Genomic DNA, 144,179 nt, shown 5'->3' with positions numbered 1-144,179 from the left:
ATCATGAACCCCACTTGGTCCAGGTCAGTGTGGAACTCCTCTGGCTGGACGCTCTAATACAACTGGCATTGTCTGAAAAATGCAGGGCAACTGAGGGACCTGGGACTGCCTCACCCTCATCCCCAGGTCATTCCTCATGGGCCATAGGGACAGCGCCATCCCCCTCCATCAGCCCAGGTCCCCCCCCCCAATTCCTCCTTAGATTCTGGCTCTGATGTGGCTATGTCACAATCATTATTATTTTCAGTGAGCCTTTAAAAGCCAATGACCTCCATTTTCCCAATCTTTTTGACAACATTGACTAAAGAGCCTCTTTTTAATCATTAAAATATTTTCCTCCTCAAGTCTCAAAAATTGTTTTCAGATCTGTGGAGGCTTGCCTTTTGACATTAACATGTTATTTCTTTTTGGGAGCTCCCCACCAGCTGCCAATGTATTCCCATTTCCTCAAACCAAGCCAAGAAGCCTACTTAGTTAATTTGCTGACCAAACATGTCAATTTTTTCCCAAAGTGCTTTTTCACTTACTCTTCTTATTCGAATATTCCTCTATCATCTTCATTCTTTCTTTCCTTTCAAGCTCCCAATTTTAATCAGGCTTACATTCTCAAACTGCTAAACGCCCTGACAATAAATATTTTTACCTTGCTTACTTAGCCTTTTACAAGACTTTTTTCACATTTCATTTAGTTTGCATATCAAAACAGAAGCATTGACAGCTTTACCCCCTCTACGTGTGTGTGTGTGTGTGTGTGTGTGTGTGTGTGTGTGTGTGTGTGTGTGTGTGTGTGTGTGTAGGAACCAAAACAAAATAAGGTTTCGGACACTTCTTAGCAGAAAGGCAAAATCAAGACTTACCAAAGAATCTCTTCTGCACTGTGGATGGATGGAGTTCCCTATCAGGCAATGATCTTCATTTTTAAGCATTGCTGAGGCAATGCCTCCAGCTGAAGGCAAAGAAACCATCAAAAAAAGGTTCCAGGGGTGCACTAAGACAATTCTTTACCCTTGCCTGTAAATCATTTCTCCAAAGCTAAAGTCATCCTGGCTGGCTATTCACCAAATTGAAGGCCAAATATGGCTTTTTAGGCTTGTGCCTCAGCAGGCATATTTTTCCAACGACAGAGACCGAGACAGGAAGATCATTTAATTATAATTTATTCAGAATATTCTGATAAAAAGGATTTCTTTCATTCAAAGAGGGAACCCCGAGTCTCATCTAACATTCCCTTTTATAGTTAAGATATCAAACAACATGCAAGAGAAAAGGTGATTGGACAGTAACTTCCTCTTTGCACAGGAAATCAGTTACATGTAGTCAAACATGTTACATATTTGCATCCCATAATTCCACACATATTCATTAAAATGCAGTCTGAAGACAGAAGGGGCATAAATTTTAAGATGTTAATTAAGGGAAAAAAGGTTGTTTGGAGTTCACGAAGGTACAGACTAGGTGCCAATTACCGCTAATAAGCTTTCTCTTATCAAGATATGTTCTTCATACATTCCCTCCTATAACTTATCTTTTCAGTTTAGAAATGTAGAAGGAATCAATCAACCAATCAATCCATACAGCAGTAGAATAAAAAGTTTTTCTATTTTCCAGTCTGTAATAGTTTGATAAACCATTATCACCATTTTAAAAGGCAGAAAAATAAATCAAATTAAAATACAAAATGACTATGCTAGTTAACAAGTATAACTCTCAGAGAGGGTTCGCAACTTGGGTGTCACCCTGGACTCACAGCTGGCTCTAGAAGACCATTTGACGGCTGTGGCCAGGGGAGCTTTTTATCAGGTTCGCCTGATCTACCAGTTGCATCCCTTTCTGAACCGGGACTCCTTGCGCACGGTCACTCACTCCCTCATCACCTCCCGTCTGGACTACTGTAACGCTCTCTACATGGGGCTCCCCTTGAAGAGCACCCGGAGGCTCCAACTGGTCCAGAATGCAGCCACGCAGGTGATTATGGGAATGACTCGATGCTCCCATGTAACACAGCTCCTGCACGAGCTGCACTGGCTCCCGGTGGTCTTCCGGGTGTGATTCAAGGTGTTGGTCGCCACCTTTAAAGTGCTCCATGGCTTAGGACCCGGGTACTTACGAGACTGCCTTCTGCCACCGATAGCCTCCCATCGACCAGTACGCTCCCACAGAGAGAGACTCCTCAGGGTGCCATTGGTCAAACAATGTCGATTGGCGAACCCCAGGGGGAGAGCCTTCTCTGTGGGGGCACCTGCCCTCTGGAATGAGCTGCCTCCTGGGATTCATAGGATTCCCGACCTTCGCCCCTTTCGCCGCGCCCTCAAAATGCTATTGTTTCACCAAACAGGGCTGGCCTAATACTATTTTAATCGGTTGTCTTTATTTTAGCTTTTTCGGCCAAATTATTTAATATTTTTAATTCGTCTTTTAACTTTTATATTGTTGTGGGTTTTATCTCTGGCTGTACACCGCCCTGAGTCCTCCGGGAATAGGGCGGTATAAAACTTTAATAAAATCAATCAATAAATAACAATATAACAAAGTCCATGTCTTGTGGCCCTCAATACTAATGTAGATTTTTTTAAAAAAATTCTAGTTGAAAGCTGAAGATTATCTAAATATGCATACAGTCCTTGGGAAACTTAATCTTAGTTTGAAATTATTGGTTATTTTCTTTCAAATTTTGTACATAATACATGAAATAGAACGTATTATTCCTATTTTTCAGGAAAATATTCCTTACATCAACCAGTGCTTGATCAAGAACATGTCATCCTTGTAAGAGTTATTCAGCTGGACCAAAAGTGTTCTTAGAACTGAAGAAATCAGCAACTCTTTATCCTCATTCAGATAATAAATGATTTCATCTGGCAGAATAGTTTGCATGAATAGCCTGCAGACAGAATTCAGAATTCAATTTATTACAGTAGATTAAAATAGATGAGAAGCCTATACCATTTCCAACAGTAAATATGGTGGACGGTATACGTTGACAAGATTTGTGTCAGGCCTTGGTTTGCTATTGTATCTAGAATTATAATCAACAAAGAAAATGCCTTAGATGCCCACGTATGCCAGAGGTGGCATGCAGTGTCCTCTCTGATGGCACGTGAGCCGTCGCCTCAGTTTGGCTCTACTGTGCATGTGCATGCGCCTCCCACCAACCAGCTGGTCTTTGGGTCTCTGCCCCTCATGTATGGGGAGGTGGGGCGTGTGCAGGAGAGCATATGCATGCATGGGGGCAGGGCGCATGCAGGGTGGCCAAGTGGACATGCCTGGGGGTGGAGGGGGGGCAGCAGGGCATGTGCTCATGTGTGGGGGGTGGGACGCATGTATGGGGCCTGCAGACGCATTGCATTTTGGGGATTCTGGTTCACGCTTTGGGTACTCGGTCCGGAAAAGGTTAGCCATCACTGCCTTAGTCCAACATGTAAACTTTTTCATGTTAAAGTTAATATTTGGGACTGCTTTGGGAACTATACTACATTAAGAAAGTTTAGAAAGTTCTGTGACCAACTCTGAAAATAAGTTTAGTCTGAGAATGTGGTGGGTGATAATTGTCAGGTGACTATTACAAATAGTCCTATCAAACTATGGATACCAAGCTGAAAATCCATGCAAAGTGGGTTTGATATCAGTGATGTTGAAAAGTTGATCTGAAAGCTTTAGATGAGGGGGGTCAAACTTGTGGCCCATGGGCCAGATGCATCATGCACTGGCCACAAACACATCTGATTTAGCAAAGGGGGGGAAAGTCACAATATGTCACGTTATGATGCCGTGATGATTCGAGTTTGACACTCCTGCTTTAGATGAAGCTTTATCATTTGGTTGCATGTGGCAGCTTGTTGACCATACTGTGTTAGTTAAAGGAAGGGCAATGACATCTAATGTTATGGATATATGCAGACTGCAGAGCAAAGAGTTGGCACAGAACAAGTTGGCAGTATAACCATAGTCCTCCCCCTCCAATGTTTAAAAGCAGCCTATTACATTGACAAACTGCTGAGAAAATTGGCAACTGGAGGACCAATGTACCTTGAAGAAGAAAATAGTATAGGTTGGCTAATCTGGCATCCTAGGCCTGAGAGTATAATAAGCTAATTAGTGGTTTTGTTTACTCTGATTTATAACAGCTGATATCATGCCTATAAAATAGCTGATTTCATTTAATTGGAATGTGCTTTCTTCAAGTAGCTTCTATAATTCTTTTCCCTGAATACTTTTCAGATTTTAATGAGGCTTTACCTAGAAGCTTTTTGGTAAAGTTTTTCTTGAACTGTACATGTAAAGATCAGTCCTGCAAAGAAGGATACAATAAAATTATAATAGTTTAAAATTATATTTATTATGAGAATTACTTTTATATATATACAAGTGGTCCTTGACTTACAAGATTCATTTAGTGATCAATCAAATTTACAACAGCAGTAAAAAATTCACTTAACAACTGTCTCACTTAACAACAGAAACTTTGTTGTTTCAGTTGTTGTAAGTCGAGGACTACCTGTATAGGTAAACATTGACCCACTGGGTTCACATTTCAGAGATATTTTCTTACCTAAATAGAGAGACAAAATGACCACAGGCAAAATAATAGTGAAAGCAACTTCAGAGTACCTGCCAATTGCCTCATTTACTTTCCCTGTGAGAAGCTGACCGAGACTGTTGGAAATATTAATCATGTTACCACAACTGACCATGGCAGCAGTGAAGTAGCCATAACTTTACAAAATTTCAATCTCATGGATCCCAGATTTTGGATCTTTTCATGAATTCATCCATCTGAGATACCTTGGTTCAAAAATGCTTGTCCTATTATGCACTGTTTCACCCAACTGAAGATTACAAATAGAAAAGGAGAGAGATTTAGTACTCTTTGTGTGTTTGTATATGTGTGTGTTAAGGAATTGTGTGGCAGCTGTCCAGATGAAATCGGAGGCACTAACAAACTTCTATCAGGAACAGAGGAATATCATGAGGTAAATTAAACAGTATACAGAATACACAGAGGAAAAGATTGGGAAACACACACACACCCTTATTCTTATGGAAACCAATCATAACATAGATTATTTAATGCATGAATCAGCACTCTCTAACTAATCAACTACAACTGTGTGTTCTGGCCTATTGTACACTTTACTGCTCCAGCTAAATTCAATATCCTAACATGTACATTGTACACACACACACACACAGGCACACACACACATTTATAGATTAACAGAACAAGAAGACGAACTTTGTCTAAAGGCAGACTGAACCTCCTGATTGAACCTCCATTTTATAGGTATAAAAAATATTTAAGACCTTGATTACATCCAACAATCTCTGTTCTTTGTTTTGAGGGAAATAAATAACCAGTCCTTTTTGTTATTTGAAAAGCAGAGTATAATACTTCGTGGGTTCAGACCATCTGTGGCTATATCAATCTTGGCATACATTTTTTTTAATAGATGTACATTGCAACCTAGTCTCATCATTTAGAAGGTAAAATACAGGGCACAAAGTATTCACACTTACAGATTGCTCAGTGCTGGGCCCATCTTTACTTTTCACACTTGAGTTGAACGCTTGGTTGTGATGACAGGACCTGCATAGGAGTAGAACATTCCACCCAAACAAAAGAGATCTAAGTGCAGGTTGTGGCTAGTCACAAGAAATAAACTGAGAACTAAAAAAATTAAGGCCAAAGTAGTGTGATAATTGTCTTACTGTCCCAACACTGTTCTGACAAGCAGAGAGTTTAAGAAAGTGCTACATCTTATTAAACTTACTGTCAAGGTCAGTGAGCCGAGTTTATTGTATTGGTTAAAGTCAGGACTAGAAACCAGAAGTTTATGAATTCTAATCCTTCTGTAGACATAAAAGCTGGCTGGTGACTTTGGACCATTCAATTTCTTTCCCCCCAAGCCACCTCACATTATGGAGGGGGCAGGGGAGGGGGAAGAACTAGGTATAAAATTGTACTTGATCTACATTTTGATGGTTTTTGAAGAAAATAAGTGTTCCATTTTAAAGATCCAAAGCAGTCGAGTATCGGGTAATAAAGGGAGTCCTTGAGCCTTGCACTCAACAGCTGCCTGAAAATAGGTAAGTACCGCTTTAAATAAAAATCCCTAGAATTGAGGGGAGTGAAAGAGTGTGGGCATGTGTGCATGCGTGGGGCTTCACCCTTAATAACAGCTGGATCCCACCTCTCTGGTTGACCTCTAGCTGCATCCCTACCTGTTACTAGTACCTCTGAGCCATGACCAACAGGACAGGGAAAGCAGTGAGGGGTCGCCAGACATGGGACCTTCTGTTTAAAGGAAAAAAATCAAGTGGGATGCAACTGCAGGTATGAGGGGGAAGGGAAAACCCTGTGTAAATTAGAAAAGCAAAGCCTCAAACTTTAGGGAACTTTAGGAAATTTGAAGGAGAGCCAGTACTTGTCTGCTGGGGGCAGCAAGTTCTCCTGGGTTGTTCTTTTTTCTTCAATCCAAAAACCATTGGCTTGGGTTCCTTTTGAGGGGCGTGCACATACTTTGTAAGGGAATCAGAGTCTCCCCCAGACTTTTTTTGTCTGCAAACTGATTAGCTTGGTGATCCGGCTAAGCCAAAGTGTACCCCATATCAGAGAGGGAACATGGGAAGCTGTAGCTTGAGGGTCTTGATAGGAACCACCCTTGGAGATTTGCTTGAGGCTTGGAATGAACAGCAGATGCCAATTCTAGCCGGGATGAAAAAGAAGAGAGCAAAAAACATATGTAGGCTTTGCTGAGAGATGACACAGGGAAACAAATGTGGCCAGAAGACGGTACTTTTGACTTTCAAACCTTAAAAGCACTTAGGTCTAAAATCAAACCCAGCCAAATACCCTTCTGGTACTGCTGGACTGAATTGTCCCAATCTAAAGATCTGACAGGAAGAAAGGAGCCAGCCACAACAGAGAATCCATCTTCTCTAGAAAACAAATACAAGGCAAAAATCATGGTTCCTATATTGAGCAAACCAGTCCCAGGAAGAACAAGAGGTCAGCTGGAATATGCTCTAACACACACGTCATTCTCAGCATCTGACCTAACTTTTTTTTTTTTTTGGCTTTAATTTATATGCCGCCCTTCTCCGTAGACTCACAATGCTTACAATGCATTAAGCAATAGCCTTCATACTTTTGTATATTTATACAAAGTCATCTTATTGCCCCCACAATCTGGGTCCTCATTTCCAATTTGGAAAAGGGACACTCTAATCTTTAGGTCTGACCCCCAAACGGTAATCCGGATGTTAAAGTCAATAGTGGATAGCCATAATCCATCTTGGAAAGATATGACCCAGCTATTACATGTCTTTTTAACCAAAGACAAACTGCTAAAATTATTTGAAAAAACAGATGAGATAGCTAGATGGCCAGTTATACCCATGCCAGGACAAAGAGCTCCTGCATGAGTTGCCTGACCACTAGACAGCACTTTGGTCCTGCACACTGACCAGTAACATATTATTCAGTAACATTAGATCCAGTAGCTCAATAAGCAGTTCCCTGCTTAAGAGCCATAGCAGCCACCGTGGAAATTGTGAAAAGATCTAAGGATTTAGTCCTAGGACATCCATTACTTTTGAAAGTCCCCCATGAGGTTTTCACAATCCTTTTAAAATCCCATACCCAAGCCTTCACTCAGCCACATCTGGGTCAATATGAGGCTGATTTATTCACATCAGATCATATCACATTTGAAAGATGCACTACCTTAAATCCAGCCACACTACTTCCTACAGAACAGACTGAAGAGAGTCTTCATGACTGCCTTCACAACGCCGAACTACCCCGACCCAATTTGACAGACGCCCCACTGAAAAAACCCGGACATAGAACTTTTTACTGATGGTGCCTCTTACATGCATGAAGGCAAGAGAGTTGCAGGAGCTGCAGGAGTCTCCCTCCATGAGATCGTCTGGGCATCCCCCCTCCCACCCTCGCATAGTGCTCAAGTGGCAGAGCTCATAACTTTAACGAAAGCCTATGAAGCCGCGAGGAACCGGTCTACTAATTTCTTTACTGATTCCAGATATGCTTTTGGGGTTTGCCATGCAACAGGAGCTTTGTGGAAACAGAGGGTTTTTTTTAACATTAGCTGGACACCAAATTGCACACACAAAACTAGTAGCTCAGTTATTAGAAGCCATTCAACTACCAAAAGCCTTGGCAGTCATCCACTGTAGAGCCTATCAAAAGGATGACTTCACAGTAACCAAGGAAAACTGGTATGCAGATTCAACAGCCAAATGGATAGCCTCTGCCTCACAACCTCATGGCACTAGCATTAATAGTCAACCCTGTAGTACCTTACAAAGAATTTTTGGACAATGGAGAGGCCAAACAATGGGAAAATAAGTTAGGGGCAGTCTTTAAGGAAGGATTTTGGAGGGTCTCAGATAGCAGATCCATAGGCCCACACTGCCTCCTTAGATTAATTTGCCAGAGGTTACACACTAAAAGTCACTGTGGGACCCAAGACATGGCAGATGCTACGAGGGAGGGTATAGTATGCACCAGGAGCCGATTGCGAGGCAACAAGGATGGCAAGCACCTGTAAAACCTGCCAGGCAAATAACACCACCTCAAGAAAATCCATCCATCAAGGGGGAAGACCCTGGGCACAAAGGCCCTTTTAAAAAGTACAAATGTATTACATTCAGCTACCAAGGGCAAATGGATATCAATATGTTCTTGTATGGAGGGACCAATTAACTTACCGGATGGAGGCCTTCCCATGCCACCATGCAACAGCCCTTTTTTTTTTTTTTTTTTAATTTGATTTATATGCCGCCCTTCTCCGAAGACTCAGGGCGGCTTACAATGTGCTCAGCAATAGCCTTCATCCTTTTGTATATTTATACAAAGTCAGCTTATTGCCCCAACAAACTGGGTCCTCATTTCACCTACCTTAGAAAGGATGGAAGGCTGAGTCAACCTTGAGCCTTGGCGAGATTCGAACCCTGCAGTAATTGCAGGCAGCTGGTCTTAAGCAGCTTAATAACAGGGTGCCTTAAACCCTAGTACTACCAAAGCCCTTGAAACGTCCAGACACCTCCTTAAAGATATTGTGTCCAGATTTGGGGTGCCGAGTGTTCTGGACATGGATAGGGGCAAACGTTTCATAGCTCAAGTCCCACCCACATATTTCAAGCCCTTGGCATCACTCAGAACCTCCATGTGCCATAGTCACCAACTTTTTCTGGGGTGACAGAAAGAGCGAACAAAGAGGTGCAGATCATACTGGGCAAATTCTGCCAAGAGATACATCTCTCGTGGCTATAGAGGCTACCAATTGTGCTCTTTTACATTAGAACTAGACCCCGATGAGATATAGGAATCTCCCTTTTTGAAATCCTCTTTGGAATTCTCCCTGACACAGTACAAGGCCTAGACCCACAATACCTCAGTTTAGATAGGGGAAATATAGTTCTCTCTTCTTATCTTACTGCCCTACACAAAAGACTACAGATCCTGTGGAAGCAGAGTGCCCTGACACAGACACTGCCCCTGGAGGAGGCTCTGCATCCCTTTGAACCAAGAGATTGGTTGTGGATCAAATTCTGCACCAGAACCTCACTGCTGCAGCCTCGGGTGGAAAGGACCCTATCAAGACAGCTATCAAGGTTGCAGAAAGAGACTCCTGGATCCACTAGACACGAAACGCGAAACCTGCTGTGTTGGATCACTGCCCATCTCCAACTCTACCTCCACAAGTGCCACCAGTGATCCTGAGAAGGAACCCTGAAACTGAACAGTGTATCCTAGAAACTTTAATATTCCACAAGATGGGGAGGGAGAAAATGATTGGGATTTTGTAAAACTAGTTTTATCTTTATGTTTGCAACTTGTGTAACACCTTTTCTAGAATCCAGCCTTTTTCCAGACAAAAGGAATATTTGGGAGTACTTAGCTACTAAAGTTCTCAGACTTTTGCCTAGCTGAAGGAAAATCTGTAACAGATATCCTCACAACATGTTTAATGGGAGTAGCTTCAACACCACAAGCTATCTTCAATCACACTAAACTCAAAGATTTTCAATTGGCAAATTCATACTCTAGTATATTCAATTGGGGACCCCCCTCTGACATGAAAGACCACACCATGTACACACTCCAAGTTACTGCAACCACTGATGCAGCCTTATGTTTTAATCTCAGTGGGTTCTCCTTCCCAAAAGTCTAGGAATGCATCAATCTAAGCCACATAGACTTTACATGCAACAACACAGAAAACATTCCCTTACAGCTACATAAAGCTCCCTCGAGGTTGGTTTATACTCTGTGGATTAAGGGTTTACTCCTACCTCCAGCTAATTCCACAGCAGGATCTTGTACCTTAGGCCGATTAGCCATATTGATGCCATCATTACAGAGATGACACAGGAGAGCTTTTCACACCTTGGCCTCAGACTGTGACTCCAAAGTCTCTCTACTGACAAAAGCTGAGTATCACTGAGTAAAACTGAGTATCACATTAGCAGTGTCACTAATGGGAGTGCCAGGGCTTGCAACACGAAACTCTAGAAACCTGAATAACCTGGCATATACCCTAGCAAAAAGTTTGAATTTGACCTCCCATGCCCTAGATGCCCTGAACAAAGAATTGAGGCAAGTGGCCCTGGAGAACAGGACAGCCATAGATTACCTCTTATTAAGACACAACAGTGGCTGTGAAGAATTCGAGGGGATGTGTTACCTTGACTTGCAAAAAAACTCAGGGATCATAGAAAAAGACTGTTGCAATGTTTTCAGGATCAGACTCAATAAATCATTTAAGAATTAATAGTTCAAATATATCTCTCTTTATTTACACAAGGCATTCTATATTCACTGAATATTCACAGATAGAAGCAAAGAATGAGTGCGTGCAGCTCCTTATATATACAATGGGTGGAGCTAGATATGGGAGTGGTGAAGTATGAATACATTAAGAAGTGAAGAATAAATTAACCCCTGATATCCCGTTCATATACTATTTACATATTGGAGAATAAGGCATTTACTTGTGACAAATCCCCCTCTAAATGCCGATTCGATATGCTACACCAATTACATTCAGATTCAGAACAATACAAAACATATAACTTAGAAGTCAGGTATTTATGTTGCTTAGATGGCAAAGGTTTTGTTAATATGTCAGCTAATTGTTCTGATGTCTCACAATGCACCGCTTTAATAAATCCATCCTGAGATAACTGTCTCACATGTTTAAATTTTATATCTATATGTCTGGACCTTTGTCCAATGGCGTCAGATCTAGATATTTCGATAGCCGCTTTATTATCCTCATGCATGATAAAAGGCAAGGCAGGTTTTTTCCAAATGTCAGAAATTAAGTCATTAAACCATACAAGGTTATTTGCTGCTTTAGATAGACAGACATATTCTGCTTCTGTTGTTGAAGTGGCCACTAAATCTTGTTTGCCAGTGTACCAGTAAACTGGACAACCGTTAAGGAGGAATATATAACCAGATGTACTTTTTCTGCATGAAGTGTCTCCAGCCCAATCTGCATCTGCGTAACATGTGAGGTTTGGCTCCTTGACATTATTAGGCTCTAATATCAAACAAAAATCTAAGGTATTCTTTAAATATCTTAATATCCTTTTGACAGCTTCCCAATGGTACATTGTTGGTTTGCTGACATGTCTGGACAATAAATTGAGGGGTAAAGCGATATCAGGTCTGGTCCAATTGGAAATGTAAAGAAGGGAGCCTATGATTGATCTATAGAATGTGTTATCTTTGAACTCAGGGGATGACTCATCTGCATTCCTTAGAAAGTCAGTCTGCATAGGAGTGTCACAGGGTTTGGCATCGCTTAGATTACATTTGTTTAAGAGCTCTATGATCTTATCTCTCTGAGAAAGCTTGAATCCCCTTCTAGTTTTACTAATTTGAACACCAAGATACTTATTTACTTTGCCTAAAGATTTCAGTGAAAAATGTTCATTTAGCTTTGTTACAAATGTTTCTCTTCTTTCTTTATGTTTACCTATGTACAAAATGTCATCCACATAGATCAATACAAATTCTATGTAATCATCACCCTTTTTAACAAAGAAACAGTTATCAGCAGTAGTAGCACTGAAATCCATAGTTTTAAGTACTTTTACTAAACAATCATACCATCGTTTACCAGATTGTTTTAACCCGTATAAACTTTTGTTTAATAACCAAGTCTCATTCTTGTTTGTGTATTGACTGTGAGGTGCTCTTACATATATTTCCTTATCTAATTTTGCGTGTAAATACGCAGTCTGTATGTCATATTGGAATACATCGAGATTGAGTGCTGATGCTACAACTAGAGCTGTTTTGACACTCTCAGTTCTTACTGTGGGGGAGTATGTGTCAGTATAATCCTCGGGATATTTCTGTGCATAACCTTGTGCAACTAATCTAGCCTTGTATAGAGTATTGCCTCCCTCTAAATTTTTAATTTTATATATCCACCTAGTGCCAATAATAGTTTTGTCCTTTGGTGCAATTGCAGGTGTAAATACATCTAATCCTTGTAAACTTTCCATCTCTTTTGTCATTGCTAATTCCCATTTTTCTTTTTCTTTAGGAGGAAGTTTTAACACTTCCTCATATGTATTAGGTGTCGTTGATTCTCCGTTCATATGCATTATATAATCCTTGTACTTATTTGGGATTTGATTTCTGGTGTTTCTAATTGTTTTTTCAGGTTTACTATTATTATCATGCAAATATCTTGCTTCCTTTTTTGTTAATGTATCTGTCTTTATTTTGTGTTGACTGTTTGTCCATGTTTTGGTTTTGTTTCTATGTTTGTTGTCATTTTGCTTTTCTATAGTTCTTTTTTCTTGGGGCTTTGTATCTGTGTTGTTGCTTGGGAATATTTCATTAAGATGTATTTTAGACCAGTTGGCCTGTTCATGGAACACAGCTGTTCTGGAAACTATAAATTTGTTATTGTTGCAATATTTTTAGGATCAGACTCAATAATAATAGTAAGAGTTAAAGGATTAAATATACTTCCTTTTATTTACAATAGGCATTCTATATTCACTGAATATTCACAGATAGAAGCGAGGAAAAGGGTGAGGGTGGCTCCTTATATATACAGTGGGTGGAGCTATATGAGGGAGTGGTGAAATATGAATACATTAAGAATAGAAGGATAAGTTAACCCCTGATATCCCATTCATATACTATTTACACATTATAGAATAAGGCATTTACATCTGACAAATCCCCCTCTAAATGCCGATTCGTTATGCAACACCAATTACATTCAGATTCAGGACAATACAAGACATACAATTTAGAAGTTAAATATTTGTGCTGTTTAGAAGGTAAAGGCTTTGTCAATATGTCAGCTAATTGTTCTGAAGTATCACAATGCACTGCTTTAATAAATCCATCCTGAGATAATTGTCTCACATGTTTAAATTTTATATCTATATGCCTGGACCTTTGTCCAATGGCGTCGGATCTAGATATTTCAATGGCTGCTTTATTGTCTTCATGCATAACAAAAGGCAAAGCAGGTTTTTTCCAAACATCTGAAATTAAATCATTAAACCATACAAGGTTATTTGCAGCTTTGGATAAACAAACATATTCCGCTTCTGTCGTTGAAGTGGCTACTAATTCTTGTTTACCAGTATACCAGTAAACTGGACAGTTATTCAAGAAAAAAATATAACCAGATGTACTTTTTCTGCATGATGTGTCGCCAGCCCAGTCCGCATCTGCGTAACATGCAAGCTTTGGTTCTTTATTATCACTAGGTTCTAATACTAAGCAAAAATCTAGTGTACATTTCAGATATCTTAAGATCCTTTTAACAGCTTCCCAGTGATACATTGTTGGTTTGCTGACATGTCTGGATAATAAATTGAGTGGTAAGGCGATATCTGGTCTAGTCCAATTAGATATATAAAGAAGTGAACCTATGATTGATCTATAAAATGTGTTATCTTTGAATTCAGGAGAAGATTCATCAGTATTTCTAAGAAAATCAGTTTGCATAGGAGTATCACAAGGTTTGGCATTGTTTAAATTGCATTTATTTAAAAGTTCTATAATCTTATCTCTCTGAGTAAGTTTGAATCCCTTTCTAGTCTTATTAATTTGGACACCAAGATATTTGTTCACTTTACCTAGAGATTTCAACGAGAAATGTTCATTTAACTTATTTACAAAAGTTTCTCTTCTCTCTTTGTGTTTTCCTATATACAAAATGTCATCTACATAAATCAACACAAATTCAGTGTAATCATCACCCTTTTTGACAAAGAAACAGTTATCAGCAGTGGTAGCATTGAAATCCATGGTCTTACGTACTTTTACTAAACAATCATACCATCTTTTACCTGATTGTTTTAATCCGTATAAACTTTTGTTTAACAGCCAAATTTCATTTTTGTTGGTGTACTGACTGTGAGGTGCTCTTACATATATTTCCTTATCTAGTTTCGCGTGTAGATACGCAGTCTGTATGTCATATTGAAATACATCAAGGTTGAGTGCTGATGCTACCACTAGAGCTGTTTTGACACTCTCAGTTCTTACTGTGGGGGAATACGTTTCAGTATAGTCCTCCGGATATTTCTGTGCATAACCTTGTGCAACTAATCTAGCTTTGTATAGAGTATTGCCTCCTTCTAAGTTCTTAATTTTATATATCCACCTGGTACCAATAATTGTTTTATCTTTAGGTGCAATTGCAGGCGTAAATACATTTAATCCTTGTAAACTTTCCATCTCTTTCTTCATAGCAAGTTCCCATTTTTCTTTTTCTTCATGAGGAAGTTTTAACACTTCCTCATATGTATTAGGTGTTATCGGTTCACCATCCATATGCATTATGTAATCTCTGTATTATTTGGTGTTTGATTTCTGTTGTTCCTAATGGCTCTCTCAGGTTTGCTATTGTTATCATGCAAATATCTTGCTTCCTTTTTTGTTAGTGTGTCTGTCTTTATTTTGTGTTGGCTATTTGTCCAAGTTTTGGTTTTGCTTTTATATTTGTTGATATTTTGTTTTTCTATGGTCCCTTCCTCATGAGATTTTGTATCTTTGCATTTATTTGGAAATATTTCATTAAGATGTAATTTAGACCAGTTGGCCTGTTCATGGAACACAGCTGTTCTGGAAACTATAAATTTGTTATTATTATCAATGAATCTGTACCCTTTGGTGCCAGTTTCATATCCCATAAATCTGAGTCTTCTGGATACGTTTTCTCCCTTCCTTCTCAACTGTTTAGGTATGTGTACGTCTGCAGTGACTCCAAATATGTGCATGTGTGCTAATTTTGGTTTCCTATTATACATTACTTCATATGGTGTCTTATTTACAATACTGGACCAGGTTCTATTTTGTGTGTAATTTGAATAATGTAAGGCTTCTGACCAAAATTGTTTGCTTAAGCCAGCATCCTCCAATGTGCACCTAATCATGGTTTGTAAAGTGGAATTTTTCCTCTCTGCAATCCCGTTCTGGAACGCAGAAAATGGGCTGGACGTGTAATGTAGCATTCCTCTATCCTTTAACCATTGGGAGAATTCTTTGGACATGAATTCACATCCCCTATCTGTCATAATTTGTTTTATTCTGATATTGTGTTGTGTTTCTATGCGTTTGTAAAATTCCTTAAATTTTTGAAAGGTTTCATCTTTGTGTTTTAATGTGTAAACAAACCCATAGCGGCTATAATCGTCTACTATTGTCAGGAAGTAACGTTTTCTATAAGTGATTGATGGAGTTAATGGGCCAACTAGGTCCATGTGTACTAAGTCAAAAATTTTGTTAGTTGTTCTAGTAGATTTTCTTGGCCTGGGACTAGTTTTTAGTTTTGTAGATTTACATACTGAGCATTCCAAATAATTTTCACAATTTTTTATTTTGACACCTTCTGCGTGTTCAATCATTTTTTGCACTACAGGAAAACTGGCATGTCCTAACTTCCTATGTAAGATGTGAGCACACTCATCATGAATTGGCTTACCTATTTTTGGTTTTTTTTCTTTGTGTGCATCTGCATGATCATGAGATATTTTACATTCATCATTGTCACTGTTGCTAATATTTTCATCATCTGCTTCAATACAATCTTCTATATTTGAATCAATGTTATGCAACCATTCTTCCTTTGTTATCAGATAAGGTAGGCCTCCTTTAATCATCACAGTGCCTACATTTATTTTATTCTTCTCTAAAGTCGCTTTTCCCTTTGAGAAAACTATATTAATGTCAGAGTCTCTACTTAGTTTTATGGCACTTAGTATGTTATGAGGTATTTCAGGTATTAATAATACCCCCTCTATTTTTCCTAGACCAGGCAAGGTTACGTTCCCTCTGCCTAATACTTGAACCTTTTCTTGGTTAGCTACGTTTATTACAAATTTATCTTCTGTAAATGAAGACAATATATTTTTGTTATTAGTGGTGTGATTAGTTGCTCCAGAATCAATAAGCCAATTGTTGTTCTCATTTTGTTGTAATTTAGCGTTGTCTTGTTTATTTAGTCCATTCAGTGAACCAGATTTTCTATCCTTTGAATTTTCTCTGCCCCCTCTATTTTCTCTGTAATTTGGTGGGCTTCTATATCTATGTTTATCTATGGAAGACTGTCTATAATTGTATTTGTTCCTATATTCTGACCTATGTCTTTCCTTTGAAATTTTGGGACAATCTCTTCTATTGTGTTCCCTGGATCCACAATTGTGACATTTAAGTGTTTCATTATATTTGTCTTGGAAAGCTACTTTCCTAAAAGGTTTGTGCTCTGTGTGATTGCTAGTACGATTTTTTCTTGAATTGTCTTCTGCTATCAATTTGTTGGATAGACTTTCTATGGATAAATATCCTAGATTGATGGTGTCTAAATGTGACATAAAACTATCCCATGATGAATCAAGTGAATTGATAATAACACTTTTCATTGTTTGGTCTGAAATCACCTCCCCCCTCAAATGCAGTTCAGCTCTTATTTTGTTTAAAGATATCAAATGCTCACTTATAGAAACCCCTGGTTTCACCCTAGATGAAAAGAAATCCTTAGACATTCTTGTGGTGGTGGCTACACTGTCGCTGTGAAATAAATTAAACATGCATTGAATAATTTCTGAAACAGTTAGGTTCGGTTTGATGCTATGATACATTGCAGGAGACACACTAGATATTATTAAGAAAAATGCCCTATGGTGTAAACAATCTATTTTTAAAGTCCAAGGTCTTTTTGGGGGACTAGTGATAAAAAATAGTAAATTTTCTTTCATAAATATAACCTGGAGCTGTTGATACCATTCTTGCAAATTAATGCCATCAACCCTTAGTTTTGGGAAGTCGCTGGGTAAGTTTCCCACATTATTTTGTCCATTACTTACAACCTGAGGTAGTCCGTGATCTCGCAAGTGTAGAAAATTACAAAACGGCATGGGGATGCTCGCAACGAGTCTGCGCGGTTCTCTCGCCAGTTCATGTCTTCCTGGACCGTCTGCATAGTTTCGCGCATGCGTGTTGTTCATTTCTTCTTCGGCGTCGTCGTGGAAGGTTCTCTCCATTGCGGCTCGTCCGCTCCGCTCCTCTTCAGACGAGTCGGTCTCTGGTTCGGCCTTGGGAGTTCTGACGACGGCGGCTGTTCTTCTTTTTCTTTTGGGGGCGTTGGCATTTGCTTCAGTCTGTGGTGTAGGACGGAATCGACAAGGCTCTCTGGGCTCGGGCGTCGTCGCTCTCGAAGTCAGGATGGAAGCGGGCAGGTCTTGAGGTGTCGGCTTGCTCGCTCGCTTCTTCGGTGGCTCTTTGGTAATTTTTAGTTTTGGCCCAAATGCAGCAAAAAGCGTTTTCATTGCTGACTTTACTTGGGATCTTGTTGGGTCATCTTCACTTTCTGTTTCTGACTCTTCCGATGAGTTTGAATCCTCTTTTTCATTTTCGTTGTCTGATAACGTTTTTCGCGCCAGAAATTTTGAACTGAGCATTTTGATTGGCTCTGCTTCGCTCATCTCGGAGGTCTGTTGAAACCAAGATGGCTGCCATTCAAAATTTCACGCCGGAGCACATTTTTTCTTCTTCGTAATGACTTTCTCTGCAGTCGTATTACTCACTATTTTTGTGTCTTTAGATTTCTCATTAGTGATGTTTTTCTCTCTCGCTGCTCCGCTGTTCTTTAGCATTTCTTGGAGGTTCGCGATGAGGCTTTCATCATTCTTCTGGCTTTTTAATAGTTTTAATATTTCTGACCTGAGTTCGTTATTCTCTATTTCGATTTCTTCCTGGTCATCATTTTCATCTCTTATTTCTTCGTCTTCAGTGATGTATTCTTCGGATTCTCTCGAAATTGCGTTTGTGGATTCGTTGATTATTTCTTGTTCTGTTTCTATTTCTTTGCTGTAGGCCCTGGTGTTGGGCCTATCTTTCTTAGACATTTTTAAGTTTTTTATTGAGTCAATTAACCATCCTCTGCTACCAGTTTGTTGCAATATTTTTAGGATCAGACTCAATAATAATAGTAAGAGTTAAAGGATTAAATATACTTCCTTTTATTTACAATAGGCATTCTATATTCACTGAATATTCACAGATAGAAGCGAGGAAAGGGGTGAGGGTGGCTCCTTATATATACAGTGGGTGGAGCTATATGAGGGAGTGGTGAAATATGAATACATTAAGAATAGAAGGATAAGTTAACCCCTGATATCCCATTCATATACTATTTACACATTATAGAATAAGGCATTTACATCTGACAGTTATTATTATCAATGAATCTGTATCCTTTTGTACCCGTCTCATATCCCATAAATCTAAGTCTTCTAGACACATTTTCTCCTTTTCTTCTTAATTGTTTAGGTATGTGTACGTCTGCAGTGACTCCAAATATGTGCATGTGTGCTAATTTTGGTTTCCTATTATACATCACTTCATATGGTGTCTTATTTACAATGCTGGACCAAGTTCTATTTTGTGTGTAATTGGAATATTGTAGGGCTTCTGACCAGAATTGTTTGCTTAAGCCAGCATCTTCCAATGTGCATCTAATCATGGTTTGTAATGTTGAGTTCTTTCTCTCTACAATTCCGTTTTGGAATGCAGAAAATGGGCTAGATGTGTAATGTAACATTCCTTTGTCCTTCAGCCATTGGGAGAATTCCTTAGACATGAATTCACATCCCCTATCTGTCATGATTTGTTTTATTTTGATATTGTGTTGAGTTTCTACGCGTTTGTAAAATTCTTTAAATTTCTGAAAAGTTTCATCTTTATGTTTTAATGTGTAAACAAATCCATAACGACTATAATCGTCCACAATGGTTAAGAAGTAACGTTTTTTATAAGTGATTGATGGAGTTAGTGGACCAACCAGGTCCATGTGTACTAAATCAAAAATTTTGTTGGTTGACCTTGTTGATTTTCTAGGCCTGGGACTAGTTTTGAGTTTTGTAGACTTACATACTGAGCATTCCAAATAGTTTTCACAATTTTTTATTTTAACACCTTCTGCGTGTTCAGTCATTTTTTGTACTACAGGAAAACTGGCATGTCCTAACTTCCTATGTAAAATATGAGCACACTCATCATGAATTGGCTTACCTATTTTTGGTTTTTTCTCATTATGTGCATCCTTGTGATTATGAGTTACTTTACATTCATCATTGTCACTGTTACTAATGTTTCCATTATCTAGTTCAATACAATCTTCCATATTTGAATCAATGTTGTGTAACCATTTCTCCTTTGTTATTAAATAAGGTAGGCCTCCTTTAATCATTACTGTACCTATATCTATTTTATTTTTCTCCAAAGTCGCTTTTCCTTTTGAAAACACAATATTAATATCAGAATCTCTGCTTAGTTTTATGGCACTTAGTATGTTATGAGGTATTTCAAGTATTAGTAATACCCCCTCTATTTTTCCTAGGCCAGGTAAGGTTACATTTCCTCTACCTATTACTTGGACCTTTTCTTGGTTAGCTACCTTTATTACAAATTTATCTTCTACAAATGAAGATAATATACTTTTATTATTAGTGGTATGATTAGTTGCTCCAGAATCAATAAGCCAATTATTGTTCTCAGTTTGCTGTATGTTAGTGTTGTCTTGTTTGTTTAGTCCATTCAGTGAACCAGATTTTCTATCCTTTGAATTATCTCTGCCCCCTCTATGCTCTTTATAATTTGGTGGGCTTCTATATCTATGTCTATCAATGGAAGATTGTCTATAGTTGTATTTATTTCTGTGTTCTGACCTATGTCTTTCTTTTGGAATTTTGGGGCAATCTCTCCTATTGTGTTCCTTGGATCCACAGTTGTGGCATTTAAATGTTTCATGATATCTTTCTTGAAAAGCTACCTTTCTATATGGTTTGTGTTCTATGTGGTTGTTAGAGCGGCTCCTCCTTGAATTGTCTTCAGCTATTAACTTATTGGATAGACTTTCTATGGATAAGTATCCTAGATTGATTGTGTCTAAATGTGACATATAATTATCCCATGATGGGTCAAGTGAGTTGATGATAACGCTTTTCATCGTTTGGTCTGAAATCACCTCCCCCCTTAAATGCAGTTCAGCTCTAATTTTGTTTAAAGATATTAAATGTTCACTTATGGAAACCCCTGGTTTTATCCTAGAAGAAAAGAAATCTTTAGACATTCTTGTGGTAGTAGCTACACTATCACTGTGAAATAAATTGAACATGCATTGAATAATTTCTGAGACAGTCAGATTTTGCTTAATGCTGTGATACATTGCAGGAGATACACTAGAAATTAATAAGAAAAATGCTCTATGGTGTAAGCAGTCTAACTTTAGAGTCCAAGGTCTTTTGGGGGGATTAGTGATAAAAAACAGTAAGTTTTCTTTCATAAAGGCAACCTGGAGCTGCTGATACCATTCTTGTAAATTAATGCCATCTATTCTCAGCTTTGGGAAGTCACTGGGCAAGTTTCCGACATTATTGGGTCCATTACTTACAACCGGGGGTAGTCCGTGGTCTCGTAAATGCTGGAAATTACAAAACGGCGTGGGGATGCTCGCAACGAGTCTGCACGATCCTTTCAGCAACTCATGTCTTCCTGGACCGTCTGCGTAGTCCTGCGCATGCGCGTTGCTCATTTCATTCCTGGAGTCGTCGTGAGAGGTTCTCGTTGTGGCTCGCTCGCTCTGCTCCTCCTCAGATGAATCGGTCTCTGGCTCGATCTTGGGAGTCCTGACGATGGCGGTTGTTCTTTTTCTTCTCTTGAGAGCGTTGGTGCTTGCATCGATCTGCGGTGTGGGGCGGTATCTGCAGGGCTCTCTGGGTTCAGGCGTCAGTGCTCTCGTCGTCAGGATGGGAGCGGGTAGATTTTGAGGCGTTGGTTTGCTCGCTTGCTTTCTAGTTGATTTTTTGGTAATCTTTAGTTTCGGTCCAAATGCAGCAAAAAGCGTTTTCATTGCTGACTTTATTTGTGTGTCTGTTGGATCACCTTCACTTTCCGATTCTGATCCTTCTGAGGTGTTTAGCTTTTCTTTTTCATTTTCGTTATCTAGTAATGTCTTTCGCGCCAGAAATTTTGAATCAAGTTTTCTGATTGGCTCTGCTTCGCTCACCCTGGGGTTCTGTTGAAACCAAGATGGCTGCCATTCGAAATTTTGCGTGGGATCACCGTTTTTCTTCTTCACAGCGTTTTTCTCTGTAATCGTATCACTCACTATTTTTGAATCTTTTGGCTTTTCAGTAGCGATGTGCTTCTCTTTCGCTGCTCCGCTGTTTTTCAGCATATCTTGGAGGTTCGTGATGAGGCTTTCATCGTTCTTCTGGCTTTTTAACAGTTTTAATATCTCTGACCTGAGTTCGTTGTTTTCTATTTTGTTTTCCTCTCGGTCATCATTTTCATTTATTATTTCTTCGTCTTCAGTGGTGTATTCTTCAGATTCTCTCGAAATCGCATTTGTGGACTCATCGATTATTTCTTGATCCGTTTCCATTTCTTTGCTGTATGCCCTGGTGTTGGGCCTATCTCTCTTAGACATATTTAAGTTTTTATTGAGTCAATTCAACCATCCTCTGCTACCAGCTTGTTGCAATGTTTTCAGGATCAGACTCAATAAATCATTTAAGAATTAATAGTTCAAATATATCTCTCTTTATTTACACAAGGCATTCTATATTCACTGAATATTCACAGATAGAAGCAAAGAATGAGTGCGTGCAGCTCCTTATATATACAATGGGTGGAGCTAGATATGGGAGTGGTGAAGTATGAATACATTAAGAAGTGAAGAATAAATTAACCCCTGATATCCCGTTCATATACTATTTACATATTGGAGAATAAGGCATTTACTTGTGACAAGACATTAAACGCCTCAAAGAGCTAGCACAAAACATTGGCCAATCCTCCCTAGATCTGTCCTGGCTCTTTTCCTGGCTACTGGACTTACATTGGCTGAAAGTCCTCATTATAAGCATAGTCATGATCACAGTCCTTGGACTTCTCCTGTGCGGTCTCTGTTACTCTATTCCCCCATGTCTCACTAGGACTTAAAAACCCACTACCTCAAAACAAATCACAAGTGGAAAACAATTGGCTCTGATGATGGTTCAAATTGACCATGAATACCAAATATATTCTGATATGACACTAGATTGTGCTGGAGGTGAAATAATTAATACCAATTATTTGCCCCAGCCCAAAATGAAGGATTGTAGTATGTTTTTAGGAAAATATAACCAAAAAATTGACAAAATCAGAACAGTGAAGGAAGTAAAACAAGATCCCTTTAAACCTTAAGAACCAAACAACAGTTTTCATTTAAAGAGACAAAGTCATAATCGGACCAGACATGTTACCAAAAGATGTTACACTTAATCACAAAAGGAAACATAATACAAAATTAAGAATAACAAAATAGACAGAAAGCCTCAGAAAACTGCCAGAAGTGGTCATTAGAAATGACAAAAGCGTAGATTCCAGACAATACAAAAAACAAACATTTACTCACAATTACCCACACAAACTTCCCTTCCTCTTTTTGACAAGATTAACCCCAGGACAAGAAGAACCCAGGAGACCAAGCAAGATTAGGCCAAAAAAGACAGGAAAACCAAAATCAGAGCAATCACCGTAAATAAAGAAACTTTTATAATCCTTAGTCTACACAAAAGCTTCTGAGGAATAAAATGTATAAAATGAGAATCAGTACCTCTACAATTTGTCTGCAAACCCAGGGACGCTTGAGCTGTGTCTCCACCTTTCTTGCCTTCCTGAATTAAAGATCCCTGCTTTCAGGCAGTTCACTTCAGACAGTTCATTATGCACTTTCAGGCATAATTCTTCAAACATCGGTGACAACTCCCAGCCAGGAAACGAAACAAGGAATTCCTTCCAACAAAAGTATAGTATTTTCTTCTACCAAATATTTTTGCCCACACCAGAAACAGATGCTGTGAACACAATATTTTCTTATATATGCAGTAATGTGGTCTATTTTATTGTTATTAGTCTTTAAAATATTAAATGAAGATAACTCTCACATACAAATCTTCTAAGTAATTAAAGAAATAATGAGCCATGCTGATAAGTGAATTTCTTTAAGCTTTAATCTATTTCTAATTTAAAGTAGGAAAATATATAATTATAGATTTACTTTAATGCCCTCTTGGCAGTTTTTTTCCTTGATAGTCTATGTGGCTTATTCAATCTTTATGATTCCTCCACTAGACAAATTAACTTATCTAGACAGAACTATAATTGGATCTTTGAATGTCAGGAAAACTTTTAGCATGTAAATATAGGCAACCACCTTTTCTCTGCTATGTGCAGGAATCTGCCCAGAGTTGCTACCGTGTTTCTTCAAAAATAAGACAGGGTCTTATTTTCTTTTGACCCCCCTCCCAAAAATAAGGGTTTGGCCTTATTATCAGGGGTCTTATTATTTGGGGAGTGCAGAAGGCGGCTAGCATGGGACTGGATGTCCTATCACTGCTGTCACCTCCCCTCCCTGTTCTTTGCACCGGCCGAGTGGCCCAACATGTCTCCTCAGATGGTGAGGAAAGGAACAGGTGCTTCCCTTCCTCACCATCTCTTCATCAAGAGGGGTGGCAGGTGGGGCAAGGGACAAGCAAGATGTGTGGAGCAAGACGTGGCTCCCCTTGCCGTCTCTTCTCCCCCCCTGCCCACCAGGCATGGCAGGGCTCCTGCCCCTCTGCTTGGCCACCTGCCTCCTTTAGGGATGCAATTTGGGGGTGGCAGGTGGGGGAGGGGAGAAGCGAGATGCAGATCTTACCTTTCAAGCTCTATCGCTTTCCTCACCATTGTGTCCAGGGAAACATGCTGTAAAAGAAAACTTCGCAAGAGGGCATGTCCCCCCCCACTTCCGACCTTGCCTCCTCACCTCATTTTGTTTGCACAGCAAGCAACCAGAGAAAATGGCAGGACCGGCTGCACATGCATGTAAGTAGTTGGGGGGGGCTTATTTTGCAGGAGTGTTTATATTATCGCATGCACTGAAAAGCCTGATTGGTCTTATTATCTGGACATGTCTTATTTTCGGGGAAACACCATAAAAGAAAATAAAGATTAGTGGTCCTAGGGCTGGCTGTCTTTTTACTAATATTAATAGCACAGCAGATTTTCCATCTAAGCAGAATGAACCATATCATCCCTCTTTATAAGAATACAAGGAAGACATAACTGTGACAACTATAGACCAATTAGCTTGCCTAATACCAATTAGCAGCAAACTGCATGCAAAAGTAACTTTATTTAAAATTGTTGGATTGGATCCAAAGTGAAACTATTCCTGTTGAGGAATAGGCAGGATTTAGAGGGGACTGTTCCCTTTTAGATCACTGTCTTGTCTTGCATCATTTAGCTTAAAAATACATTTCACTGCCAAAAGACACTCCTTTTGTAGCTTCTGTGGGTTTCAAATCAGTTTTTGATATGATTCAAAGGAAGAGATGATGGCAACAACTTTTGGAATCCTCAGTGAATCATAAAATCAGGGAATCATAGGGTTAGAAGAAACCTTGGAGTAGGAAGCAGGCAGGAGTCCCTGTACCATTCCGGACAAATGGTGTTCAATCTTTTGTTGAAAACCTCCAGCAATGGAGCACTGAATACTCAGGGAGGCAAGTTATAGTAACAGTAACAGAGTTGGAAGGGACCTTGGAGATCATCTAGTAGTCCAACCCTCTGCTCATGCAGGAGACCTGTACTAGGGATTCAAACTGCAGAACTGCCGACCTTTCTGATCGACAAGTTCTGTGTCTTAGCCACTGAGCCACCTAGTCAGGCTCAGTGTTCAAGTTGTTCCATTAAATAATTGTTTTTACTGTCAGGAATATCTTCCTTATTTACAGGTTGGATCTCCCTCCGATAAGCTTCTACCGATTGCTTCTTATCCTACTCTAAGGTGCTTTGGACAATAAATCAACCCATTCTTCCCTTTAGATATTGGGAGACTATCATGTCACCCCAAGCCTTCTCTTTGTTAGGCTAAACATCCTAGTTGTTCATTGTACAATTTAGCCTCCAGACTCTTGATCATCTTCGTTGCTCTTCTCTGCATTCTTTATAGGTCCTCAGCATCTTTTTTGTATCGTGGTGACCAGAATTGGACACAGTATTCCAAGTATGGTCTCACTGATGCAGTATAGAAGGTACTATCACTTCTATCACTATTGCTATCTAACACTATTACTATGAGAAAGATTGCTCCTTCTTGTTCTAACATCTCATTGAGAGTCAGATGTTTCCCTTGGGGACACCTTTCTGGAACTGTTTCCACCAAAAGAAGGGTAAGACTAGGGCAAATTCTACCCCCCCCCCAATTTTAATTTGTCCATCTGTTCAATAATTCAGTCTCTCTCATCTTCTAATTATCACTCTGTGATGTTAGCAGACTGTTTGCTGAAGTAGTAATTTTGTCTGTCACCCAGGTGGGAATGAGAAGTTCATTGAGGGTACTGACTGCCTTTTGCCTTAAAAAACAGCTTATAGTAAAGTATTAAAAGTATTAAAAAATGAAAGTGCTACTGTTTTGTACAACAACAGCAGATTATGTAAATGGCAAATTAATGGAACCCTAATAAAACAGATATTTATATCCTGAAATGCAGTTTTAAGGCTCCTTATCTTGGGGCACACATTTCTCTTATCAGACAAGTATGGCCCAATGCAGTTCCACAGCTGTTTTAAGATTATTTTATTCAAAAGAAGCACATTTTATTTCTGCTTCTTGCACGGATTTTTCTTGCTAAGGTCATCTCTCAGCTTCTTTATGGTGTTCCAATTTGCAATTTTATAAAGTTTAATAACTTGGAAACTGTCCAGTCCAAATTTATATGAGCAATACTCACAGTTACAAGATGCATCAAGAATAGTGTTTTACAGTTAGAGACAGGTTGGTTTCTGTGAGTGCCAGAGACTGATTCTATCTCCTTAATTTCTGGTTAAAATTGATTTTTTTCCCTCCTGTCTGACTTCACTGCTTCTCAGAGACCATTTTAAATCATCCTGGCTAACAAAAGCTAATAGCAAATTCCAATTCTTATAACTTTCTTTGGAAAGTATCTATCCATTTGGATTTGGAAATTCCAGGAGTCATCTTAAACAATATATCTGGGATATTGATTTTCAAATCAGTTTAAGCTTAGTGTCCAGCCTTACAGTTTATGAATTTTTCTCATGTGGCTCTGTGGATTTTTCTCACATCATCTTATTTCTCTTAATTCTAATACTGAAATTTTATCAGGATTTCACCTTGCCAGGTTGAATGCTCTACTTCTGCAGTTTTGTGGAAGTAATATAAAATCAACCCTTTTCAGCAATACTTATGTCTATGTGAAGATAGCTCTGTGGAATCCCTAATTCCTTTGTTGCTCTCCCTATAAAGAATCAAAGAATATATATATTTATCTAAGTGAAGAAAGCACAATGTTTATTTGTCACTTTTTCTGTCTGACCAGGACTCTGATATATCAATTTTTCCAGTTTTTGCTATCATTGGCTATATCTAGGATGAAATTTAGCACAACTGTTGGTGATTGCCATTGCTATTTGTACTAAAGTTACTATGATAATGCAGTTTTTTATTTTAAAAGTGTAGTGGCTAAAAATCAGGAAACATCACTTCTAGTCCCGCCTTGGTCACAAAGAAAGCTGCATAACTTGAGCCATTACTTTCTCTCAGCCTTAAAAAGAATGCTATGGCAAACCATTCTGAAGGAAAGAAAACTGCAAGGATTTGTCCAGAAAGTCTCTGCGAAGTAGACATGATTGAATGAAATAAAAAAATAGCTTTAAAAATTGTAAATATAAGCATTAAATTACAAGAAGACTCTATCATCCTCAATAGTCATATAACATCTGAAGGAATTAATTTAATAGTTCTCCGCTAACAATCTGAACGTAAATTGTTACCCTGGGTAGTACATGGTAGTTTGTTTAAGCCAAAAATCTTCACAACTATCAGATGTAGCTAGGGATATAAATATTACAGGATATCACCACTAATACTAATAATAATAATAATAATAATAAATTTATTTACGGTCACAGACCAAAATGCAAGCATAGCTACAGAAAAACATAGGGAAAAGAACATCACGAACAGCCGGCCACCGGAAGCCCCGGCTGAGAGGGACCACAGCGCTCTCCTCTAATGGTTATGGCTCTTAGAAAAAATTTTGAGACCTGAGAGGTAGTGTATGAGGAGCCATCCCCTAGACAATACAAGGCCAAATCACTATCATTGGGCCCACAGAAATCTGTCTCTAAGAGAGACATCAAATTAGTCCTGGCTACGTTGTACATGGGGCAGTGTAAAAGGACATGCTCCACAGTCTCAACCTCCGCTCTACCACAGGGACATAGCCGCTCGCCCCTCGGAAGCCTCTTGAATCGACCGTCCAGCAATGCTGAAGGCAAGACGTTAAAACGAGCAAGGGAGAAGACTCTTCTATACTTAGGGATGGTTAGAGTATAGAAATATGAGGCCATCCTCAGTCCAAAATTATTAAGTTGGCTGAAGACCAGAGGGGAGCAGGTTTTATTGGCTCTAGCTCTCAGATATTGTAAGTCTATGTCCACAAGCCGTTGGACTACCCTACATTGGGCATCTTTAAGGCCATAGTCTCCCATGGCATCCCCCGAAAAACCTAACAGGTGGAGTTTCTTCGTCAGATCCCTCTCCCACCGAGACGTATAGGGGTCAGCTAACACCAGGGAGAGGTAGCTGCCAGGGGCTGCCAAAAAGAGTGCCCGAAACCACCATTTAAAGGTGTTGATCCACGCCATGCATTCGACTGATCGAATGCCCAGTTCCAGATACATCGGAGCAAAGCCAACACAGGGAGGGAGACCCAAAAGTTTCCTTAAAAAAGCAGCCTGCATTCTTTCAATACACTCCTTGAAGCCCTGTATCCATATCGGAATTCCATAAAGAGTTTGGGCCAAGGTTTTGGCTTTGTAAATACGCAGAGCAGAAGGAATAAATTGGCCACCTTGGGTATAGAAAAATCTTAAAATCTGCTGATGGCTACAAAAAGCTGAATTCAGCACCTGGGTTCGGTGTCTAGTCCAAGCACCAGTGTTCTGAAAATGTATACCTAAATACTTAAAATGGGAAACCTGCTTAACAGCATTACCCTTAATAGCCCAGTTGTGTAACTTCCGGGCACTAGAGAACACCAAGACTTTTGATTTGTCGTAGTTAATGGACAAGTGATTCTCAGCACAGTAGGACCCAAATGCAGAGAGAAGCCTTTTCAGGCCAAGCCTCGTCAGTGATAGGAGGACCGCGTCATCAGCATAAAGGAGAAGCGGGATCTTCGTTGTTGACAGCTTTGGGGCGTGAGACTCAATACATCCAATATAAGAGGCCAAATCAGATAAAAATAGGTTAAACAAAAGAGGAGCCAGGAGACAGCCCTGCCTTACTCCACTCTTTATCGGGATAGGGTTAGAGAGTTCTCCCTGCAAACTACACCTGACCTGACTAGAAGTCTGATTGTATAGGGATCTAATTAGGAACAACAGACGTCTGTCGATGGAGCTTTTGAACAATTTTGTCCACAACAATTCCCTTGGGATTGAATCAAATGCTGCCTTTAGATCGATAAAAGCAGTAAAAAGTTTACCACCTGGTATGGTGGCATATTTGTCAACCAGGTGCGCTAGGACAAAGCAGTGGTCCAATGTGGCACAGCCTGCTTTAAACCCAATCTGTTCAGCACCAATAATGTTGGACTCCTCGACCCAGGTGAGGAGTCTGCGTTGGAGATATTTAGCGTACAATTTCCCAATGATGGAGAGCAGACTTATAGGACGATAATCGGCTGGGTTGTTCCTATTTCCTCGTTTAAAAATAGGGACAATAATTGCTTGGTTCCAGGAGGTAGGAATCCTGCCAGAGGTATTGATATGGGTAAAGAGTGTTGCTAAAAGAGGAGACCACCACTTGGGATTAGATTTTAACAGATCAGGGGGTATAGCATCAGGGCCAGGAGCTTTGCCTGACTTAAGTTCAGAGATAAGCTCGTTGATCTCAGCATGAGTCACGGGGTGCCAGTCCGGAATTGCAGGGGGCAGTTGTTGTCCGAGTCCGGTCGTGACTATTGAAGCCTGGAAGATTGATCCAAAATGACTTTCCCAATCTCTGTTGGAAATACAACAGAGAGGGAGTTCTTGATGACCAGGCAGCGAACAGGCGACCATTTGCCAAAATAGTCGGGTGTTCTTCTGCTGAATAGAGAGGAGAAGTAGGTCCCACTTCTCTTTTTCTTTAGCCCTCTTTTTCTTAACAATTAGTCCTTTATACTCCCGCTTCAGGTGGTAATAGTCCTCAGGTAGGCGTTTATCCCCTCGATTACGATAGAGCAGGTAAACCTGTCTGATCTTGTTCCTGAGCAGCACACATTCTTCATCGAACCAGGGATTGCTTCTTGGACGATATGGGCCACTTGGCCTACGATCAGCTCCTAGTTCCCTTTGAATACTGTTAATTAATGATTCGAAGGTCGAGATTGCCGCTGAGTCACTGCATGTTAAGGCCTGATTGTATAGGCTAAGACACTCCGGCGATGATAAAAGAGAGTGGAACTTTCTTTCAGTCTTGGGAGACCATTTGATCCTCCTTGCATAAGAGGTCACATAAGGATCCAGTATTTGGGGGCCCTTAGGCAGATGTATATTTGTAAAGAGCCCAATGATTGTGACCAGGGGGTAGTGGTCGCTCTCTGTGAGGCAGTCCACAAAAAAAACATGGACTGCCTGTCTTAGTGGCTGGGAAACCATCACAAAATCAATAACAGTACTCCCCCGTGAAGAGCTAAAAGTAAATTCACCCGCTAGATCGCCTGGGGTACTCCCGTTAAGGATTGTCATATTGTGTTGGGATGCTAAGAGGGCTAATTGAACGCCGGCAAAATTTGTTAGCTCATCCTTAGAATGCCTGGCTGAGAACTGGTGTCCTATGGCCTGGCAGATTTCTTGGGAGTAGAGTGCCTCAATTGGTGGGGGAATTTGGCCTCCCAATCGGGCATTAAAGTCACCCCCTATAAAGATGTACGGCGCTGGAAATTTAGTTTCTGTATGGGTAATATAGCTCTCCAGTTCGCCCCATTGAGCCTTAGTGTCGGCTTGCCTCACCGTCGGGGGAAGGTAAACGTTGAACACTAGCATTTTACTGTGTCCTCTCTTAATTAGGAGCGCCATGGCTAAGGACCCACTGGGGGGGAGCTCCACTGTCTCCACTTTCAGGGAGGTAGAGACCAAACAAGCTAAACCACCCTTAGGTCTTCCCGACTTGAATTGTTTGGTAGCAGCCAAAGAAATGGCTGTAAACCCTGTAAGGGATATCTTATCGCATGCCCAGGTCTCCTGAAGCAGGACCACATCAAATGACTGAATATAGTTAATAAAATCGGTGGTGCCGCACCTTCTCCCCCAACCTGCTATATTCCATGAAAGGCATCTAAGTGTGCAAGGGGGGGATGCCGGGTTTGCTAGTCATTCTGTATAATTAATTTTTTCCAGAGAGCCCTTCAAATCCGAAAAAATACAGCCGTTATTCGATGGAAGTGTCACCCTTTTGGGAGATAAAGGCAAAGAAAAGTGGAAGGGAGGCGAGCCTTGTTCATGAGGCTGTAGGGCTCTACATGCAGTCCAGTTTATGCTTCTATCGTTCATTGGTTGCTTACCTGGCAAGCATTCGGTGACATCAACAGATGGGGTTTGGAGTAGCCCTGGATCTTCAAGTTTACAAGTTGGACATTCTGGAGGGAGGGCCGAGGGAACTGCCTCTGATAAATTGATGTGGACTCCCTGGGGTCCAGGGGGATCCTTATCAGGTAGTGAAAGACTCCAGAGCTTGGATTTAACTGCAGACAGGCGCGTTATAATTTGGGCCCTTTCTGGTTGTGGAAGTGCGCGAAAGGAGTCGAAAAGCTGTATCTCCTCCAGATTCCAAAAATTGTCTTGAGATGGAATGGTTTCATAGATGGGTGGAATCCCAGAGGCACTAGCCTGAGGCTTATTCACTAAGGAACTTTGGAGGCCCTGGGCTGGTGTCGCTTCCTTTGGGGCCATTTCTTCCCAGCTGATCAGATCGTGACAAACTTCCTGATGAGATGGGCCTCGCTGAGGGGAGAAGATTTGACCAGCTGTAGGAGGAACAGACAAGGTACCATCTGAGAAGATGCCATCGGGAAGTCTTGCAGGAATGGATCTGTGTTTGATAAATGGTCTAGTATTAGGGATGGCATTCAAAATTGGCACATTAGTATGTGCTGCTAAGGGTCTTTTTGGGGCTGTAAGTCTCCTGCTGGTCACAGATTGTCGGTTTCTTAAGAGTGGCTTAATCGATATATCTTTGAAGACTCTGCTTGGCATGATGCCGAAAGATCTTAGCAGAGAACTTCTCCTGAAGAATAATTTCGGGGTGCTGGAGTTATCAAAATTAAGTAACACTCTGGAGCAGTATGCAGGGGAGGGTAAAAGTTCAATCTTCTTCAGATCATCAGCAGTCAACCCCAGTAGCTGTAGTATATGACCCCTTGCCAGCTGAATTGAGCCCCAGTAAGGCAAATTGCCGTTAATGGGATTAATATTAAGGGCCACCTGTCTTGGCTGTAAAACCAGGTGGCTTCTCGCACCCGGAGGTGTAGAGTTCAACCCACTGGCAGAGCCACCCCAACCGGTACTTTTGCTGGGGCCCGACAGGGAGGGCCCTGTCACTGAACCAGGCTGCCGAGCAGTCCGTCCAGGGCAGCCGGCGGTAATCGAGGAAACTAGACAATCTAAAGTACTTATTATTTTATCAAGCTGTGACTGTATACTCGCAGTTGTTTCTGCAACCAGAAAACATTGCTGGGCCAAGAGTTCTATAAGAGTAGGTTCATTTGAAGGTTGAGTGGGGGCCATAGTTTTTGAAGAGCCTTTGTTCTCAACTCGGGGGACGACATCCTCGACCAACGGAAGATCACGATGACCAGCAGCAGTCAGATGAAAGGGAGCTAGAGTTTCCAGGCAGGGAGGTCGAATTAAAGCAAAGTCCTCAATCTTAGATTGCTTCAAAGAAGGTTGGGGAGCCAAGTCAGTAAGGGATCTGGTCCTTTTCCTTGACTTCATTATATAATATGGTGAAAAATCTAGTTTCTGGGACGAGTCCAGGTCCAGAGGCAGAGGGATCAAGAGGAAACAAGCCCTGATGCAAATAACAACAAAACTCCTCACGAGTAAGGCAAGGATCCTACCCTCCCGGCAGAGCAAGGAGCAGGGAGTAGATAAAAATAATAAGATAAATGCAGTAACAAAATGATAGTTAAAAATAATTGTCAGATAGAAGAAGAAGTCAGATCAAAGCTTGGCAGTACTCGGCTTCCAAGCTAAAGCAATAAATCGTAGATAGCAGCAACAAAAGCGGCAGCAAAAACACTCCCAAAACTGAGGCCAGCTCAGGTAGTTAAAAGTTGTTAAAAATACAGCTACTATAGCCGGGGTATAGCTAAAGGTAAATTGAGAAATATAAAAATATAAATATAGAAATATTTAAAATTTAAAACTTAAAAATTTAAAAATTAAAACAGAAACCTTAAAAACAGTTAGAAGATAAAATAAGTCAGTTTAAGCTTGGATAGGAGCCGTTGTAGTTGCCTGCAGCTCTGCCGAGCCACTCCAGCCTTGACCCCCAGGAGGCAGTAATCCAGTATGGCCAATACTAATAGCTTTCCTAACAAATGTCTGCTTAATGCAAGCAACAATTATTGTACAAAGAGCAATCTCACATTACTATATCATTATCCTTCAGAAAGACAAGTAATTATTTATTTAATACTCCCAATGCAAACATCTGGTAACTTTCCCAGAAACATATATACATGGCAGAAGTATATGTGAACTTCAAAGCACAACATTCAAACAACAAAACTACATGTTCTGCACCCAAACATTTTGTACTCAAAGCTCATTTCACAGAAGAAAAACTAATAAGATTCAGGACAATTAATCCTGAGTGCAAACTATACTAAGGAGTGTCCAGTTGGGATGGGATTATACAGCTACTTGACATAATTAGAAAGCGAAGAAATTATTGATGCCTGATCAAAATTCACTAGAGGTGAATCATATAATTCATCTTTGTAATAATTAAATTCAGATCACTAAAGAAATCCTGCCATCATTCTGTATGGTACAGCAGCTATACTTCTCTGTCAATTTTATTTGAAGTTCAGGTGTACATCATACCTATGCTTAAGCAGCCCAAATGGTGCCAGAGCTCATATAAAGTATAGCACTAATTGCTTTAGTAGAGTCCCTAGGTTAGTAGTAGGTAAATCTTTTCAATCTAGAACTATATTTGTCTTTTGTTTGTTTGTTCATTCAATTTGTATAGCTGCCATCTGTATAAGTGACTGGGCAACCATACAAATTGAGATCATAGAAAGTATGAAAGGTGATATTGTGATGGTAACAAGTGGGTGAAACATTTTTTTTTCATTTTAGGAAAGGTTGAGTTTGTTTTGAAGTTTCAAGCATGTTGTTGTTATTCTAACCTTCCAAATGGGAAAAATTGCATGGGGAACTTTGGGCTTTTAAAAAAAATGCTGTGAATGCTTTAAGGATTATTTGGGTACCATCTGTTTTGCTTCTTAAACCCCATCCCTATTGTTGTTGTATGTATGTATGTATGTATGTATGTATGTATGTATGTATGTATGTATTTATTTATTTATTTATTTATTTATTTATTTGTCATATTTCTATGCCGCCCACTCTCTGAGGACTTACACCAAAGACAGTATACTAAATAGCATATTGCCCCCTAACAATCTGGGTCCTCATTTTACCCACCTCGAAAGAATGGAAGGCTGAGTCAACCTTGAGCCGGTGAGATTTGATTCACTGATCTGTTGAACTAGTAGTCAGCTGAAGTAGCTGCAGTACTGCACTCTAACCACTGTGCCACCTCGGCTCTATATATGTAATGTGGATGCTTTATCTTTGTATATGTACACTTCATTAAAGGTTGTGTATATATAAAAATGTTGTCTGGTAAGACATCCTTACAAAAGGAAAATATTTTCCCAGCACAGAAATTTGAGAAGGAACCACAGCAGAGAAATTGTCCAAGAGAAGTAGAGGACAGAGTAGCTGGCAGTTCCAACTGAAGTACTAGTAGAACAATTGCCATTATTATATTGTTCTAATGAAAAGTAGAATTGCAAAGTTGTAAATAAATGAGGAGAATTGTGTTGAAATGTTTCAACATTTCTTCTTCAGTCTTTATCCGTTGAGAGTGAGATTCTCTCCCATAGTTTCCTTTCTCCAAGCTCTCCAAGCTTTTTTCCAAGCTCAGAAGATTTATGATGGAATGTTAATGAGATATACTTTGTTTTGGAAAAGCCCACAGAAGAATGGTGAATTAATTTGGACTATTTGTCAGAAGTAACAAAATTTAAGAGCCGTCAAAAAACAAAGAATGGCTTCAGAAGGGAAAGTTTGATTAATTTCGCTAATGCAAATGCTAGAGTATAAACATTGAATTTTAAAACTGTAATGCTCCTTGATTTACAAATTATTTGGCATATTGCTCTTAATTATTTGATAAGATATCTGTTAATGAATTATCAGTGGAAGATAAGTTAATTTAAATGAGTAAGCTCAAAGATATTGCAAAGAAAGATCAGATGAATCATGTTTTGTTTGATCTCAATTGTATAACTACAATATGTTCTCTTAGTAATTGAGATTTATTAATGTATATGTATTTGCAGATGATCATAGCTATAGTAATAGTAATTTTAAAGACCGCATTTACCGTATCAAACTGAAGTCTACTTAAAAAATAAAATCAGAGTTATAATTCTGTTTTTATAATTTTAGTTGATATTTTGGTGCTTAGTGGTTTCTGCTAGATAGGAAACACAAATAGAAGAGGTGGGACACTGTAGTCTGTTTCAACACTTTATTTCCAGCCACGATCAGGAGCAAGAGAGACGGCAGGCTGTCGGAGCTCTCTTTTTAAAGAGCTCCGGCAGTCTCGCCAGCTGATAGCAGTTTATTTTTCCCGCCGCTAGATTAGCCAATCAGCAGCGGGCATGCAAATGGATGCTCTGTACGTCAGTACGTAACACCGGTTCTATCCTAGTTAGAGCACAACCAATCACCTTTGTAATTAAGCAATGTAGTCACGTCGGTAGGTGGGGCACTTCAGGGCACGACCAGGCCTGTGCAGTTCACTTGTTCCAGCAATGGCGGCTTGTGTGGTAAGGCCTGCTGCCACTCCTGAGTCTTCAGAAGGAATCTCCTGGAACACTCCCTTGGGCATGGAGGACTCCGCCCCGACCTCTCCTTCTTCAGTTCCTGGACCTCATTGCTGTACTCCCAGTTCCTCAGATAAGTGTTTGTGATCCTTTCTTGGGTTTGAGTCTAGGGTCTCTGTGTTGTTTAGAGATAGGGACAGTTTCTTATTGCATGGGTTTCTGCTTGCTGTCTTGTATGCTCCTTGGAGCGGAGGCTCACTTAGTGGCCTTCTGGGATTCTGGTCTTGTTGGATGGTGGATTTTTCAGGTTGCTTTAACCTGGTCTCCCCTAGTCTATTTAGGACTAGGACTAGTCAATATGCCTCCTCCATACACTGCCATTTTCAAGTTCCACCTAGTATAACTTTGGCCCCGTTACGGCTACTACCCTTGCTTGTACCCAAGTGGGATAGCCCATATAATTATGGGCAAACCCCCTTCTTTGAACTCCCTGAGTTGTTGGGTTGAGTCCAGGGGTATCTCTGGGTGGTAATGGGGGTGCAATCAGTCCAATGGCGACCTTAGTCTCCAGCCTATTAATAGCTCGGCCAGACTTTTATTAGTGGTTGCGCTGGCAGTGATGTGTTGGGCTAAGAGGAATTTGTCAATCTTTTCCTGCCAGTTACTGGGGCCCATTTGGATGAGTGTTTCTTTGGTCAGTCTCACCATTCGCTTCGCCTGATCATTACTAGCCAGATTAAATGGGGCAACCAGGGCATGTCTGATTCCTGGCTCTGTTAGGAATGACTCAATTGTTTTTGCAGTTAATTGTGGCCTGTTGTCGGAGACAAGGACGTTTGGTAACCCATGGGTTGCAAGCAATTTTCTTAATGCTCTTATTGTTGCTTCTATGTCAGGTTGGGCATTATTATTACCTCTAACCATTTTGAATATGCATCAACGACAATTAGAAACGTTTGTCCCCCCCATCGGCCCAGCAAAGGCAATATGTATCCGTGACCATGGGCTCTTAGGGATTTCCCACTCTCTGGTGGGTACCCAGGTTAGAGCTGGCCAGGTTTCCTGGCATAGCATGCATGTCGCTACCCATTCTGCAATGTCTCTGTCCATGTTTGGCCACGAGATATATCTCTGGGCCAGCACCTTCATTCGTACAATCCCCAGGTGATCCACGTGTAATGTTTCCAGGACTTGTTTCCTTAACCCCTGTGGCACAATCACTCTCTCCTCCCATAACAGGCACCCCTTTAGTGTTGACAATTCTAATTGTTTAGTTTGGAATGTTCTGAACTCTTCACCCAGTTTCTCTTGTGGTCACCCCCTCAACACCCAGTTTAAAACTTTGGACAACAATTTATCCTTCCTAGTATATTCTGCTATTCTGTTGGAGGTGACTGGGCTGTTAAGTCCAATGTATATAAGTAGTACTTGTACTTGTACTTATACAACCCCTGTCTGGAGCCAGGTTCTTGGCAAGCTCCGGCAGAGGCCAGCTACTGAGAGTATCGGCATTGGTAATGTTCTTTCCTGGTCTGTGCACCAGCTTGTAGTCATACCCCGCCAGGAAAATCACTCACCTGGCCATCCTGGGGTACATATAGTTCAGTGTTTGCCAGTCCCCAGGAATGAGACCCAACAGCAGCTTATGGTCAGTTATGAGTATGAATTTCCTCCCATAAACATATTCGTGGAACTGTTTAATACCCACCACGATAGTCAGGGCTTCCCTGTCCAATTGGCTGTAATTCCTTTTGGCGGGTGATAATGTTTTTGAATAAAATGCAATTGGGGCTTCTGTGCCATCCAGCAGCCTATGACTGAGGACTGCTCCCACCCCAAAAGGAGAAGCATTGCAAATCACTAAGAGGGGAAGAGTTTCATTGTACTGAATAAGAACACTGTCTGAAGATAACAAGTCTTTAACAGCTGCAAATGTGTGAGCTTCCTTCTTTCCTCAGGTCCACGTGGCCGTCTTTCCTAGTAGTCTGTGCAATGGCTCAGCAATGGTGGCTTTCTGTTTTAAGAAAATAGTATAAAAATTTAGCAGCCCAAGGAACACCTGAAATTCAGTTTTATTCTTTGGGGTTGGGACTTCTTTAATTGCCTTGATTTTACTATCTGTGGGGTGGATCCCTGAACCATCAATAAAGTATCCCAATTTCTTCACCCCAATTTGGCATTTTCCCTTTTTTATTGAAAAAGTTTTCAATTACAAATTCCCCCCCTTTCCCCCCCCTCCTCCCTAGCCCCCCGTTACCACCCCACCCCCCCTGTGACTTCTTCAAAATAAAAACCTAATACATAACAGATTATATAATATTTTACCATCCCCTTACTCCCTCCTCCAAATACTGACCCTTACTTCTAATGATATTATTAATATTATTACTTTCCCCTCTTACCATGCACTTCAAAATAACATTCTACTATAACACTGTATAATAACTTCTGATTTAACACAGTAATATTATTATGACTCCCAATTTAGCAATAATCTGCCCTTTTTTCTCCTCCCCCATACTTATGTCTGTATATTAATATAAAACATTTCAAAACAACCTTCCACTTTAAAACTATATAATAAATCCTACTCTAACATTTAATCTTTTGTGTATATTAATATAACATTTCAAAGCAGACTTCCCCATAAATTCTAATTTTACATTTGTTCTACTCTATCCATTTCCTCCACTCCCATAAATATATCTCTTAAACATCCCTTTTCTTAGTCTACACTAGCCTGTCTCCACCCACTTTCCTACAAAATTACCATACACAACAATTCTTAATATCTTTGTTCTTCTGCCCACCCTACTAAAAAATATTCCCTTATATAGATAAAATCAATGACTTTAAATTTATAATCCATATAATATCTTCTTTGATGTCTTTCCACTGGATTGCTGACTCCATCATCCGTATTAGGGTAACATAACATCCCAGTTGCAACAGAATATTCAAAATCCTCAGTTATCATCTGCCCCCATCAATAATGAATATCTTCATATATATAAAAAAAGAAAACAACCACCCGAGTGACTTTATAATTGTATTCCATATAATATCTGTAATAGTGGCTTTTTTCAGGATTATTAATTCCCATTGTCGTAATGGGGTAACAGCCAGATCTTCTGCATGCCCCAGCATAACTCTCTTGCCTTATAGCTCAGCATAGATATAATACGTTGATCAATAAAAAGAAAACCAGAAATAGATAATTCCAATCCAACAATTTAAGGCCCTTTTCAGATCCCAAAATTACGGCATTGCAGAGGTCTGTCACTCTCCTCAGGATAATATTAATCACTACTTCACCTCAACCATCTTTTCATATATTCAGTCATGTATTTTTAAAAATAACTGGCGTCGCTGTTGCTTAATTTAGAAATTTTTATTTTTGTGAGACCTGTTTCTTTTTTTCCTTTCTTTTTGTGGGTTTGATCTCCATCCTAATTTCCTTTCTGCAAGTTGTATGTCAACTGATCGGTTTTCATTCTGATTTATGACTTGATCTTGTTGGTTTTGCTTTTGTGACTCATATTTCTTTTCTATAAGTTGTGTATCAATTAGTTGATTTCCATGGTTGTCTGTGACTTGGTGAGTCATCATGTTAGAATCCAATGCCACTTCTCTCTTATTTATAAATAGTCTAGCTGAGGTGTCTGAAGAATCCAAAGGCAATTCATCTACAAAGGCCTCTGTAACTCGATATTTTTCCTTTATTTCTAACTCCTTCTGCTTGTCTTGTATTGTGCATAAAGATGTTAAGTTCATTTTTAAAATTTTTTGATAAAATTCTTCCGCTTTTTCAACAGTATTTAATTGATATCTTTCTCCTTGATATCTCAATATTATACCAACTGGAGCATTCCATCTGTATAAGATATTTCTTTTTTTAAGCTCAGCCACCAGAAAACCAAATTTCTTTCTTTCCAATAACATCTTAGGCGGTAGTTCTTTATATATCCAAATCTTTCTTCCAAACAATTGCAAAGTAGACTTAAAAGATTTTTGTACAATATTATTTCTTATTTCTTTATCTGTAAAATAAATCACCACATCTCTAGGCAATTGCCTTTGCTTTGCAATCCAGGAGTTTATTCTATAAACTCTATCGATCCTACAAAATACCTCCTCAGGTTGAACCTTTAATATCCCCGCCAGAACTTCAGAAGATATTTTCCTTAAGTCATCTCTGTTATTTTCCTGTAATCCTCTCAGTCTAATCGCATATTCAGTAAAATTATATTGCATCATTAAAACTTCCTTTTCAATCCGTTGTTGTATGTTTTCTACATTACAAATCTTTGGATCAGCTTCCATTTTAGGTTTTTCTTCTAAACTATTGTCTTGAATGTTTATCAAATCATTTTCAATTTTTTCTATTTTATTTTTCAAATTGTCCTCGGTTTCCTCCATTTTAGACTCTAATAGATTAATATTTGTATCCAACTTGATCATAAATTCTGAGAAACCATTAGCCATTTTTATAATCTTTCGTTGCAAAATATCAAACTTTAATTGCACCGATTCTTTAATTTCCTGCTTAAATTTCTCAAAGTTCTGATTCATAATCTCATCCCTTCTTACAATCTCCTCCAGGAGAAATTCGATTATATTAAAATAAGTTTTCTGAGACTGTAAGTTAAGAACTTGTTCATATAGTTTGTGGATGGGGGAATCCCCCCCCCCACTGCTTGTTTGTCCGGCTTTGTAAGCCTAAACACCATATTTCCACACAGGCAAACTTTTTTAGAAAAGAAAAAAAAAGCAAAGTAAAGAGAAAAAAGCTTCTTTCCAAACGAAATCAATATCAAATCAAATTTCCAGGAAAGAGAAAACACAAAAGTGGAGCTTTTTCTTCAATTGTAGCCAAAAGTATTTACTCTGCTACTTTGTGGCTTAATAAGAAATGGAAGGACTTTCCCTTTTCAGCTTCCCTGCTCAAATTTCGGCAGTCACCATTTTAAAAGTTCTTTTTTACTTTATTCAATATCCTTTGCAAAATAAGTATAAATACTTGCAATTTAGGGTCACAGGTCCAGGTCCAGATCTCATCCTCTTTGCTTAATCTGTTAGTTATCTTGAAAAGCTTGTTTTCGTAGCCTTGCTCTGCAAAAATGCAGAGGTCTCCCAACGCCCAGAGCAAACGGCAAGTGATATAGGGAGCCTCATCCGCTCGCCCCCAAGAGTAAAAAAAAACTCTGGGGGCTTCGCGGAAAGCTCTACCTACACTCACCTGCTCTATCTCACATTTCCTCCTGGAAATGGAGTTTTTCGAGCCGCCTTTCCGTTGTAAAGGCAGCTCTTTACAGGCGAAGGGGCTGGCGGTCCCAAGGGACCATCTGGCGGCTACGAGAAGCAAACCGGAAGCCGGCATTTTCCCTTTTTGACTTTAAGTCCCTTCTTTTGAAGTCTGCCCAAGATCTCTTCCAATCGGTTGATTGATTGTTCTTTGTTCTCCCCTGACATGAGGACATTGTCAAAATAGGGGATTACACCTGGGATGCCCTGTAGAAGATGCTCCATCATGCTCTGGAATAGTCCCAGGGCCACGCTTACCCCAAACTGCAATCAGCTGCATTTGAATGCCCCGCGGTGTGTCACAATGGTTTGGGCTTCCGCAGTTGTGCCATCTACTGGCAATTGTTGATACGCTTGAGCTAATATAATTTGGCAAATATTTTCCCATTTCTCCCAGTGAATGTAACAGACATTGCACTACTGGCATGGGGTACACGCTCTGTTGTAATGCTTTATTTAATGTGCATTTATAGTCTGTGCAGATGCGCACTGACCCGTCTGATTTAATTGGCGTGACTATTGGGGTTTTCCATGTGGCGTGGTCGATTGGCTGCAGAATTCCCTGGGCAATTAGCTTAGCTAATTGCTCATCTACCTTGGGCCGAAGAGCAAACAGAACCCTGTGGGGTTTTAGCCTGATTGGAGTAACACTAGGGTCTAGTGTCTTAAAAGGCAACACACAAGCAATAATTCTTACTTTAAGATCAGGGGCTTATTGTTTCTAATAATTTGGAACATAAGAAATGAATAGATATAAAAGATATAATAGCAGTAATATACTTGCATTAACAAGCCATTGCAATGTGGTCCAATGACATATAGCAGGTCCTACAAGGACTACAATAAATCAAAAGGTCCCAATCTCATCTCAAGCTACACTGTTTATATGTTTTCTTCTTACTGACACACACACTTCACAACTTCACTAACCATCATGTTCCATAAACACTTGTGTACATTTGAAGCTCTCAGCCATTTGTTACTTTCAGTTCCTCATTTCTCAGTTTCATTCTTCCTGTTCTAAATGAATCCGTAGCAATAGCAATAGCACTTAGACTTTTATATCGCTTCATAGTGCTTTTACAACCATCTCCAAGCAGGTTAAAGAGTTAGCATATTGCCCCCAACAATCTGGGTCCTCATTTTACCCATCTTCAGGGATGGAAGACTGAGTCAACCTTGAGCCGGTGAGATTTGAACTGCTGAACTACAGGTAGCAGTCAGTTGAAGTACTCTGCAGTACTGCACTCTAACCACTGCACCACCTCGGCTCTTATCCATACAAATGCATACTTTGCAAAGACATAGCATACAAGTCAGCACATTAGAAATATTTCTAATACATTTCGCAATTATGTTAGTTTAAAACTTTGGTTCATTGAGGTCTACAAACAACAACAAGGCCTTATTACCGATAACTTTAAAATGGGATATTTTCCTTTTCTCTCAGTTCTCCTTTTCTGATGGTGAGATCAACACAAACCAACGTGTCAAAGCATTATATGCATACAGCTAAAGCCAAAATTTCATGTAGGTTAAATATAAACCTTCTTCATTTAAGATGAAGGAAGGCAGTTACTTTGATTAAAAGTGTTTCAGCAAAATATCTGCAGAGGGGTTGTGTTAGACCAGTGTTTCTCAACCTTGGAAGCTTGAAGATAGGTGGATTTCAACTCCCAGAATCCCCCAGCCAGTTCTGCTGGCTGGGGGATTCTGGGAATTGAAGTCCACCCATCTTCAAGCTACCAAGGTAGAGAAACACTGTGTTAGACAGTGTTAGACAGACTGAATAGTTTGCCATCTGGCTGTTCAGCTGGGTCTCTTTATTAGTGACCTGATAGAAGGGGTGTGTATTAGCATCAATTTTATTGAAGAGGTTCTAGTCAATGTAGAGGAAGAAGAAGAACAAGAGCATTCAGTAAGTACAGAAGTGGTAGCACAAGAAACTGTTGTAGACAAAATAACGGACTAGAGCAAGCTCTTCAATGCAGGAAAGAGTTTATTGCGCAAGGTTCAAACAGTCCAAAGACAGCTAAGGGTCTGAACGCCGATGGCTTCTTCTGGCCATGTATTTATACAGTTTAAAGGCAAAAGTATTACAGAGAGTGATGCATTTCACACGTAGAAGCTACCCTTTAATCTATCTCTAGGAAAGACATAACAGCCCTGTTCCCACAGGCTCAGGTTTTCAGCTCCGGAGCTCAAGACATAACAAAAGGAGATAAGAGGCTAGAAGACGCCTCAAAGGCAATAAGGAAGCAGCACCCCTTTTCCAGGGATATGCATGACATTTGGGATGCAATAAACATTAAACAACAGAATGTATCTGGTTAGGGTCAGTTTGCCCTTTTACAATTCTGTACCTACGTCAAATACCGTTTGTCATCTCAGCACCTTGGCACGGAAGAGGCACTTCTGTCTTGACCAAAGATTTGGATTTCTAATATTTGAGTTTTATCCCAATATCGAATCTTAGCCTGGCTCATACCCCCCTTTGTGACTCATCTGTTTATCCAGACGAGTCACACCATAGGTCCTCTTCCTGCTGGAGCCGTTTGTAATCCCACATAGCCATCACCTGAGCAGTTGTCTTACGTTCCACCAGCAAGGATAGACTTTTAATAGTGTTAACAAGCAGAGGTAAAATACATGGGAGAAAAATACACCCTGTAGCCACTAATCCCACCAGGCCAAAAATGGCCTGCAGGCCAGGTAACCTTGGCCACCATCCTGAAAACATGTCCTGTAAATTAAGACCTTTCCAAGTCTGGACTGGCACATGAGCTATTTCAACCATTTTGTCTGTTATTTCCTTAATAACCTTTCCTCTTTCATCAACCTCTATACAGCAGTTAGTCAAATTAAACTTTCCACATACCCCTCCTTCCTTGGCTAACAAATAGTCTAAGGCTAACCCATTCTGCATAAGATATGTCCTTGATTTGACACTCTCCCTAGCCAATTGAGTAAGACCCTTTTCAGTTTCGTTGGTAATGATTTCAACCACTGCTTGCAGACGAATTAAACGGTTCAGAATGTATATAGGGGTCCAATAGCCATACATGCCATCTTCCGCCCATGTAGCTGGTCCATAAACCTCAATAATTCACTCTGCAGGCCATTCTCCACTTCCCCAACTACGTTGGTTACCTCCAACCCTAACTTTTCCTATTGCAGATGTATCTACATGTCTTCTTTGTCTTAAGTTTCCCACCTCATCATATACCGAGACACCTAAAACCTGTCGAGTTTTAAGGGGAAGCAAAAAGAATCCTGGTCCAATTATTCCCAGGACACAAGCTCCACACCAAGATTTCGGTAGAACCCCATATGCCATTTTACCACATATCCAGTATAGCCCATCAGGAGCCAGCCATTCAAGGGCCTGATTATCAGGACCCTTTAAAAAAAGATAACCCGTTTACCTTAAACAGGGCCCTTTTATCAGTTCCCTCTGTGGCATTACCTCCTGACCACCATACCTTACTTTCCCATTTTCCTGTACATATGAGGTTTCCTACCTGATGACAGCCTGCCACAATTCTTCCCTGAAAACACAGATTCCCTACCAGACTAGTAGTCAATGTCCAGTCCCCATCCTTACCCTTATTATATGACAGATTACCTTTCTGATCCATTTCTAATATTTTAGAATAATTTAATTCCTTGAGCTTCCCATGGCCATTTTTCTCCCATGTTAGTTCCTCCACAAACAAAACAATTTGATACATTCAGAGTGTGGGCTATGTCTTCTGCCAATTTGACAAAGGTATTTGTTACATGACTAGGAATTTCGGGTATATTCAGCTTTTCCATTTTCAGACAATATTACAAGGGGACTTCTTCAGGATTTATTACCAAATAATGTACTAGCACCTCCTCTATAATTTTCACGTCCCACTCTACCTTACAGCTTATACATAAAACACAATCAATACAGTGAGTGCAACAACAACACTCACACCCACAATTACAAAACCAACACATTTAAATAAAATTCTCTTTTCTGTTCTTTTGCATCAAAAGGCAGCTTCCAGGGTGTCCTAAGCAGGGACTTCTTTCATCTGTAAGAGGTTCACACTCCGCAGCCGGTTTGGGGAAATATTAGGAATCGGAACGACTGAGAAATCAAATGGGCCCTGGTTGTCCACAAAACCATTGCTTATATCTGTAAAACACAATAATCAATAAAGCTACTACCCCAATTACTCAAAGTGCCCACACCCAATTTTCCTCCCACATGGATCCGCAATGATCTTCAATCTCTTGTCAGGATCCAAGTTCTGGACCAATTCAAGAGAGCAGGTGCTCCATCCTCTTTTTAGCTTACAGCGGGTTACATCAGCAGATATACATCAAGGTAATCTATATAAAGAATACAAAAGCTTTCTTTAAGCACATTCAAATGTCAGTTTTGTTGGATGTTGTTTGTCCACAGACACTTTCCAGCCGGTGTCAGCTGCTGCCTTGACTCATGTCCGATGGATCCATGATTTTGATTCTGCAATCTTAATAGCAAGTGGAGAAGTCATAATACCAATAAAAGATCCCTTCCATCTTCCACTTGGTCCCCAGGTTCAAATGAGTGACATTAAGTTACTAAACTAGGGGGTACTTATTCCATCACATATTGTTGGAATCTCTCAATTATTAAGTTCTTGTACCATCTCCATATTCCAAACCCCCCCTTTACGACCTAAATCAGGCCATCTAACATACATATTTACCTTATTTTACCATATTTACATGGTCGGGTGGAATAAATCTCCAATACCTGTAAACAATCATGCTCAGAAACAGACTCCGTAGGCAACAAAGTTGCTGGATTTAATCGGTTAGACACCACCAGACGCACCTGTGGATTCTCACTCCTAATTGCCTGATATTATTATTTATTGAATTTCTATACCGCCCTACTCCCGAAGGACTCAGGACGGTGCACAGCCATGAAATAAAACACATAAATATACAAAATTTAAAATCGAATAAAATGAATTAAATAAATTTGGCTGAATTAATATCCAATTTAAAATACCCATATTTTAAAATCCATTAAAAATTTAGAATTTACACTTAAAAGGGGGAAGATTTAGGCGAGGCCAGCTTGATGAAACAAAAGCGTCTTCAACTCGCGGCGGAAGGTGCGCAGATCCGGAATCCTCCGTATCTCTGGGGGGAGCTCATTCCAGATCGTCGGTGCCCCCACAGAGAAGGCTCTCCCCCTAGGGGCCGACAGCCGACATTGTTTGGCCGACGGCACCTGGAGGAGCCCCTCTCTGTGGGAGCGTACTGGTCGGTGGGAGGCTGTTGATGGTAGTAGGCGGTCCCGTAAGTAACCAGGTCCCAAGCCATGGAGCGCTTTAAAGATGGTAACCAGAACCTTGAAGCGCACCCGGAAGACCACCGGGAGCCAGTGCAGCTCGCGCAGGAGAGGTGTTACATGGGAGCTCCATGTTGCTCCCATAACCACCCGCGCGGCCGCACTCTGCGCCAGTTGGAGCCTCCGGGTGCACCTCAAGGGGAGCCCCATGTAGAGAGCATTACAATAGTCCAGACGAGAGGTGACGAGGGCATGAGTGACTGTGCGTAACGAGTCCCGATCTAGAAAGGGACGCAACTGGCGAATCAGGCGAACCTGATGAAAAATCCTCCCGGTCACGGCCGTCAAGTGCTCTTCTAAAGACAGCCGTGAGTCCAGGAGGACGCCCAAGTTACGAGCCCTTTCTGTGGGGGCCAATGATTCGCCCCCAATAGCCAGCGATGGCGCCAGCTGACTATATCGGGACGTCGGAAACCACAGCCACTCGGTCTTGGATGGGTTGAGCCTGAGCCCGTTTCTCCCCATCCAGATCCGCACGGCCTCCAGGCACTGGGACATCACTTCAAGGGCATCGTTGGGGTGGTCTGGGGTGGAGATGTACAGCTGGGTGTCATCAGCGTACAGATGGTACTTCACCCCGAAACCACGGATGATCTCGCCCAGCGGCTTTACATAAATGTTGAACAGAAGGGGCGAGAGAACCGATCCCTGCGGCACCCCACATATAAGGGGCCTCGGGGTCGATCTCTGCCCCCCTGTCAACACAGACTGCGACCGGTCAGAGAGAAAGGAGGAGAACCACCGTAAAACGGTGCCTCCCACCCCCAACCCTTCCAGCCGGTGCAGCATGATACCATGGTCGATGGTATCAAAAGCCGCTGAGAGGTCTAACAGGACCAGGACAGAGGAACAACCCCTGTCCCGAGCCCTCCAGAGATCATCAACCAACGCGACCAATGCCGTTTCCGTGCTGTATCCAGGCCTGAAGCCCGACTGGAACGGATCTAGATACGACGCTTCATCCAGGTACTGGGGTAGCTGTCGCGCAACCACACTCTCAACAACCTTCGCAACGAAGCAAAGGTTGGAGACTGGACGATAATTAGCCAATACTGCCGGGTCCAGGGAAGGCTTCTTGAGGAGAGGCCTCACCACCGCCTCTTTCAAGGCGGCGGGAAAGACACCCTCACCCAACAAAGCATTTATAATCCCCTGGAGCCAGCCTCGCGTCACCTCCCGGGAAGCCAGCACTAACCAGGAGGGACATGGGTCCAACAAACATGTGGTCGCGTTCAATCTACCCAGAATCCTGTCCACGTCATCTGGGGTCACAGGATCAAACTCATCCCAGATAACAGTCTCAAGACCTGTCTCTGTCACCCTCGCTGGATCTATCCCGTCAGAGTCCAGACCTGCCCGAATCTGAGTGATTTTGTCATACAGATATTGAACAAAATCCTCGGCTCTCCCCTCCAAGGGGCCCTCCCGCGCTTCCTGGTGGAGCAGGGAGCGGGTCACCCTAAACAGGGTGGCCGGGCGATTATCTGATGACGCAATAAGAGCAGTAAAATGAGTACATTTTGCTGCTTTTATCGCCACTAGGTAACTCCTAATATAAGATCTTACCAGTGTTCAGTCAGATTCAGAAAGACTAGCCCTCCAACAGCTCTCTAGGCGTCTTTTCCGGCGCTTCATCTCCCTCAGCTCCTCGGTGAACCAAGGAGCCAGGCGAGATCGGCGCCGGGTCAGAGGCCGCAAAGGCACGACTCGATCCAGGGCTCCAGCAGCCGCCCTATCCCAGGCGGCCACTAGGTCCCCAGATGAGGCGTGAGCCAGAACCTCCGGGATTGGCCCAAGCTCCATCTGGAACCTATCCGGTTCCATCAGGCGCCTGGGGCGGTACCATCTTACCGGTTCCGCCTCCCTGCGGTGGGGTGCTGCGGTTCGAAGGTCAAGGCGAAGGAGCGAGTGATCTGACCATGACAAGGGCTCGATGACTATATCCCCTATCTCGAGATCACTCAACCACTGTCCAGAGACAAAAACCAAGTCCAGTGTGTTTCCCCCAGTGTGCGTAGGGCCATGAATTAGTTGGGTCAGGTCCATGGCCGTCATGGAAGCCATGAACTCCCGAGCCACCTCAGACGCCTCACCCACGGATGGCAGGTTGAAATCCCCCATGACCATAAGTCTGGGGGTATCAACCGCCACCGCGGCAATAACGTTGAGTAGCTCGGGCAGGGCTGCCGCCACGTGGCAGGGAGCCAGGTACGTGATCAGCAAACCCATCTGAACCCCATGGCCCCACTTCACAAGGAGGGACTCACAACCAGCTGTCTGAGGTACAGTGGTCTCCCTCGGCCTAAGGCCTTCTCTAATAATAACCGCTACTCCCCCACCCCTCCCCTGTGACCTTGGCTGATGGAATGCGTGGAAACCTGGTGGGCACATTTCTACCAGAGGGACCCCTCCCTCTGGGCCCAACCAGGTCTCCGTAATACCCGCCAGGTCCGCTCCCCCCTCGTAAACAAGATCACAGATGAGGGGGGCTTTATTTACTACAGACCTGGCGTTGCACAACATCAGACGAAGGCCCGGGCCCTGAAGGTCTGTACTACCTGGAGAACGGGTGGAGCCTTGGGGGCCGGAGCACTCTACCGCTTGAAGACAGCGGGTGCGTGCTCCCTTAACATGATATGGCCCCCTGCTCCCGCCATATCTACCCCTCCCACACACAGTACCGATGGTGAAAGCATAGTCTGGACCAGCTCGACCCCCTCCGGATCCCCCACCACCCCCGCCAAACGTCCTGGCCAAGCCCGACTCTCCCCCTAGTGGGTTATGCCCCAAACCCACAATCCTAATTCCAATCCCACCCCCCTCCCCCCTCCCAGAACCCCTTAAAAGTTTAAACAAGGACAATTTTAAAAAACCCCGCAGCCCCCTCTTTGCGGCATGCCACCTCTCGGGACTCCAGAGCCCGTCATCGAGGTAGGCCCTCGATAGAATGGAGGGCCAAGCCTGCGAGAGGGGGGAGTCTCGCAGACCAAGAAGCTCCGCTGCTGAGTACATTAATCATAATGGGTAACACGACCATATCCTGAGGGTGTATATAAAGGACCGAGGAGAAGATAAAAGAATGGGGGATCTCAGAGATATATTTGCAGGACCAAGTCCCCTGTCCCCTCACAACAGAGGACATAGTCCAAAGCCAGGACGACCACAGTTTCAAGGGGGAAATAGATCTAACCACCCTCTCACGGTGGTTAGGTCAGCTGGACAACCCCCTCTTGTGGTGGGGTGGCAGCAATGAACCGATGCATATAGACAACGTCCGGGGGTCAGGTCCAAAAATCGCCCTCTCACAGCGTCCAGGGGTCAGGTCCAAAAATCGCCCTCTCACGGCATTTTGTCCGGTGGTAAAGACCGATGGTAAAGTCCCCTCGCTGGTAAAGTGCATATGTGTGGAAAGCTGGTAAAGTGCATATATGTAGAAAGCGTCCCGGTTCAGCCCCCAGGGGCTCTGACACCTGGCCACCCTCTCACGGTGGTCAGGCAGATGTCTAGCCCCCTCAGCCGACGGGATGCAGCCATGTACCGGTCTCCCATTCAGATGGAAATAGCCCTCTCCAGAGTCAGGGGGATTCAGAATAGTAATAATAATAGGGCATAGCGCCAATGAGTCCCACAGGCTGACAGTTGGTCCAGGTGGGCCCAGTTCTAAAAGGGAACGCTGGAGGAGAAAGAAATGGGGCAGAAATGGGGCGGCTTTCTCAAGCCCCCCGCCCCCCGCACAACCACAAATTGAGGCCTCCCGAGGCCCAGAAAATCGCTCCGGGTCCTTTCCGCCCAACCGTGGTTGCAGGTCTCCCAGACCTGTTGGTTTGTTGCCCCCCAGCTCCTACTCCAAAAAGGGGGGGTCCCCAGCGCCGTCTGACCGCCAGCTAGCCTCCACAGCAACCGCCATCGCCGCCACCACCGCGCCATCGTTGCCAGCCCCCGAAGAGCCTGGCGACGTCCCAGAGGTCTTCAGGGGGTGCCCGACACATCGTGTAGCACTTCGGGCCACCCCCCGGGCTTTGAAACTTGCCACGCGGCGGGCGCCCCCCGGCACAGCGCCGCTCCCACTAATTGATGGCTCCGGCTGTGAAAGAAACGCTGCCGACGCTGCCGACGCCCAGCTGATCAGCCTGGCGCTCCACGCATCGCCCCTTCCCCTCGGCTCAGTCACGGAGGGAAAGAAAACCCTCTCCGTGCTGGCCGGGAGCTCCCCTGACAGGTCCTGGGGTCGAGGATCTTCAAAACGACCCCCAAAGGACCCAAAGAGTAGGTCGGCGCCCCATCCTCAGATCGCCATCCCAGCAGGCGCCGCCATCCCAGCGGGCGCCGCCATCTTGGACATGCGCAGTAAGTTCATATTTTGTCAGCCTTTGCCCACTAATCCACAAATGTCCCTTAGTATCCAACACAGACTGCTCCTCATGAGGGGAGTGCATGAGTATAGGACAAGAAAAAGTAAGTTTATTACAATTCTGAATCAATTCTGCACTTGCAGCCAGCACCTTCAAACAGTGGGGCCAGCTTTTTGGCCCCCCCATCCAATTATTTTGACAAATAGGCTCCAGATTGTTGCCAACTTCCCAAAGGCTGGGTAAGTACCCAGAAATATTTCTATCGGTGTTTACGTACAAATTCAAAGGCAAATTCGATAAAGCCAGAGCTTTTCCTGTTCCCCCTCCCCATCCAATTACAGCAAAAGCTAGCTAGTCCTAAAAAGCTTCTCAGTTGTCTTTTTGTTTGGGGTTCTGCCAGCATTAGGACCGCCCTTTTCTGCTCTGGTCCTAAAGCTCGATGACCCTTATATTGTATCCCAAATATCTAACTTTCCTTTTCACCAATTGAGCTTTCCTTCTTGATACCCAATAACCACACTCTAGTAACAAATCTAACATCATCGTGCATTCATCTTAGTATTCTCCCATCATAAATCCTCTGTCAGTCCTGTTGATCCAAACATCATCAACATAATACAGTATTGTGTCTCCTGGTTGTTGAGGCACATAATACTGTAAGTCTCTAGCTACCGCTATTCCAAACAATGTGGGGGAGGTCTTAAATCCCCGAGACAGCCGAGTCCCAGTATATTGCATTTTCATTCCTGTGTAAGGATTCTCCCACTCAAAATGCAAACAGTGGCTGGCTTATGGGGTGAATGGGAATTGTAAAGAATGCATCCCTTAAATCAATAACAGAAAACCACTCAGCCCAGGGTGGAATTAAACTTAACAGGGTATATGGATTCAACACGGCCGGGTGTAAAGTTACCGTGCCCCGGGCTGTAAGACCCATTTAACTGTTTAATTGGGATAATTGGAGTATTCCAGGAGGACTAAATAGGCACCAAAAACCCCGCCTCCAAATCTCTGAATGCTTTCATAAATAGCACAAATAGCTTCCCAAGAAACGGGACGCTGCCTTATACTCACAGACTCCACTCCAGGTTTTAGTTCCACCCCCACTAGGTGGAGGGTGGCGAGCTGCAAAACCCGGCAGGTTATCCTCAGCGCACATCAAACAACCTCCAAATCTCCTCCGGAGAATGCCTTATGGTCATCAAAAGAAATTGTTGCCCCTAATTTGCTCAGCATATCCCTGCCTAGCAATGGAATAGGGCACTCAGGAATGTACAAAAATTCATGCTGGATTTCAGCTTCCTTAAAATCACACATCTCTGATTTCAAGACCTGCCGCCCCATGGCTTGCCCTGATACCCCCTGGACCTGAATTTTATGGGATCCGGGGGGCTACAATCTGCTTATTTACGACTAATCTTCCTGCTCCCATATTTACCAAAAACGTTCTGTACTGACCCCCTATTTTCATTGTAACTAATGGCTCAGGCGGGGGTTCTTCCAAGCCTGGTCCCCCTCAATCTGACCAAGTCATGTCTGCCAATCCAATACTTTCCGCTTTCTGCTGCCCTGCGCCCTCTCCAAATCCTTTACCAAAACCCCAACCTGAACTTATACTCAAACCTCTCCTCTGTCCTCGTTCTCCCCTTCTCCCTGCAAACTGCCCACGCATCCCTGACCCAAAATCCGCTCTTCTCATCCCTCTACTTCTCACCATCTGTCTTGGGCATTCCTTTTCCCAAGTAATTCCTTTTCCCAAATAATTTTATTTCTATACCACCCTTCTCCCGAAGGACTCAGGGCGGTGTAGAGCCTATTTTGTTTAAAAAACAAAACAAACACCAGAAAGGAGAAAAAAAAGTTTTAAAAGCATCTCTTTTCCTCTTTCTCCCCTCCAAAGGAAGGGGGGGAGAAAAACCCCCTTGCATCCCACTTCGCAGTGCTATTGCCAACAAATCAGCCTATTTATTCATCCATGCCTCCTGCTCTTTCTTCTCCACCTACAGCCCCCACAGCCTCCAAATCATCATCATCATCATCATCATCATCCCCCTCTCCCTCACTCTGACTGCTACCTCTAGGCGAATGACTCCCCTTGACTTTTGACTTCACGCCAGGATCACTCATACGCCTCTGATTTCCTCCTCTGCTCCCTCCAGCAGCCCCCTTACTTTTCCTGCCTGCTCAGATACACATAACCCGACTGTTTCAGCCCTACATTGCAATAAATCCTCAGCTTTTTTCAACAGGGCTCTCACCCATTGATCAATATATTGAAATTGATCAGGATATTTATCCTGATTCACTACAATCACTCCCCACAACTTATCCACTGTTTCTTCCCTTAACCATCCCTGAGGGGGAGGGGGTCAGCCCATCTCCCTTTGTGGCCACACATGTTTACATAAGAATTTTAATTGATCCTTTGATCCTTTCGGATAGGAAGGGTTGCTAAAATACTTGTCAAAACCTTTTAACATGCATGCCAACGGAGTATTTGGCACGCTCTGAACCCCATCCCTTCTACCACACTGCCGTCGACTCATAGCACCGGAAACTCACGGCCACTAATGAGAAATACGACGGCTTAACCACCCACACAACCTGACATGGACTTCATTAGGGTAGCCACCCCGAGTCGGAGGGAGTGATCAAATCCCTCCGTCTGTCTTCAAATGAGACAGGTACAATTCTTTTACAATATACTCACTTAAAACGCTCCCACTCCGTAGATTCCTGGCCAGGAATTTGTTCAGACCACCTTTCCTGCACCGCAGGGTTCTTGGACTCGATCAGAGCACCGTCGGGGCCATGGGGGTATCGCTGCTGTCTCCCGGAGACGTATCTCCGCGGCGCCTGGAGAATGTTCAGGAGCGACCTCCCGATGGTCCCGAGGGGTCAAAACGGTCCTCAGTGAAATATCGCCTTGCACCTAGTCCCGGCGGCGTCGCCAGCTGTTGTAGACAAAATAACGGACTAGAGCAAGCTCTTCAATGCAGGAAAGAGTTTATTGCGCAAGGTTCAAACAGTCCAAAGACAGCTAAGGGTCTGAACGCCGATGGCTTCTTCTGGCCATGTATTTATACAGTTTAAAGGCAAAAGTATTACAGAGAGTGATGCATTTCACACGTAGAAGCTACCCTTTAATCTATCTCTAGGAAAGACATAACAGCCCTGTTCCCACAGGCTCAGGTTTTCAGCTCCGGAGCTCAAGACATAACAAAAGGAGATAAGAGGCTAGAAGACGCCTCAAAGGCAATAAGGAAGCAGCACCCCTTTTCCAGGGATATGCATGACATTTGGGATGCAATAAACATTAAACAACAGAATGTATCTGGTTAGGGTCAGTTTGCCCTTTTACAATTCTGTACCTACGTCAAATACCGTTTGTCATCTCAGCACCTTGGCACGGAAGAGGCACTTCTGTCTTGACCAAAGATTTGGATTTCTAATATTTGAGTTTTATCCCAATATCGAATCTTAGCCTGGCTCAGAACAACTGCCATAAGAGGAATCGAAGAGGGATTGGAGGCTGTAGGTGTGGAGCAGGGCAGTGAATGGTGCAGGCTGTTTCTTGCAGTTGTTGCTGGGCTTCCATGAAGCTGTTCTTTTGTTACTTGATGCTGGTGTGGCTTTGGGTGAAGATTGTATGGAGAGCGGGGGCAGAGGTTGCTGTTCTGACCTAGGCTTCCTGGGTCATTAAAACACATGAGTAGTTTACTGCAACAGATGTGAATTCTGTTCATTCACAGATGAGTCCCAATTAGTTATAAAGAGTCCTTCAGGAGAAGTCCTTCGGGATAATCACCCACCTTTATCTCCCTTGACATGCTGCCAAAGACCTAATTGGCAAAGCCACATGAAGTCCAGAATCAAACAGAGTTTTAGGCTTTAAGCTGAACCGAATGAACAAATGTTGCTTCCTGCAAAGGCCCACGTGCCTTTGCTCCTCTTTTAAGTCTTATGAGAGGGGCCAATCATCTCCCAGCCCTACAACCCTACTCCTGAGTCGTCCCTTTTGTTTTAGCTGTTCTTGCCTTCTGACAGCTCTGTGCATGCACGCACTGGGAATAGGCTCCCCCTGTTCCTCTGCCTCGCTGAGGTCTGACCCTGGAGGCTCTGGAGGCAGTGTGTACCTCCCAGATGGCCCTTTCTCTGCCTCCAATACAGAGCCCTCATCTGAGCCTTCCCCAGACTCCAGGACTGGCCCATGCTCCTCCCCAGCCTCCTCACTGTCTGATTCTGCTGCCAGTTCTGCAGGCTGCTAGCAGACCACAACAGTTACTAGCACTTGCCTCCCTGTTGGGCAAAACTTCAGTCTTTGCCTTGTTGCAGCTAGGTGCCCCTAGCTGAGTGGCTTCCTCGTCTGGGGCTGGTACCTTCTTACAGTGCGAAGCATGCCCCCAGAAAGCCAGATCTTGACACTTCACAGCTGTATTGGTGGTCAAAATTATCTGAAATGGACCCTTCCAATGAGGCAATTCTTTCATTGAAATACCTTCATCAGTACCCAATCACCAGGTGCCAAGGAGTGGCAAGGATGTAGAGTCTCTTTGGGGAGTGCAGAGGCAGCCTGTGAATGACATATCTTTAAGGTTGTGACAAGGGCATGGCAATAGTCTAACATGATACTGTCCAGGGTTTGTATGTCAGCCAGGTTCACCACAGATAGAGGAGAAGCAAGCCCGAGAGTCAAATGTAACTTTTTCAATTGCATATATGCAATATTCCTTGCATATTTCTTTAATTACCTGGTTTGCAAAGTGAGTACCCCAATTACTTCTAAATAGATAGGGATACAAAATCAGGACAAAAAAATGTGCCTTAAGAAGGCCAATATTATGTTGCTGGCAGATGACACAGGTAGAGCAAAAATGTTTAGCCAGAACATGAACTCCAGGAGCAAACCATTTTTTGCTGATAGCAGAAGACACTCCCTCCTGGCCAACAAGGGCAGGCCCAAGTTAGAGACAAACAAGATAAGTGTTGGCAAATAGGGTGGCTGTCCAGATGATGCCACACCCCTGTAAAGTCAACAGTACAGTTAGAGTTGCACCATACATGGAACAGAGGCCTGTGCATCAGCCAGATGACCAAGAAAAGCAGTGACAGAAGGAGAAGTGTCTGATACACAAGCAATGGCAGAGGCAAGCAGAGAAGCTAGAGCCACCTGCTTGGCCATGGCATCAGCCAACTTCATTAGAGGAGGTCTGATGGATGAGGCATTTCACAATAGCAGCTTGAGAGGGCAGGTGCAGCGCATCCAACAGATCTTTAACATACTGTACTCAGCATTCTTTATTGGAGACCCTTGATTTAATTTTCACCCAGGTCTTACATTTGATAAATACTTACTCTCCACATTCCCCATCAACTGCATCGCATGTAGACCATATGCCACTATCCTCTGATTAAAATGCACTTTTTCATGTAACAGAAGCATAATAGCATCTGGAACAGAGGACACTAATAATATTTGGTTTAGACACTCCTTAACATTACTTAAATTGGTTCTAATAAATTCTGCCCAAATCCCCACACCAAGGATGTAATATGTTTAATACACTCAGCGGAAAGACAATAGCAAGTGTTTTTCAAGGAAAAGAAATGAGTAAAGTTCTATGGAAGATGTGTGAGAGAAATTCATGGTAAGATGCAGTGATTTACTGACAAGAGAAATAGAGAACTATTTTATTGTTGTGAAGTGAAAAGCCAAGGTAAAGTTATAATTGGGGGAGGGAAAGAAATCAGGAAAAAGTCAGGTTAATGATTACATTGCTAAATTGTTTCTCCCTCATCACAGATCAAGCCTAAGAAATTACAAATTGCATAATGAATTCTATAGTCCCAATGGGTAAAAAAGACTGCATCATTTCTTTATGCATAAAGTCTTCGTTGAACACATGATTAGGTGGCTTGACTAATGTTGCTCAGAACTGTCTGGGTCCCTTTTTTTCCCCAAGCCCAGATTCCTTTAGTCATATTTTATACAACTTAAATTTGCAGCTGCTGGGGTTTTTTTTTCTAACTTTATCCAAATACTCCCCCCGCCCACACACACATAAGGCTTCCGCTATGAATGAATCACATTCAAATCCGAGTCTATTTGTATATTTCACAATGGAATAAATTTCCTGACAAAAATTGTAGGCTCGCAGCTTGCAAATAAACTAAAAATCAGTTAAATCTTCGTGTTTACAAATTTTACACCAAAACTTCCAAAAGTTTGCCAAAAGTTTGCATGATGGCATCTAGGACATCTTTACCAAATCATAGACATTGTCAGGGTTTCAACTAATGTCCTAATTAAAACATGAATCTCAAGCTGAGGATCAAAAGAAATCCAGTTATTTATTAGGAGCGTCATGTCGGCATGTACCAACTGAAGCCAACTCTGACCTCACTTAATTTGTGCCTTGGCTCTGACTCTGTTTCCCCCTCCCTCAAGGTGTCATCAGTCACATTCCCCAATGAAGCAATTTCATGGGTTGTAAAAGTAACTCCCTCCAGCCACTGTCTCCATGGAGATGGCCTTGATATTTGCTGGTTGGAATATGCTTTATATTGACCAAGGTGCAAACTTCTCAATATAGCTGCGAGGCTCGATTTCCCATCCCCCTTCCTATAGCAACTCGAGAGCAGGTTGGGAAGACTTCGCAAGTTGATATACATAACCATTCTAGATTGAGAACTCCCCCATCACAAAGTAAGGGCATCCAACAGTAAACGAGCAGAGGAAGGGAGATGAGAAAAAGGGAACATACATTAACTATATGAATAATGAATATAATTCTGGACCACAGGTCAATGGAAAAAGGCCTTCCTTATCTTTGGAAAAGTGGCCAGGCTCAGATGCTTGTGGTTACATTGATGCTCAGCGTCTCATCCATATACTGATCACACTTCGCTTGCACCCTAAAGGCAACACATTCATGCAAACAAAACTGGATCTCACTGTGTTTCTATTAGTATTTTCTTGCCAATCTAAAGGCAGGTAATCCGCATAAGATTTCCTTTCTTCTCTCTATTTTTTTTTCCATCTCTGTTTTCCTCCACTAAGACAGCCCAGGAAACCAATCATCTCAGGGAAATGGAAGGCAATTGAACCCTGCCAACACAGGCAGTCCTTATGTATGGAAAAGATCCATTCCTCCCCAAAGAAAAATTAAGGAGAAAGACTTAATTCAGCAAGAGAGCCGATCCTTATCTACTGGAAAGGTAGCAGGCACAGGAAGTAAAACAATGCACCCTTCCAGCAAATAAGCTTACTCTTATCTACAGGAAAAAGGGGTAACATGGCAGGAAATTAAGTTGGGATATGGACACTGTTTATAAAAGCAAGCTAAAAGGCAGCATCAAGAATCTGAAGGCAAGTAAAGACCGAAAGGAAAAACAGGCTCAGACAGTACAGATAAAGAAAAACCATAGTGTTGAAGGGAAAGGAACCATGGATTGAAAAGACAGCACATAGCAGAAAACTCAATCCTGGCAGCAAGGCTAAACTTCTCCCGATCATGTCAAACAGTAAAGAATGCTAAATAATAATAAGGAAGGAAAGGATAAAGCAATATAAAAGATTGAGCACAGTATAAAGAAGTAAACAATTTGAAATAAAGGAGTCCATAGAAGACGATAGATAATGAAAAGAAGGCAAAAAAGACTCTGACAGAGGCATGCTCCAATTGAGGCATATCCTTCATCAGCAGAAAAGTTGAAGCAGTAGCAAAATAATCAAGGGGCACATGTCCAAAAATCTCATCACAGGAGCCATTAAAAGAAACACACTCAGCATGATCAATGTGACAATCTATGCAAATAATAGCAGCAGCAGCATTCACAGCAGCATTCACAATCACAAAACCTACACATGACCACCAAGAAAAAAGGTAGGATGAATAACAACCCACCAAGGTCATACAATAAGATAGTTCTGGTCAAAAGGGACTCAAGAAACATTCATCCATGCAAACACCTACAGTGTCTATGAAAAACCCAGGAAAAAGGCAGGGATAGTACCAATGTTACAAAAAATACACACAATCACAGAAAAGATACATGCCATATAATGCATAAAATATCAAAAATATTCAATCTTACCACACATTATCAATGAAGGGGAAGCATGAAATAGCATTCATCTTTCAATAAAGTATATTAAAACACACAGGCCATGACCCCAACCACAACAATTGATACGAGGAAGTGATCAGCTCCCAGGGCATCAGCTCCTCCCGGGGTCCCAGCCACGGGAGCAGCCTTGACTGTTTTGCCAGAGGAGGCACAACAAGTAAGGGAGAAGGAAAAAGAAACCTGTCCATTAAGCAAGTCTTTCCCTTGCAACCAAATTATGGGACAGGCTTAGCTAACTAACTAAACCACAGCAACTTCCCTATATAACTACCCTATGTCCCCAAAGAGGGAACTTCCAGCTTATCTCTGATCCAAAGTAGATTGTGAATGCTCAGAAGGAGTGGGCTGATTACCTGGAGCCCAAAGCCAGGAAGTTGTCAGAAATCCCAGATGGAAACCAGGTCTCTTCCAGCAACCATCCTATCCCCCTTCTCTCCCTCAGGCTTGCCCCACAGAAGCCTCCCCTATCCTATCCCCTGTTGTGAAAGTAAAATTGAAACTAAACTTCTCATTAGCATCAGAGTGTGGAAAAGATTTCTTTTAAGGTGGGAAGGGGGAGTAGAACTCCTTAGCATCAGAGGGTTGTTTGGAAAGTGAAACAGTATTTGCTGTGTGAGCAAGAAGAGGACAGGCTTAGCTCAATTGTTCTATAGTAAGGCTGTTTGCTGCTGTGAAAGTAAAACTGAAACTGAAACTCATCTCCTTGTGTTTTGCGTTTAGAACAGATTTATTTTCAGGTGGGGAGGGGGAGTAGAACTCCTTAGCTTCAGAGAATGTTAATAAGAATAAACTAATGCTCTGATGGTCATTTAGAAAAACCCTTTCTTAGTGAGCACCTAGAAGCCAAGACGAACATACGTGGCAAATTTCAAGTTTGTAGGCTTTACAGTTCTGGAGATTTTGTGATGATGCATGAGTGGTATTTATATATATATATATATATATGTATGTATGTATATGTGTGTGTGTGTGTGTGTATGTATGTATGTATGTGTATGTATATATATATATATATATATATATATATATATATATATATATATATATATATATATATATATATATATATATATATATATATATATATATATATATATATGTTTTCTGAGGTTTTCGCGGGTGTTTGTATGTAGGTCTTTGGTTATTTGGGTTTTCTCCTGTGTAAAATTGGAAGTGTCTACATATATATATAAATAATTTTGATTCAGTGGTGTCTTCTCCCTTTCCTTGTTGTTTCTTGGCCAGAAGGACTTGTTAGTTTCTATGCACACATTTGAAAGAAGTAGTTTTCATCTATCCTTCCATTTATTCATTCATTGAAGTGATTTGCCATTGCCTGATTCCTAGGGCTGAGAGAAAGTGACTGGCCCAATGTCACTAGCTGGCATCATGCCTAAGGCAGGACTAAAACTCACTTTCTAGCCTGATGCTTTATCACTATACCATAGTGATTAAGATAGAAAGATGGATGGATAGATGGATAGATAATGAAATGAGTGAAACTGAAAAAGCAGAAATTATTATGGATTAATATTATTTTACAGACATTGGTTGCAGCCAAGCCCTTATATGTATGACATCTGTAGCTTCTGATTCTTTGAATATACGCCAAGACAGTTTGAACATATGTTTCAAGAAAATCCAGTTGCCTCTTGAAAAAGCACCTTTGGGACAACCATGACCTGAATGACTAAGAATCTCCATAGACATACATAGTTATTGATATTGAGATCTTCAGAATCTCAGTGGCTAAGACGCTGAGCTTGTCGATCAGAAAGGTCAGTAGTTTGGCGGTTCGAATCCCTAGTATAGGTCTCCTGCATGAGCAGGGGCTTAGACTAGATGACCTCCAAGGTCTGTTACTGTTACGTTAGTAAAACACAGTATAGATAGCCCCATCAACCGGGCACAGTGGTTAGAGTGCAGAACTGCAGGCTACTTCTGCTGACTGCCGGCTGACTACAATTTGGCAGTTCAAATCTCACCAGGCTTAGGCTGAAGGATGGAAGGCTTGACTTAGCCTTCATCCTTCAGAGGTGGGTAATATGAGGACCCAGATTGTTGGAGGCAATAGACCAACAATGTAAACCGCTTAAAGAGGGCTGTAAAGCACTGTAAAGTAGTATATAAGTCTAAGTGCTATTGCTATTGCTTTGCCTTAAAGAATTTCCTTCTAAATCTTTCCCTCAGCGAGCTGGCTTAGGACATTTGAGGAACTAACACACAACAGGGTGTCTGTGAGTAACTGAAAACTATGATGATTTTGTAGCTTCCTGTGTATTTCACAGGTAAAACTTGGCACTCTGTGAAGCAGGTGCCATTGCAAACACAGCTTCTTTCTTTCTTTCTTTCTTTCTTTCTTTCTTTCTTCTCTTCCTCCTGTCTTCTTGAGAGGAATGCATGATACTTTGTAAGAGGCATTGAAGCTAAAAAACAAAGTGTGCATAGATAATGTGTCTTAAACTTTCATTACGATTAATAAATGTCCTCTTGCCAAACTGAAGTAGATATGAAAGAAGGTCATTCTGTCTTCTGATGATTCTTGCCACATATAGAACTACATTAGTAAGCTGAATATTTAGTTTTGCCATTCGGAAGTATTCTTAAGCAATGAAATTCATTTGAGAACAATGTTCCTAAAAAAATCTACATACATATATGCATGCTAGTTTTATAGACTGAAAAGCTTTTTGATGTTTAATATTACAACATCTAAAAATGTTTTAAAAATAGTCTATTGTGTTTTGTTTGTACTACAACTTTTTTTCCCATGGATGAATTCCTGGAATAAAATAATATTTTTTCTACTATAATGTGTTTATGATGCTGCTTTAGCAAGGAATATGGTAACAATATAGGCATAATTCTTTAGTAAGACTTCAATTGATGTAGCATGAAATTAATGATAATGTATTCAAATGCAATGAAGATTGTAAATAGTATTAAGGAGTGTCCCTCTTAACAGTGTTTCAATTTGCCCTCTCTCCCTCTTTCAGTATAATAATCTGTTTGTACATATGAATCTTTTATATCATATATTGGTTTATGTGGGTACCATTTCTTCACTGAATTTAATTGCTTGAAGCTCTAGACATGCCACAAATGCATAACATTAATGTTTATATCATGGTCAAAATATTTTCTAGCAGTATATTTTCCCCAAGATAGTTGGTGGGGGGAGTTTAATGAGAAAAGAAAGTATTTATTTGCTTCTTTGGGGTTTTTTTTGAACTCCGGAAATGCAATTCCAAGGCCAATAAAATCATTTTCTTGCAGACTTTGTCCTATAGACCAGGGGTGAAATGCTCCCGGTTCGGACCGGATCACCCGATCCGGTAGCGATGGCGGCGGGTGGTTCGGAGAACTGGTAGCAAAAAACTCCCATGCCCAGCTGAGCTGCATGATTATCAGAGGCTTTTTTTTTTTACTTTTAAAAGCATTTTTTCTACAACTTCTTCCACCAAAAAAATGCTTTTAAAAGTAAAAAAAAAGCCTCTGATGATCGTGCGGCTCAGCTGGGATCGTCAGAGGCTTTTCAAAGCATTTTTTTCTGCAACCTCTTCTGGGAAGAAGTGATTTAAAAATGCTTTGAAAAGGCTCTGACGATCAGTCAATACAGCTGGGATCATCAGAGAGACTTTTCAAAACATTTTTTAAAACGATCAGGCAACTCAGCTGGGATCATCAGAGAGACTTTTAAAGCATTTTTTCTGCAACCTCTTCAGTGGAAGAGGTGGTTTAAAAAATGCTTTGAAAAGCCTCTGACGATCCCAGCTGTGTTCCTGATTGGCAGAGGCTTTTCAAAGCATTTTTTTTGTATTTGCAGAAAAAAATGCTTTGAAAAGTTAAAAAAAAAAGTTGGCCATGCTCACCCAGTCACATTACCCCCACCACCAAGCCACGCCCACAGAACCGGTAGTAACAAATTTTACATTTCACCTCTGCTATAGACCAATGTTTCTTAATTTAAAAAAAGTTTACTAGTGGAAAATTCTGGAAATTGAAGTCTATGAGTTTTAAACTTGATAAGGTTAAGAAGCTCTGTTATTGATTATTAGAAACATTAGGAGTATCTAACTGGTACTCTTTCAAAGTTTGTATTTTTGCGGGAGGGAAAGTTCAAAGAAGAAAAGTTGCAAGAAAAAGACCATAACCATTATGGTGTGGGTAAAAATATTTGTCAAATTTTATTTAAATTTACTGAATGATAAGCTATTTGTGGTTATGAAGAAACTCAGAAAATAGACCCCCTAGCAACAAGTCTTGTTTAGCTGAGGCATAATGTTTATAAAAAGGATCTATGTGTTTCCTCTGTTTATTATTATTATTATTATTATTATTTATTGGTTAATCTTTAGTGAGATTCACAGCCTTTGAGGCTGGTTAATAGCTCAGCAGCTCGAGTCCTAACCAAGGACCTAGGAACTGTTAAGGTATCGTCGGAGGATGTAAGCTGTTCCGAGTAAGGTGGTTTTTTGTAGAGTCAAAATGTTCAAGTCCGGCAAATTTAGAATTTCTAAATAGCGGGGTAGCCCTTTGGGTATTGCTCCGAGGGCTCCAATTACAATCGGGACAACACACGATTTCTTTTTCCACAGTCGCTCAACTTCAATTTGTAAGTCCCGGTACTTTGTGATTTTTTCTTGCTGCTTATCTTCAATTCGTGCATCACCAGGTATTGCAATGTCAATGAACCATACTTTTTTCTTTTCAACTATTGTTATGTCAGGTGTGTTGTGGACCAAGTGCCTGTCAGTCTGAATCCTAAAGTCCCACAAGATCTTGAGTTTCTCATTCTCTAAAACTTTCTCAACCTGATGTTCCCAGTGGTTTTTGCTGTACTCAAATCCAAACTTCTGGCACAATTTCCAGTGAATGATTTTAGCAACACGGTCATGGCGTTGTAGGTAGTCAGTTTGTGAAATTTTGCTGCACCCACTGATCAGGTGGTCAACTGTCTCTTCTTTTTCATTGCAGAGGCGGCATTTGCTGTTGGTGGTAACATGTTGAATTCTTGCCTTCATACAGTTTGTGGCTAGGGCTTGTTCTTGAGCTGCCAAAATAAAGCTTTCTGTTTCTTTTTTCAGTACTCCTGATCTTAACCAGTTCCAAGTTAGTTTCTGGTCAGCTTTGCCTTCAATATTTTTCAAGTATTGGCCATGCAGAGCTTTGTGTTTCCAATTTTCAGCTCGCTGCTCAGTTACTTCTTTCTTATATTCTGCTTTTGTTTTAGTTGTCTTTAAAAGGCCTCCTTTATTTACTTCCTTAATCATTGGTTCTTCACTTTTCTGGATGTAATCATTCAAGCTGCATTTTTCTTCTTCCACAGTCTGCTTTACTTGTAGGAGTCCTCGACCACCCTCTGCTCTTGGTAAATATAATCGGTCAACATCACTTTTAGGGTGCAAGGCATGATTCATTGTCATAAGCTTCCTTGTTTTTCTGTCCAAATTGTCTAACTCCATCTGGGTCCAGTCAATTATTCCTGCAGAGTATCTAATCACAGGTATAGCCCAGGTATTTATGGCTTTTATGATGTTTCCTCCACTCAATTTGGACATTAATATCTTACGAATTCGTCGAATGTACTTGGCTGAAGTTAATTCCTTGACTTTATTATGCATTAAGTCAGAGGCTTCTAAAATTCCCAAGTACTTGTAGCCTTCTTCTGATTTTACTGCCTTTATCATTTCTTCATTCTCTAGTTCTATTCCATCCTCTTCTATGATCTTGCCTGCTTTGGTTGCTATTGTTGCACATTTGTCAATTCCAAACTGCATACCAATGTCTTGGCTGAATTCTTTTGTGTTTTCAATTAATAAATTCAGTTCAGCTTTTGTTTTACCAAACAGCTTCAAATCATCCATGTACATCAAGTGCGAGATTTTCAGTCCTTTCTTTGCAAGTTCGTATCCACAGTTCATCTTCTTCAAAATGATTGTCAGTGGTAGCATTGAGAGTGTAAAAAGTAGGGGTGAAAGGGAATCACCCTGGAAAATGCCTCGTTTAATTTCAACTTCACCCAGTTCTTCTTCATTAGCCATAAGTTTTGTTTTCCAGAGGTTCATTGAAGATTCCATGAATTTTTGTATGTTGCTGCTGATGCCTAATATTTCCAGGCATTTCTTGATCCAGCTATGGGGAACTGAATCAAATGCTTTCTTATAGTCTATCCAAGCCATGAACAGGTTGGTTCGTCTTTTCTTTGAGTTCTTTAGGATTATCTTGTCGATCAGCAATTGATCTTTTGTTCCTCTTGAGTTTTTGCAGCATCCTTTCTGTTCTACAGGAAGCAAGTTATTTCTTTCCAGGTATCCATAGATTTGGTTTGCAATGATACCAGTAAGAAGCTTGTATGTTGTTGGCAAGCAGGTGATTGGCCTATAGTTTCCAGAGTCCTTTCCTTTTTCTTTATCTTTTTGGATCAAAAATGTCCTTCCAGTTGTCATCCATCCATCATTTTCAGGTGTTTTTAGGATCTGGTTCATCTGGGTTGCCAATCTTTTGTGCAGACTTGTAAGTGCCTTTAACCAGAAGCCATGCAGCTCATCCGGTCCAGGTGATTATTATTATTATTATTATTATTATTATTATTATTATTATTATTATTATTATTATTATTATTATTATTATTATTATTATTTATTGAATTTATATATCGCCCTACTCCCGAAGGACTCAGGGCGGTGAACAGCCAGATAAAATACATATAATACAAATGTTAAAAAGCATTAAAATACAATTAAATAATTTGGCCCGGAAAACGAAATTTAAAACACCCCAAATTCTTAAGACAAATTTAAAATTTAAAATTTTTTTAAAGTTTAAAAGTTTAAAAGAGAGGTTAGGCCAGGCCGGCCTGCTGAAAAAGAAATGTTTTGATGGCACGGCGAAAAGCGTGCAGGTCCGGGATCCTCCGTATCTCTGGGGGGAGCTCATTCCAGATGGCGGGTGCCCCCACAGAGAAGGCTCTCCCCCTGGGGGCCGCCAGTCGACATTGTTTGGCCAACGGCACCCTGAGGAGCCCCACTCTATGGGAGCGTACTGGTCAGTGAGAGACTACTGGTGGCAGAAGGTGGTCTCATAAATGAATGTTACTTTATTGTTAAGAATTTCTTTTATATGTGTGTGTGTGTGTGTGCACGTATATATATATATATATATATATATATATATATATATATATATATATATATATATATATATATATATATATATATATATGTTTTCTCAGGTTTTTGCGGGTGTTTATATGTAGGTCTTTGGTTATTCGGGTCTTCTCCCACGTAAAATTGGAAGTGTCTTGGCGACGTTTCGACGAAGTCTCATTCGTCAACTTCAGGCTGGTGTTCTCGGTTTCGTGCTTCCAGGAATTGGAATTGCTCCTGGAAGCACGAAGCCGAGAACACCAGCCTGAAGATGACGAATGAGACTTCATCGAAACGTCGCCAAGACACTTCCAATTTTACGTGGGAGAAGACCCGAATAACCAAAGACCTACATATATATATATATATATATATATATATATATATATATATATATATGTATGTATGTATGTATGTATGTATGTATGTATGTATGTATGTATGTATTATATATATGTATATTATATTAGATAGATAGATGATAGATAGAATGATAGAATGATAGAATGAGAATGATAGATAGATGATAGATAGATAGATAGATAGATAGATAGATAGATAGATAGATAGATAGATAGATAGATAGAATGATAGATGATAGATAGTACATCAAATGATATTCCTGACCAAGGAGCAAAAGTGATAAAATTCAACATCCCTTTGTTTCCTGGGATTAGAGACCAAAAATGATTTGCACGTGGGACACACAAATGGGCTTCTCTGTTATCAGGTGTGTGTTTGGTTAGCTTCTGAACTTTTATATGTACCACAGATCTATTATTAATAGATCTATTGCCTGCTATTTTAATGAATTGTTCTTCAAATGACAATTTCTATATAGTTAAAATGACAGTATCTTCCCATTAGAGGAAGGCATGTGTCCATTTGGATTTTAAAAATTCAGGAGTTAAAAAGAAAATGCAGACAAGTAGAACTTCAGTAAATGATTATATGGAATTTTGTGGAATCTAACTGAATTGCTGAATGTTTAGAAATTGAATTGGTAAAACTCAGTTCTATAACATATGTTTTTGCAACCTGTGCTTATTTTAAATGATCAAAATCTTAATTCTGATCTTTGGTAAATCATATGCTGGTCTTGATCTCTACTTTACATTTACTATCTTGATAAAAAACATAAATTGTTTTTTTTTTGTCAAATTATCAATCGTGAGAATCTCACCTATGCTATTGCTACATTTCCCATAATATTCAAATATGAATAGTTTCACAAATAATCTTCTGATTATTTTTCTGTCTATTTTTGCCACCTTATATCTCAATCACTATCCATACAATCATTTTTATTTCCCATGATCTTGGAGATCTTGTCTTAAATATTTTGATTCACTAGAATGAGTTGGATGAGAATCTTTGCAATACATTTATATAGTCACACTATCAAGGATATCTAAGTATTGTTGAAAGAAATGTCCATCTGGGTTCAGTTCCAAGTGGGGAGAAAGACACTGGAAACATGGAGGCTGCTTGGAAGGATGATTTAATAGTAAACAGGACCACATGGGTTTGAAGTCCTGGGTAGCTGACCACATGAAAGAGAGAGATTTATACCCTCTCTTGGCCTTATCTTTGAGTTTCCTGTTCCTGTGGCAAGAAATGTATTTGATTGGTTGTCAGACTCCCAGTGGGCTATGCAGGGGAAACTTTGTAGGCTGTCTTGAGTCTTGGTTGAACCTTGCTGGGTCATGCAAGGCCTTTTATTTTGTAAATAAGATGGCCCAGCCTTTTGTCTTGTAGATAGGTTGGCACCAAAATATCTGCTATGGGCAGGGAGCTGCAGGAAGCTGTTCTCTGTCTTTAAAAACATGGTTCTCCTTTTCTCATCCAAGGAAATATAATATTCTGCCTTTTTAATATTTCCTAAAATATTTCATTCTTCTAAGAGGGAAAGGTGCTAACTTTCTTCTGTGTGAAATAGAGATGTACTGCAAAATCTATTATCTTAATAGGAACATAGGTCCTTAAAAGAACCTTGTGAATTGTTCACACATACAAAAGCACACTTATAGTGCAATAAACTTAAAATGTGAAAAATTCCTTAGGTATTCAGTGAAACCCCTGCTACAGAATATGCTTTGGAGTTTGATTTTATATTTACAAGCACTAATAAAATAACTTGCCTTTTCAAACCAATTTGATAGATAATGGTGAATATTTCAATATAATCTGCGTATAATTTCTGCATATACAAAACTGATTTCTTATCTCTACATAGGGAAGCAAGAAACAACATTGGAAAAAAACTGGATTGATTTAGAGACCAATTTTTTAAAAAAAAATGTCCACATAACACAAGTGTTCCTAAAATGATTTTAAAGCACTCTGTGAAATACTCTGGATTCATCTCTAGTGGCTATCTAAAGTTCTAAAGGAGTTCTTTTCAAAACCATCCTGTTGCAAAATATTGGTGCAATTTTAGAAGAGTTCCAAATGTATTTAGATTCTTTAAAAAGATTGCTGTTGTAGCTTTTCCCATCCCTGCTTCCTTTGTTTTAAGAGAGGCAATATTTAAAAACTATCAATATCATGAAGTCTTTAAAAGGAATGAAACTTAAACTTAACAGAATTAATGTTCTTTACTTTGTCTGCCATCTCTGCTACTTTCATTGCATTTTTGCAGACATTTTATACTTTGGATCTTTTTTCAAGTCTCAAATCTTGAGATAGAGATCAATAAATAGAATTAATTTCCCTCAAATAAAACTCCAATCAAATTATGTCCTGCTAAATCTTAAATTTCTGATCTAAATTGAATGAGAACTGATTCACACAGATGTGCCAATTCTGTTTAGGAAAAAAGATTTTATCAGACCTCTCCTGAAAAATACTGTATAACTGGAACAATTTTTTTTAAAGAAAAAATCATTATAGACTTTTGGAAGGAAATTCACAGAGATTCACAAATTAATATTGTGTCAAAATGACAACAAATGTGCAGTGAGGTGATGATCCAAGCTCCATCTGCAGTATATGTACTGGTATCTGCATTTTTATGTCTGCCTATGATATTGTTATGATACATATTTTATCACTTGCTCTACATAATACCACTCTCTCCAAAGGACAGGAAGAAGATTGGATTTTTAAATTAGAAAATATTGTAATACCTATTATCTTTCTCTTTAACATACATTTGTGAAAATGAATTACTGGCATTGATTGCAATCAAGATTAAATATGGAAATAGACTGAATTTAACAAATAACAATTAAGATACAAATGAACTATGCCAATATATGTAATTATGTAATTAAAATACATTTTAAAAGTTGTATCACTAAAATGTGATATTTTAGTTTAGTGTTTAGGTGTTATTTCAACATTTGTTTTATTTTATTTTTTATCAAACAAGTGATTTAGATTGTTTAAGTAGTTTTAAATAAACTTTCAACTCAAATAATTTTAAGTGGTATTTCTGCAAAATGCAGAATTGCGTGGGAAGCTATTCAACACCTACAGCATAGATTTAAAACTTTAGAAATTTAAAGCATTGACTTATCTGTTTGCTTCAGTAAAGAAGGAATTATGGTAATAAACAGCAAATCAACATCTACAACAAAGAAGGTCAAGCTTTCAATAGCATTCATTCACAGAACCACTGAAGCATTAAAACATGTTTAAGAATGTTTTTAGATTGAAGAAGGAAACCATGCAGCATTGTATCTTCCCATTATTTTTTCTCATAAGCCTTCTTGTCATGAGAGAAAGGTGAATAAATACATTCTTGACTTCCTGTGGAAAATTCCATGGGTAAACAAAAGTAAGGCTGATGAATATCACCACTTAAAAAAAATAAATTCTGAATGAGACAGACATATCAAATGTCTATAGTTTACAAGCATGCAAGAATCTCTTAACGTATTCCCGTGACTTATCTGTCATATACCTATGGTACCAAATCTGTCAACACCTGTTCAGCACACCTACCAAACTTGCATACACCCATTGGCCAGTTGTAACAGCTGGTTAGTGAACCTTCAGTTTAAAGAACTAAACTTGATACTATCTATTCAATAGTAACTACAGTTATATTTTATATAGTGACATAGCAATAAAACCAATTGGCAATAACATAATTTATTTCAAAGTGAATATGCATAGGATTGTATTGTACAGAAAACAATACTGCCACTTTATAATGGATTGAATGAGTCTGATTTCAGCTATTTATAGTTCATAGCATTATAAATTAAGGAGGGATCAGACAAATTAGTTTCAGAAATCAGCAATAAGAATGATTAAAACCAGGATTCAACCAGAAGCATCACAATGAGACAGTCAGGGAATTAGGGGGCTCTGATGAGCTCCATGAAAACTCAGACTGACGAACTGCTGCCGAGGAGTTTTTGGACCAGAATCATCCTGTAGGGACAGGGAAGAAAGAGAGACACCTTGGAAGACCAAGAGACAAGTTCCTCAAAGGTCAGAGGAAACTCTCTATGACTTGGCGGCAGGAGACGGCAGCCATTGCAGCTGTCATGAAGCTGGGGCAATCGGACTAAGCATTGAGCAGGAGTGATGAATGGAACGGAGTTTTTTGAAGCTGGGTGAGTGACAGCCAACCCATGGTTGAAACAACAATAAGAAATTTTTTTTTTTTAACATTAAGACCCCTAGTGATAAAACAGTGGCTAATGAGCAGGGGGGGAAGAAAAGAAGATATTGAAGCATAATCTTAAAGGGACAAAAAACCTGATGAAAAATTGACTTTTGAACAAAATTATTTGGAAATAATTTGGAAAATTTTAAATAACTAGAGAAATTGCCGCAAGATTGGTTAAAGGATCGGAAAGAAAAAAATAGATCCTTTTTTTCCCCTTTCTTTTTCGAATTTCAAGAAAAACAAAAGAGAATGGACAATAAGCCCTATAACAGAAGTGTTGTATAAATAAAAGGAAAAAAGGAAAAGAAAAATGATAGTGAAAATGAATTGAAAAATAATTAGAATAATAATTGAAATGTTTTTAATGGTTTCTGGTGGTGTGTGAACAAACAATTAAGTTATGATTTGGAATAATACAGGGGGAAAGCTATATGATTAGAGGATAATAGAATATTTTTAAATTCAACTAAGATTTTTTTTCTTCTGATTCATATATAAATAAAAAAGATATCTATATAATCAATTGATTTATATTAAAATGTTGGATTGTATTAGTTAAGGAAATATATGTTATAAAATAAGTGGGTTTATTATTAATATAAGAATTAAATAACTGTAATACCACATAATTAATTAATTTGATGATGGTTATAAAAATTAAATGATAATGGGAAGGGGTTTAATATAGAATAGAAGGGAAAATTAGAGATGAAAATGAAGGGTAATATTGGTACAAAATAGATGAAAATAAATGTTATAGCAAAAAAGGAGGTATAGAAATTGTAATTTTAGTTGAAAGGACTAAAAATTGTTTACATTTGTTAACTGGCCGAATACTCTGTTCAGCAAAAATACATTGTATGTTTGTGTGTGTGTATGTGTAAAAAATAAAAAAAAACTTTACAAAAAAAAAAAGAATCATTGCAAACCTGAAACTAAGTTCAGTCAATAGAGGTTAAAGGGCAGGAGAATAGTTTTGAGTTTTGAGAAGGGCATGGGAAAGAAAGGCAGACTATGAATGCATTCTTTAAATATCTAAAGTATGTTATATACAAAGAATCAATATCTGTTCTCATTCACCCAAGAGCAGGGGGTCTCAAATAATGGAATTATCTCACAGGATGTCAGATTAAAACTTCATCATAATAAAATAAGTTGGACAATGGAACTAATTGCCTTGCAGTAGAGGTGATCCAGCAGAATCCAGCCAAGCATCTGTGACAGGTGGTTTAATTTAAATTACAATCACTTTATTAATTGATTGATTGATTGATTTTTAATTTATTATGACTGCCTAGTCCAAAGACATTTTTTTAATTTATTAATTTTTATGTCACTCATGTCACTGATACAATGACTTTGATTTCATAGAACAATGCTATGATTCTATGAAATTTTAATAGTGCAAATCTAGATGTATCTGTTCAGAACTAATTTCCATTGAGTTTAACAAGATGCAAAGCAATGGCCATTAACAGAACTGCAGTATTGTATTCTGAGAACCAGTTTGGTATTGTGGTTAAGGCACATGCTAGAAAGTAAGAAACCATGAATTCAACTCCATTCTTAGCCAGCTGTTGACTTTGGGCCAATCCCTCTCTCTTAACCCAACCGACTTCACTGGATTGTGAAGAAAATAGCAGAAGGAAAGTATATTGAATATATTCTCTGCCTGAGCTATATATTTTGTATCCTAAGCAGGATACAAAATAAATAAATAAAAATTGCTTCCTACTGCTGGCTTCTGTACTGAGTATGTAAAAAATACATGCTGTCCACGTGGCGTGGCTTGTTGAAGCACCTGATCTTTGGTGAGTCGGAAACTATATTTCTATTTGGGAAAGGAACCTATTGTGATGGATCACAGCCAGTCTGTACAAGAGTAAAACATTACAGTTGCACTTTATCACTGGTGGTTTTGTGCAACAATTTAGCTCTTTATATTTTTATCATATTTTTAGCATTTCTATTGTTGTGACATCTTAACATTTTCAGGGGAAAATAATTGCTTCCATAGATATCTGCGGTATTTGCTTTTCACGGAAGATTTAGAAGTGATGATATAACATATTAGTCAATAGTATATTGTTCTCATTGTTTTTGCTTCTTTTACAAAATTCTTGACTCTATGGTTGATGAGATGCAATCCAATGCTGATAAGCATTTATATGGTTTCATTTTACTCAACATGCATCATGCATTCCTCATGCATTCTGATTAGAAGACCAAAAAAGAAAAAAAAAACAACCGAAATGTTATAGAGCTGATGCATTATACAGTCCACTAATATTCTATTCATTTAAATATTTCTATTTCCTATGGATTATTTTTCCACAGTAAAAAATAGCAAAGAAAATGGATTCTGATTCTGCCTTTAAAGGAAGTCTAAAGAAAGAATAATTTTATATGAATATTACACCGACAGAAATATTAAATTTAAGGAATATCTCATTGATATAATGTAAGCTAGCCTGCATTAACAAAGGGATAGAATCAAGACCATGTGATATTTTAGTACCACTTTATAATGTCTTGGTAAGACCCTACTTGAAATATTGCAACCAGTTTGGGTCACCACAATATAAAAAAAGATGTCTACTTAATGAAAAGAAGAACTACGGATGGTATGATAGCAGTGTTCCAATATTTTAGGAGATGCCACAAAGAGGGGAGTGGGTTTCAACCTATTCTCCAAAGCATCTGAAGGCAGAACAAGAAGCAATGGATGGAAACTAATCAAGGAGAGAACCAGTTTATAAGTAAGGAGAAATTTCCTGACAGCTAGAACGATTAATCAGAGGAATGACTTGCCTCCAGAAGTTGTGAGTGTTCCACAGGAGTTTTTAAGAGATTGGATAATCATTTGTCTGAAATGATATAGGGTTTCCTGCTTCAGCAAGAGGTTGGACTAGTAACCTCCAAGGTCCTTCCATCTCTGTTGTTCTGTTAAGCTATTGGAAACATTGTTAAGTTTTGTAATATACACTTTAAAATTCTGATCTTTTTCATTTTTAGCAGAAGAACCTCTAAAAGGGAAAGCACTGAAATATAATTACTCGTCCCAAATTATCTAGTAGTTTCATCTCTAAATACTGTAAAGTGTGTGTGTATGTATATGTGTGTGTATGTATGTATGTATGTATGTATGTATGTATGTATGTATGTATGTATATATACAATATATATATGTTTTCTCAGGTTTTCATGGGTGTTTGTATGTAGGTCTTTGGTTATTTGGGTTTTCTCCCGCGTAAAATTGGAAGTGTCTTGGTGACATTTCGACGAAGTCTCATTCATCATCTTCAGGCTGGTGTTTTCGGCTTCGTGCTTCTAGGAGCAAATGCTTTATATATATATATCTGAATTAGAACAGTATATTGCAGTCAACCCTCTCTTTTAAAGCAGTTTAATTTTATTGTGATAATTGAAAAATCCAAATTGCACCACATATCAGAGAGTAACTTAAAATTGCAGTAATGTGAAAACTTAAGAAAGTCCCTAAGAAGTAAATTCAAGAAACCCAATGATATGAATGGGATGGATAATGGAAAAATAGGGCTGACTTAAAAAAGATATATAAAAGAAAAAATACATAGAAATAAAAGAGTAGGGAAGCATACAATTTCCTTGAGAGATCTTTCCATGATTCATATTGAGAAGCAATTTTATAGTAGTCCCACAAATGAAATAGTTTTTTTCCTGCACAATAAGAACTTCTTTTCTCTAGAAGACTCTTTAAATATTTTATACAATTTCCAAATATATTTATAAAAAGATTTTTATTTCCAATTATGTCTTTTTAAAATATATACGTATGTTTATCCAAAAAAACAGTATTGGAGAAATTCAAAAGGAAATTATTTTGGGAGGCATATTGGTTTGGGAGGTAAACATCAGATTATCAGTTTCTGATAATATGTGAATCTAACCAAATCCCAGAGCCTTATTGATTTATGCTTTACTGATAAAAGGACATATCAGAAGTTTTCAGATTAAAGTAAAAGCAGGCTAAAAATATGGATTACCAAAAATAGTCCATTGGTTTTTCATAAGTAAGGAAAGTATCATCTTTTCTAGTACATATGTGCAAAGGGTTGTAGCTGATATAAAATTTGTAAACTTTTTTCCAAGTACAAATTTTATAAAACTGTAAATTTAATTAAATTCAATAAAGGTTCACAGAAGCACAAAGTTTCATGAATGATAAGACTATAGATTTCAATCTTCGATGCCTCATCTTCTTTCTTCACAGGCAATGCTTACATGTAAGCATTACATACATACATGTTTAGTACTCCTTACGAGCACTGATGTTATCACGTAGTTTGGTACTGAAATGTCTACAAGAAAACAACCAAGTTAAGAGAGCTCACAAATATTTAGATTTCTATATAATAACAGTTGTGTGGGTCACAGTAGCTACCAGAAGAAACTGAGTTTTGCCTGAGGTTGAATGAGCTGAAGTTCAAAAATTAAACATATCTATATGTAAGAAAAGATCAGTGATAGATCACCCTTTGTGGATTCTTTGAAAATATATCTGCTTTCTGAATACAGTATAATTTTTTTTCTAATTGGGTTTTCAACTGAAGATTGAAACTAAACTGGAATTAGAGTTTGACTGAGTGACTGACTGACTAACTGACTGATTGACTTGACTGAATTTTTGCTAAAATTCAGTCACCCATGCTCTCGTCATCTCTTGTTTGGATTACTGCAATGGCCTCTACATGGGGCTGCCCTTGTGATGCACCCAGAGGCTCCAACTGGTCCAGAATGCGGCCGCGCAGGTTGTTATGGGGGCTTCCCGTTACTCCCGTATTACACCTCTCCTGCGCGAACTGCACTGATTACCGGTGGTCCTTCGTATCCGCTTCAAGGTGCTGGTACTTATCTATAAAGCCCTTCATGGCATGGGCCCGGGGTACTTGCAGGATCACCTTCTGCCTGCCTCCAACCGCCCAGTGCGCTCACATAGGATTGTCTTCATCCAGGTCCCATTGGACAGACAATGTTGGCTGATGGTGCCCAGGATAAGGGCGTTCTCTGTGGGCGCACTGACCGTCTGGAATGGTTTACCCACTGGGCTCCGGATGGCCCCCAACCTCCGCTCTTTCCGCGCTGACCTGAAGACATGGCTTTTCCAACAAATTTGCTGATCTGATGGGAGTCATCAGTCATCAAACTAATCTTTTGGGGATTTTAATTGAGTATTTTAGTCATAATTTTACTGTTTTATTGTTTTATCTTTGTGAGCCGCCCCGAGTCCTTCGGGAGAAGGGCGGCATATAAGTATAAATAATCTAAACTAAACTAAACTAATCTACTCCATCCTACTATATTAAATTCTCAAAAGATTTCTTTTACATTATATCCATGAACTCCCATGAAAAATATGGGTGAATTTTTTGCCAGCATACCACAAGAATAATCTCTGAATCATATCATGATGGCTTCAGTTCATAGCAACCTACTGCAATGCATATAATGAACATATGCACTGAATATATTTCCATATTTACTTTCTTTCCTGGTTTATGTTTTAATAGGAAAGATCTTCTCCTAGGTTTTTTTTTTTAATTTTGGTATATTATATCAATCTAGAAGATTATAGTTCAACAGCCTGTCCTATCTTAAAATTGAAAAAAAACCCTATAATGTACCATATAATTAGTTTAAAAAAGTAAAATCTCTCTTGAATTGAGCTCAGCTTCTGATAACTTCATGAAGAGCTCTCATCATTTTCATATCAATGATAAAGAAGTGGCTTGCAATTTGCCTTCTTCTAAGATTGTTTTTTTTTTAAATTTCATATTGATAGGACTAGTGATAAATTCTGGAAATTTTCCAATGTTGTCAGTTTGGCTCAATTCATACACTTAAGCTTCAGTGAAGCATGTTTAAGGAAGTTGATTCCTGGGAAGGACCCATCACAATTCAATGAATATTTATTGAGATAAGTAGAAGGACCCACCTCCCCACATGCACTTTTGGAGCTAAAACTAAACAAGAACTCTGGAATTTGATTGAAAAGTTTTTATACAAGCAACTAGTGTTGAATGTATTGCTAAACTAAAATGTTAAACTGAATATAACTATGAAGTTAAGACACACTTACAGTATTGGAGATTAGGTTTGTTGTACTTCTTTCATTGAGATAAACAAATGTAACTTTCCATCTGGTATCATCACTTGTTATTCAAATCAGTAAAAGTGGAAATGATCAAAGCTTGCTAACTATTATGATCCAAATGATTACTATCATTTCTCATCTTCATAAAGTTGTGCCTTTCTTCAAGAAACTGTAGAAAACATGAATCCTTATTTTATAGATATAGATATAAAACTGTATAGATATATACAGTTTTATAAGAGCCAACTGGATTAAATTTATATTTACTTGTGAAGAAGGGGCAAGCAAAGAACATGCTGGTTGATAATATCAAATCGGATACAAAGCTGAACATCCAACAATTGAAAGAAGCTGTGGTTGACATGGTAGCATGAAGAGCACTTGCTGTCAGCGTTCCAATTTATGATCTCTTCCAGTGCTGACATGAATGAGAGAGGGAGAAGCTTTGTTTTAATGCTGAGATGAACTTTTACCTAGTTTCCTGCTGCTTAGTAGATAGCGTTACCTGGGAGATAGAGGGAGGGGGGAATTCCTGTGAATAGAAAGTGCTTGGGATGGAGAGATGGATCTGCATGATGGCCAATGAGACATTGGGGTTGAAGAACGGAAAGGGAGGGGTTTGGAAGGAGGTGCCAGTTTTGGCTGCACAAGAGTTCAGGTATGACATTATTTCTATTCTTAAATAAAGAAAACATTCATTAGAGACTTTGTGTTTGAGAATGAAGTTTATTTAAGATAGCAACGAAACCTGACACTTGCCTTATAAAGTCATCAAGAGTCGGACATGACTAAATGATTAAAAGAACAAGAACAACAACAACTTGTAAAGCCAATTTTTTCACTTCTGATAGTAAATATCCAAAATAAACTCTGTGTTTATGATTAAACTAGGAAGCCAGACAGACCTACGACTCTTTCTTTTAATGGTAAACAGACGAAGGTTCAAGGATAGGAAACAACTAATACATTTGTTTGTTCATTCATGAAACGTGTATTCAGCAGCACAATGTAAGGCATACATTACAGTTGTATGTCAACAGAAGGAAATATTGAAAAAGGATCCATAACTTTGAATAGATTAAACTTGTTTAGATTAATTTTATAACTGCATTGTGATGCCATTCACATTATTGAGACACTGATAATGAGATTTTTTTAAATATCACAATAATTTCCAATCTTTGGGAAAGCATAAAAATGACAATAAATTCCCAAATCTTCTAATATTATGAACTCTCACATGGTGGTATTCTTGTTAAAAATCACAAAAGATTTCAAGGGGAGAACAGAAGTCATGAGATTTCAGAGCCTTGCAAGATATTGGCCATTATAAATTAATAATCAATTCATCTTTATTTAATTCTATGGTTCTATTATACGCTGGGATGTTTATCCCTGATATTCAGTAACAATGTACTAGCTGCCTAAAGGAAATGTCTGGAAACTGCTGACATAGTGAACATCCATGCTATTTAGTATGCAACCCTAATATGGAATTTGGGACTGATATATTTAGCAATGACTTGTTGGAGAGCATTAGTAGAGATGGCTATCACTGTCTTGTTCATGTGTATGAGTGTACCATGTTTCGGTTACCAAACAGCCCTCATTGGCTGACCTGTTGCTATGCCCTATTCCAGTTCATGAATATACTCTGACAATTATGAGAATGTGGCATATAATTAGGTCCTGTTTGTACTGTGGTTAGGAGGTCATGAGGAAAAGTCTTAGAGAATATTTAGAATAATTCAAATCAAATTTAGTCCAATTTGAGAAATCCTTTTGGATTTGAATAGGTCTCAAATTAGTCCAATTCTTTTGAATTTGATTTGGTATGTGACAAAACCCAACAGATTTTCTTATTTTTAAGTTTCATGATAACATATAATATTTTGAATTTAGATAAAATGAGTGTACATTCACTTATCAATAGAACTTTAACTCTCTAGAAAGCATTTTAATATGTTTATTGAGGCAAAACCTATGTCACAATTTTTAAAGTCTATTATGATTTGATTCATATATTGTAATAAAAATACTGGATCAAAGCAGTTAGTCCTGAAATTTGCAAAGACCAGGGGTTTTTTTCATGCATCCCTAGTGCTTGTAGGGCTATATTGTTAATGTTCCACTATTCAGACAGTTCATTTCAGTTTTAAGGGTGTCCATATTTTACAAAATACAAATATAAAATTGAGTTTATGTATTCATAGAGATGCAGTCTGCCTTGAAGCAAGCTAATAAACTATTTATTGCACCTTATGCTTGACCATAAGGTGCTTCCAACTAGTTAAAAGAAAAAATTAAATTGTACATTCCTACATTCATAGTTCACTCCAGTGGCCAAGATTTAAATGAGCAAATGATATGATTCATGCATTTTTAAAATAGCTTTAAAAGGTGAAATCTCTTGGAAATAATATTATATGAGCACTGTGATAAAAATTAACATTAAAATGGAAAAGCAATGTTAAAAATTGAGACTTTTTGAAAGGAATTACTAGTCCCAGGATCTTTAACTATATTAAATTTTCAAACATAAGGAAAAATAAAATATCAGGAATGGAGCGAAAATGTCACTTGTAGGCCAAAGGGACGCTTTAGTGCATATTATTATGTAGAATGTGTTATAATATGATATGTCCAATTGCAAGCTCAATTGTGGCAATAAGATTAATGATAACATACAATGCCAACACAGAGAATATGTTCATCTTTAAGACAGATATTTTAAGACTTTAAGACAGATAAGACAGATATGCCAGTAAAGTGCCTATAATGGGACCACCACGGCTAGTTTATGCCATTATCTTTCAGTTCCAATTTTGAGGGCTCCTTGGTGGTGTCTGAGCTTGGTTGTTTTCTTCCAGATGTTTCATTACCCAAAACTAGGTATCCTCCTTAGCATTGATGATGTTACCTAATTTGGGTAATGAAATGTCTGCAAGAAAACAACTAGGCTCAGAAAGCATCAAGGACCCCTCATTTCATTACCCCTGAGCAACAAATATTATTCTTTATTAATTTAAAATTTCAGATCTTCTCTAATTCTTCATCTTCTTTTATACCATCCTCTGGAACTGCCACATTAATTATCCACACATTCTTTTCTTTCAACTTTCTTAAAGTTGGTGTGTTATGAGTGAAGACTTTATTATTTCAGAAATACCACAATATTTTAACCTGCTCTTTTTCTGTTACTTTTTCAACTATATGTTCCCCACCAATATTTTTATTTCTGGCACATATATTCCAGAATCATTTTGACAACTGTATTAAACTTATTTAGAATATAATGTTTTTCAGGGTTCTGACCGAAGCCCTAATGAAAGCAGGAGCCTTAAGGAAAGTTTCAAGAAAAATCCAGTTGTTTATTAGGAGTGCCATGTTGGCATGGACCAAGTGAAGCCAGCTCTGATTTCACTCAATTTGCACCTTGCCTCTGACCCTGTTTCCCCCTCCCCCCAAGGTGTGCCATCAGTCACATTCCCCAATGAAGCAATTTCACAGGTCATAGAATTCCCTCCAGCCATTACTGGTTTCTGTGGAGATGGCCTTGATTTTGGCCGGCTAGGATGTATTTTGTTTTAACTGAGGTGCAAATTCCTTGATACAGCTGCAAGGCTTAACTGCCCATCTCCCTGCCTATGGCAACTCGGGAGCAGGTCAGAAAAGCTTCGCGAGTTGACACTGTTATGAATTCCAAGCCTCTTCTCAATGTTAGATAATTGGGGAGCTGTGTTCATTTCTTGCAAAAGGGTATTTTGTTTTAAGTATACCAAATAGCACAGCCATGTCAAATATTGCTTTCTTGAGGATGAATAAATAAAATAAATAAATAAATAAATAGTTTTATTTCTATACCGCCCTTTTCCCGAAGGACTCAGGGCGGTGTAGAGCCTATTAAAAACACAAAGACACACATCAGTTAAAAATAATTAAAATTATTACCTAATTTCGGCTCAGATTTAAAACCCAAAAAATTTAAAACACCCAATTTAAAAATCATTACATTGATAGCCCAGCTTGGCAGAACAGCAGGGTCTTGAGGGCACAGCGAAATACACGGAGGTCGGAGATCTTACGCATTTCCAGGGGCAGTTCATTCCACAGGGCAGGGGCTCCCACAGAGAAGGCCCTCCCCCTGGGTGTCACCAGCCGACATAACTTGGCTGATGGCACCCTGAGGAGACCCTCTCTGTGGGAGCGAACTGGCCGGTGGGAGGCCGTTGATGACAGAAGTCGGTCTCGAAGGTACCCGGGTCCTATGCCATGGAGCGCTTTAAAGGTGGTGACCAACACCTTGAATCGCACCCGGAAGACCACTGGGAGCCAGTGCAGCTTGCGCAGGAGGGGTGTCACATGGGCACAACCGGTTGCGCCCATAACCACCCACGCGGCCGCATTCTGGACCAGCTGGAGCCTCCGAGTGCTCTTCAAGGGGAGCCTTGATTTGTGATACTATTAGAAGCCCATCCTTCTAAAGATCACTTGGTTAGGAGGAAGTATTCCTTGACTGTATTTTCAAATTAAAAATAAATTTGTAGTCCACTTGGTCTTCAAACAGAAAACTTGTTGGAGAGTTATATTGATGATGCCAGAAGCAGATAAATACTGTTAAATTTCTAATATTGAAATACATCTTTGTAATTATATTTTTAAGTCCAGAATAGATCACAGGAGGCAGACAAAAGATTTGCAACTGGAGGTTCATTGGGTGTCCATGGGTATGTTCTGTCAGGTACCCTTAAATCAGTGTTTCTCAACCCCAGCAAATTTAAGATATGTGGATTTTAACTCTTGGAATTCCAACTTAAACTAAGTAATTTAAAGAGCCAATCAGGAGGGTGGGTGGGACAGGGTTAGGGTTAGAATAAACACCAAGAATTCTTTAAAACTGAAGTGATTGACTTTTGCTTATTTTTTCTTGTTAGCTTCATTTTAGGGCCAAATTGTTTGTAAGGAGAATGTGAAGGAGTGTACCAGTATATATTTGCATGTGTGATTGCATTTGGCTGTGATTACACCTCTTTTTCTCATTCTTTCTATTTGTGTGTGTTTTAATCACAGGTCCCACATCCAATATTATTTGATTGTTTATGTCCTGCCTTTATTATTTTTACAAATAATTCAAGGCAGCAAATATATCCAGTATATCTTCCTCCTCCTATTTTTCCCACAATAAAAACCCAGTGAGGTGGGTAGGGCCGAGGCAGACTGTCTGGTCTGAAATCACACCTGCTTGCTTTCATGGCTTAGGCTGGACTGGAATTCATGGTCTCTGACTTTCTGACTTAACCACTAGACCAAACTGGCTTTCCCAAATTTACAAATTTTTCAAAGTTTTGCAAATTTTCAGGACTCATTTTTACCTGGTTGTTTCTTAATCTTATTCTTTTACACAACAGTATAGATAAAACAATGTATTCAAAAACATATTTTAAAAAATGGAAACTATCTCTATTGGGCAAGTGAGACTTTAACTGTCAGTAATGATTGATTCATTCGTGCAAGCTATTTTCTTCCAGTGTGCTGTTTTATTGTGAATCAACAAGCTTTGTGTCCCAATGTTGTTAAGCTTTTAATCTCAACTTTGTTGGGACAAATAACTAGAATGTCTATTTTTTAGAAAAACCTTCATGCATTTCATTTTCTATTAAAATATTGGCAAAACAAACATTGTAAAATGTTAATTTTCTATCCAAAGTACCGAAACCATTTTCTTCATTAAACTTGATAGTTCACAAAATACTTTTATGAGTTTAGATCTCCCTGGCTATAAAACAAAAAACCTAATCGTCCTAAAGGTGCTTTTTCAAGAGGCAACTGTGGACTTTCTTGTTTTTCTTGGAAAACATTTCACTTCTTACCCAAGAAGCTTCTTCAGCTCTGGTGCAGAATGGAAGGATTTATATTCCTTGCAGACAGCTGGTCATTTCCATTCTTTTAGAGAGTAGTTGAGGCCACTTGGAGTTTTATCTGTGTCCTCAGGGTCACTGAGTAGTGGAGCTTTCTTGAAACTGCTGAAAGGACTGTGTTGTAGACTGGAGATAGATGGTGTCATATCCCCTCCCCTTCTGTTGAGGGTAGACTGTTAAATTTTAACATAGATGTCCTCTTTGAACCCTTTCAAACCAGAGGTCCTCTCTGTACAAATGTGAACTTTGATGTCTTCAAAAGAGTGGCCTTTGTCTTTTAAATGCAGCTGGACTCTGAATCTTGTCTGAATCTCATCCTAGTTCTGTTCTTCTATGTTGTGCCATGCGTTTATGAAGTAGTTGTTTTGTTTTCCCAATGTACAGATCTGCAGAAGTCTCACTTCATTGTACTGCATGTACCACATTGCTCAGTTTGTGTCTGAATGTATTATCCTTGGACAAGCCTTAACATTCACTTAATATTGCATTGAACATTACATTACATTACAACATTGCATTATTCACCAGCTTACAATATTAAATACCATACATCATATATCAATATATACCTTTTTGCTCTGATCAATTGTCTCTATAATATAGTAGTAAAAGCACTTTTCAAATGTATTTTTAAACGTTTTCTAGTTATTTCAGTGGTTTATATCTATGTCCATTTTATGTATTGATATACGATATATGGTATTTAATATTGTAAGCTGCCCAGAATTATCATATGGTAAGATTGGAGGCTAATAAATTTTACAAATAATAAATAAATATATAAATTGGTCTATTTTTAGTGCTAGAAGAATCAGTATAGGGAGTCCTTGGTTTATAATCATTTTGGGTGTGTTTTTTGCAATTATTCAAAGTTTAAAAAAATTTCCAATGCTAATGACAAATTAATATGTGCAGACCAGTGATGGGTTGCTACTGGTTCACCCTGGATCAGGCAAACCAGTAGCAGCAGCAGGAAGCTCCGCTTACCCGAGTGTACATCTCTGCACATGTGCATCAGTGGTGGGTTTCAAAATTTTTTACTACTGGTTCTGTGGGTGTGGCTTGGTGGGCATGGCATGGCTTGGTGGGTGTGGCTTGGTGGGCGAGGCAGGGAAAGGATACTGTAAAATCTCCATTCCCACCCCATTCCAGGGGAAGGTTACTACAAAATCCCCATTTCCTCCCGATCAGCTATGACTCAGGAGGCAGAGAATAGATGGGGCAGGGCCAGTCAGAATTTTTACTAGCAGTTCTCCAAACTACTCAAAATTTCCACTACTGGTTCTCCAGAACTGGTCAAAACCTGCTGAAACCCACTCTGATGTGCATGCACAGAAGCTTCACACGCGCGAGCACACGCGCATCCACAAGCAAACCAATAGCAATGGAATTTGAAACCCACTACTGATCCACGCATGTGCATACATATATAAATTATAGATATAAATACTAGTTTCAACAATCTATAAGCTAATATTATGGATTGGGCTGGAAAAATAATGAAGAGGTGAATGGACATAAACATATAGTAGGTAAATTTGTTGACATTATATCTCAGTGTTTCTCAAACTTGGTGACTTTAAAATATGTGGCCTGCAACTTCCAGAATTCCCTAGCTATTTCTGGGAATCTATGGAAGTTATGATTTGGCTCTAGCATTCGAAAATAAAATTCCAGTGGATCCAAGGATAGAGGTATTTTGGGGGGAAGAGGTTATGATAATGTATTTCAGTTATGGAGAAGAATGTTTATAATAATTTATAAACAATAATTTTAAATAATTTAAAAATTCCTTGACAGTTTTTGCTATCGACTTTTTACAGTTTCTACCAGCCATCTGGTAAACAGAGTTCTTACATTTTGAGGATATAGAATATATGCATTGCAATGCATATATTAGGCATTAGCATTCTTATTTTCAATTTTAAATATATTCAATTTCAGTAGGATGTTTGTGTGTGATTGTGCCTGCACACATGCACATACACACAATCTTGTTCCTTCAGGTGCCAAGGCAGGCAGCCAGAATTTCTTGTGGGATAATAAGCAGAAGAAAGAACAAAAATTGCAAAATAAGCAATGAAATATCTAGCATTTCGAGACATTTCTATAAATTATTGTGTCTACCATAATCTAAAATTACAGAAAAAAAATCTGAGTCTTGATAGGGATGCGCAAATATCCACAGGAAGTCTGTACATTCTCTATATGAGAAATGAACTCCCATTAATTCTAAAATTAATTAATTATAAACATAATGTCCTTTTGGATGTCACAAGCAAAATTTGGGACTGTAAACAATAACCTTTTTGCAGGCATTCAAATACATGGCGCCTTGAGCCATTTTTAAACTGTATTTTTTATCATAAAAATAAATGATGAGTTAATAATTGACCTTTTCTCTTAGATATGTAAATGACTTCTTGACCAAGTCATTTGCTTATCCTTGGAAATTGGTATGTTGTTATAAATTGGTATAGTAGCCCAGTTCTTTTTTTTTTTTTCCCAGTAGGCAAATTTGATATCCCCATCATACCTTTCAACCTGTGGTTAAACCCTCAGGACTGAAATTCAAGGAAGTTAAATGGAGCTTGGCTTCAGTCATAAATTAAATGACAGAAATGAACAAAATGCTTGCTATAGAATAGACAGAAATAGTCATAGGCAATCAAAACACTGATCAAGAAATTGCTAATTCTTAGAATATCACCCCTCCTCTCCCAACCACTCCTTGCTTTCCCACCTGGGCTCCTTAGGGCCCCAACAGGAAGCAGTGGTTGGAGCTAAGCAGCCACCATGAGAATGACTTGGCAAAACAGCTGAGTCAGTTCAAATTGGATCTGACCGAGAAAGAGGCACCTCACTGAAGACTATGAGCATAGGCTTTCCAAGCAGAGGGAAGACCTGCAGGCATTCAAGGCCATGTACCGGCGCCTGGAGACTCAGTGGGCTGAGATGGTCAGCCAGTTCCAGGCCATGGTGCTGTCCCACTGGAACAAGGCTATTCGGCTCTTTGCTACCAGCGGCACTTCCCTCCAGACTTTGCCCAAAGCCCTGCACCAGAAGGCTGAAGCAGACTCCAAGTAGGAATTTATACCCCCCTCCAACCCACACAAAAAGTCCCCAAAGGATCTCTGCAGTAATCCCGGCATGGGCAACTGCAGAGAGCTGGGGTGGGCCAAAGTGGGTCCGCTGCAGCCCTTCCTCCAGGAACAGAACAAACTGCAAGGGAGCTCAGAGACCAGTCATGAGAAGTCCCATGCTCCTGGGAAGACAGGGAAGAAGCCCTCTGGTTCGTTGGTCTCCCACTCTGGCATACCTTGGCAACTGGACTATTTCTCTCTGTCCCCCCCTTAGAGGGTGGTACATGCAACGTTGCAAGTGGTGCAACATGCAAGGAGAATAGAATAGAATAGAATAGAATAGAATAGAATAGAATAGAATAGAATAGAATAGAATAGAATAGAATAGAATAGAATAGAATAGAATAGAATAACTGAGTTGGAAGGGCCCTGGGGGTCTTCTAGATCAACCCACTGCCCAGGCAGGAAACCCTACACCACTTCAGACAAATGGTTATCCAACATCTTCTTAAAAATTTCCAGTGTTGGAGCATTCACAACTTCTGCAGGCAAGTTGTTCCACTTATTAATTGTTCTGTCAGGAAATTTTTCCTTAATTCTAAATTGTTTCTCTCCTTGATTAGTTTCCACCCATTGCTTCTTGTTCTATCCCCAGGTGAGTAGCGCAGAGTAGCGCAGCCCTCACCAGGCAGAACAAGGTAATGGTGCTGTTGCAGCAAGGGGAGACAGCAGTGCAGGTGGGCTGAAGCAATGGTGGCAATGGCCGATGCCTTAGCATGCAGGAGCAAAGGGCCACTTGCCTTTGTGTGGCAATAGCATTCTTCCTTCATTGTGGTATATTTGCACCAGCTGGTGGCACCAAGGCAACCCTTGCCTCCCATCGCTTTGGGCTTGAAGCAGTAAGCCACATCCAGGAAGCATACAGCCGAGAGAAGTGGCCGGTATCTGCATGGCCATGAAGTGGGATCAGTGTGGCCAGTTCTTGGCCACAGCCTTGGCAGCCAGGATTGGGTAACTGCTGCCACCTGCTTCTGCTTCACCTTTGCCAGGGTGGCATGCACTTGAAGGATGCTGTCCTTAGCTGGCCAGTCCCTCCGCACCACTTGGTTTGGGGTGGATGGCCCCGGCAGGCCCAGGTGCGGTGGGTGGGCAGGCAGGCAGGTGGAAGAAACAACCCAGGGATTTGGGTGGCCTTTAAGTGGCCAGGATATCTGCAGGATCTGGCTTCAGAGGCCGGCGAGGCCCAGCATTTGGGCTCCAGTGCGCTCTTCTCCTCCCAGGCAGTGGAAGTTTCGTGTGCTGCTCGCTGAGGCACCTGCTCTCCCATGACGGAGGGAGGGCTGGAGATACTAAACAGAAGGCCAAACTAAGTGCCTGGAAGACACTTAGGGAGGGAGGGAGTGGGAGAGAAACTTCCTCAGGTGAACAGTGGTCAAAACAGACAAGATGTATTGATGTAACATCTTAGTATAAGTCTCCCTCATTTGGTATGTGTCAGGAGAAGAGAAAGGAAAATATGTAGACTTGCTTAACATTGTATCTGTTTTTCTGTTTACTACCATCTATCTCAGAAATTTTCCATAGCCCTTAATAAACAATTTGATAACTTAACCTCCATACCCTTATGGTATACTTTCCTCAAAAATAGAAAATGTTTCAACGTATGGTGAAGAATAGATAATAAGCAATGACTACTATGAAGCATTGTCTTACACCACTTTTTCCTTCCCACAGAGATCTGCATAGCAAATGCTTAGTTACCCCATCATAAGGCTGATATGACTTGCAGCCTCTCAGCCACACTCTTCCTTGTTTGCAAGATATATATAATAATAGACCTCTTTTGTATGCATTGATGGGTAAACATTGTAAACCATTCAGAAACTCTGAAAAGCTACCATTTTTAAAATGTTCCAGTTAGAAATATTGTAACTGTCTGCTCCAACTTTTCACTTTGGGGTCCTGCCCAATCATAGCCACACCTGCACCCTGAATTTCTGAATGGCTTTTTAGGTGAAAATAATCACTTTATATCAGAGAGATTTTTTTAAAAATATCCTTCCCTAAACAGTATATGAATTAATTAGCTTAAAGTATGGGGGAATAAGACTAAAACATTTGGGGAAATGTCTATATATCTCCTTTTCTAGAAAAACTAAATATGAGGAGGGTTTTTTTTAAAAAAACATTTTGGAATTATGGTTTACTCAAAGGCAGGTCCCTTTTTCCAGAAATCCTTGTCCCAAAGACTTTTTTTTTAAGAAAAATTTTTATAATCTCAAGAATTGTGCAAATTATGTTTTCAGAGTTTGTCCTTACACATGAATGCCTCCAGGTTCATGTCACAGAAGCAAAGAGAGCCAGACTCTAGAAGGAAAATAGAAGCAAAGAGTTTAATTCCACAGTAAGCAGAGAGAGTGATGTTTTATTCTGCATTCATGATCCAATAAAAATCAGGAGAGCAGATCCAAACCATCTGTGGAAAGTTAAAACATCCTTGTTCCTCTACAACAGATAGTACTGAATGTTATTGTGAAAGATGTCTCTGAGTTGAGGAAAGTGGTAGGCCTGAAAATGAACAAGGGTTGGATTATGATGAGCTACAGTGGCGCAGTGGTTAGAGTGCAGTACTGCAAGCTACTTCTGCTGCCTGCCGGCTGCCTGCAATTTGGCAGTTCAAATCTCACCAGGCTCAAGGTCGACTCAGCCTTCCATCCTTCTGAGGTGGGTAAAATGAGGTCCCAAAAAATTTGGTGCAATATGCTGACTCTGTAAACCACATAGAGATGTTTGTAAAGCACTGTGAAGCAGTATATAAGTCTAAGTGCTATTGCTATTAGTTAATGATTGTGTCCAGCAGGGCATAAGAAGAATGAAGAGACTTGAATTTTTACTAAATGTAATAAGGACTTTAATCTTTATACTAAAATTGCTTTGGCCACCATGCTCCCAATAAAAGGAAATCTGGAACACATTTGTTAAATATGGTGTCAGACATAAATGCTAGGAGTCCTAAGGAGTTCCCATCCAGGAAAAGTGGATCAATCTGTCATGGTTTGGATAAATTGAGAGACCATTACTGTCCAATTTCTACTGTGTCTTCTCTTCATTTTAGATTCAACTTTGCTTTTATGTGTAAATTTAATATATTAATATATGCACCTCATCAACATTATTCCGGGAAAGTTTACCATAATTTTTTTTAAAGGAAACAGGATTAAATTATAATATTCTAAAGTGAGGAAATGATTTAGACAGCAGGTAACAAACATGCTTGAGAAAAATTTGTTTATACTCGAAGTATGAACATACAAGTAGAAACTTTCATCTTTTTCCCCCTTTTTTTTTTTTGTAGAATGGCATGCCAAAAGGCAGATAAAATCAGAACAAATCTATAATTGAAACTAAGACAACAGTACTTATGCTCAGTAGATCACATTCTAGTAAAGAAAAATATAAGGATGAATAAAGAAAGACACAATAGAAATTGGACAGTAATATTGAAACAATTGATTATTTTTAATGAATGTGATAATTATCCAGACCTGTATTGATTAGATACTTTTTTTTTTTGCATGCTATGTCTGTTCATAATAGAGCTGCAGGTATAAATATACTTTGTACTTTACTTCAGGCCTAAAGATCTGAAGATTAATGGAATTTAATGTGAGATTAGGAAATTCTTCAAAAGCCTCTCTGTAAAATCATTTTTTTAAAACTACCTTGCAATCACACTTTCTGATAAAACTTGAATGAGATGAAGTTCCTTCTGGAAAGTATGATTGTATTTTATACAGGTAGTTCTCTACTTACAACCAAGAGTTATAACTTATAATTTATATATATAAAAAAAGGAACGTACAACTGGTCCTCATACTTACGTCCATTGCAACATCCTAACACTCAAGAAATTAAAATCTGGGTGTCATTTACATATGACAATTGCAGCATGCTGAGTCATGTGATCACTATTTGTGACCTTCCCAGACAAGCAAAGTCAATGGGGGGAAGCTGAATGTTTAACAACCAAATGGATTAATTTAACAACCTAACAACTGCAGTGATTTGCTTAACAGTCAAAACTCATTAAACAGAATGCATTTGGTCTGTCAAAAGGAAAAATGCCCATTGATAACATAACTTCATGGGCTATAGAATCAATGCCAACTAAATATTTCACCCGAAAAGATTAATATGATCTACAAATCATGCTGTAGGCAGCCTTATCCTAATATTTATTTTGAAACCTGGTCCATATGTTTACAACTATCTAATCTATATAGATACTTAAATTTTGCTGTATTATTTTTCAATTATCTCTTTCTCCAGGGCTGCATTTTGCCAGGAAAATTTGTTTTCAGACATCTTTAATATTTAAGATGTATAAAAAAACATGTGTAATTAAATGAAATGCATGGACTGGTTGTAAAGCATTAGATAGTTATCTAAAACAATAAAATTACATAATATTTAAAGTCCATTCAGTAGACTTAATATTCATACTTTGGAAGAAAGAGGGGGGGGAGAGGGAGAGACAGAGAGCACACGCCACATATATATATTCAGTACAACTGGAAGAAGAGAGAGTTGCATTGATCCATATATTAAACACTAAATGTGCTGCCGTATTCAACCAATTACTCTTTGTTTCTTTTTTCCCATCCCATCAGCTGAAGGTTAGGGCAGTAGTAGAACTAATGCATGAATCTGTATTTCTTATATTGAAAATTACAAAGTTTTATTCTCCATGTAAATGAATTTTCATTGGATTTTTTGGCCAATATAAAACTGCCTAGTCCAAAATCTGAACCCTTATCAATTTCAACCGTATCTTTTAGTTCTTGATTGAAATAGACATGCAGATTTGAATCCAAAAGCATGTTTCCATTTCTAGAAGCACTTTCTGTGATCAAAATAAAAGTGGGCCTCTAAAGATAGCAATAGCTTTCAAACTTATATCCTACTCCATAAAACACTCTCTGAAAAGTTTACAAATGTCAGCATATTGCCCCCCAAAATCTAGGTCCTCATTTTACTGACCTCGGAAGGATGGAAGACTTAATCAACCTTGAGCCAGTCAGGATTGAACTCCTGACTGTGGTCAGAGTTAGCCTGCAATACTGCATTCTAACCACTGTACCACCAGGGCTCCTTAAGATTCTGGAAGTAAATGAAGAAATTGCAAAAAAGGGAGAGAATAAAGTCCCACAGGCTGGATTCTTCTCCCAATATTTCTTGCATCTATTTTGAAAAAGGATTTTGAAACATTGTGTGTTATTGGTGTTCTTATTAGCTAGATGAAAATTAAGCAGTCTTTTGTAATCTGTTTAGTTACTAGGTATTTCTATGCTGTCATGGTACTTAGATTAATAACCAACCCTAGCAACTGATGGAGGCTGTGGATTGTTCCTGACTAGTCTGTTGCACAATCTGTCCAAAGCCTTGGTTGCCACTTGGAATAAGAAATCGACTGAGGAATTGAACTGGATCGTGTCCATATGACTTTTCTCTGGCTTATAGAGGAATAGAGGATGATGAAATGAAATATGACACATCCAGGGCCGGATTTAGATTGAAAGAGGCCCTAGGCTATTCCATTTATGAGGCCCTTTCACCAGTGGTGGGATTCAATTTTTTAACAACAGGTTCTGTGGGCGTGGCTTAGTTGGAGGTGTGGCTTGGCAATCATGTGACTGGGTGGGTGTGGCTAGCTGGTCACGTGACTGTGGGCGTGGGTAGCTCGTCATGTGACCGGGTGGGCGTGGCTATGTGCATAGACTTTTTTCAGAGGGCTGAAAAAAGTCATTTCTGACTGGGCCTCGCACTTTTGACCGGTCCTCACACTTATGACCATCCTCATATTTATGCCCGTGCAGCTTTCTTAACAACCATGTCACTCATTTCACAACTGCTTTTCTTCACCATGGTGACAAGATAGGGCAAAAATGTAAAATGTGAGGACAGTCGTAAGTTCGAGGACTGGTCAAAAGTGCGAGGACCAGTCAAAAATAACTTTTTCAGCCCTCTGAGTAGTCCATATGCACAAAAGGACTACCCAGAGGGCTGAAAAAAGTCATTTCTGACTGGGCCTCGCACTTTTGACCAGTCCTCACACTTATGACCATCCTCACATTTATGCCCGTGCAGCTTTCTTAACAACCATGTCACTCATTTCACAACTGCTTCTCTTCACCATGGTGACAAGATAGGGCAAAAACGTAAAATGTGAGGACAGTCGTAAGTTCGAGGACTGATCAAAAGTGCGAGGACCAGTCAGAAATAACTTTTTCAGCCCTCTGAGTAGTCCATATGCATAAAAGGATACAGCAATAGAGAGGGATGAAGGAAGGGAAGGGAAATTAGAGTAGGAGAGAGAGGGAGGAAGAGAGGAGGAGAAGGAGAAAGGAAGAGGAAATAGGGAGGAGAAGAAGAGGGGGAGGAAGAGAAAGTAAGAAGGAAAGAAAAGAGAGGTGGTAGGTTTGAGGAGAAAGATTGCTGTACAATAAAAAAGATGAAAGGGAAGAAAGCCAACCCCAAACAAATATAAAGATATTAAGATAAAGAATGAATTGTTAAACTTTAAAGAATAAAAGAGAACAAATATGAATAAATAACAATAATTAGAAACACACATACAAACATACAATGTATTTTCTTTGAACAGAGTATTTGGCCGGTTCACAAATTTAAACAGTGTTTAGTCATTTCAATTAAATTTACAATTTCTATATTTCCTTTTTGCCATATTTATTCCTCATCTATTTTTGTAAAAAACCAATATTACCCTCATCCTCATCGCTAATCTTAATCAAATTCAATTTTTCCCTTCTATTCTATATTATACCCCTTCCCATTGTCATCTATTTTTATATCCATCCTCACATTGGTTAATTATGTAATATTACAGTTGTTTAATATGAATTCAACATTTTAATATAAATCAATTAGTTATATAACTACCTTTTTTGTATATTAATCAATATGAACATGAATATTCCAATTATTTCCATGCATTCCAATTTCTTACAAATCCATTAATTATATTTACCAATAATAATAAACCAAATAATTTCCCCCATATATTCCTCCAAACCACAACTTAACCATTTCTGCTTTCAACACAATATACAATTAATAGTATCTCAATTATTACAATTCCCTAGTTAAATAGAGCTTTTTTTTCTTTTGTGTTTTAAAATCCTAAACTCTCCTCTTTTTCCCTAAATTTTCCATTGTTTGCACCTACCTTTTTTGGTGAGGAAAAAGAAAAGAATTCTGCCTGCCTAATTTTCCAACCTTGCAGCAACAGCAAAGCAGTTTCACTTTCGTTTCTCAGCATAGTTAGGGGGGAAAAAATCAACACTCTTTGCAAGGAAGCAGCTCCGTGGGCCAATAAAATTACAAAAAAAACACCGAACCCTTTGTTAAATTGCTGGCTCCCCCGCCCCTCGCCCATCGCCCTATTTATTGGCAATAAATAGTGGTGCGGAGGGGCGGGGCAAGCCAGCAATTTAACAAAGGGTTCGGCTGCAGCACTGGCTCTAGGGCGGCCCTTTGAAGCCCCGAGGCAAGAATTTGAAGTTTTTTTTTCCTCCAGCCATCGGAGGCAGCAATAGATGGGGAGTGGGCGGGGTAAGTGAATGGCAGGCGATCCAACAGAGCAGAGAGAGGGAGGGTGAGTGAAGGGGTGGAAGCTGCTTTCTCCATCCTGCTCTCTTGCATCCGGAGCCCACGTGGATCCCAGGCAGCGGAACTCAGGCTAGGGAAGGGGTGGGCAATTGTGGCTCTTTTACAACCTCTGGCCTTCAACTCCCAGAATTCCTCAGACAGCCAAGCTGTCTCAGGAATTCTGTAAGTCGAAGTCCACAGGTTGTAAAAGAGCCACAATTGCCTACCCCTGGCTACGGTAGGCTGGCGCCGCGCGGGTGGGAGGCGAGGGGCGGGCGAGCCAGCAATTTAACAAAGGGTTCGGCCGAACCCCCTAGAACCCTCAGAATCCCACCACTGTGTAGGCCCCTCTTGATCTTGAGGCCCTAGGCTGAAGCCTAGTTAGCCTATAGGAAAATCCGGCCCTGGACACATCTAGTACATTTCTGGTTCTGACAAAGGATAAAATTGATCGACCTGATCCACCTGGTAAGGCTGACACAACAATATAAATTATATTATCAAGTAATACATAAATACGAAGTTTTCCAAAGCTTACAAGAAATTCAGATTAAGCCACTTTCCTCTCCAGCATTCAAAGCAGCATTTAAAATGAAAAGCAATCTCTGAGGTGATTCATATTTGCATTTCAGAATACTCTTGGCTAAGCATTATTGTGTGTATTGTGCATAAATATATGTTAAGTGTATCTCCATGATCTGCCTTGAATAGAATAGAATTTTTTATTGGCCAAGTGTGATTGGACACACAAGGAATTTGTCTTGATGCATATGCTCTCAGTGTACATAAAAGAAAAGATATGTTCATCAAGAATCATAAGGTACAACACTTAATGAGAGTCATAGGGTACAAATAAGCAATCAGGAAACAATATCAATATAAATCGTAGGGATACAAGCAACAAAGTTACAGTCATACAGTCATAAATGGGAGGAGATGGGTGATGGGAACATTGAGAAGATTAATAGTAGTGCAGACTTAGTAAATAGTTTAACAGTGTTGAGAGAATTATTTGTTTAGCAGAGTGATGGTGTTTGGGGAAAAAACTGTTCATGTGTCTAGTTGTTCTGGTGTGCAGTGCTCTATAGTGTCGTTTTGAAGGTAGGAGTTGAAACAGTTTATGTCCAGGATGTGATAGGTCTGTAAATATTTTCACAGCCCTCTTTTTGATTCATGCAGTATACAGGTCCTCAGTGGAAGCCAGGTTGGTAGCAATTGTTTTTTCTGCAGTTCTAATTATCCTCTGAAGTCTGTGTCTGTCTTGTTGGGTTGCAGAACCAAACCAGACAGTTATAGAAGTGTAGATGACAGACTCAATAATTCCTCTGTAGAATTCTGTATCAGCACCTGCAGAACAGTCTGGAAGACAACTAATAACATGAAATAAAAATCACAGCAGTGGCAATGCTTAATTTGGGCTGACTTCCTATTATTCCTCCTAAATGTAAAGCAGGAGGAGCTGAGGGGATGGATAAGGGTCAGAAAAGGTCTGTGCTAGGGCTTTGCAATGCTTCAAACTCAGTTCCAAAAAGATGCCAGGGAACTCACAGAGATTTGACCGAAACACTTTTTTTTTATAATTCTTTAAAATAATACTTCTCAAGCTTGACCACTTCAAGATGTATGGTCTTTAATCCCAGAATTCTCCAGTCAGATTCTGTGAACATCCATGTTTCAAAAGCACAGCTTAAAAGCAACTGTGTCTTTTCCAACAAGTCTATAAATCTATCTGGTTTTTTCCCTTTTAATTATGTTATGCTTCCCAATTGTACACATAAAGCATAATGTCAGGGTTCCAAATAACACTCCTAATGAAAGGAGACTCCGAGGCCAGAAGTTCTCAAAGTTCCATTTTATTAGAGATGTCATATTGGCACATATGGGAAAACCTGAATCTGAAAGCTTCCAGGTTTTCCCCACCCAAAAGAAAGTCCAAATCCCTGCCCCAGCATCCACTTGTCCATTACATGGTCCAATCAATACACCGTCCCAACTGGAGATGCCTCCCAGTCACCCCACTCCAGGTGCAGGGTAGGATGGCCTTGACTGTCAAAGAAAAGAATGTTATTATGGTTAGATATCTCTCCACTCCATGCAAACCCTCTTCCCAGTTTCCCACAGCACTAAATGTGGCAGCCCTGAAGATCCAAAGTAAAAGATGCCTTCCAGGACTGACACATATCTTGTCAATCACTTAAGCATTAAGTAGAGACATCTATGTTAAGATTTAATGAAATTACAGGCAGCTCACAATGATGTTAAATAACACAGAAAAAATTACATTCTTTGACTTATGACCACACTAGAATTCAGAATTGTGGTTATAAATTATTGCAGTCATGAGCTGAGGCACAATTTTGTGACCATTTTTACAATACTCATTAACAGAATAGACTATGACTATCATTAAGTGTTGTACCTTATGATTCTTGACAAATGTATCTTTTCTGTTATGTACACCGAGAGAGTATGCACCAAGATAAATTCCTTGTGTGTCCAATCACACTTGGCAAATAAAGAATTCTACTCTATTCTATTCTATACTCATTAAGTGAGTCACTGTGGCTGTTAAGGTAAATCACATAATCATGAGTGCAAAAAACACTCCTGAATGAATGTTTTTTGCTGGAGATCGCCAATCACAGTGACGTGACCTTGGAAGATGGCAATCAGTTGCAGGTAAATTGCCAAATGCCCCAAAGGTGATCACATGACTGTGCAGATGGGACAGCAGTCATAACTTTTAAGGATGGGTCATAAGTAGTTTTTTAAAAATCTGTTATAACTTCAAACAGTCATTAAATAACTGGTCATAAATTGAGGACTACCTATACAGCCAATTTACAATAACATTAAAAGCTATTATACAATAAAACCAGCAAAACAATACAAGAGAATCAATTAAATTAGCTGTCATAAAATTATTGGTCATAGCAGGAGAAAATTAGTGCATAAACTATAGTCTCTTCCATTTGGTGATGAAGTAAATAAATAGTAAAAGAGTAAACCTGTAAAGTAGATCCTGTAAATCTACTTTATAGGAACTGCTGTACAGTTATTCTGATGGTGGGCCTGCCACCTGGAGGAGGAAATCAAAAGAAGTTCTCAAAGAATAGGATGGATTCACATGTTCTAAACTTAAATAGCCTTAGAGTTGTATTAAGAATAAAAGAGGTTGCCAGTAATTCTGTTATAAAAAAAAATAAAAAATATACATTTGTTAGCTATGAAAGGTTTTTTTATCTTGAAATTCTAGATGACCATTGCTATATTCTTCAAGACACTTGTAAAATAATGGTTGTCAGTATGGATTCAAATAGGCATTTGTCTTCCAAACATAAACACTCAATCTATTACAGTGCTTTGTTTTATCTTGACAACAATTTTTCAAACGTTTATTAATTTGCTTCTATAAATGAATGTTCTAATTGGTGAATGCCAGGAATTAATTATTTCTGATTTGAAGACCTTCTGCTTGTTGATGTAACGTAGTCAGCTTTGCCTTTCATCCAATTTCTCAAAGACCTTCTCTTTCATCTATTTTTTTTAACTGATTCTCTTCTTACTCTCTGAACAATTTAACTCTCTGTAATCTGTACCATTTCAAGATCTTATTTCTAAATAGCTACACATTTAAATCTGTTAAAGTAGCTGTAAAAGAGTGGTTGCTTTTGTTCTGTTCTATCTGCTGACAAGATGTACTTGTGATTCTTGGTATGTTTTCTAAATGAATGGAGGCATAGAAGAGCAGATGCTGGCACTGTGTTTGTTGAAAGATTTTGTGCCAAGATTGAAAAGACAAACAATAACAGAAAGAACTTTGCAAGGTCTCAAAATGTTACACTGTAGTATTGTCAGAAGCTAATGAAATGTGTTAAGTTGCAGGCCAGGAACCTTTGCCTTGAGAAACCCGAGTTTATGATGCCTTGCAGTCTTGGTCTACTTTGTGGAAGGGAAGGGAGGGGAGGGGAGGGGAGGGGAGGGGAAGAAGACACATTTGAAATCAGGTAGAAAAGTCTATCCCTAATCCTCCTAACAACTAACACTGTTGTTAAGTATCAAGGACTATCAACAGAAATCCATGCAATGTATGTCTAACTATTTTCTACTCAAGCAATAGATGTCCAACCATAGAATTCAGTTTCTTGAACAGTTCCTTGTGAGTTCACCAAGTTGAATGGAACCTCAGATTTCTTAAGGTATTGATTCACAAAATTCCATAGCCTGAAGAAACCTTCAAATTTGGCAAGGAATAGAGAGAATGCTTTTGTGCTTGAATTCCAGCCTGGGTTTGAATGACAGCTGCAGGTTTTCCTTTGACATTGGCCGGCAAGAGAAAATTTTTACTAGTGCTTGTTGCATTCGTCCTACACTTCTTCAGATATGGTAAGGTGCCCCTTGATGAAGAGAATTTATCCCAATGCATAAAGAATTTCTATCCCATTTGGGAGAACGCCCATCAAAATACTTTATGCCACCAGACTTGAAATTCTGGGCTTAGAAAACTTAGAACTATGCCGCCTTCGGTATGACCTAAGCGTAGCTCGTAAAATTATCTGCTACAATGACCCTACCTGTCAATGACTACTTTAGCTTCAATCACAACAATACATGAGCACACAATAGATACAAACTTAAGGTAAACCACCCCTAACTCAATTGTGAAAATATGACTTCAGCAACAGAGTGGTCAATGCCTGGAATACACTACCTGACTCTGTGGTTTCATCCCAAAACCCCCAAAATTTTAACCTAAGACTGTCTACTGTTGACCTCACCCCATTCCTAAGAGATCTGTAAGGGGTGTGCATAAGAGCACCAGCGTGCCTACCGTCCCTGTCCTAATGTTTCGTCTATTTGTACCTATTTTATGTATCCAATCCATGCTTATACTTATTACTAAATACGTTCTTGACAAATAAAATAAAATAAATTTAAAAAATAAAGATCTTTATGATCTGGGTGTAACTCTTTGAGGCTCTGGCTTAAGTATTTTTGCATCCCCAAATTCTTATCTCATCCTTATTCCAGTGCAGGAGATTTAGCCTGAAATTATAATAAGATCCATATCCCTACCTTAACAGTATTCTTATATTTGCAATAGCCTTGATATTCCTTGCATTTTGTTAGTATCTGGACTTTAAAACAATTATCATTACAGTGTATTTTATATAAGTATATAGCTTATAAATTGATTATTTAAATTTCATGAAGAACTATAGTGTTTTAGATTTTATATATTTTATACTACCTATATAATTTGTTCCTTGTTTCATTTAACTATATCCCACCATCTGCACACCTGTCTTTCTCTTTACCTTAGTCCTCTAAGCAACTCAACATCACAGATTACTGTGGGTGGGTGTTTAACTTCTAGTCTATCCTACTGTGTCAGATATTGCTGCTCTTACAGGCTTTCTGCCTCATAACCTAAATCAAATGTTGGTAGCAAAAGTGTCTGCGGGTGTCTGGGCGTGCTGTTATCAGACAAAGCTGTTATATTTTTTCCTGCTATTTCTCATTTGGACATTAGTTGGTTACAAAAAATGGATATTGCTTTTCTTTTATTTCACATGTATCTCTATGATCCCCCATGGGCCCCTTCAGCAGCATTAGCTACAATTAATGCTTGCAGAGGCACTTGACTATAATATTACAAGATATGTTGAGAAACAATTGAGTACACGGTAAAAGAGCCATTTGCAAGGCTAACTAGAAGTCAGGGAGAACTGTAGATGCCCTCATGAGAACATAAACAAGATAGTGGGAAGAGATTCTACAGATGTTTTGAGGGTCATACATGTTAACCACATGTATTTCCTTACCCCAAGGAATGGCAGTCTTGCATCTTCACAATAGAGCAAATAATGGGGAATGGTGTTAGCCAGTGAGGCTTGTTAGTGAATGCAGACATATCATTTCTTTCAGTCTTCACAGTTTGGGAAGTGACATAATTAATTCAGATTACTGAAACCCATCCAGAATGTTTTGGTAAATCTTAAATGTTATCTTTACTCAAGCATAAAAGCTAATAATGCAGAAATAAGCAATAATAGTTCCAATCTATATTTCAGTTATACTAACAATTATTTTAGAAAGCTTACTTTCTGGCACAGCTTTTCAGGTTTGAATTCTGTCTTTTTAAAGGTCCAGGGAATGGTGGAGCACATGTGAAAATGATTTAGACACCACTAAGATTCCCAAGTAGCAATATCACACCCCTCATTATTTTTCAAATGTGGAACTTGAAGATATTTTTTAGCTGCGTGGGAAGACTATTCTCAAAGGTTTACCAGAGAATTTTCTTTTAGGGTATCTTCACTCTTTCTTATATTACTCCCTTTTTTAACAGTCCAAAAGATTTAACTGCTGTCATTATCATCACATTACTATTCAAAAGAAAATTGAAGAAATGGGGTCTATTCTTTAATTATGCAGTTAGACTTAGATTTATTTTATCTAACCAGGCAGAATTTGCAAACTCACAAATTCATCTATTTGTGTCTGGAATAATATCCTTGGAAATATAGGACATAATCTTCATATCATTCATCAACAAGTTTCATTATTTCATCAGGGTTCCAAAGGTATTTCAGATATTTTTTCTTTTTCTTCTCAATCTGTCTTTATGGGTAAAGAAGCTTTGCTTTTCCATAGTTGCTAGTCTATTTTACATTGTATTTATATAATATAAACTTTCTGTTTTAAATCAACACTTCAACTGCAAAATGAGTTATGCCCCTTAAAAGTTATTTATACCCCTTAAAAGCATTTGCCTATAATATTAATGATTCTACTCTTTAAAAAATTTGGGGAATGTTGTAGAAAAACATGTACATATTTTTAGAAAGTAGGCTTAGCATCATGTAGACATGATAGAGGAAAAATGAATCATGTACAGGACAAGGGGCTAGTATAGTGGATAAGATGTTGGGGTGCTGGCATATATGATGGTTTTTGTAGAGTTTTATGAATTTATGTTCATTCTGTTCTTATAGAATGTGGCTGAGAACTGTCTAGGATTGTTATGTATAAAACAGACAGCCAAATATATTTTCTAAACATATAAAAGTGAGATAAATAAATCAGTACAACTACAATTTTTCCTTTGTAACTTTATAGATGCCAGCATTCCATGTAATGTAATCTTTGCCAATAGGTATGTGTATCATTAGTTTGCTTAAATTCTGCACATTAAAAGTTAATACAAGACTCTTCTCACGAACAGTTTGGCATCTGCTTCTGTGGGAGAGATAAAGAATTCATAATATAAAAAACATTCTCTTTATTTGTTGACATATTTTTAAATGAGCGAAGTAATCATTTTTTCCACAATAAAGCAATCCATTCTTTGCTGCTATGTTTTTGGCAAGTCCAAATTTCCAAGCACTTACCAAACTTTTCTTCCTATTCTAATCAGTGCATTAGTTTTATCCTTAGGCTATCATCATACTCAGATAGCCTTAAGTACTCTTCTGCCAAAATAATGCAACATGCATCATGACACAGTTCCTTTCCTTCTGTTCCTATATTGTACAAATAGGTGGAATATGCTGCCATGATGATTATGGCATACATTTGTAATTTGCCCTCCATGGTCTATCTAACTCCCAAATTTCACAATTGCTCAAGACTATAGGACAGTTTTAGGAATCTTTGTCTTACGGCTTCACATTCATGGATTGCTGGCTTAGTGTGCAGATAGTTCTTCTGCTACTAGGTTATCCCTTAGAATTTCACAACAGTTCTTCCAGAAGACCAAGGCTTCTAAAATCTTCTTCACCCATATATAAACCCATACATCTTAATTAATTTTGATCTAGTTTGACTATTTTACATATCTATTTTCCCTAGGTATGAGGGATTGGAGAGTGGGAAAGCTGGTTAAAGTCAGGAATGAAATCCAGCAGGTTCTGACAAATTCTGGAGAACCGGTAGAGGAAATTTTGAGCAGTTCGGAGAACCAGTAATGGAAATTTTCAGTAGTTCAGAGAACCGGCAAATACCACCTCTGGCTGGCCCCAGAGTAGGGTGGGAATGGAGATTTTGCAATATCCTTCCCCTGCCACGCCCACCAAGCCACGCCCACAGAACCGGTAGTAAAAAAATTGGATTTCACCACTGGTAAAAGTGATGAGATGTGCTCCTTTAAGTAAAGAGATAAAGAGTCTTTTCTTTAATGACTGTCTTGGGGACATCCAAGAACCAAAGGTCCAGTTGTAAATACCATTTTAATCTGGAAATTTGAAAGTCTTTATTTTCTATCATTTAAATATATTGAAACAACATTTTCTCATTCAAGGAAACAATTGGGAGTCAGAGAGAAAGTGAATTGCAAGTCCCAAGATTAAATATCATTTTATGATGAATGGATTCATCTGAATCCAAAATTACAACTACATCTAATTAAGCTACAGCTAGATTTAGTGTCCTGATCCAGACTGTTGATTGACCTGATATGGCAAAGGTTTAAGTGCCTAGCTTTGACATTACAAAAACAATTACAAAAAAAAACTTTAAGAATTACATCTGTAACAATGTGCAGTGATATCAAAATAGCCAACATACATGTCATTATTATCATGATATATCTATGGCACTGTCATAAAATTTGATGCAAGTATTAAAAAATGTGTCATTTGTGTCATGGTGCACTTATGATCATTTTTCTCCTTAACTAATAATAATAAATAATAATAATTTTATTTCTATACCGCCCTTCTCCCGAAGGACTCAGGGCGGTGTACAGCCTATTTAAAAACACAGACAAAACAATGATATAAAATTTAAAATAATTAAATAAGTGGCTCAAATTTAAAACCCCAATAAATTTAAATACTATTGTGTTGATAGTCCGGCCTGGCGGAACAACAGGGTCTTCAATGCGCAGCGAAACACCCGGAGGTCGGAGATCTTACGAATTTCCGGGGGCAGTTCGTTCCACAGGCCAGTTCGTTCCACAGGGCTGGGGCTCCCACAGAGAAGGCCCTCCCCCTGGGCGTCGCCAGCCGACATAACTTGGCTGATGGCACCCTGAGGAGACCCTCTCTGTGGGAACGAACTGGTCGGTGGGAGGCTATTGGTGGCAGAAGACGGTCTCGGAGGTACCCGGGTCCTATGCCATGGAGCGCTTTAAAGGTGGTAACCAACACCTTGAATCGCACCCGGAAGACCACCGGGAGCCAGTGCAGCTCGCGCAGGAGGGGTGTCACATGGGCATAACGGGTTGCGCCCATAACCACCCGCACGGCCGCATTCTGGACCAGTTGGAGCCTCCGAGTGCTCTTCAAGGGGAGCCCCATGTAGAGAGCATTACAATAGTCTAACTGGGAAGTAACAAGGGCATGAGTGACCGTGCGCAGGGCGTCCCGATCCAGAAAGGGCTGCAACTGGTGAATCAGGCGAACCTGATAAAAGGCCCCCCTGGCCACGGCCGTCATATGCTCTTCTAAAGACAGCCGCGCATCCAGGAGGACACCCAGATTGCGAGCCCTCTCCGTGGGGGGCAAAGATTCACCCCCAATAGTCAGCGATAGCACCTGCTGACTATATCAGGGCGCTGGAAGCCACAGCCACTCGGTCTTGGAGGGGTTGAGTCTGAGCCTGTTCCTCCCCATCCAGACCCGCACGGCCTCCAGGCAGCGGGACATCACATCAAGGGCATCGTTGGGGTGGTCTGGGGTGGAGATGTACAGCTGAGTATCATCAGCGTACAGATGGCACTTCATCAAACTACCTTTGATACCTTGGATGCTGAATCTTTTGAGTAAGTGCTTCAAAGATACTTAGGCTGTACATCAGTGCCTCTAAGAACATACTTCAGAGGAAAATAGGTAGCACCATAAAGAAGCAATGGATGAAAAATGTTTCTTAATACACTTTCTATTATAGAACAATTTTCATCACTTGCTTACATATTTAGGACTTGTCCTGTATTCCATGGAATATGATGATACATTTTTAATACTGTAGGGTGAAATTCTCTAAATTACAACCTACCATTTCCATTTGCAAGCCTGTGATGTTTCAGTGCTAGTTTCCATAATTCATTCAAAGTTATTTGAATTCTGCTGCCACAAAAGCCATTTTCAAAAATGACGGAGGTCGCATATGTGCTCTTGTCAGCATTAGTCATAGCCATCTTCAATAGTGCAGTTTCGTTCTAGTCTATATCATTTACCTTTGAGACTTTCTGAATAATCATATAAGAAAAAGCCTTGGAAATACACCAAAAAGAAACAATAGAAAACTCAGATAGATACTGCAATGCAACTTGACTCCTGCTGACTTTCAAGGAAAGGAGAAAGATAAAACAGATTTTATTAAAATTACATTTTGATTTATGAGCACCAGATAATTGTCATTTTATATGGGATGTTTCATTAAGAGGAACCATAACCTACATTTATATTTTCTCAGAAAACTTCTGATAACAAAGCTATAATTTTGGCAATTTATGGTGTGTTTGACCACCCTCATGTTAAGCTATACTTCTGGTTGAAGTTTTTTGACAAGAGTATCTTCTTCTAAATCAGGGGTGTCAAACTCACGTCATCACGGCAGCATCACATATCGGAACTTTTCCCCCCTTTACTAAACCAGCGTGGGCGTGGCCGGCATGTGACACATCCGGCCCACAGGTTGGGAGTTTGAAAATAGATTTTTTAAAACGTTTTTAAAATCTAACCATATAATCCTGAATTCCCTTCATCATTTTCCATCCATACAGATTCAATCTTGCTTAACCCCAAAACCCAGATGAGGTTGATTATGTGCTCCCACTTGTTGGGGATGGCAAATTTATCATCAGATTTAATTGTTGACATTTTTAATTTATAAATGATTAATTTCATGATATATTACAGGAAACTCAGGTGACTACTAAGAATCTGGAGTCATACCTGAGTAAGTTTTAATGGCTTCAGAGAAGGAATGCAATTACTTCAGGAACCTGATTGTATTTAACAGTAGTAGAACCACTATGTCACACAATATCTCTGAAATCTCCAGTCAGCTATGGATTGTAGTGTATTGTGTGAATCCAGCTAATCATAGTTTATTGAATAATCATGATTAAACTATGGCTTGGTATGATGTGTGTTCAATATGGCAATGAAGTTGGAGGACAAATTTAGTGAAAGTGTCTGCTTAACATCCAAATGGAGAGAATTTCAGTATTCCAGTTCCTTCCATCAGTGAAAGCAGCTGTAGTTTTCCAGTATAGAAAATTCAAACACACAGGCTGCAGTGACTGAATTGTTACAAATTAAGTAGAACTCATTCTAATTGCATTCATATATAAACCTACTCTATACTAACCATACTCCAGTGACTATGATAAGTTTTGAAATAATTATAATAATCATTTGGTTTTAGTTTGCAGCTACATTTCACTGGATCTATGACAGTTTTTCTCAATATATATTTAAGATTGCACTTTCATTGAGTTTTGTGATGCAGTAATTAGAACTTAGTACTGCAGACTACTGCTGCTGCCTGCCAGCTGCCAGCAGTTTGGCAGTTCGATTCTAACCGGGTGGAGGTTGACTCAGCCTTCTATCCTTCCAAGATTGGTAAAATGAGGACCCAGATTGTTGGGGGCAATATGCTGACTCTGTAAACCTCTTAGAGAGGGTTGCAAAGCACTGTGAAGCAGTATATAAGTCTAAGTGCTATTGTTATTGCTATTCAGAATACATATCAATTCTGCAACATATTAATTGAAAAGTACAGTAATTCCTGCTGAATTTTATTGGTCTTAGTCAGTGGTCAATAGTGTATATGAATTCAGTCATAAATTGTGGCACCCCTCATATATGGGGTGCCACAAGGGTCAGTCCTCTCGCCCCTTTTGTTCAACATTTATGTAAAGCCGCTGGGCGAGATCATCCGTGATTTCGGGGTGAAGTAACACCAGTACGCTGACGACACTCAGCTGTACATCTCCACCCTGGACCACCCCAACGATGACCTTGAAATGATGTCCCGGTGCCTGGAGGCCGTGCTGATCTGGATGGGGAGAAACAGACTCAGGCTCAACCCATCCAAGACCGAGTGGCTGTGGTTTCCAACATCCCGATATAGTCAATTGGTGCTATCACTGACTATTGGGGGCAATCGTTGGCCCCCACGGAGAGGGCTCGCAACTTGGGTGTCCTCCTGGATTCGCGGCTGTCTTTAGAAGAGCATTTGACGGCCGTGACCGGGACGATTTTTCATCAGGTTGGCCTGATTCGCCAGTTGCGTCCCTTTCTGGATCGGGACTCCTTACTCACAGTCACACATGCCCTCGTCACTTCCCACCTGGACTATTGCAATGCTCTCTACATGGGGCTCCCCTTGAGAAGCATCTGGAGGCTCCAACTGGCGCAGAGTGCGGCCACGCGGGTGGTTATGGGAGCGACATGGCGTTCCCATGTAACGCCTGTCCTGCGCGAGCTGCACTGGCTCCCGGTGGTCTTCCGGGTGCGCTTCAAGGTTTTGGTTACCACCTTTAGAGCGCTCCATGGCTTAGGACCTGGTTACCTACGGGACCGCCTGCTGCCACCAATAGCTTCCCACCAGCCAGTATGCTCTCATAGAGAGGGGCTCCTCCGGGTGCCGTCGGCCAAACAATGTCGACTGGTGGCCCCCAGGGGGAGACCCTTCTCTGTGGGGGCACCTACTATCTGAAATGAGCTCCCCCCGGAGATACGGAGAATCCCGGATCTGTGCACCTTCCGCCGCACTCTTAAGACCTTTTTATTCCATCAGACTGGCCTGGCCTAATCTTTTTCCCTTTTCCCCCTTTTTAAAATGTAAATTTTAATCTGTTTTAAATTATTGGGGTGTTTTAAATCTGTCTTGGGCCAAATTGTTTAATTCGGTTTTACTTTGCTTTTAAATTTTGTATTTATGTGTTTTATCTTGTGGCTGTTCACCGCTCTGAGTCCTTCGGGAGTAGGGCGGTATAAATCAAATAAAATGAAATGAAAATGAAAAAATGAAATGAAATTGCTTAAATTAGATCCAGCATATTGAAGTTTGAAAGCAAACATTTTGACCTCCATACGAAACTTCTTTTAATAGTCAGGGAAGGGGAGGGGAGGGACTTTCAATTTTTGCCTCATAGGCTTTTCCTAATAATATTAAGTGAGGCTCGGAGGCCTCACTGGTCCAGAATGCGGCCGCACGGGTGGTTATGGGGGCAACTTGGCACACCCACATAACAGCCCTCCTGCGCGAGCTGCACTGGCTCCTGGTGGTCTTCCGAGTGCAATTCAAGGTGTTGGTCACCACCTTTAAAGCGTTCCATGGCTTAGGACCGGGGTATATACGAGACCGCCTGCTGCTAGCAACAACCTCCCACCGGCCAACACACTCCCACAGAGAGGGGATCCTCAGGGTGCCGTCGGCCAGACAATGCCGACTGGCAACACCCAGGGGGAGAGCCTTCTCGGTGGGGGTGCCAGCCCTCTGGAATGAGCTGCCCCTTGATATTCATCTCATCCCCGACCTGCGTACCTTTCGCCGCGCCTTGAAGACCCTCTTGTTCCAACAAGCCGGCCTGCCCTAATATGAATTTTAGAATGAGTGTATATGTGTTTTAATCTATGGGCCAAATTTTTATATATTCAATTTTAAATTGTTTTAAATTTTGTAAATTTATATGTGTTTTAATATGGCTGTACACCGCCCTTAGTCCTTCGGGAGAAGGGCGGTATAGAAATCTAATAAAGATAAAGATAAAGATAAAGATAAAGAATGTATTTCTGTGAATTAATTTCATCCATTTCCCTTAAAACAAATCAAAACACATTTATTAAGAAATAAGTTCTGAAAGCAAAGTAGTTTTTAGTTTCTTCTTCTTCATAACCAGTGTCGTCTTCTTCATAACCAGTATCTTTTTATGACTCTCCCTTGCATCTTTCATCTCTGCAAACATATGCATAAAGACTTACCTATTTAACAAAGATTTGTCTTGCAAAGTATTTTTAAAAATTATTATTTTTGTTTCTATTCTACAGTTTGTTTTGAGCCAGAAGAGTTCCAGGAGACAATTTCTTGTCAATTTGTTTTAGTAATAGGTCAAATTCAAATTCAAATTCTTACAGCTTAGAGATCCAATAATTGCTGTAAACTACAAAAAATGCACAGGCTTTATCATTTATGCTAGTAATGAACAGAATGGCAACAGCCAAGAAAAGGAAAAAGCATTGGAAACCTGTTGTAAACTATTAGGAGGGAAAATATCTCCTACTGAAAAGTGTGGTACAATAGTGAATGGTACAATATTTGACTGGATAGGTGAAATGATATGATATGATCTGGTGCAATTTTCCTTATGTTTTTTTTTTTAATCTAAAGGCACTCCAAAAGGATGCAGAGTTAATGATTAAAACTGTTATTTCTATTATTTTTACATTATGGTCACTAAAACTAGTTGGTTTTGGTGCTCACAGATTATATAATCCTATAAGTTTTTATTTGAGTTCCAAGAATTCCAGCTTTCAATATTCACAGTAAACTTCTACTCCTTGATTAATTCATGGTTAATTGATTGATTTATTGAGTGATAGATTGATAGATACATGAGCAATATTCTTTTTATTGTGGAATAAGATCCACTAATTTTTTTCTTGGTACTTATAAGCAATTATATATTGTAGGTTCCTGTGGTAAGACAAGAAAATGAATATTTTTATAAATTATTAAACCATGATTATTAATTATATTTTGTTCTGTGATACCTTGGAGTTTGTTTGTTTTCTTTTGTACCCTTAATTTGTAAATGGACAGTTGTATAAAATCTGCAAGGTTGCGTAGCATCATTGACATCATTAGTGATGAAGAGAAACAGACAAATACATAAACTGATGATATTTTGAAGTGGTTTGATCCCAACAAATTTGAATTCTTTGTTAAAGCCTTTTTTTCCTTTGAAAAAAAAGGATAATGCCAATCTAATGGAAAATTCATTCTCTTAGCTTGAGAACTTTGAATGGAATCTTCTCTCATTTTTTGTACCATGCTTGAATTGTGCATTTGGATATGCTGGGGTTGAAGAGCGTGATAATTTTCTGATATTTTGTTTTAGCTAGAAGAATTATCTATACGGAATTTGGCATTTTCCAAAGAGCTTCTTGATTTGAAAAGGGCATGTTGTTTTAGCTATTAAGGTAGGTATTTCCAAGTGTTTAGTAATCCAGACTCACACAAAAAATAACCTTTTTACTTTTAGAAACCATTTGCAGGATTCAGTGTCTTAAAGCTAAATGTAGTAATTACTAAGAATGATTATTCTACAACTTCCTGGTGCAGTTTTTGTTGCCTCTTTGTTCCCTTTTTAAATATAATTTTTATTAAAATTTTAAACAGTGAGATAAATCTAACACAAAGTAATAGAATGTAAAGAAGAGAAAAAGAAAGAAATCGAAGAGAACAGAAAAAAATCAGGAAAAGAAAAAAGGTGAAGAAAAATAGAAAAGAAAGAATATATAATGTTGTAGCACTGGAATAACAAAAGGCACGAGCAGGCTAGTGACAACAGCTCTTTAATTCAGGGTGAGACTTCAGCAAAGAAACACAGGCAACAGCCCTCCTTATATACAGTTCTGAAATACCCGTTAACCAATCACCAGCATTGTTGCATTTGAATTTCCCACACAAAATAGATACATACATAACACCCCTCCATTCCCAGAAGGCACTTATCCTATCTATTTACATATTTACATACAAAATCACGCATGTGACCAGGGCGTGACTTCACTCTGGTTGACCTGTGCAGTTCAGTTGCTGGAGAGGCGTCGAGCCAGTCAGAGGGACCTCCTGTCTCCTGGCTCCGCCAATGGAACCTCCTGGATTTCTCCAGAGGCATGGCCATTCCCGGCTGGGAGGGTCGACTCGCTGGGGCGGCACTGGAACTCAGGCTTACCCAATAAGTAATCCAGTTTACTCGGGCTTGAGATAGCTGTTTCAGGGAAACTTTGGAAGTTAGGTTTTACAATATCGGAGTTTTCACAGGATTCACAATTCAAACATTTACGCAATTGATCTATGCGCCTTCTCCAAATTTTACCTTGCCCTACATCCACTGTGTATGATTTCAGACAGGTGATTCCAACAATAATTCCCCCAATCCACAGCGCACCGCTAGCATAATTCCTTGCGAATACCGGGGTCCCGATTTGGAATTGTCTTAATCCTCCCTCTTCCCCCTTAAATTATCTGTGGAATAGTTTGGGTGTAAGCGATCAAGGGTGCACCTTAGCTTACGGCCCATTAAGAGCTCAGCTGGGCTGCGCCCTGTGGCAGTGCATGGGGTTGCATGTTGTATTGCTAAGAATTGATCAATCCTAGCTTGCCAGTCCCCCGCATCGAGTCGGGACAAGGCTTCTTTTGTCGTTCGTATGAATCTTTCTGCAAATCCATTCGAAGCCAGATGGAACGGAGCAGATAATGCATGTTGTATTCCTAACTCGGCCAGGTAGCTTTCAAATTGAGTTGCCGTGAATTGGGGCTTGTTATTGGATACCAGGTGTCTGGCAAACCATGGGTTGCGAATAGTTTCCTGAGGACCTTAATTAAGGCCTCAGAAATGGTTGAAGGCATCAAAGCTATTTCCAGCCACTTGGAAAAAGCGTCCACAATTATGAGAAAATTCTGGCCATGGAAGGGGCCTGCAAAATCAATATGAATCCTCCCCCATGGTCCCTTAGGCTTTTCCCACTCTCTAACAGAAGCTACAGGGGGATCCGGGCAGCACTCCTGGCAGGGCCTGCATTTCCCCACCCACTCAATGACGTCTTGGTCAAGATGTGGCCACCACACATAACTCCGAGCCAGACTCTTCATTCTAACTATACCAGGGTGCCCTTCGTGTAGCAACTCCAACACCCGATACCTCAAATGAGAGGGGATAACCACCCTGTCGCCCCACAGTAAGCAGCCTCCCAACACAGACAACTCATTCTTTTTGTTGAAGAACACTTGAAAATCCCCACTGTCCACCTTAGTTGGCCAACCCCACATGACTCAGCCCATCACAGTATGTAAAACAGAGTCTTTGGCAAATGCCCTTGCCACCTCGCCAGACGAGAGGGGCCCCAGGGATACAACATTGATCAATAATACAGGGGCTTCCGGAATCGGGTTTTCCAACAGATCGGGCAAGGAGCAGAGTCCAGCCCAGTTGGTGGATTAGTCTATATGAGTAAGCAGTCAGGAAAATAGACCATCTGGTCATTCAGGGGGAGAGAGCGGCTGGGGTTGATTTGTCGCCAGCCAAAAGTCCCAACAATGGCTGATGGTCCGTTATAAGTTCAAAAGTCTGGCCAAACAAATATTCGTGAAATTTTTTGACCCCCACTACAGCCGCTAAGGCCTCCCTGTCCAGCTGGCTGTAATTTCGTTCTGCACTGGACAGAGTGCGAGAGTAAAAGGCAATGGGCGCCTCTAACCCATTCGGTAGTCTATGGCTCAACACAGCACCCACACCAAAAGGGGACGCATCGCAGACAAGTACAAGCGGCAATTCTGAGTTTTACTGTATAAGAAAGCTGTCCTCAGACAAAAGTTTTTTAACAGCCTTAAACGCTGCCGCTTAGGTCTTGCCCCAAACCCAGGGAACGTTTTTTCCTAGTAGTCTATGCAATGGTTCCGCAATGGTGGCTTTGTCTTTGAGGAACATGGTATAGAAGTTCAGAAGTCCCAGGAAGGCCTGCAGTTCGGCCTTCGACTTCGGAGTGGGTGCATTTTGGATGGCCCTTACTTTACTTTCTGTGGGGTGAATGCCTGTGCCATCAATTCATTAGCCCAAAAATTCTACGGAGGGTACCGCAATTTTACATTTGGACTTTTTGAGTTTAAGTCCCACTTCTCGAAACCTGGTTAGCACTTGTCTAACTCTATCTCCAAGCTGTGCCTAATTCTGGCCACTAATGAGGACATGATCAAAATAGGGAACAACCCCTGGGAATCCTTGTAGAAGGTGCTCCATAGTGCTCTGGAAAAGCCCTGGGGCAATGCTAACTCCAAACTGTAGTCTAGTGCATTTGAACGCATCTCTCTGTGTTACTATAGTTTGTGATTCTGCCGTAGCATCATCTACCGGCAGCTGCTGGTACACCTGCACAAGATCTAACTTAGCGAATATTTTGCCAGGGCCCAGGGAGTGAAGTAGATGGTGGACTATCGGAACTGGATAGGCGTTCTGTTGCAAAGCCTTATTGATCATGCATTTATAATCAGCGCAGATTCTGATTGATCCGTCTGACTTTATTTGCGTGACTATGGGGGTTTTCCACTTAGCGTGATCTACAGGAACTAACACTCCTTGTTTGATTAATTTGTCAAGTTCTGCGTCTATTTTTGGTTTTAGGGCAAATGGTACTCGTCTTGCCTTTAACCTAATCTGGGCTACATTAGGGTTTAAATTAAAAGAGATAGGGGTCCCCACGTACTTGCCTAGCATCTCTTCAAAAACGTCCTGGAATTTGTGAAGGAGGCTTTCTTTTAGAGATGGTCCGCCGATGCTGTGGACACCCATGAAGCCCATGCCGAGGGCTCGAAACCAAGCTAGGCCCAGGAGACTTGGCAGTGGCTTGCTGACGATGGTCAGGGGAAGCTCTTTCTGGAACTCACAGTAGGTGACCTGGAACGTGCCCACGCCTTCCACAGGGAATCGGTTTCCTTGGTAGTGGAGGAGGCGAACTCGTTGCCAAGAAAGCTGGTTTCTCTGGAACTTCAGTAGAAGTGATTTAAGCGTAGCCCAGGACATGATTGACAGGGTAGACCCGGTATTGATTTCCATGTCCCATGGTCTCCCTTCAATTTCTACTCTCGTGTAGACCTTTTCCTCTACAGGCGTGCTGGCTTGGCCGATTCTCGTGCTGTAGGTCTCTCACTTTTGATTCTCATGCCGTTTTCTCACGCCGCCATCTCTGGTTGTCTGATTTGAACGTGTCGGTTCTGGTTGGTCAGGATAGTCACGTGACTTGCTATTTCAAGGAAATTGAGCTCTACAGACTCTGGCCAAATGGCCCTTCTTTTCACAACTCCTGCAAATGGCGTCTCGGTATCTGCAGGACTGTCTCTCGTGAGCTCCACCACAGCTTGAACAGTTTTCTTGGCAATGATTTTGCTCGCCCTTCTTTTTGTCAGTGTGGAAGACATCCTCGTCTGACTCTTCCTCTGTACTGGTTCGCGCCTTCTCTCGATGAACAGGTGCTGACTTTGGGGCGTCTTTGCTCAGCTGTGGACGTTGTAGCACTTCAGAAGCTTTAGTGGACGCTTTGTGCGCTCTTGCTTCATCTAACGCACCAGCTAATGTCAAATCTGGCTTCGCTAGTAGGCGCCTCTGTAATCGAGTGTCTCTCACGCCACAAATCAACTGTTCGAGGAGCGCGTCATCTAGATCCCTGTAGTCGCAATGCGTTGTGGCTTTTTGAAGGGCAGCCACATATGCGCTGACCGATTCTCCTTCTCTTTGTACTTGTTGCCGGAACTTGTAGCATTGTACAAACTTCGAAGGAACGGGAGCGTAGTGGGCTCTCAGGTTTGCTTGTAGGACGTCCCAGGGGACCGTCTGGACTGGAGTTGGCTCGCAGAGGGACTCGCCATCTTGAAAATGTCTGGCCCGCAGTGGCTCAAGAAGAGGGCTCTTTTTTGATTCACAGAGAGCCCTTGCATTTCACTTGCTTCCAGGGAACACTCGAACCTGGTCAGATACGACCCCCACTTCTCTCGGGTCGGGTCGAAGCGTTTTGGCGGGACATAGGCAGACATCGCAGTCTGCTCATCACCCTGGCTGAAACTCAGAGCTCTTTTTGATTTGCTTCTTGTGGCCTCAATCCCATCCTCGTCGCCAATGTTGTAGCGTGGGAATAACGAGAGGCACAAGCAGGCTAGTGACAACAGCTCTTTAATTCAGGGTGAGACTTCAGCAAAGAAACACAGGCAACAGCCCTCCTTATATACAGTTCTGAAATACCTGTTAACCAATCACCAGCATTGTTGCATTTGAATTTCCCACACAAAATAGATACATACATAACATATAAAGAAGTGGCTTCCAGTATTTTTCACATCCATTAAAACTAAAAATATATTTTAGTCTCTTTCTAAAACTCTCTTTCTAAAATTGCATCATATTGTTCATTTTTATGCAAAAGTCCATAAGACACTTTCAGTTACCAATAAATGTATGTAATGTCTTTTCTCTATCAAAGAAGTCAATTTATCAGCAAAATCTATCAATCTTCACTAACCTTTCCTCCATAGTGGCTAATGTTATGTCTTTTCATCTCTACAGTAGTGGCCAAAATTGTGTGGAAACCTTTTGGGAAAAGTGTATTTTTGAGGTTTGATGGCTAATAACACCACTTTTTTTTTTTTTTTGGAGTTTCAAGATAATCATATTCCACCGCTGGAATTGCCTGGGAATAGCCCAGACCTTCACCCAACTGAAAATCTATGGAGCCGACTAAAGAAACTTGTTAGTTAGAAGCGACCCAGAAATAATAGATAATAGACCCAGTTAATAGATGCAATCATTCTATCTTGGTTTCACATAACGCTGCTGAACTAAAATACAGGGTTCAATCCATGGGAAGACGTTGTAAGGCTGTAATTCATGCTAAAGGCTACCCAACTATTAACTGACGTGATAATTTTTATATATCTCATTTTTTCTATGGTGATAATTTTTGTATATCTCATTTTTTCTACTTTGTTTCACTTTTCTTTATACTGTAAGTGGTATTCTAATAGCAAAACCTTCATAAAAGTTATTGCATTACATTCTTGATTAAATTATCTTTCCATTGATATATAATTTTGTGGTACTACTCCAAAAAAAAGTGGTATTATTAGCTAGTTTTAGAAAATACACTTTTCCCGAAAAGTTTCCATAATTTTGGCTACTATTGTACATACAATAATCTTGCTGCCTAGAATATATATTAAATAATCTCCCATGACTTTTCTCTAATTGTTTACTCAATTAATCCTAAAATGAAAAGTCCCAGCTTCAATTTGTTATTGATCAATTGAATGTTGATTTGGGAAATAAACTGACTTCCTCCTCTTCTTTTTGTCAGTCCCTCAAACACTGGAATACTGCTATTATGTCACACCTAGTCCTTCTTTTCTCTAAACTGGCCATACCAAATTCCTGCAACTGTTCTTCATATGTTTTTGTCTCTAGGCTCATAATGATCTTAGTGACTCTTTTTTGCAATGATACATTTTACCAATACATACATATATACCAATGATACATTTTATAAAACTTCTCTTCGAAATCATAATACAATGTGAATTCTAAATGTTTTAACTACATGTTTTCCTATTGTTCATTTGTATGGATACCAAAGTTCTTATAACCAAAATTCTTAGCATACTTCCTCATACATTCTTTAACCTATTCTTCCTTTCTTTCAAATTTCAATAAAAGTTTATATATTTTACCAATTACATGATCATTACCAATTCCCAATTGTACTTCAAATGCTCCATTCCATAAGTCTTTTTACCCATTTTAAATCTTCAGATACTGTAAATGGGGTGACAACTATATCTCCTTCTGCTATTAACTGTTCACTTGATTTGATTTTAAATTCTCCTTGATAATTTTTCCAATGTCCTGATATGTCTACCATTTATTTTTATCAGTCCTTTATCTTCTATAATATGCTTCTTGAGCTGAGATCCATAAAGGTTTTCTTGGATACAAACTGGGTTTATGTCTATTCCATATTTTCCATATGATATATCTAATAAAATGATTTGTAAAACCCACATTACGTTTAATTTTGTCATATAAATATCCATGCCATTCAAACCTCAGGTCATGACTTCTAAGTATAAACGTCTTTTATTGATTAGTAATATTCATTGTTTCATCAAGAGCAAACAACAAGCAATAAAATACATTATTAAATCTATAAATCCAATCTTTTTCTTTCTTTTGCATCTTGTAATACTTTGTATCTAACTTTGGGTTTTTCCTCTTGCCTATAAAGTTAGATACGTCTTTTTGCCATTGTTTAAATGGTACATCTACTATTAATCTCTGTTAATATAGATATTGTCTGAAAAAATTATCATTTGTCAATAAATGATAATTTATTGTTTATGACAGAAATTCTCCCAACAGTGATAGTTTTTTAAAAAATTCTACTATCTTTGCATGTCTTTAAATTCAGTGCAAAACTAAACATACTTACCTTGAAATAACATACAACTGATTTACCATAGTAATATCAAATTACAGGAGATGGCTGACCTGGCATGCAAACTGAGACCTGGCTGGGCCAGGAAGGGGGGTGCCTCTCAGAGATGTGCCCAGACAGGTTTCAGATACTGCATCAGCCGCGACTCCAGGGAAGGGATGGAGGAGTGGCAGTCATTGTCCGTAAGAGTCTTTGCCCTCACAGGATCCCTGCCCCAGAGATTGTCGGATGTGAGTCCCTCCTCTTGAGGTTGGATTCAAGGGTTCAGTTGGGTCTGTTGTTGACCTACCTGCCTCCCAGCTATGTTACAACATCCCTACCTGGGCTATTAGAGGCAGTAGCCGGGTTGACGGTGGAGTTCCCCAGGTTCATGGTGCTGGAGGACTTTAACCTGCTGTCGCTTGGCAAACCCTCAGATGTGGCTCAGGAGTTCATGGCTTTCATGACAACCATGGACCTGACCCAAGTAGTTCAGGGTCCAACCCATGGGGGGGGGACACACGCTCGACTTGGTGTTTCTCTCAGGGCAGTGGAGACATGATCTGGAATTAAGGGATATAGATGTTTCTCCTTTGTTATGGTCAGATCATTTCCTGCTGAGGTTGGACTTTAGGATGCCACTCCCCTATCACTGGGAGGCGGAGCCGATTAAGTGTTTCCTCCCCAGGTGCCTAATGGACCCTGCAGAGTTCCAGAAGGAGCTTGGGGAGATATCTGACTCTCTTGTCCACAGCCCGGCAGAGACCCTGGTTGTTGCCTGGAATAAGGCAGCATCTGGCGCACTGGACCAAATTGTGCCTTTGCGACCTCTCAAGAGCAGTGGATCCAGGAAAGCTCCCTGGTTTACCAAGGAGCTCTGGGAGATGAAGCGCCAGAAGAGACGTCTAGAGCGGCGCTGGAGGACCAGTGAATCTGAATCTGACCGAACACTCTTAAGAGCCTTTATTAGGACTTATTTAGTGGTGATATGGTCGGCAAAATGTTCACATTTTTCCGCACTTATTGCATCCGCTGGTTCTCACCCAGCCACACTGTTTAGAGTGACTTGCTCTCTCCTTAATGTAGGAGGAGCAGAGGAGCCCTTACAAAGTAGAACTGAGGAATTTGCGTCCCTTTCTGGATCGGAACACCTTACGCATGGTCACTCACGCCCTTGTCACTTCCCGTATGGACTACTGTAATGCTCTCTACATGGGGCTCCCCTTGAGGAGCACCTGGAGGCTCCAACTGGTCCAGAATGCGGCCGCGCGATTGGTTATGGGAGTGACTCATCGCTCCCGGGTAACACCTCTCTTGCGTGAGCTGTACTGGCTCCCAGTGATCTTCCGGGTGTGTTTCAAGGTGCTTGTCACCATCTTCAAAGTGCTCCATGGCTTAGGACTGGGATACCTATAGGACTGCCTTCTACCACCGAATGCCTCCAACCATCCGATACGCTCTCACAGAGAGGGCCTCCTCAGGGTGCCATCGGCCAAGCAATGTCGGCTGGCGACCTCCAGGGGAAGAGCCTTCTCTGTAGGGGCTCCTGCCCTATGGAATGAGCTGTCCCCGGATATAAAAAGGATTCCCAACCTCCGCACCTTCCATCGTGCTCTGAAGACTCTATTGTTCAATCAAGCCGGCCTGACCGAATAAATTAATTTTAATGGGTTTTAATTGGTTTTAAAGGGGTTTTAGCTAATAATGGCCAAATTGCTTTAATTTATTTTAACAGGTTTTAATTTTTGTGATGGGTTTGTTTTAATATGGCTGTACACCGCCCTGAGTCCTTAGGGAGAAGGGTGGTATAGAAATGTAATAAAATAAAAAAAAAATCAAAAAATTTGTGCAGTTTCTGTCAGATAAAGTCGCTCAGATTTGGATGGACCTGGACTCTGATTGGGCAATTCTGACAGAGATGACCAGGGCAGGTCTTAGTCATATTGTGGTTGAGTTTGAGCCTGTGACTCCTGAGGAAGTAGACAAGGCTGTGGATGTGATGAGTTCCTCCACTTATTTGTTGTACCCGTGCCCCTCCTGGCTGGTTTCGGGAGATGACACGAGGCTGGCTCCTGACTTTAGTTAACACTTCCTTAAGGGAGGGGTCTTTTCCGCAACCATTAAAGGAAGCGGTTGTAAGGCCCCTCCTCAAGAAGCCTTCCTTGGACCCAGCAGAATTAAAGAACTTTCGTCCAGTCTCCAACTTACCCTTTGTGGGGAAGGTTGTAGAGAAAGTGATGGCACTTCAGCTCCTATGGACTTTGGATGAAACAGATTATCTAGACCCTTTTCAATCTGGCTTCATACCTGACTACAGCATGGAAACTGCTTTGGTCATACTAATGGACGATCTCTGGTGAGCCCATGATGGGGGTAATTCCTCTATCATGGTGCTACTTGACCTCTCAGAAGCTTTCAACACCATCGACCATGGTATCCTACTAGCCGACTAAGGGAGTTAGGAGTGGGAGGTAGTTCTCCTCTTATCTCTCTGGTTGGTCTCAGTCGGTGTTGATAGGAGGACAGAAGTCGACCCCTAGGGCTCTCGTTTGTGGGGTACCTCAGGGCTCAGTCGTCTCTCCCCTTCTATTCAACATCTGCATGAAACCGCTGGGGGAGATCATCTAACGATATGGGGTGGGATATCTGTCACACTCGGCCTCACTGAATACCCCCGCAAGGTCTTGGTACTCCCTTGGGATCTGGTTTGCATTATAAGTGGTCGTGGGTGCGGCTGCCAATTGCTTTGCTACACCTTCTGGGAGGGACCCTTGTGTTGGTGGTGTTTTCTTCTGTAGTGGAGGGCTGCTTTGGGGTTTCAGCGTGGGAGGGAATTCTTCTGGTCGGGGCGGCAAGGGTTGGGGCCCCTTTGCTATTCTCAGCCTGCGGGTTCCCTCTTGCCACCAAATGATTGGGCCCCATTTGTCGAGCCATGAGAGTCCCAATATGACTGGTTCTGTCATCTTGGGGGCTATTATGAAGCGGATCGTCTCCCAGTGATCTGCAAGTTCTAGTCTCACAGGTTCAGTCAAGTGTGTGGCGTACCTCCCTCCCACTAGGGACCCATCAACTTGCTCGAAGCAAATTGGTTGTTTGAGCTGTTTAACTCGGATTCCCAATTTTAGAACTGTGGGTAGGGCTGTCTGTCAGGTTTCGGTGCTATCTTGAATAAACTTCATTCTCAAGCGCAAGCTGTCTAATGAATCATTTTTATTTTAAGAATAGCAATATTCGACATTTTCTGATTCAAATTGCAGCCAACCCCCTCCTCTTCCGCTCTCCAACCCCAATGTCCCATTGGCCATCATACAGATCCATCTCTACATCCCGGCACGTTCTTTTCACAGGAATGCAGCCCCCATCCTCGTCTCCCAGGAAACACTATCTGTAACATACAAAACTAGGTAAAAGTTCATCTCAGCAATAAATCAAGCTTCCGCTCTTTCTGCTTCAACTTGTTATGTCAGCGCTGGAAGAAAGCCTAATTTGGAACGCTGACAATATCAGCAATATGCCGATGATACCCAGCTGTATATCTCCACCCCATATCATTTCAGTGAAGCAGTGGATGTGATGTGCCAGTGCCTGGAGGCTGTGAGAGTCTGGATGAGAGTCAACAGGCTCAGACTTAACCCAGACAAGACTGAGTGGCTGTGGGTATTGCCTCCCAAGAACCATGTCGATTGTGCATCCTTAGCCCTGTTGGGGGGAGAAGCTGTCCCCCTCAGAACAGGTTCACAATTTGGGTGTCCTCCTTGACCCACAGCTGAAATTAGAGCAACACCTGGCAGCTGTGGCTAAGGGGACCTTTGTACAGGTTCGCCTTGTACACCAATTGCGACCCTACTTGGATCAGGAGGCTCTTCTCACAGTCACTCATGCCCTTGTCACCTCACGGTTGGATTATTGCAACGTGCTCTACATGGAGCTACCCCTGAAAAGTGTTCGGAGACTACAGTTGGTTTAGAATGCAGCCGCTCGAGCAGTCGTGGGTGCACCTAGGTACTCCCACATTACACCAATCCTCCGTGAGCTGCACTGGCTTCCTATCGGTCTCCGGTCACAATTCAAGATGTTGGTTATTACCTTTAAAGCTCTATATGGCTTAGGGTCAGGCTATTTTTGAGAATGTCTTCTACTGCATAGCTCCCAGTGACCGGTAAGATCCCACAAAGTTGGCCTCCTCCGGGTCCCGTCAGCTAAACAATGTCGGCTGGTGGGTCCATGAGGGAGGGCCTTCTTTGTGGCTGCCCCGGCTCTCTGGAATCAGCTACCTCCTTAGGCCCAGACCGCTCCCATCCTACTGGCCTTCCGGAAAATGGTGAAAACCTGGCTTTTCCGGCAGGCTTGGGGCCGTTGAGCTCACCGCTGCGATCTTGTGAGATCCGGCCATGAGCAGTGTGTATGGGTTTTTTTTTTAATGTCTCTTATTGTATATTGTTCACATTGTCTTTGTTCTAAGCAGCCCAGAGTCCTCGGACAGTTGGGCGGCATAGAAATATGAATAATAAAATAAACAAACAAACAAACAAATAAATAAATATTCTACTTTTTTCTCAATTTTAAAACTAATTTTCTCCATCAGTTCTATTTGCTTTTCTAATTTCATATGTTTCGTTAACATCTTTGTCTTCTGACTAATCTGTTAATATACCAATGTCATTTTATTTTTCCATTAATGTTTTTTCCTTTTTAAATACGTTTATTAATACAGTTTTATATATCATAAAAAATTCCTTATCTATCTGAACAACGTGTTGTCTACTTAAATTTAATTTTAAGTAGAAATGCCATATTAATCAACATTAATCATAATTATAACATATCAGTAATAATCGCAAATAGTAATATAATTAGTTTATCTATCTTACACAATTTTCAATGCAAAAGGTCTTATTATCTTTTGGAACTTTTCAGATTCTAATCTCTGATTCTTCAATGGTTCAATCGTTAATTAATCTCTGATTAATTAACCATTGGTAAAACAAGTCCTATATCAAAAAGTATTCTGTTTCTTCCTTTTCTTTTAAGTGTTAATCTGTCCATCTCAGCACATTCTAATATTTTCCATTGTTGTGCAAACACAATTCTTGCTGCCATTAATACATGTAAAATTAAATATATTTTCCCTTGGTCATACTGCTCTGGTAATATACTCAATAAGAATATCTCTGGTTTCAAATCTATATTGTTTTATCATTTTTTCTAGCCAAGTATGTATTTTAGTCCAATATTTTTTCGTCTTTGAGCATGTCCACCACATATGATAGTATGAACCTGGTATCTGATTGCACTTCCAACATTTAGCTGATAAATTTTCATACATCTTTTCTAATCTCGCTGTTAGTAGATGCCACCTATAAAACGTTTTATATAAGTTCTCCTTATAGGACATTGTTTATGCTCTCTCTACTGGATCTTGATAATAATAAAATCAATATTAAGTCATCCACAAATATATGTTGCGCCTTTGTTCTTAATTTCTTTCAGTGCTTAATTTGTCTCAGAACATAATGGTAGTTAGTTTTTAGAAAAACTCTCAAAGCAGATCCTATACCAGTGATGGCTAACCTTTTCAGCACCGAGTGCCCAAAGCACATGAGCGCACAAATATGCATGCACACACACATCCATAAGGCAATGCGCCTGTGACCCCCGCATGTACCCCCATGCATGCACGTGCAACCCACCATGTGCGCCCCCTGCATATGTAGGAGCGACTCCGCATGTGCCCTCTCCCCCCACACATGTGCGGAAGAGATCCGAAAACCAGCTGGCCGGTGGGAGGTGCACATGCATGCGCAGCAGAGTTTAGCTGGGGTGGTGGCTTATGTGCTCGCAGAGAGGATTCTGCCATAGATTCACCATCACGGTCCTATACAATTGTTCATCTCTTGCTTTCCTTTTTATTATTTACAAGTTTTTGACTTTCTTTCCAGGTTGTCTTTAGTTCCAAAAATTAATAACTAGTAGCTTTGTTGAATTGGGTCAAAGTGATTGAGCAAAATGTGGTATGAAAGGAAAAATTGTTGGTATCAGCAGAAGCTAGTAAAGATTTCAGAAGAAGTAAGCAATTTTTAAGTTGTTTCTGTTCTGTTTTTTAAGGTGATTAATAGCTTTTTAAAGATGACGCATAGCTTCAAAGGGGTCTCTATAGAACTTTCAGTCAAGCATCTTGAAATTTAATTTTTAAGTATTTTTATAGTGATTTTTTGAGTGTATTGTGAGCCGTCCTGGGTCTTCGGAGAGGGGCGACATATAAATTGAATAAATAAATTGAATAAATAAATAAATATATTTCTGTTATGAAGAACCGCATCCTATTGATAAGATTGGCTCTGAATATTTTAGGGCCCCATGTATGGTTTAGTTCACCATTTTTTTTCTTTGAGTTGTTGAGATTTGCAATTATGATTTTTAGCCTGACACAATTTCTTTTCTTTTCTCAGATATTTCCCCCCTAATTTTACAATAGGTCCTTTAGTGATCACAATTGAGTTGCTGAATGAAACCAAGCTGTGCTTATGATCTTCAGTTTTCTTTTACTTTATAGATCTGGTTATAAATACAAGGATTACCCACAAAGTTTTATTTTTATCACTACCACAACTGCAAATGGTCATTAAATTAAATTAAATTAATTAGTCATTAACAAAGACCACCAATACATCAAGCACTCTGGTGATGCATTGTTTTTTCTTAGCTGTTCTTATGCTGGATTTTAATTATGGAAAGTTGAAAATATTATCTAATTTTTGATATTTAGAACTCTCTTGTCAAAATGCAGTGGATGAAGAGTGAAGAACCACATCTGAAAAATTCTAGGTAAATAGGGTAGAAACTTTAGGGTATCTAAGGTTACTCCCCCTGTCCCCCCCCCCAAAAAAAACCCTCCAGGAGTGCATACATGGGTTCTTCTTAAGGTTTTACACTTCCCTGTTCTCTTGGGATAATTATTTTCTGTTTCTAGTGTTTGAATAAAACTTTTGGAGCACAGCAGCAAACAAATGTTAATATATTTTCATAAAACAGATGTGCAAATGTTATCCATAATCTTGTCTTTCATTTTTATCCTTTAAATCTTTGAATTTTAATAGACTGAGTTCAAGATTTGATTTTTATTTACATGGAAACTGAGAGTGAGAAAGGAGGAGAAATAGCTCTGTACTCAAAAAACCAACAGATGAGAGAGATCATTACTGACTTATCTAAGAAACAGATTTGTAGTTTGGGATGTAAACAGCTTGGGGAAAATAGATTTAAAAGCTTTAAAGAGATTGTGCCTTAATGCACTTACTGAGGTAAGAAGGCTGAAGGGATTGTCACCAGTCTCAAAATTTTGTACTAATCCTTAGCATTAAAACTTGTTAAAGAAAATCTTTGTGAATATTCTTGCCTTTGCACTACATACACAACTGACTAAACAGCATTTCCCTCCAATTTCAAACCTCTAGAAACTAACTCACTGGGTTAGTTTCAGTGTTAGCTCTGTCCTGTCCTTTTCTGAGTGGTCTTTACAACTCCTTCTGAATCAACAGGTGGAAGTTTGCACCTCTTTTGAACATTGATGAAAACAGAAGTACTGGCTATGGTCACTCATGCCCTTATCACATCCAAATTATGTACTATAGTGTTCTATATGGGATTACCTTGAAAACACCAAGAATTTTCATCTGATGTAGAATGTAGCTTTTTACGTAATAACAGGAATATCCCAGTATTGTCATATAACATCAATACTGTTTGTATTGTACAACAGTACATTGTTTCTCTTTCTTTCTTTCTTTCTTTCTTTCTTTCTTTCTTTCTTTCTTTCTTTCTTTCTTTCTTTCTTTCTCTCTCTCTCCCTCCCTCCCTCCCTCCCTCCCTCCCTCCCTCCTTCTCCCCCCCCTCTCTCTCACACACACACAATTCAAGATACTAGTAATAATTTGTAATGTACAGCATAATTTGTGGGTTGGTTATCTGTGAGATTGCTTACTTGAAGTACAATGTGCCCATTCAAAACCTGGGTTTTATTTCATATATAAAGCAGCATAAATTCACTTATAAATAAACACAAATGTATCTGGGAGGTACTTACTAAAGAATGATGGTTATGCAATATTTCATCTGTAATTGCAAAATAACATAGGATTCACATTTCTTTGTTTGTTTGGTCTCATAAAGTGAGATTGAGAAGATAAAATCATAGTAGCAATCTTGGGCAATATAGATAATTGAAGCAGTAAAAAACAGATTCTTGTGCTCTTGTATAAAAATTCATCAAGAAAGTTCATATTTTCATTATAAAATTTGTTTGGCTTGGAATTGAGGGTTGTGAAAACTAGCCAATTATATTTTACTTAAACAATTATGTCTTAGTGTGGTGCATAAAAGTCAACCGAACATCAGCTAAAATGCATAAGACTTTAAATGACATATGCTCTGCAATAATTCAGTTTAGAAATAGAATTTGAAATTAACCACAAATGGTAGTCCCAGCAATGCAGTGTCGACAATAGGTGCTTTTCAATGCTTTTTTTTTTTTTTTGTCTCAACATGAAGCAGAATAAACCAAGATGCAAGATACAAAAACATCCCATTCACAGGAACCCTAAACTGTGACTGCAAAACAAAACTGGATGGTGGATCAAAATTTAACTCCATTAAGAGTTATTTTCCCTTCCTTCCTTCCTTTTCCTTCCTTCCTTCCTTCCTTCCTTCCTTCCTTCCTTCCTTCCTTCCTATCTTTCTTCCTTCCTTCCTTCCTTCCTTCCTTCCTTCCTTCCTTTCTTTCTTTCTTTTACAGTTCCTTCAAATAAGTGCAATTGTTTCTTTTTTATACCTTCCATGTATAATTTTATCATATTTTATTTATTTATATATTAAATTGTTGTGTTTTATTCCAACTTCATTTTAAACTGTATTTTATTCCAATTCCATTTTAAATTGTTTTAATCAGATTTTAGTAATAATCTGTGTCTAGAATTCTGCAATTTGATATGGCCCAAGGGCTAATCAAAAAAGTAAACTCAACCTTCCATGTTAGCAAAATGTTAGTTTTGTGTTTGATCCCCTGTTGGTTGAAAGCTCTATGTAACTGCATTTTTGCAATGATAACAACTGTCATCTGAAAATGTCCAGCAACAACTTAAATAGGAAAAAAGATACATCGGGGACATTTAATACTTATTTTGAGGCTTCTGGTTGACATCGCAGCAGGACAGTGTTGCAATAGCGCAGCTCTGCAAAATCCAGCTGATTCTGATTCGCCAGGAGGTCCCTTGAGGGGTGACAAAGAAAAGAAGAACCCTTCATTGATTGTGACGGTAGGAAGAGATAGCAATCCCCTCGCTTGATTCAAAGGAACTTTCCTGATTGGCGGAAGAGAAGACAAAAAGTAAAAGCTGTATTTGTTCCATATTTCTTGGCAAGACATGAGGAATCAAAGCAAAACTTTGCTAGCCATATGCTTGACTGTTATCTGTTTTTTATGGAGGGTTTGTTTAAATGCAAACTAATATACTTAAATAGTCAATGGAAAGTTGCACTATTTTTAAAAAATGACAAATCCTCTAATACACAGCTGAAAAACAAAGACAAATAAAAGTGCATTATCATTAGAAGTATTTTATAGAAAGTCAGTAGCTTGGGTTCTAAAAAAATTTATAAGAAAGTCATGAAAAATAAGTACTGTTAGAGCCACTCTTTTCTGAAAGCATTTAGAATTGCTTATGAAGATATCTTATTTATTTTGTGGACAAGAGTTTTCTTCCAACTTCATCAAAGATTTAAAAACTTTACACGTTTATGGGTGAGATTCCTGAAGAAAAGAAGAGGTGATAGGACACAGTTTATTCCTGTATTCTTTCTTTAGTTAACATCTTATGTGCTAACTTTGTATTAATTTCTTAAACAGATATGAGCGCTCTGTGTTTATTGTAGCCAGACCATGTCACTACATTCAGTTTCAATATTATGCAATGATATCAACACTGCTATTTAGTCTGGTTTGATTTGGTTTAGTGTTTTACATGGCTGGAATTAGCTGTTCAATCCATTTAGTCCATTATTTTTCCATAAGCTTAAACAGAAAAGAAGAAAATAGAGGCAGACCTGAAACATCCTACATGCAAAACAAATGTTCAGACACTGAGTTATGGCTCTTCATATAATTAATTGTCTATATTTTTTACCAATATTGTGTAATAGTCAGCTGGCTTGTTTATTGTGGAATAACCATCTGTTTATAGTGATGAGCTGGACATCATTACTTTCACTGAAAAGAAAAACAGTCCATATGTTGAAAGATGGTCTCCTACAAGTTACTATTAACTTGTATGCTGGGAATAATTTTGAGATCTGAAAAATAAATGAATTTGTCAATATTTATATCCTGAAGAAGAAGTAGCAGGCATTAAAACAAGAGAAGATTGTGTTAATCTCATTTGCATTTGTAAAATTTGCAACATTCAAATCACTGGCCAACTAATTATTCTGTTTAATAGATTCTTATAAGAATTGTCTGTTGCTTCTAGAGCTCTCGCAGCCATTAATGACATCATGGGGTGATAAATGTCTAGCCTGATTGATATATTTCCAGAAATAATGTGTTGCAGTAATTCAGCCATGTGAATAAGAAAGGAAATAATAAGCTTGCTAAGAAAAGCATTCCAAAATCAGACTTGATATTTTCCATAACCACATTAAATATGCTTTTAAATATTCAAGCATGTTGTAAAATAAATACTTTTAATCCTATTTATTACTCCTTTTTAACTTATGATATAATATTCTCACAAGATGAGCATAATAGACACTGCTTTCCATAATTGTGATGACTTTGTAAAAGTAATGTTTTGTAGGAGTAGCTATTCCCTTACAGAGGATGATTATGATTTTTACAATATATAATCCAGGTTTCTGTATTTTACTAAGCCATAGTTTATTTAACCACAATTCGTTGAAAAAGAAAAACTTGACTGGGATCACACAATTTGCTAAATTATAAATGGGATTCTAAAGCATAATAACTGGGTTTGCATATCATTAGTCCAAAGCAAACAAATAATGTTAATGTAATTATGATTTCAGCCATAGGGTTGCTATGCATTTTTAGTCTATATTTATATTGTTTATTCATCTGAAACATTTCTTAATGAACAAAAGGAATGTTGTGATTTTTTAAATGAACACAGGAATGTTGTGATTTTTCTTCTTGACAGCAACCATTTTCCCATGAGTACTCAGTTTCTAAACAAAGCATACATTTTGAGCCAATTGTTTTGGAAGGCTCCAAAATGCCTGCATAACAAAACAAGGATATTTGAGATCGTTTATTGGAAATGGATAAACAATTGTGCCTTAAGAAAAATAAAAGAGAATTTAGTGGTATTCAGGAAAGAGTGAACTTCATCCTGTATATTGTGTAAAGTCTGATATATTTTCTGGAGGTACCATCTCTAAACTGCAAATATTCAAATATAGTATCTAACAATTGCAGCAAAGAGAATTTTATTTTTTGTCCAGATTTTTGCAATTCAGATATCTCACTCTAATTTTCTGTTCTGTAGAAACTTTGAAAGATATCCAACAAACCTATCACATTTATAAAAGTGTAAAAATAGAGCCTGGTCTATCCAGAGTTGGGACCATTCCTGCCATGGGACCACTTTCATGTGATAACCTTCATCCAGATAACCACATATCTACCCCATATCTTGTTGTCTTTGGCAAGTCTTAAAAGGCTTGATCCTTCCCCCAACATTGGGGTAGGCTCAGGGTGATAGTTATTGGAGATCCTGCATGGATGACTATGACTATATTCTGATATTTCAATACAAAGAATTTCAACTTGGCTTCTGTTGGGTTTTTATGGTTTGATTATGCTTTTTATTTTGTTTACCACCCAATTGCAGTATATACATTTCATTTATTAATTTCCATTCATTCAGTATATTAGTTTTATCTCCAAAGATACCTATATCTATTATGTATATATCCAATATACATAAGTACAAACCCAATTCCTTGAGGTTATCTAGTTTATAAATCTTTAAATCTGAATATATGACTGCAGGAACCAATGTTTTCAAATGTATAGATGTCTACAGGGTAATCTAGGAATGCAAGTGTTGTCATACATGTCATGATATCATAATATAAGTAATATAAATTATATGATGACACCTCTGACATGATTATGGCTTGTACAGAAAACTATGTTGATACCTCATATATAGTATCATACCTCAAATAATGCCCACAGATGAACTTTCTATTAATCTAATCCTCTATCACTTGTATTTTTTATTAATTAAAACTGATAAAAGTTGTTTTGCTCAGTTCTGTATCTCCTCCTCCTCCTTTCCACTTGTAGAATGCTTTCAAAGCAAACAAACAAACAAATATCCAAGCCTGCTAAAATATTATATTTTCCTTCACAGAAGAGGTTTGTGGTTACAGTATTTTTACATCCACCAGGGAAATATAGTCTAAGAATTGTTAGCTTGTAAAATGGGAAGAGGGAAGAACCATTGTATATATTGGTGGCATTGGATTTTTAGAAAAAAATAATAAAAGTGGTATATAAATAAATAATAAATAATAAAACATAATAAAACATATTTCCAAACAGGCTTGCTTATTGGCAAGCCTGTTTGGAAATATTCAGCATGTATTGGAGAGGAATATACATTTTCAGGCTCCCAGAATACAGAGGTAAGCTTTAAAAAAATCAGTTTTAATTTCTGACATGGAAGCTCTTGGATTTTGTCCTGAGCACAATTTTCTGATCATAGAATTATATAATTTTAATGTCATAGAATTATATGGCAGTGAATTCCAGGCTCTAGGTAAATTATTTGAAAATATATTTGATGAGGCCTTGTTTTCTATTTTCTGAGAGAGTTGTTTAACATAGGTGCAAAAATCAATTTCTCCAAAACACATTCATTGACTGACAACAAACACTTGTTATACAGTAACTTGCTTGTTTTCACCAAATGATACATAGATGCAAAGCATATAAAATTAACAGCAGTGAACCATAACAATTGGCCTTACTTGTGGCATATTTATTTCATTTTTATTCATATGCTAGATTTATATCATGCTGATTGGGGGATTCTGAGAGTTAAAATGCATGTATCTTAAAGCCACCAAGCTTGAGAAATACTGTACTGGTCTTACTATGCATTTCTGAATCTCAAATTCAGAGATCCTCCCATTTTATCAGATATCATCAGCTATCCAATATCTATTTCTATGAATATCTGGAAGGGAGAAGAAAAACAACATATAGTCTGTTTTCTTAGTCTAGACCAGGAGTCCCCAACTGGTCCACAGTATGCCAGCACCAGTCCACAGTGTGTCAGAAACCGAGCCACACAAACATGTGAAGCCTCATCTGTGAAACCACACTCCCTACAGTCCATGAAAAAACCTCTCTCCACAGAACCAGTCCCCAATGCCCAAAAGCTTGGGGGCCACTGGTCTAGACCAGTGTTTCTCAACTTTGGCAACTCTCCCAAAATTCTGGGACTTGAAGTTCACACATCTTAAAGTTGCTAAGGTTGAGAAATACTGGTATACATCTAAGTGTTTCTAACATAAGGAAAAGGTAAAGGTTCCCCTCGCACATATGTACTAGTCATTCCCAACTCTAGGGGGCAGTGCTCATCTCTGTTTCAAAGCCGAAGAGCCAGCGCTGTCGGAAGACGTCTCTGTAGTCATGTGGCTGGCATGACTAAACACCAAAGGCACACAGAACACTCTTAACTTCCGACCAAAGGTTGTCCCTATTTTTCTACTTGCATTCTTTTACGTGCTTTCGAACTGCTAGGTTGGCAGAAGCTGGGACAAGTAATGGGAGCTCACCCTGTTATGTGGCACTAGGGATTCAAACCGCTGAACTGCCAATCTTTCGATCGACAAGCTCAGCATCTTAGCCACTGAGCCACCACATCCCTGTTCTTAGAGTTTCTAACATACAAACCTTTAAAGTGCTCTGATAAATGCAACAGTTTATAATTCTTTCTACAAAACAATGCCACATCTATAACTTGAAAGGGGTACTTTCAATCTTTGCAGAATCCAATTATGCTCTGCAAATATGGTTTAATGTGGTCAAAATCGCAAAAGTATAATGGTTTGAAACAGTTCTTTAGATTCTGGCTATTAATAATATATTATTGGAATACAGTTTTTTTCCCCAAGACATGGTGTATCTTGAGCAGGAAAGAGATAAAATTCTTTTACATTTTTATCCAAAATGCCTTGATTTTCTTACAAGTCCACCATATATGATAATAAGTTGCATCATCACATTCACATCTCCAACATTTAGCTTGCAAATTCGAATACATACATGATAATTTCTTAGGATCTAAATGCCATCTATAAAACATTTTATAAAAATTCTCTTTCAAATTTTGTGCTTGCATAAATTTAACATTTCTAACCCAAATCTTTTCCCATGTTTCCATCATCACTGGTTCCTGAAAATTTTGTGCCCATTTTATCATATAATCCTTAACCAATTCCGTTTTTGAATCTATTTCCAATAAAGCATTATACAACCTTTTAATATGCATCTGACTTTGATCTCTAATCTGTTTCACCAGATTTTCCTCTGTTGCAATGTTTTCAGGATCAGACTCAATAAATCATTTAAGAATTAATAGTTCAAATATATCTCTCTTCATTTACACAAGGCATTCTATATTCACTGAATATTCACAGATAGAAGCAAAGAATGAGTGCGTGCAGCTCCTTATATATACAATGGGTGGAGCTAGATATGGGAGTGGTGAAGTATGAATACATTAAGAAGTGAAGAATAAATTAACCCCTGATATCCCGTTCATATACTATTTACATATTGGAGAATAAGGCATTTACTTGTGACAAATCCCCCTCTAAATGCCGATTCGACATGCTACACCAATTACATTCAGATTCAGAACAATACAAAACATATAACTTAGAAGTCAGGTATTTATGTTGCTTAGATGGCAAAGGTTTTGTTAATATGTCAGCTAATTGTTCTGATGTCTCACAATGCACCGCTTTAATAAATCCATCCTGAGATAACTGTCTCACATGTTTAAATTTTATATCTATATGTCTGGACCTTTGTCCAATGGCGTCAGATCTAGATATTTCGATAGCCGCTTTATTATCCTCATGCATGATAAAAGGCAAGGCAGGTTTTTTCCAAATGTCAGAAATTAAGTCATTAAACCATACAAGGTTATTTGCTGCTTTAGATAGACAAACATATTCTGCTTCTGTTGTTGAAGTGGCCACTAAATCTTGTTTGCCAGTGTACCAGTAAACTGGACAACCGTTAAGGAGGAATATATAACCAGATGTACTTTTTCTGCATGAAGTGTCTCCAGCCCAATCTGCATCTGCGTAACATGTGAGGTTTGGCTCCTTGACATTATTAGGCTCTAATATCAAACAAAAATCTAAGGTATTCTTTAAATATCTTAATATCCTTTTGACAGCTTCCCAATGGTACATTGTTGGTTTGCTGACATGTCTGGACAACAAATTGAGGGGTAAAGCGATATCAGGTCTGGTCCAATTGGAAATGTAAAGAAGGGAGCCTATGATTGATCTATAGAATGTGTTATCTTTGAACTCAGGGGATGATTCATCTGCATTCCTTAGAAAGTCAGTCTGCATAGGAGTGTCACAGGGTTTGGCATCGCTTAGATTACATTTGTTCAAGAGCTCTATGATCTTATCTCTCTGAGAAAGCTTGAATCCCCTTCTAGTTTTACTAATTTGAACACCAAGATACTTATTTACTTTGCCTAAAGATTTCAGTGAAAAATGTTCATTTAGCTTTGTTACAAATGTTTCTCTTCTTTCTTTATGTTTACCTATGTACAAAATGTCATCCACATAGATCAATACAAATTCTATGTAATCATCACCCTTTTTAACAAAGAAACAGTTATCAGCAGTAGTAGCACTGAAATCCATAGTTTTAAGTACTTTTACTAAACAATCATACCATCGTTTACCAGATTGTTTTAACCCGTATAAACTTTTGTTTAATAACCAAGTCTCATTCTTCTTTGTGTATTGACTGTGAGGTGGTCTTACATATATTTCCTTATCTAATTTTGCGTGTAAATACGCAGTCTGTATGTCATATTGGAATACATCGAGATTGAGTGCTGATGCTACAACTAGAGCTGTTTTGACACACTCAGTTCTTACTGTGGGGGAGTATGTGTCAGTATAATCCTCGGGATATTTCTGTGCATAACCTTGTGCAACTAATCTAGCCTTGTATAGAATATTGCCTCCCTCTAAATTTTTAATTTTATATATCCACCTAGTGCCAATAATAGTTTTGTCCTTTGGTGCAATTGCAGGTGTAAATACATCTAATCCTTGTAAACTTTCCATCTCTTTTGTCATTGCTAATTCCCATTTTTCTTTTTCTTTAGGAGGAAGTTTTAACACTTCCTCATATGTATTAGGTGTCGTTGATTCTCCGTTCATATGCATTATATAATCCTTGTACTTATTTGGGATTTGATTTCTGGTGTTTCTAATTGTTTTTTCAGGTTTACTATTATTATCATGCAAATATCTTGCTTCCTTTTTTGTTAATGTATCTGTCTTTATTTTGTGTTGACTGTTTGTCCATGTTTTGGTTTTGTTTCTATGTTTGTTGTCATTTTGCTTTTCTATAGTTCTTTTTTCTTGGGGTTTTGTATCTGTGTTGTTGCTTGGGAATATTTCATTAAGATGTATTTTAGATCAGTTGGCCTGTTCATGGAACACAGCTGTTCTGGAAACTATAAATTTGTTATTATTATCAATGAATCTGTATCCTTTTGTACCCGTCTCATATCCCATAAATCTAAGTCTTCTAGACACATTTTCTCCTTTTCTCCTTAATTGTTTTGGTATGTGTACGTCTGCAGTGACTCCAAATATGTGCATGTGTGCTAATTTTGGTTTCCTATTATACATCACTTCGTATGGTCTCTTATTTACAATGCTGGACCAAGTTCTATTTTGTGTGTAATTGGAATACTGTAGGGCTTCTGACCAGAATTGTTTGCTTAAGCCAGCATCTTCCAATGTGCATCTAATCATGGTTTGTAATGTTGAGTTCTTTCTCTCTGCAATTCCGTTTTGGAATGCAGAAAATGGGCTAGATGTGTAATGTAACATTCCTTTGTCCTTCAGCCATTGGGAGAATTCCTTACACATGAATTCACATCCCCTATCTGTCATGATTTGTTTTATTTTGATATTGTGTTGTGTTTCTACGCGTTTGTAAAATTCTTTAAATTTCTGAAAAGTTTCATCTTTATGTTTTAATGTGTAAACAAATCCATAACGACTATAATCATCCACAATGGTTAAGAAGTAACGTTTTTTATAAGTGATTGATGGAGTTAGTGGACCAACCAGGTCCATGTGTACTAAATCAAAAATTTTGTTGGTTGACCTTGTTGATTTTCTAGGCCTGGGACTAGTTTTGAGTTTTGTAGACTTACATACTGAGCATTCCAAATAGTTTTCACAATTTTTTATTTTAACACCTTCTGCGTGTTCAGTCATTTTTTGTACTACAGGAAAACTGGCATGTCCTAACTTCCTATGTAAAACATGAGCACACTCATCATGAATTGGCTTACCTATTTTTGGTTTTTTCTCATTATGTGCATCCTTGTGATTATGAGCTACTTTACATTCATCATTGTCACTGTTACTAATGTTTCCATTATCTAGTTCAATACAATCTTCCATATTTGAATCAATGTTGTGTAACCATTTCTCCTTTGTTATTAAATAAGGTAGGCCTCCTTTAATCATTACTGTACCTATATCTATTTTATTTTTCTCCAAGGTCGCTTTTCCTTTTGAAAACACAATATTAATATCAGAATCTCTGCTTAGTTTTATGGCACTTAGTATGTTATGAGGTATTTCAGGTATTAGTAATACCCCCTCTATTTTTCCTAGGCCAGGTAAGGTTACATTTCCTCTACCTATTACTTGGACCTTTTCTTGGTTAGCTACCTTTATTACAAATTTATCTTCTACGAATGAAGATAATATACTTTTATTATTAGTGGTATGATTAGTTGCTCCAGAATCAATAAGCCAATTATTGTTCTCAGTTTGCTGTATGTTAGTGTTGTCTTGTTTGTTTAGTCCATTCAGTGAACCAGATTTTCTATCCTTTGAATTATCTCTGCCCCCTCTATGCTCTTTATAATTTGGTGGGCTTCTATATCTATGTCTATCAATGGAAGACTGTCTATAGTTGTATTTATTTCTGTGTTCTGACCTATGTCTTTCTTTTGGAATTTTGGGGCAATCTCTCCTATTGTGTTCCTTGGATCCACAGTTGTGGCATTTAAATGTTTCATGATATCTTTCTTGAGAAGCTACCTTTCTATATGGTTTGTGTTCTATGTGGTTGTTAGAGCGACTCCTCCTTGAATTGTCTTCAGCTATTAACTTATTGGATAGACTTTCTATGGATAAGTATCCTAGATTGATTGTGTCTAAATGTGACATATAATTATCCCATGATGGGTCAAGTGAGTTGATGATAACGCTTTTCATCATTTGGTCTGAAATCACCTCCCCCCTTAAATGCAGTTCAGCTCTAATTTTGTTTAAAGATATTAAATGTTAAATATTATATTTAATATTAAAAGAGCCTTGGTAGTACTAGGGTTTAAGGCACCCTGTTATTAAGCTGCTTAAGACCAGCTGCCTGCAATTACTGCAGGGTTCGAATCTCGCCAAGGCTCAAGGTTGACTCAGCCTTCCATCCTTTCTAAGGTAGGTGAAATGAGGACCCAGATTGTGGGGGCAATAAGCTGACTTTGTATAAATATACAAAAGGATGAAGGCTATTGCTGAGCACATTGTAAGCCGCCCTGAGTCTTCGGAGAAGGGCGACATATAAATCAAAATTAAAAAAAAATTAATTAAAAAAAATTAAATGTTCACTTATGGAAACTCCTGGTTTTATCCTAGAAGAAAAGAAATCTTTAGACATTCTTGTGGTAGTAGCTACACTATCACTGTGAAATAAATTGAACATGCATTGAATAATTTCTGAGACAGTCAGATTTTGCTTAATGCTGTGATACATTGCAGGAGATACACTAGAAATTAATAAGAAAAATGCTCTATGGTGTAAGTAGTCTAACTTTAGAGTCCAAGGTCTTTTGGGGGGATTAGTGATAAAAAACAGTAAGTTTTCTTTCATAAAGACAACCTGGAGCTGCTGATACCATTCTTGTAAATTAATGCCATCTATTCTCAGCTTTGGGAAGTCACTGGGCAAGTTTCCGACATTATTGGGTCCATTACTTACAACCGGGGGTAGTCCGTGGTCTTGTAAATGCTGGAAATTACAAAACGGCGTGGGGATGCTCGCAACGAGTCTGCACGATCCTTTCAGCAACTCATGTCTTCCTGGACCGTCTGCGTAGTCCTGCGCATGCGCGTTGCTCATTTCATTCCTGGAGTCGTCGTGAGAGGTTCTCGTCATCGCGGCTCGCTCGCTCTGCTCCTCCTCAGATGAATCAGTCTCCGGCTCAATCTTGGGAGTCCTGACGATGGCGGTTGTTCTTTTTCTTCTCTTGAGAGCGTTGGTGCTTGCATCGATCTGCGGTGTGGGGCGGTATCTGCAGGGCTCTCTGGGTTCAGGTGTCAGTGCTCTCGTCGTCAGGATGGGAGCGGGTAGATTTTGAGGCTTTGGTTTGCTCGCTTGCTTTCTAGTTGATTTTTCGGTAATCTTTAGTTTCGGTCCAAATGCAGCAAAAAGCGTTTTCATTGCTGACTTTATTTGTATGTCTGTTGGATCACCTTCACTTTCCGATTCTGATCCTTCTGAGGTGTTTGACTTTTCTTTTTCATTTTCGTTATCTAGTAATGTCTTTCGCGCCAGAAATTTTGAATCAAGTTTTCTGATTGGCTCTGCTTCGCTCACTCTGGAGGTCTGTTGAAACCAAGATGGCTGCCATTCGAAATTTTGCGCGGGATCACCGTTTTTCTTCTTCACAGCGTTTTTGTCTGTAATCGTATCACTCACTATTTTTGAATCTTTTGGCTTTTCAGTAGCGATGTGCTTCTCTCTCGCTGCTCCGCTGTTTTTCAGCCTATCTTGGAGGTTCGCGATGAGGCTTTCATCGTTCTTCTGGCTTTTTAACAGTTTTAATATCTCTGACCTGAGTTCGTTGTTTTCTATTTTGTTTTCCTCTCGGTCATCATTTTCATTTATTATTTCTTCGTCTTCAGTGGTGTATTCTTCAGATTCTCTCGAAATCGCATTTGTGGACTCTTCGATTATTTCTTGATCCGTTTCCATTTCTTTGCTGTATGCCCTGGTGTTGGGCCTATCTCTCTTAGACATATTTAAGTTTTTATTGAGTCAATTCAACCATCCTCTGCTACCAGCTTGTTGCAATGTTTTCAGGATCAGACTCAATAAATCATTTAAGAATTAATAGTTCAAATATATCTCTCTTTATTTACACAAGGCATTCTATATTCACTGAATATTCACAGATAGAAGCAAAGAATGAGTGCGTGCAGCTCCTTATATATACAATGGGTGGAGCTAGATATGGGAGTGGTGAAGTATGAATACATTAAGAAGTGAAGAATAAATTAACCCCTGATATCCCGTTCATATACTATTTACATATTGGAGAATAAGGCATTTACTTGTGACATCCTCATTTTGCATAACACCAATTTTTTGGTCTTCCCTCCATCTAGCTTGAAGCTGACCATACTGAAACCAAGTATAAATTATCCCTTCTTCTTTTAATACATCTAAAGATTTCAATTGCAGTTTACCCCTTTCCAAAAAAAAGGAGCTCTTTATAAGTAATCACCTCTGTTTTTTGCTCTATACTTATATTTTCTATTGCATGTCTGGGATTTGCCCATATGGGTATTTTATAATTTAGCTTATATTGATACTTTTTCCAAACCCTCAGCAACGCATTTCTAAGTATATGACCCTTAAACACTTTATCCACTTTTTTTTCATATAACAGATAAGCATGCTATCCATATAACAAATCATAACCTTCTATATTTAACATTCTCTCTTCAGTTAAGTTAAACCAATCACTGATTTGTGATAAAACAGCTGCTTCATAATACAATCTTAAATTAGGCATTTTAAGACCTCCTCTCTCACGTACATCCTGTATAATTTTCAATTTCACTCTTGGTTTCTTCCCACCCCAGATAAAGGTATTAAACCCTTTCTGCCATTCCATCAAGTTTGCGTCTTTCTTAAGCACTGGTATCATTTGAAACAAAAATAAAAACCTAGGTAATACATTCATTTTTATTACTGCAATCCTTCCCAGTAATGATAGTTGTAGCTTTTTCCAGTTTTCCATTTCTTTCTGCACTTTTTGCCAAAGAACTTCATAATTGTTTTTAAACAATTTCGTGTTTGAGGCTGCAATATATACTCCTAAATACTTAACCTTTTTAACTATTTCAAACCCTGTTATTCTCCCTAAATCTTCTCTTTGAGATATGGACATATTTTTAATTATCATCTTTGTCTTGTGTTGATTTACTTTAAATCCAGATACTTTACCATATTGACCTATTATGTCCAACATATATGGAGCTGCTTCTATAGGTTGAGATAAAGTAACAACCAGGTCATCTGCAAATGCTCTTAGTCTATAATCCTGCTGTCTAATTATAATCCCTTTTATTTTATCAGAGTCACATAGCTTGTTCAACAAAACTTCAAAAGTTAAAATAAACAACAATGGCGACAAGGGACAACCTTGCCTTGTGCCTTTCTCAATTTTAAAAACATCTGTTAGGCCTCCATTAACTATTATTTGTGCTGTTTGTTCCTGATATATTGCTCTAATTGAGTGTGTAAACCCTGTGTGAATCTTGAGGAAGTATAAATAGTCCTTGACTTACTACCACAACAAGCCCAAAATTCCTGTTGTTAAGCAAGACAGTTATTGAGTTTTAACCCATTTGATGACCTTTTTTTGCCACTGTTGTTAAGTGAATCTGGCTTCCCCAGTGATTTGGCTTGTCAGAAGATTATGAAACATGATCACATGACCCCAATACACTGCAACTATCAAAAATATGAGGCAGTTGCCAAGAGTCTGAATTTTGTTCACGTGACCCTGGGGATGAAAAAGACTCTTAAGTCAATTTTTTCAATGCCACTGTAACTTTGAATGGTCACTAAACAAATGGTTTCAAACTCAAGGACTGCCTGTAGACAGGATTGTGGTTAGATTAACATTTGTGAGGGACTTGTCTATTTCTTCAGGAGTTCCAGGTTGCAATTTTTCTCAGATAAAAGGATAAGACTATATCTTGGCCAACTCAATAGTCAGAGTCTAACTGGAGCAGAACTGAGTGATATTTTTTTTTATTACTCCCAGGGGTCCTGTAGATAAATTTTCAAGCCTTCTGTTAACAGGAAAGATATCCAACTCAAAGGGAATTATTTATGTGGAAGTCTTTTTTTTTCCTGACATTCTTACATTCAAAAACATTCCGCTTTTCAAAAGATTCAGTTTTATTTCACTTAATTTTTGTTTTTTAGAACAGATTCCTGAATATCTGATATCAAAGTGATGAGAAAAGTCACCATCACAGAATTTGAAATCCTTGTCTTCTTAGCAATGTTGTAACTTTCTATATTGTTGTTGTTGTTAGTTGCAAAGTCATGTCCAACCTATTACGACCCTATGGACAATTTTCCTCCAGGCCTTCCTATCCTCTACCATCCCCTGGAGACTATTTAAGCTCACACTGACTGCTTCAGTGACTCCATCCAACCACCTCATTCTCTGCTATCCCATTCTTGTTTTGCCCTCAATCTTTCCCAGCATTAGGCTCTTCTCCAGTGAGTCCTTCCTTCTCATTAAGTGGCCAAAGTATTTCAGTTTCATCTTCAGGATCTGGCCTTTTAAAGAGCAGTAAGGATTGATCTCTTCTAGGACTGACTGGTTTTATCACCTTGCAGTCCAAGGGATTCGCAGAAGTCTTCTCCAGCACCATAGTTCAAAGGCCTCAATTCTTTGATGCTCAGCCTTCCTTATGATCCAATTTTCACAACCATACATTGCAACTGGGAAAACCATACACTTTTGTTGGCAGAGTGATGTCTCTGCTTTTTAATATGCTGTCTAACTTTGCCATAGCTTTCCTCCCCAGTTGCAAGCATCTTTTAATTTCTTGACTGTAGTCCCCATGTGCCCAGGCGATCTTGGAGCCCAGGAAAATAAAATCACTACCTCCATTTCTTCCCCATCTATTTGCCAGAAACTGAGAGGGCCGAGAGCCATGATCTTAGTTTTTTTAATGTTGAATTTCAAGCCAACTTTTGTACTCCCTTCCTTCACCCGCATCAGAAGGCTCTTTAGTTCCTCTTCACTTTCTGCCATTAGAGTGGTATCATCTGCATATCTGAGGTTATTGATATTTCTCCCTGGAATCTTAATTCTAACTTGTGATTCATCTAGCCCCGCCTTTTTCATGATGTGCTCTGCAAGATAAATAAATAAATAAATAAATAAATAAATAAATAAATAACTTTATTGTTGCTGTACGTGTATATACAGTATACCCATACAATGAAATTCACTTAACACCCAAAGACCAGGTCCAATACACATAACAATCCCAAACACCACAATTCTCCACCCCTAACCCACCCAAACATCCACACAACAGACCAAGTAATACTGTCCAACAGCTCACTGATGGTGGCCCTTTAGTTCATTGTTGACTGCAATTATAGCTCTGGGATAAAACTTAGGGAGGACAGTCTTTAAGTTGGCTTGATTGAAATCACCTGCAACCACCAGCACTCCATCCGGGTAGGCCTGTTGCTGTTTGCTAATAGCAGTTAAGAGGTAACTCATGGCTGTGGTTGTGTTAGCATCAGGAGCTATATATACTGCAGTTGTTATTACAATGTTAAACTCACGAGGCAGATAAAAGGGGCGGCATTTCACTTCCAAATCAGGAGAACAGTGAATGTCCATTATTTTAACATTTGTGCTCCAGTTGTTATTTATGTAAACACAAAGTCCCCCTCCTCTGCTCTTCCCAGAGACCATGGTTCTATCCGCTCAATAAATTGAGCTATAAACTGAGTGTCCTTGTAATTCAATAGTCTCTCCTGGAATGGTAGATATGAAGACTCTAGAAAGAGTGCAGAGAAGAGCAACAAAGATGATTAGGGGAGTGGACGCTAAAACATATGAAGAACGGTTGCAGGAACTGGGTATGTCTAGTTTAATGAAAAGAAGGACTAGGGGAGACATGATAGCAGTGTTCCCATATCTCAAGGGTTGCCACAAAGAAGAGGGCATCAAACTATTCTTCAAAGCATCTGAGCAATGGGAGGCTCAGCAACAAGAAGCAATGGGTGGAAACTAATCAAGGAGAGAATCAACTTAGAACTAAGGAGAAATTTCCTAACAGTTAGAACAATTAATAAGTGGAACAACTTGCCTGCAGAAGTTGTGAATGCTCCAACACTGGAAATTTTTAAGAAGATGTTGGATAACCATTTGTCTGAAGTGGTGTAGGGTTTCCTGCCTAGGCAGGGGATTGGATTAGAAGACCTCCAAGGTCCCTTCCAACTCTGTTATTCTATTTCTATTTCTATATAAGTTAAATAGTCAGGGTGACAGTATACAGCCTTGCTGAACTCCTTTCTCAATTTTGAGCCAATCAGTGGTTCCGTGTCCAGTTCTCACTGTTGCTTCTTGACCCACATATAGGTTTCTCAAGAGACAAATAAGATGGTCTGGTACTCCCATCTCTTTGAGAACTTGCCACATTTGTTGTGATCCACACAATCAAATCCACACTTTAGCATAATCAATGAAGCAGAAGTACCGTATTTTTCAGAGTATAAGACGCACCTTTTTACCCCCAAAAAGGAGGTGAAAATTTAGGTGCATCTTATAAACCAAATGTAGCCCTGCCTACCCACTAGCCCCCACCCTTTGGCCTGTGCCTCGCAGCACTTAACTCCTTGCAAGAAAAAACAGCCCCTTTCAACTTCAGCATAGGTTAATTAGCACAAGTTGATTAGATCAGCCTCCCGACTCTCAACTGATTTGCTCTCAGCTGTTTTGCACAGGGCTCTCCTGCTTGCTGCAGAGTGCTGGAGCAGATTTTTTTTCCCTAGCTATGCTGAAAAAATGAAACTGAAAGTAAAGCAGAGTCTTTGCTGCAACGTGACAAAATGAAGCAGAGAGAGATTTCTTTTTTTTTTTTTTGCTCACTAAAAAAGGTAGGTGCAAACAATGAGAAATTTAGGGCAAAAGAGGAGAGTTCAAGATTTTAAAACACAAAAGAAAAAAAGCTCTATTTAACTAGGGAATTGTAATAATTGAGATACCATTAATTGTATATTGTGTTGAAAGCAGAAATGGTTAAGTTGTGGTTTGGAGGAATATATGGGGAAAATTATTTGGTTTATTATTATTGGTAAATATAATTAATTGATTTGTAAGAAATTGGATTGCATGGAAATAATTGGAATATTCATGTTCATATTGATTAATATACAAAAAAAGATAGTTATATAACTAATTGATTTATATTAAAATGTTGAATTTGTATTAAATAATTGTAATATTACATAATTAACCAATGTGAAGATGGATATAAAAATAGATGACAATGGGAAGGGGTATAATATAGAAAAGAAGAGAAAAATTGAATTTGATTAAGATTAGAGATGAGAATGAAGGGTAATATTGGGTTTTTTTTAAAAAAATAGATGAGGAATAAATTTGACAAAAAGGAAATATAGAAATTGTAAATTTAATTGAAATGACTAAACACTGTTTAAATTTGTGAACCAGCCAAATACTCTGTTCAAAGAAAATACATTGTATGTTTGTATGTGTGTTTGTCTAAAAAATTAAAAAAAACCTTTTTTTAAAAAAAAACAACCAAAAAAGGTAGGTGCGTCTTATACTCCAAAAAATACAGTAGATGTTTTTCTGGAACTCCCTAGCTTTCTCCATGACCCAGCATATGTTGGCAATTTGATCTCTAGTTCCTCTGCCTCTTTGAAATCCTGCCTGCACTTCTGGTAGTTCTCGGTCCACATACTGCTGGACCCTAGCTTGTAGGATTTTGAGCATAACTTTGCTAGCATGCGAAATGAATGCAATGCTGTGGTAGTTTGAGCATTCTTTGGCATTGCCCTTCTTTGGAATTGGAATGTAAACTGACCTTTTCCAATCCTGTGGCCACTGTTGAGTTTTCCAAATTTGCTGGCATATTGAGTGTAGCACTTTTACTGCATCGTCTTTTAAGATTTTGAATACCTCAGCTGGAATACTATTACTTCCACTATTTTTGTTGTGTTCAGACTTCCTAAGGTCCATTTGACTTCGCATTCCAGGATATCTGGCTCAAGGTCAGTGGTCACCCCATCATGGTTATCAGGGACGTTAAGCTCATTCTTGTATAGTTCTTCTGTGTAATTTTGCCACCACTTCTTAATCTCTCCTGCTTCTGTTAGGTCCCTGCCATTTTGGTCGTTTATCATGCCCATCTTTGCATGAAACATTCCCCTCGTATCTCCAATTTTCTTGGAGATCTTTAGTACCCTCTATTTTATTGTTTTCTTCTATTTCTTTGCACTGTTCATTTAAGAATGCATTCTTATTTCTTCTAGATATTCTCTGGAATTCTGCATTTAATTGGGTGTATCCAATGATGAAATCTAAAAATTTTTCCTACCAGTTCTGTGGGCGTGGCTTGGTGGGCATATCTTGGTGGGGTCATGTGACTGGGTGGGTGTGGCTATATAGTAATATGACTGGGGGTTCAAAATACAGAAACTCACTTTAATAATGTCCTGCTGGAGCAGGGGGTTGGACTAGATGACCTCCAGGTGCCTTCCAGCCCTGAATCGCTGTCCTCTTTCAAGGTATCCTCTGAAGCTGTGTCTAGTGCCAGGTTTGTGGTCCTTCCTTCTTCTCCTTTCCCCCCTCCCACCTTTCTTTCTTTCTTTCTTTCTTTCTTTCTTTCTTTCTTTCTTTCTTTCTTTCTTTCTTTCTTTCTTTCTTTCTTTCTTTCTTTCTTTCTTTTCTTCTTTCTTTCGCAATACCCTCCACTCCCCGTTTTTGGCCTAGCAGGCCTCAGGGAAGCCTCCTGGGAGCAAAACCAGACTCCTCCACCCCCATTTTTGGCTTAGCAGGTTTCAGGAAAGCATCCTGGGAGCAAAAATAGACCCACCCACCCCACCTCCATTTTTGGCTTAGCAGGCTTCAGGGAAGCCTCCTGGGAGCAAAAATGGACCACCACCCCCTAATTTTGGCCTAGCAGGCCTCAGGGAAGTCTCCTGGAAGCAAAAACAGACTCGCAATTGGTAGGAAAAAAAATGCTTTAAAGGTTTTTTTAAAAAAGTTCCAAGGATCGCAGGGCACAGCTGATTGTCAGAACCTTTTTAAAAACTTTTTTAGCATTTTTTTACTAGCTATTGCCCGAATGCCACTTCGGGCACGCGTGCAATTTGCCATCATGAATCTAATAGATTCATTTTATGTTTTATTAGTTCCATTTGCTTTTTTAAGATCTTCTTGTTTGATTCTTTTTGTAATTCTAATTTCAGCCTCTTGTGTTCTTCAGCTAATGTCTTTTAGTTTTGTTTCTTTTTCTTGTTTTTTTCCCCTCTTTCTCAAATTCTATGCTTACTGCAGCGGTTGGCTGTCACAGCTCCAGTCAGGCGTGCAATGACCATCTTTTTCTCCCGTCCTCCTTCCCCGGATTGAGAGCTTCCTCCACATCAAGCAAGGAGTGTAGTCTCCTTGTGCTCTGCTGGGTGTCCTCTCTATCTTCATCGCCCCTCCAGGGTGATGTGGGTCCCACAGAAACTCCTGGCAGGTTGAATGTGGAGCGATCATATCGCAATGATAGCAGCCCCACCTCTGTCCTTCACATTTTCTAACAAGTCTACTATACTTATTCAAAGGGTCCAGGAGAAGAATCCCATTCATCCTTGGTAATTTATAGGTTAAACTTTTTTGCTTTGAATTCTCAGCTTTTGACTTCCTATCTGGATTTTTTTCCCAGTTAATGATCATAATTTGATCAATCTCAGTATCAATGACACCTGAAATTGTCTCAGTGACAGCATATGCTATAAATATAAATACAAAGTAAGGCACTACATATATTTGCAGAGGGATAAAAATTGCTTTTTATGGATAGAAAATGGATGTCCTATTGGAAATGATACAGCAGCACAGCCATGAAAGAGAACCGTTGCTTTGAGGCGGGAATTTGTGGTTCTCAGAATGAAACTAAAGCATCTTGTAGTTTTTAGGCCATTTGTTTAGGCATGTGTTTATCATATCTCTTTGGCAGCTAAAATATTAGCTGTTTACTGAGGCAGAGTGATATAAAGCTGCTTTACCATCTGTCAGATGAAAACTTGTAGTTTATTTTTAAATTTTATTAGTTTTATTAG

The 144,179-nt window shown here is 39.4% G+C and overlaps 1 long non-coding RNA gene across 1 annotated transcript; it reads right to left on the bottom strand.

Annotated features, from left to right (window-relative positions):
• Window positions 1–37,600: 37,600 nt before the first annotated feature.
• On the bottom strand, window positions 37,601–93,365 carry LOC148114355 (uncharacterized). Its single transcript, XR_015734064.1, has 2 exons — window positions 93,058–93,365; window positions 37,601–37,753 (listed from the first exon to the last, which is right to left on the bottom strand). It is a non-coding gene; the product is annotated as an uncharacterized LOC148114355 (long non-coding RNA).
• Window positions 93,366–144,179: the final 50,814 nt, after the last annotated feature.

Source organism: Pantherophis guttatus, chromosome 4 (genome assembly GCF_059756535.1).
Source record: "Pantherophis guttatus breed Tessera chromosome 4, ASM5975653v1, whole genome shotgun sequence".
Taxonomy (NCBI): Eukaryota; Metazoa; Chordata; class Lepidosauria; order Squamata; family Colubridae; genus Pantherophis; species Pantherophis guttatus.
This window is presented reverse-complemented; position numbering and strand designations above follow the sequence as displayed.